Raw genomic sequence first — 112,672 nt, 5'->3', positions numbered from 1 at the left:
GAGAAACTCCGGACTCAGCGGGTATGTCGGGGAACAGCAGTTCGTCAGCTATGTAGCCACCTTCAGCACGTGTGGCCCGAGAGACTTCGTGTTCCACTGTAGTTGACAAATGTCATGGCAGATGAAGGGTACGATGACGGCTTGCACAGAACTCTGTTGGCGTGAACTGGCTCGCAACCGGTGACCGGACTTCCACTACATTACATCGCTGTCGTTGTGGAGTAGAGGTTGTACTGCCAAAAGTGTTAAAGGAGTACAGAGGGCCATCCCAAAAATTTTCAGATTAAGACGTCTGATGAAAGTGTGTGTGTCATTTTACCGAGTAGCGCGAAAGGTTTTCATGTGTGCAATTTGTTTTCCAGAAAGAAACTCACATAAACATGACTCCGCGCGTTCACCCTTAATTCGCCACTCCGGGTATAACGGGGAGGAGAAAGTATGATGCCACGGCACCGATGACGTTACAGGGAGAAGTCGTTCTCGTTCGCCGGTCAGTGGGGGTCAGCGCCTTGTCCCTTTGCCGCCGTAAACCAATTTTGCCAGTTCTCCCGGAGAATTGGGGGTAGAAGGAACGGCCGAATCATGACCGAGCCATGAGCAATGCTTTTTCAGAACCCCGAACAACCGAGTAGCAGACGACAGCGGAGTAGCAGACAACATTTCTCTGGACCAGTCAGCGAGCGTGATCCCTGTAGCGTCAACGCGAGGTTCCAGGCAGATCACAGGCTGGTACTGCTCTCTACCGCCGTTGCGCACGGTCGCTTTTTGCGTCGTACTTTAAATTCAATTTCTGCGATAATTATGACTCTGTGGTGTGAATTACTTCGCATGGTGCGTCCTACTGGTCTACTTAACAGTTTTATAGGAAGAAAACAGGGTGTTAAAAATAACTTCTGTGCTACCTTAAGGCTCACCGTGATGTTGCCCAGCACATTGAGGCGAAGTTTGTCGGCCACATCTTTTCGGATAAAGGCTTGCTGACTGCCTCCATCAATTACGCCCCGGATGTACGTGCACTTCTGGTGGCCCATGACCCAGGTGCGGAAAGTTTGCAGCACCACGGTGTTACTCTCCGCAGGGGCGCCTTCGGCTGCCAGCATAGTAGTTGTCGCACCGTCGGCGCTGTTCTTAGGGGGCGTCCAGGATGGGTCGCACATCGCCAAGGCGTGCCTCCCACCACATTTCGTACAAAGCATTTTTCCTCGGCACTCTTTGGCAGTGTGACTTCGTTTAGTACACCGGAAGCAGCGTCGATCATCAGCCAACCTCTTCTTCCGCTGATCCAAGGGAAGTGGCCCAGTACAGTCGTCGACAGCTGTGTGCGCGGTATCCGAACAAAAGAGGCAGCCGAACTTAGGAACTGAAGCACTGTGGAGTACCGCGGCCGACGGTGTACCGCGGTGGTTGAAGGCCTGCCGTTTCATAGGCGCCACGGGAGGTTTCTTTCTATCTTGTGGAAGTCCGCTGCGTTCTCGACATTCTACCTCGATCTGAAGGAATCGAACTATATGGCTTAGTTCTCTCGTTGCATCGGATGTGGTGTTCGTCGATGTGCCCGAAGCACCGTGCGTTGAGGTCGATTCTGAGCTGTTCTGGTCCTGCTGTAGCTTACGATTTGCAGAGCGATGGTATTCCGCTACAATGTCTGTAGGAAGTGACGACAAAAGGATTCCAGACAGCATAGCAGAATAGTTTGCACTGGAAACTCCCAGGAACCGGAGACCACGGATGTTCATGTGTACGTTGTCGTATAGTTTACGAAGCCCATATACAGGGTGTCCCAGCTAAATGCGAGCATATTTTTAAAAAATATATATATCACGTTTTCCAAGATGAAATCAATTGCAATATAGCATATGCTGAAGGGCACTCCTTAGGAGGTCATTAGCAAACTCCTAAGGCAATGTCTTAATTAACTTTCAATAATGAACTTCTTATTTATAAAAGCTACGAAGTTGTCCCAATGAGAACGTCTGGTCCCTTCGGTCATCTGATACCGGAGCCGTTCTCAGAACAAAAATCCGTTCGATAGATCGTCTGCAAAAAATGCGCGAAGGAACACCATTTTTTTTCTTTATTTTGTTCATTGCGCATCTTCGGAGACGCGTCTTTCCTTCACCCCCAATGTGAGAGGGTGAAGGAGCACAGTGCCGCCTCATGCGTCGAAGATGAGCTTTAACTTGCGGGGGGGGGGGGGAATGTATCGGGTGTCTGTCGGAACTGCCCTTATCTTGGGTCGCATTTTCTATTTTCTTTTAATCTTTTTGCAGGACGCAAGAGGCGACAGTGTGCTCTTTCACTCCCTCATATTGGAGGTGGAAGAAGGACGCGTCTATAGAGATGCGCAATGAACAAAAGAAAGAAAAAATTGTGTTCCTTCACGTATTTTTTGCGGACGATCTGTCGAACGGATTTTTGTTCTGAAAACGGCTCCGGTATCCGGTGACCGAAGAGATCAGATGCACTCGTTGGAACAACTTCGTAGCTTTTATAAATAAACAGTTAATTATTGAAAGTTAATTAAGACATTGCCTTAGGAGTTTGCTAATGCCCTCCTAAGGAGTGCCCTTCAGCATATGCTATATTGCAATTGATTTCATCTCGGAAAAAGTTATATATATATATTTTAAAAATATGTTCTCATTTAGCTGGGACACCCTGTATATCATCCGATGATGTAACGACCGGTAGGTTGTGGACTTTAGCGAGGTATTGTTTTTCTATTTGCCAGCGGTCACCAAAACGCTGCGGAAGGATTTCCACAGCGTCGTCGTAAGATGCCTCCGACGTCTGCAAGCCGGCGATGGATCCAGCGGCTGTACCATGGAGTAGCGAACGGAGATGATGAAAGTTTTCGATCTCGCTTAGCCCATCGTTGTCGCGAATCGTTGTTCTGAACTGTTCCCGGGAACCTTGCCAATCAGAGAGGTCTCCACGACTTTGCTGTAGGCTAAGCTTAGGAAGTTTCACTCCAGGACGCGGGGCATGCGGCGGTCTTCATACGTCTGTCTGCACGTTCGAAAGTTGCGGTGGAGACGGCGACGTCTGCGATTGCGACGGTTTCCAACGCAGTTTGGCAATAGTTTCGTCGCCCTGTCTTCATAGTCCATCATGGGTAGCGTGGTCGTTGTCGAGTTCCTCCTCTCGCACATGCGGTTCTCTCTTTTTGTTGAGAGTAGTCAAGTCACTGTGATTTACCGTGAGTCGTTCCAGTGGACCGTTGATCGCATCCAATCTGGTAGATCCATCGTTCAGCGCAGCCGTCGTTTCGTTGATGAGCTTCGTTGTTTGTGTACGACGGCTGGCATGTTTCACTTTCAGACGATCCATGTTCGATGCATTCACGTAGGACTGTCGACGCAGTTCACAGTTAGAGTTCCAGCTTCCCGGGTTTCGGCACCAAAATGAAGTAGAGATTAGGAGAAAGTAGCACAAATTGAAGATCTCCCTCTCTACAGTTAAAACGTTCATTTGGTTCGGCTGAAAACTCGAAGAAAGAAAGCGACGAGGCAGTCAGTTCGAGAAGAAAAATGCAATTAACTTTACTTACAGAGAAACCGGGAAAAAGCGGGAAAGCGTGAGAGGAGAAGCGACATTGCTCTGGGACGAGACATTGCCGAGGACGAGCGTCGCCGTAGCTCACAGTGGGGTTCCTTGAAAGGGAGCGTCCACTCAACGTGCATAATTTTTTGGCCATTTGCACTTGGTATTCTCAACACAGGCAGACTCGTTTTTCGTATACATTCAAACATTTTGTAAGAGAAGCCGTCGTGTGGCTTGAAGAATTGAAGCAAGGGGTAGGCAACAACAGTAACTTCTAATTCCTGTGAGACCCAAGCTTTAGCGCAGGATGCTAACAGCACGGCGTTGGCCATAGAGCGAGCGAACATTATGCATATTCGCTTGAGTTTCTTTACCACCTTTTAGCCACTATTGATGACTCGACGAGTGGTCGCTTATGATGGCAGTTGCGCGATTTGATGACAGGAAAGACTGATCAATCCGTCGACAGGACGGAAAAGACTGAGGTTGGGATCCGCGGATATCGCGGACAAAATAATGGCATTGCAGAAAAATCGTTTTGTCTTTGAAATATTCTGTCCGGAAAATTATGAAATGCACATATGCGTCATGTGCACTAAATTATCTCTTAAATGTGCATCATCACAAGGTTAAGATCAATAGGAAGCAATACATATGGGTTGTAAGTAGTGGTATATACCTTATGCTGCATGTCGGCTATGTGAGGGAACTTAAATATTGCACCGTCTTTAGACATATTTTGCATAAACAGTTTGCCGAAATGCGGCAAAGTGTTGCATAGAGAAGGATACGGTAGTGGATATGTAGCGGCATAGTATTTCCGTTATCTTTATTTGGTAGCGGTACCGGTACCGCGTTACTTTTTCAAATTTGTAGCGACGCAAGTATTGCGCTACTTTTCTGTAGAGTAGCGGGTAGCATTATTTCGTTACTTAGTTTTGGTAGCGGGTACAACACTGCTTTCAACTTCTGGTACCGCATCTTTTTGGCTCGCACCTAACTTGTGGCATCAAGGGCCGTTCCCTCTTTACTAACATCCATATAGCCCGGACCGTGGTAGTCTGTTGTCGCCTCTTCGAACTCTGTGCTGCGCTTCTCCACTTAGGCATCGAAAATGCTTTCGATAAAGTGAGACATGTTTTTCTTTTCCTGCTGTTGCGGTAGGTGAACGTAAAGTGTACTCCTCAAGTGGGACCCACTTGAAGAGTAAAACAGTTGTTTGCAAAGGTTGCACCTCAACAACAATCCCAGACATATCCGCGGATCCCAACCTCAGTCTTTTCCGTCCTGTCGACGGATTGATCAGCCTTTCCTGTCATCATTGCAGGTTCGTGGAGCATGTGCTATCATCGGGTAACTACCAGCTTCCAAGTCAATGGCATCCTCTCGCGACCAATGCCTGTCAGGTCTTCTGTGGGGCAAGGGTGCCCACGCTCGCCTTTGCTCTTTGCACTTCATACTGAACCTCTCTGTCGTGCAGCCATCGGTGATCCGTATGAACGTGGCTTCCGCAGACATGCGTTTGAAACAAAAGTCCTCGCGTACGCCGACGACATAACGCTCTTCTGCTGAACAGTGAGCAGCGTTCACCATGCTGTGGGGCACGTCCGAAGATTTTGTGAGGAAAGTGGCGCCCGCATCAGCTGGTCTAAGAGCAGCGGATCTTGGCTTGGCATATGGAACTCGGCACCCCGCCTTCTTGCAAACCTGGAGTGGTCCACGGGTACTCCCAAGTATCTGGGGATAGAATTAAGCTGTGCGCGCGTCTCTGCTCCTTTTTGTGTGTCCTTTCTGGGTCACCTACGCCAGCTTGTGTATGCTTGAAAGCCGCTGAACTTAACCACCTTTAGGAGAGCACATGTCGCGAACACTTTCCTCGCGTCTCGCGTAAGCTACTACCTGCAAGCTCTGCCGTGTGGTCGAATTCATATCAACCGTATCCATAGGATCATGTGCACCTTCATCGGGGGCTCTCAGTACGAGCCAATGCGACGTGGCATCCTTTTTCGTCCGACAAAACTAGGTGGCCTGGGACTGTCCTGTCTATTTGTTCGTCAACTCGTTTGGAGGGTCTCTGTCGTGAGAGAGCAGTTGCATCCCTTTCTGCAGCACTGCGCATCTGCCATCCTCCGGGACGAGGTACGAGAGATTTTTGTGTCCTCAGTGTACGACACGCCATGGTCTGTCTGGGGATTTTACAATGAGGTCGCGGCGTTTCTGATATTCATGTTAAACCACTTTTCCAGGGAGTTTATATTCGACACCCCGCGGAAACAGCTGTACAACGCCGTTGTAGACTCACTCTTCCTTCCTCGAATGTATCGCATGATGTTTGCACCTCAACTTGGAGGCGATGCTCTGTTGTGTGTTCGTCGTATGCTCGTTAATGCCAAGGTCAAGACGTTCTTCTACCGGCTGGCATACCGGAACTTTGCCCCTGCGTGCCTGGCTTCGCAACAGAGGGTTCTGGGTGCCATGGGACAATTACAACTGTCGCCTCTGTCCAGAAGAAGAAACAATTGAACATGCCTTTCTGAACTGTCGAGATGCTATCTTCTTCTGGTGCGTCTTCCAGCGTACTTTCAAGGAGACTATCTGCCTCGATCTTCGCTCCATACGCTTCCTCCCTGTCCGGTCAGACAGTTCCTTGCCATGGGATGTGCTAATCCTGCTGGGGCTGTATACACTGTGGGTAGCCCGACGGATTTATGACGCCAATGATCCGCCGGTGGGATCCTGGCCGATATTCCGCAGAATGGTCTTCTCCCTTGCGGAGTACCTCATCATCGCATCATGTGAACAGTTGGCACAGAAGTGGCTCGCCGTGCTGGATCTTTTGCTAGCAGGTCCCGTCGATTATTCACCCTTATTCGTCGTATCTGCAGTGTATGTCTGTGTGTGTATTCTGTGTCTCTCTGCCGCTCTCCCATGTTGTCGCTGCGCACTTCGTGACGCTATGTGATGTGACAAGCTGTAAATATTGTATATTTTTGGCATCACTCTTGTGTATATCATCATTGCATTAAAGTTTGTTTAGAAAAAAGAAAAAGTGGCTTCCATTCTAGTGGTTGGTGGACCCGTAGACATGTGGTGTGTGGTTTGATTCGCGCCGCTGCCTGTTTTCTTGTGTGTGTTTGTTTCAAAGACTGCCATATTTTAATATTGTTCGCCGTTGGACTTACGTTTCAGCAATGGTTTCAAGTGGAGACAACTGGGGAAGGTACAACCAAGATTAGTGACTGTGCTTTATTTATGTTGCGTTGATTCGATGTATATACAGTGCACAAGCAAAAACGAATACAAGCCTCTGCGGATGTGATTTTGGAGATGACGAAGGCGGCCAGAAATAATCTGAAAAAAAAAGAGAAAAAGAAAGAAAGTGAATGAGCACATGAAATTCAGTAAAGACGCCGATAGTGATACAGTGGCTGCAAGTATGTTCGTTTTTGGTCTATCCTGAAACCGTACAATACTAATCTACGTGGTAGGAAATATCGTAAGTGTCAAAGCGTTACTTAGCGACATTGGATTTAGCACATCGCAACGAAATGGTATGGGAGCAGCCTGCGCGTTGAGTACCATTGCAGAGCGCAAGACGAACGCATATGTAATGAATACCGACGCTACCGCGAGGGCTGTGCGTTCTGCTTTCTATTCTGCTAGATGTTGAAGATCCAATTACTGCTTGTCTGAATTCTTCATTCAAAGGTACAGCAGCCTGTATAAGGTTTATTCAAATGCCGTCATCCGCAGGATTAACTGTACATTTGATGTTTCAGAGTTGAACTGTGTGACTGTGTACTGTACTGTGTACTGTGTGAATATTATTTCTACCACAATCCAAATAAGTATGCTTTCAACATTAATAGCCCTCTAAAAAGCACATGGCAGTGAACGAAAGCCAGAACCAAACTTCGAGGGACCTACATGATGGCGCCGATTTCGCCTTTTCGAAGCTAGCGCCCTCTGGCCCGAAGGAGCTGTACCATTATTGTATTTGAGGGTGGGAAGTATGCCGTATATGAGTTTATTAGTCGGAAGAGACAACCTTGTAACACCTGGAGATCTCAGACAAGATAAACAGCGAGTTGTCGAATCCAGACAAGTACGTCGCAAGCAGTACAATAAAGTGACGCGAATAAATATACTACATCCTACCTTCAATTGCTCTGTCCCAGACTTTGGACGGATGCTCAGGATCGTAGCATGGCGCCACTCGAAGCATGTCAAATGGCCGGCTGTGCTTGAACGGTGACCTTTTGCGAGTGGGACATTCAGGAATTAAGTTGATAAGGCGCAATTATAGGCTGGTCATATAACAATCTGGTTGAACTAAGTATAAGGAGGGTCAGCGTTGAAACTATAGTTTCTAAAGTTAACCTGAAAACACAGTGGTTATGTAAAAATATATATGTCTATTTCCTTATCCTTATCCAGCAACAGACGGCACAGCGACTGAGCTATGGACGTCAGGCAAACGTATGTCGCATCAACTAGAGTCATATTAGGGAATGCCTCCTTTATGTCTCTAGAGGTTCAAGAGCAACCAAGACAGTCCTGATCATCGTATCCTTTGTCGGACTCACGCAAGATCAGTCAACATGATGTCCAGTCTGGTTACACGTAGGCAGACTTGTACGTATTTGGAGTATTGTATTTAAAATACTGTATTTTAAATACAATTTGCGGTATTCTGGTACTTTACCCAATACTTTTTGTTCTGTGTATTTGTACTCTATTTAAAATACATTTTATGGTATTTTCTTCTCAATACTCTAAATTACATATTTTGGATGTCCCTCTCAAACTTTCTGTGTCTCGTCTTTCCATTATCTTGCTTGTTGAGTGGAAATTTCCTGAGTCCCTCGAACTTGACCCGGACATTGGCCCTTCTTTGAAGTCCCTATTTAGGGATCTTGCCCCGTGTGTACTAATCCTTGGCCAGTGAGGGTTCTATTATGTGTGCCCTGACGCGGTGACACCGAATTGTGACCTCGCCGAGCAGGGACTTGCTAGAAGTTTGCTTTGTTCTGGGACACATATACTTAGTGAAATTATGTGGTATCTCTTTGTCATCTTTTTGGGACTTGTGTTTAGATTACTCCTATCACACAGCGGCGGCTAGCGTATATAGTGCGCGGGGTTTAGGTGATTCATGTCGCATAGCGGCGACTTGCCGCATTGACCAGGGACCTGTGACTTTTTGCGTTCAAGGATAAATAGTATCTTAATTGTATTTGAAATGCTTTTCGAAGTATTTTGTACTCTATCTTAATTACTTTAATTTTCATGTATTTATACTCTATCTTAATTACATTCTAACGTTAGTATTTATTATCTTATCCTAAATGCATTTTTGAGTATCTTGTACATGTCTGCACGTAGGTAGGTATTCCAGTCTGGTTATCTCCTTCTTGGCCTTCGTGGTGGCAGTTTTCTCCAGACGTTCCTGTATACCGCCGACAAACGTCAAATATGCTGCTCCAAATCCCATCCAGAGGCAGTGATATCGTCGAGCTACGACCTGATACCTTCTCTAACTGCCATCAGCGTGTCTATGAACCTTTGAAAAGCCACAGGCGACACAGAAACACCTAGGGGAGGATCTAGGAGGGGGTCTGGATGTCCTGACTCCCTCTCAATTGCTGTCGTTACATACAGTTTCAAGAGACCTTGGTAGTGTAACAGCATGCTGTCCAACGCCGGACCCCTCCCCCACCCCCTAAGAAAAATCCTGGATTCGACTTTGGAAATACCGGCAAACAAACGCTTGACTTTGTATTCTCCTTTGATAGTGGTAACTACTCGTATGAGTAGTTCCGCCGTTTCGTGGTCTATCCTAAGCTATTGGTACACTTAATTGTTCGTACACACGTACACGTATTTGATCGTACGTAGCTAGACGTTTCGGCGGAGTAGGAAGACGGGATTGGATTAATGCAATATTAACTACATACGTTTGTAATCTTCGACCAAACGAACAACGGTCAAAGGTGTTGCCAAGGCAGATGATTGCACGGGTTACATAACGCCTTTGAGTTTGCAAATTGTCCAGCTCTGCCTGCACTTTGTTTCGAAATGCAAAGAGATTTCACACTTTAGCAGTTCATGAACTTTGGTTCGGGTTTCGGTTGAAGGTTCATGTGAACCTCTCCAACGCGACTGAAAAATCTGAACTGTATCGATCGACTCTGAACATTCTGCAGCGCCGTTGGCTGCACAAAGTTGATACATTGAGACGCTGACAAGACCCAAAGCGATTTCGTCCAAAAAGGCAACATTCCTTGCAGCCTTCCTCTTGAGGCGCACGCTCACTTGAATAGTACAGTGGATATTGGGTAGAGAAGGAGACCGAACTGGACCAGAAACATTGCCTCTAACGATGAAAGGTGAAAGTCACTGAAAAGGTTAGCGAGCTGTAGGACTCGAACCCACATCTTCTGGATTGCCAGTCCAGGGCTCTACCAATTGAGCTAAGCTAACACGCCTCCTCAGCGACTTCCAGGGTGCGTCATCTAAAGGGACAAACCAGCCACTCTCTCTCATTCATCCTCCTTTCACTCTTACATTTTTGCTACTCACACACACATTCATACGACGGGATCGACGTAGGCGGCAACTGATGAACATGAAAGAACTGATGTTCTGCGGCTGGAACAACATAGAGGGGACAAATACTGGGACTGTTGAGGCTTTGTATGTATTTGTCCCCTCTATGTTGTTCCAGCCTCAGAACATCAGTTCTTTCATGTTCTTTCATATTGCCTCTACTTCGCCCCAACATTTCCGACCGCGTCGCGGCGCACGGGTACTGGAATTCACCTGGAATTCTGGAAGACGGGAATTGGAAACCAGCAGCCTTGGCAGTGTAATATTAACAACCTCATAGTTCTTTATTGTCCCATACAAAAAATTTCAAAGTGCAAGCTAAACAGTACTTGAGCGAACAAGAAAAAACACACAACTTTTTTATTTCTTTTTCATCGCTACTATCAACGCTTTTTAGCTTCGAGCTCACGGATAGTTTCGCAGTATTGCACAATGTTTTCACGACCTGAAAATAAATTGGCACGGTTTGGCAGAACGGTGAGGAAATAGGCGAGTTGGTTATTTTTATTTTACAGCGATAGCTGTAAAGTGGAGGTATAACGGGGGGGAGGGTGATTCTGGAGTCGGCGGAAGAGTGTCTGAAGCATCCCTTAAAGCGCACAGACGGCGCCTTAGGCTCAGGTGGGGATAAGCCTGCGCCCCATAGAGCGCGCCACTGTCTCACGAAGTAAGGCCGCGTACCCACATGCTGTAGAGATGTGCGCAATCGCCTGCTGCAAGCGGGCGCATGCCGCCCCAGCTATACTGCCTCCGCCCGCGACTCTCCACAGCGAAAGCTTGACAAGATGGCGAACGACAGCGAAGTCGAGCTACTAACTGTAGTGAACATTTCCTTTCTTACATCTGAGCTTTTGCGAAATCAACATCGCAGACGCAAGAAACGCAGGCTTTGGGTTCACTCGCTATGTCGATAGCGCATTCTTTTCTTGTGAACAATGTTTAGCTTTCAACTTTCTGACACTATGACAGTCAATAGCTTACACTTTACTTACCTGCACTCGCAAATTTTATTCCAGTGTCCACCCAAAAGGTCATTTTAACGCAACGCTCTATGTAGGTAGCAAGGACATTTTATTTCCTTCATAAATTCGCCGGCTGAAAAACGTGAGCATCACTGCGACATACCTTCCAGTCAACGACGCCGTCAATGCTCTCATTGCGGGAGGCCGGAAGAAAACAAGAAGGCGCGCAACTTCCGTTTACTTCCTGATTGGCCGAGCATGTGCGGATGCCGCTAAAAATCGTTCATTGCGCGATCGCCAAAAAGCGTTAAGCTAAGGTGGCCTTTCCCGCACAGCGGTAAGAGTTTACCGCGCCGCGTTCGCGTTTCCGCGCAGATTCTCCGCATGTGGGTACGCGGCCTAACATCGGTTGCGCCTGCGGAGAGGAAAGCATCGGTCGATCTGCGCATGCGCCCTGGCTACCGTCTCGCCTTGGCTAGAAAACAAAATAGACAAGTCACGTTGTTCTCCGAGTTGTGCGGTGGCTGTGCGTTGTGCGATGAGTTGTCTGGTTGAGCGTTGAGCCGTCTTTTCGTGTGTTTCCTCATCCGCGTGTGTGTCTTTTCTGTTCTCCTCATACTCAAGGAATATGATTCTTACAAATCGACCCTTTCATGCATCTTTTTGTATAGTTCAGAGACTGCTGCATGGGCGCGAAATCTACGAAGCCATGTACTACATACCTCCTGAAATCCTCCTTCCCCATGTAATGTTCCCATAGAACCCGTCCCGAAATATTTTTCTGGTCACGCTACTGGCACACAATATGATTCTTAATCACCTGCGATACGACTGGCTTACGATACCTAATTGATCTTGCAGAACTCACACTTCGTCGTCTCTGTGGTCATCAGCCGGATAAAGCACAAGTTCCTTCCGTCGAAAAGGAGGTCCATGCTTGGCGTAAGCGTTCATGGCTGCCACTCCAGGTGGGAAGTAAGAGACAGGAATCCGAAACCGTGACAGCCAGCGCTGGTTGTATAGATCCACAGTCGTGCGATACTGCAGAGTCAGGTCACTCTGCGTATACATACATGTGAGTGTCATGTCACGTTAGATTAAACATATCGTACAGCTTGGGACAAAAGTTTTTACGAAACACCGGGGTAACCCATTCCTCCAGTGGACCGACACCCTAGCAACAAGCAGGAGTGGACACACATATTGGTAGAATATAGGATATTCGTTGTATACAGGGCGTTTCACCTAAAGTGATAAAAAATTCTAACTGGCGAAGTACTCGCCGGAGGATTGTTGGACTTTCGGCAATTACCTTCTGGAAACTTTTGCCGCCATGTAGGAAGGCTTTGGACATTTTTTAATTCAGGGAAATTTATTTCGTTCAATTGAACTTTGAAAATTGCTAAGCGAACCTCACTATTTTACAGAAATATGGAGCCCTCCACGGACAACCACTGCCCCAACAAAAACTATTGCCACGAATCATCTTCGAGAAACTTCCAGGGCAGGCACGAAACGGTACATCTCATCCCGGCGCATGCTGAAGAAGAAGAAAGAAGCTTCCAGACACATCGCCTGCTCTCTGGCAAACGCACGTGCTGTTTCTGGACTTTTCGGCGCGACGCTTAAATGCTTGTGCGCTCCAGGCTGGAGCATTCATTCTTTGGACTCAGTTGCGTTCAGAGAGCTATCACTCTTGTGCTTTTGCTACCAAGTAGTTTAATAAACCGTTTGCTGTTTATTCGACGACTCGCCGGCCCATTTCGCTTCGTGACACTATGCACAGTATTACAACAGAAATAGTAAAAAGAATTAGTAAAAATTCCACTTTAGCCCCACTTGCTTCATTGTTGCAAAGAAAAGCGCAAGGAAAGTGCGTGGAGGTTCGTGATGCAGGTTCGTGCGCATGATACAGGTTTGTGAAAGGAGCCACTGACCGACGACCGTGAACGAACGAGAACGATTGATTCCCTCAATGGTCCTCTAAAAGTGCTGCTGGCAGCTTCGATCGTTCTCAGTGAATATAATTTCTTTTAAAGGCCCACGTTAGCGCTGCGAAGCAACTGAGCGGCGTACAGATGTGAACAGATGGAGAGAGGACAACAGGAAGGAGTGGGTGACAGAGGGGTTAGCATGCGTCCTGAGGCGACTTCAAGGGGAACTGTGCCGGCATTCGTCTGGAAAGTCTTTGGAAAGCCCAGGGAAAACCTGAGACAGCACAGCCGGTGGTAGGATTCGAACCCACCACCCCCCAGTCTCCAGCACGACCTTGGCTGCCACCAACGAGCGGGACGCCTTAACCTGTTGGTCCATGCCGCTGGTCTCTCAGAGAATAGCTAAACGCTGAAAAAAAGCCATAAGAAAACTGCAATAAACTTTATAAAAAAATCATGAAATCTCAGTATAACACTTATTACATATGGCTATTATTCGCAAATGTATGTACTTTTCTCTATTGTCGACATCACGGACCGGCACGGCGTCGACACCACGGTCGTACAAAGACTCGTATTAAATTAGGACTCCAAGTCTTCGGAGTCTACGTTTGGGATACTCTGAGATCCCGGAGTTCATTATTTTCCGCGCGACTACCGTCCACTTAATGCGGTGTAATGTAAAGGACTCTTATCCCTTTGCGTCGATCAAGTCAATCATTTATTCCCTGGGCAATGCTACTGTGTCAAAGCCTTGCAGCGCTTTTTAGGTGTGATTGGTTTTTATAGACAATTCATTCCTAACTGCGCCGAGTTATCGCAGTCGTTTCACCGGTTCTTGGACAACGACACACGCTGGCATTGCGGTGAAGAGCAGGAATGATCCACTAGCGATGTCACAGCGGCACTGTCCACCCTCCGGCGACTCCCGTCGGATCTGGTGCAGGAGCAAGGAGCAGCAGCGGAAGCGGAACTCGGGAACACAATGAAGTTCCCATGGACGACAATTCGCCAGGGCCTTTGCTCTGAACAGGATGTAAGTGCGCAGGGGGCAACCAACCACGAGGTTTTGTTCTCTGGTATATTGGACAAGTACGAACACATTTTATTACGTCTTGCCCCATCCGCGAGGGGTTCAGCCCTGCGGTAGAGTTCCTGGTTTGCACGGATGTACTCCAGAATGCCCTCCTCACTATATGCTGCGTGCAGGCTCTTCACGCTTACGCATACGCACGGCGTAGTCCGGGGGTAAGCATTCTTCCCGGAACTGCTGCTGAAAACCTGCAATTGACAGGAATGGAGGCTGCGACCTCCGCTATAATGCAGCAGAGCTTACCAAGGCTGCGACGTCTTTGCCTATGACGCGCACCAGAATGTACGCTCCGATGTGACGAATGTCACCCTGTCATCGATAAGCAAGCGAGACGGAAGCCACCGCATTATCAGGCGTCCCGGGTTTCCCTGTGGGGGTTGCTTGGAGCAGTGTTGCGGATTTGAATCCACGGATTTGATTTAAATCCACCGGAGGGCTGGAGGATTTGATTTGCGATTTGATTTGCGCGAAAAAATATGGGCAGGATTTGGATTTGGATTGAATCGCATTTTCCACTAATGATTTGGAATTGGATTCAATCGCATATTCCAGTTATGATTTGGATTTGGATTCAATCGCATTTTCCACTAATGATTTGGATTTGGATTGAATCGCCCCCTTTGCAGCGGATTTGCGCGTGGATTTCGCCAAGCTCCCTCACAAGATGCATGGATTTGAAATTGAGCAAAGCGCCGTTTCGCATTCTACGCGAATTGATGTGACCTTGTCTAAAATCTGCACACGCTCTAGCGGCGTCCTCTCTCCAGAGCGACAGGAGTAACCGTTTTGTTCCAATCACTTCCCCTCACCGCACCGAGGGAACATCGGATGCGCAGTTCTTCGAACGTAGTTAGCGTTATTCTGTCGATTGGACGGCACCTTTCCCGTGGACCTCTAGCTGAGTCTTCAAGCACGAGCCGTTTCAAGCTTGCCGTGAAATTATTGGTCTTCCCAATCATATTGAACGCATATAGGTACACGCATTCATGTCAAAACAAAGTAAAAGCGAACAATAAATATATCAAATCTATCATTTCGTGATTTCGGTAAGGCAAGCCTTCCCTACTCCCACGGACAATCATGGCAAGATGTGCCATTCTTCCTCCCATACCCCTTTTTTTCCCTTGATTACAACAGTCTGTACTGCGCGAGGAAAATTTTTACAAAGCACCGAAACGTCACCATTAAAACAGACCCATAGGCTACATGTTTAGTAACAGAATTCGTAACATTTCCCACGATTTATTAACGATCAATTTAATTGTGACCCCCGGGGTATAGTAACCAGCGACCCGTGGTCTTTTGAGTACTGATCGACGCAGGCGTGTGTGTCTGGGCGTAGCTGAGCCTAGGCCCGCGATAGGAATTCCTTCACGCACGCGTGCTCGGCCGGTGCTAAATGACGAGGAGGTCCCTGACCCAAAATCCGCTTTTGGGAAGGTGTACCATACCTACCAACTGTTTATGCCCCGTGAAGCCCGAGTCAACACTAACACGATACGTGATGATGGAGATGGGGGTTGTGCACCGCCCCTACCAGAGCGAGCCGGTCACTGACGATTCAACGCACTTTTATCAGTATCATTTTTTCTATTTTGGTGTAACACAAAAATTTAAGGGCTCTTAACGAATTACGTGTAGGCAATGCAACAGCAAGTGCGGCTGATTTTCGATAAAGTTTTACTATTTTCTTTCTGGATACCTTCAACTCAACTCCCATCATTCATTCATTACATGTATTTTCGTTGTTCTTCCCTTTGCGCCCCTCTTCCACTGGCATTGCGCAATTCCGCGCGGCGGAGTGGCCAGCTGTCGGCTACGCACCGGCGAGGAGAGCCGTCTGAGCCAACGGGGAATTAAATGACGGAGGATGAGTTTTTTTCGTGAGGAGAAGTATAATGCTATCACACTGCAGGCCGACGCAGCTCTGGGCTCGGGCAATGCTCGGGACTGCCTAGCTCTGGGGGAAGTACTCATGCCCTCCAAAATGCGGCCTGTGTTAGCTTCCAGCTAATCGTACGCGGCTGGTCGCGCATGAAATACAACATCCACGAGTGAACGCTAGAGGTGACACAGTGAGGTCGCCTCCTGTCCACGCTTGTCATATCATCGACGTACGTGACTAAGCATTTCACCTCCTGTAGCGTCCTGCAGTAGCGTGTGCGTTCGAATTATGCGTAAGCTCCGTGCTCAAGTGGACTGCGCAGCGTGCCAGTATGAAGCCATGGAACTGGAGAATCCATTACACAAACATAGAAAGCTCCGCAAGGACTTTTCACGGGACATGTAAGCATTGCCAGAAGAAGGGGTCGTCGAAGCTGCATGTTTACATGTTACATCCAATTTCATACGGCATTTGAGAAGGCGTCATTCTCAAGAGTTGAAAGACCAAAGCGTAGTGTCGTCAAGTCCGTTTGAAGCTGCCTCCTCATCAGCTTCAAGGAAGAAGGATTGATATGTTGGCTCTTTATATCCTCGTCAATCAGACGAAATTTATTGTTCTTTGTGCCACGTCACGCTGTTATTTAAGCGTTGTTTAGTGAATACATGCAGTATTAGTAATTTGTAGACACGGTTATACGTCTAGTGATGCTACTGCACGAATTTTGGCCCCCGGATTTGTCAAAAGATTTGATAAATCCGGATTTAAAAGCGGATTTGATTTAGGTCCGGAAAAACAAATCCGGATTTAAAAGGATTTGATTTAACGTGTCAAAATTAAATCCGGACTTGATTTGGATTTGATTTACTACCTTCAGAAAAAATGCGGATTTGATTTAAATCCGATTTGGGCGGCAAAATCCGCAACACTGGGAGGGACCGCGGTTCAGGCAGTCTCTGCGTAGATGTCCCCGTCCTCCGCAACCGAAACAACGAGGGAGACTTCTGACGTTGTTGTCATCGGCCCCCACGTTGGTCGCCAATTCGTGGAATTTTCCACCGAATCCCACTGAGATTGACGCTCTATTTGTCGCAATCCCAGCAACAGCCCAGGGAACACGAGCGCACAAAGTGCAAGCGAATTCTTCTATGTTGTCGCCGTCGTTCGTCGTCCTCGCTCGCAACACAACCGACCTTCGTTGGGACGCCCATCATTGGTGCCGTCACGGGGGTGGGGGTGGGGGGGCAAGTGGGGCCGTTGCCCCCTGGCTCTAGCAAGTAAACATTGCCGCTGCAACACAATCACAAATTATGATTCCTTTTTTCTCTCTACGTTCCAGAAAGTTCCAGAAAGTTCCTTCTACGTAGGGAGCGCAAAAGGACGCTATTTCACTCCCTTATCCACCAATGAATTACGTCCTTTTGCGCTTCGCCGCGACCAGCCGCGACAAAAATACGTAGACCGACACCAATTAATTACTGCAACAAATGACTGAATTTTTCTCTAAAAGTTGTCCACTGAAGCTCCCAAAAGGGGTAGTACGCATTTTAATGTCGACGGTGCCCTGCTTTAGAAGTTACGTTTTTTCACGAAACTCATTTGAATTTTTATATAAATAATGAGCGCCTCTCACTCATTCACACAGTGCGCAGCTTGTAGGTTGTGTCGGGCAGATACTTGTAAAAAATAAACTTCTTCGATTGGCGCACCCCGTTCGCGAATTATTCAGCCAGGGGATTTAACTGAACCACCCTGTATATAGCGTTATGGCAGTGACTAATGTTTTCCCATTTCTTCTTTTTTCGTGTTCATGTCCTTCGCAGGTCCACCATTCGATACACACGATATACTGGTGCTTTTGTAGATGATATCGCGTCATGTTCCCTACACTTTCGCTTATTTTCGGAGAGTGCGGATGCTTCCCTCACTATACATTACCTGAACGTTATGAACCCGTATGAACGGGTTCGAACGGGTTCGAACCGTTATTCTTTGCGCTCCGGAGCTGAACCGGAACGGAACCGAAACTTCTGAACCTGAGCCCGAACCGAAGCCGTATTTTTTTAGGTTCGACACCCTGAAACGGATATCACTGGTAACAGACCAAAACGACGGATTTTGCGCCCACTTTTATCAACGTCATCTGCATGCCGAGTGGCATGTTGGGAAGACTCAGAATTGCAGAAATGGTTGTTGGCAGAAGAGATTGGCCAGGAAAGCGGCAGAACCGCTTCTTCATAGCAGACGTCTGAACTTCTAAATCATGTAACGTAAGTAGACTGAATAAAAAATACACAAAGATGTATGTATAAATAAAATTCAATGATATAATGCAGAAAGTATCTAACAACAACATCACTAATTACCTAAAATTCATTATTTAACTCTTTAATTTGGGAATTTCGCGTAAAGCGATGTCGCAGAACGGGAGATATTCCTCGTTGAAAGCCATTCCGCTGTTAAAGAACCCCTTAGACGCGCACGTGTGTTGAAATAACCATCGCGGAATTTCGCTATGCAAATGAGCCGAAACGAGAACTACACACTTCTCGAGCGCTAGACTCCCACCCCCTCTCTCTGGAAATACACTATCGTATATCCAATTCTACAAACCGGCTACTTGGACTCACGTAAAATTTCAGTTCTGCCGGCTCATTAATTGGATATCGGTTAGAAACCACGCACCTGCCTGGGGTACATGACACGCATCAGGAATGCTCATGATTTGTTCTGGGTCTGTATTTGTGGCAGAGCAATCGTAGTGTTTGACAGCGTAGTGACCTAATACATCAGCTCCTCAATTGACATTTATTTCAAAATTTGTTACATTGGTTCAGCACGACTTCTGCTAAGATACCTCAAGTTCCTGCCTCTCGCACGTTCAGCGGCATCAGCGGCGCACGTTTTACAGCGGCATCTGACACGCGACTTTCCGTTAGTCGCGAAGCCAACACAAGCTCACTTATAACGTTGTAATTCTTCAACTGCCATCATTCAACTAGCTCACTTTTGTCCTATAAAGCCGTCGCCGTCCCTGGCGCTAGCAGCTGTATTGTTCGCAAATTCCCTGGATAGTCCTGTGCTCTTTCGAAGGCGCATTTTCCATCACCGCAATGCAATGACCTATCCTATAGTGTTCATGCTAGGCTTAAAGCACCGCACGGGCTGGGGCTCGAACGCTCCAGCCCCGCCTGGCCCGTGTGCCGAGGCTTGCAAAGCCTTCTTTTTGCGGGCTTGAGCCGGGCTCGGCTTTGACATTATGGGTCCGAGCCCGTACATTGCCGGTTCTAGATCGGGCTCGGACCTGTGTTAACCCCTGCTAGTCACGGTCAACTTTTACATCCCGCTACAGTGGGCCAGAACGGACTGGGTAGCCCAGAAATTTCTCGGACTTGGGCCTAAGAACGCAGCACGTGCAGTGCTCTAGCTACGCTACTTAAAGCAGCATGGAAATGATCGGAATAAAATATGACGGGAGAAGTAGAAATTACGATTCTGAGCCCTGTGATACATATTCGCACAAAAAGTTCGAGCGTAGCACGCAATCCTGGAGAGCGAGGGAGCTTTGAGTCTCGCGGCAGAAATGCCCCCTCACTCGGCTGCCAGCCGCTGACGTCATATGGCCGCGCCGTCTTTTTCTTTCTTTTTTGCGATTTCTCCGTCGCGGCGACGGCAAGCCGACCGAGCAGGAAGCGTTGTTGTTCATCGGGCGTCGTGGAAAGGACAGGTGATGAACTGAACACTCTTTAGGCGACACGTCTGCTCTTCTTGACGAAACGTTTTATGGAGTTGGAGCCTAAGCTCCGCCAGCTTCGATTTAGCCACACGAATGTACCGGAGGCTGGTAAGTGATGCTGCTAAATGTGAACGAACATTCGGATTGAAATATAGTGCTTCTTCTTGGCTACAAATGCATACTCATGCAGACGCGGCGCAGTGACCAGTGTTTTCATTTGAAGAGGTCGTCGGCCATCATGACTTCTCCGTGTTGTGGTCAACACTATGGGCTCTGAGCCGCATGGACACTGGCATCTCCGAGGCAAAAGAGCGGACCGATGAATGCATAGCTGTGCAACATTGCTCTTACCATATCTTACTGATACCAGGAGCGCAACGTCTCCACAAGCACAACAACATGGATACCAAAATAAAGTCAGTAGAGTTCATCTGCTAGAGATCTGTGGCAAAGCCCCAAAACACATGGCCAAGCGTTTTCTTTTTTGAATGGTCATACGCAGCATACAACAATGGCACATGGAATAAATCTCCAACTGACAAGAATGTATTTAGTCGTATCATATATATATATTCTGCACACACAGGCACAATACTGTTCAGTAATTAACGACACCTCAGCACAATCCGAACAGAAACCACAACCGCGTACGATCTACCTCAACCCGGACCGTCACGGCAACACAGAGGCCTAGCCACACCTTTTACACTGCCCGCAGTATTGTTTTATGCAAAACGTACGAGACAAATCATGTAAGAACGCAAGTGAATGTCAAACGCAAATAAATAGCAACAGCGTCTCAGTCGGTACGTCGCCACGATCCCTGAGCTAGCAGACGATTCTGGCCAGACGATCCCCAGCCCCGTAGATCAACGACGTCCAGAACAGCGGCATGGCAAGGCGAGCGTGGCAAGGTATAGCAAGCGGACCGGAGGCACCGGCCTACTACTGCGGGCAGCACAGCGTCACTTCATCTTTCGCTCACTTGACCATCATTGACCATCGTGCCTATTGACCATTGTTGACCATCGACCAACATTGACCATCGTGCCCGAGAGGTCACGACTTCGGGGGGGGGGGGGGGGGGGCATTGTCACGACGACAATGTGACTCATCCCACGCGACTCATGTCACGCGCATTATCATTCTGTCCATTAAATCATTGCCATCGCCACGCTGTGCTGCCCGTATCAATATCAAGCGGTGAAAAATATATGTTCCAAATGATTCCATGCTCCTTTAAGACGGCGCGCGCTATAGGCGTTGTCCATTTACCCAAAGCGCATGTTTTCGACAAGCAGTCTCAGGACTTGCCTCGAGTGTCGGAGCGCGGATGCCCATCCCATGCGTCCAATTCCTGTGCCTTGAGTACAGTTTCGCAATGATCACATTGGCCTAAAGCGTACTCTCCCATAGCGCCCGGGCTGCAGGCGGCTCACTAACGTCGATTGGTTTACTACGTCGGTTCGAGTCTGCATTCATCGCAGGCTCGATTGTTGTTAATGGCGCTGCCGCATTTGTTTTGGGCTGAGTACTTTGCTTTGGTAGTCGGTCGGACTGTGCTCTGATCCACGTCCGTACCTTTTCACTCTGTCAACCGTACCGTACCGTAGCTGCTATACGGCATACATCGTTCCTATTCTTCTGGTAATTACCCGTAATTTCACGAATATTAGCCGCGGCTTATGCGCGATTTTTCTCTCTCGCGGGTGCTCTGCGGCTTATCCACCGGTGCGACTTATCTGATGACTATTTTTTCCTGGTAGTCTTCCCATACGCCTGTTTTAACGAAAGGGCCGACAGTGTCTCTGGAACAGCACTGCCCTGCTGCTGCACGAACAATGCGTAACAGGGACGGGTCTACATTCGAGTAAATTGATCTTCCTGGTGCACTCCCCCAAGCAGTTTTAACGAAAGTGCTGACAGTGATTCACGTCTTCTGGAAGACCACTGACCCACCAATCGATGAAAAACGCAAAACAAGCACAGTCCGATCTTGGTAGAACTCTATAGACCTGACCTCCTTTGTTGCGCACTATGCTGACCCCGGAGTATGGACCACAGGGTTTATGGCCTTTGTCGCACAAATCAATCGTCTCGCCCGCGGCTTATCTGCGAGCTTAGCGGCTCGACTGCCCGCGGCTTATCTGCGAGTGAGGCTTATCTGCCAGAACATTTTCAAACCGTTCCCAAAAACGCGTCCTGCGGCTTATCTGCGGTGCGGCTTATATGCGTGAAATTATGTTACATCGGCGAATTCCCGTACGAATAGCTGAAATTCGGTTTATAACCGTCGTCTCATAGACTCATACTCTCTACACAGGCACGTCTTGTTCGTTGTCCAATGTCGTGTACTACTTCCATGCTGTATCATCGTGATACGCAAATTATTACGCGCGTGTCTGTTTGTACATGCGTTATATTTGCGACCAGATTAAAACGCGTGCAGTTCTTCCACTGGCGGTACGACTGCGTCAAGGACAGCTAAGCAGATCGTGCGTGAATACGTGTAGCGGGGGCTATGATTATAAACTGCTAGTTACGTATTATGCGTATATTAGTTGTTCCGTGTGAATACAAGATTGTTAATTAGAAATACCAGACTGTCTGGCACGTCGTACTGATGTGACGAGGCTACTCTATACCGTATGAGTGAATGCGGTATACCTACTTTTATGACACGCCCGTATCCGATTCCAAGGATCACAGCATAATGACCGTACCTTAAAGTAGGAAATGAATACATAAGTGAGGTATTTAATAACTGTTTAATAATAATAACTATTAATTATCTATATCTGTATCTAATTAACTATTAATAATAACTATTTAATAATTCGTTACATCTGCACAACGCATAAGTGATAACAACAACAACTTTATTGTGAGATGATGTCAAATGAGTAATAAGCGATAAGTTGAAATGTCTGCACTGTAAACATGCACCAGAACAGTATTCGAAATATATTCATTTGCGGTCATTGGGTTATAGGAAGCGCTCAAGTTCCTGGATGAAAGTATATAGGCAGGACACTAAGGAGATGACCCCTAGCGCTTTCCTCAGTGGGATCGCAGCGTGCTTCTAGACCCAGCGGCGCAGTGCATTCTGGTATGTACTTGCCTGCATACGTGAACACTGAAACATAGCGGTCTCTAAGGTAGACTGCAGTGGCGCGTGCTGTTTTATTGGGTCTTATCGGAGCTTGTCGTTGCCCACAGAACATACTCAATGATAAAACTCGCGAAGTAGAAGCGCGTTTCGTAATTTTGCATGCTCTCACGAGAGAACACATAATCGTATCGGGAAGTTGCAACAATGGCGTAGCTGTACATAGTGGAACTAGGTACAGCTTGGGACAAAAGTTTACGGAACACAGCACCTGCGTATTTTTTCATCGGAGCGGCCCACTCCTAGCTATGAGGAAGAGATCGAATAAGAAACGGGTGGCCGGTAATTCCATCCATTTCTCAGTATGTGTGTTGACTTCGGTTTGCTGCTAGGTAGCCGCCCCATTGGAGAAATGCGACACCCCGGTGTTCCGTAAACTTTGGTCCCAAGCTGTACGTGATATACTTGTGTACAACATTTGACGTTTGATGAATAAGTTTAATAAAAGCTTCCTCGTGTTTCATGCTCGGTTTTTCTTTTACGATACATACTACGCAACCTCAATATGCCATATGATCCACATTTCCAACTAGATAAATTAACACACGAACAACAGCAGGAGCAGAAACGAAAGTAGGCCATCGTAAGAGAGAGAGAGAGAAAGGGAAGGTGAACGCACTGTACTTCAGCAGCGGATGAAACCAACTGATCCCGAGGCACCCCTTTAGGTTTACAGGGATGTCAAATATAGCGCCACGAGGTACCCGCAAAGAGGCAAAAAACACCACAGTCGGCATTACCCAAATTTTCCCGCCGCAACACTCGGGAAGCAGCAAAGTAGCATAATCTGGCCGCCCCGTTGGCTTCAAAGGTTCCATAACGTTCGTAGCAGAAACTCACTAGTATGCACGCTCCTCGAAAACATTGTTTCCAGAAAAGAAGAAAAAAAAAGAAGATTTCAAAGTCAATTGGTGCACGTTAATTCAAAGTCACACCTTGCGTCTCCTAATCAAATGCTATATAACAAAGTTGGCAACCAGTTGGCGCGCTTAACGTCATTATATTTGTTAGAGACCCCTATGAATTGTACGAATACATTACAGAGGCCAGAGGCACCTATGAATACATACAGACCATAAATATTACAAATCCTGCCGCGCGAGGCGCCGTTAATAAACCGAGGGAGTTCGTAAATCGAATATTCATAACTCCAGGGTTTGCTGTGTCCTAGGAAAAGTGCACGATAACTTACGGTCCTATGTCGACTTGAACGTAGTACTCGTGGGCTCCAAGAAAGACTATCTGAAACGCTAAAGATACATGTTCCGCTAAGTAAAGTAGTAGTTAAGGTAAGTGAGGTGGTGTATAGCTGCAAGCAACATATTGCTCGAGTCTGAACAGAACAACACGAGAATAATGTCTTCAACTGGTGATTCAACTCTTCTAATTCGAGCACAAGCAATATGTTATTTGCAGATGTTTCGTTAGCTCAGTGAACAAGTGCAGCTGTGCGTATGACCCTACCTTCATAATTGCTGACGTTCGGAACGCCGCCACCGGGTACTTGAGCAGGCGTGTCTGTGTCGCAGAAGAAGGGAGCTCTGACGTCCACAGGAACTTCGTTGTGCTCGACAAACATAACGGTGAAATTGTAGGCAGGCGGAGGTTCGGGAACACCATTCTTATTTAAGCACATCTTGTAGTTCATGCTGCAGTCATAAAGGTTCCAGCAGGAAACTGGGAAATACTCTAGTGGCTAGAAGGATGTACTCGTGAGTACGGTATCATTTCGTTAAGTTAGAAGATAAACGGGAGGGACTAGGGCAGAGCCAAGCGGACATTGCTCTGCTTACGGATTCTGCGTTCTGTCCTTCCGTCTCTCCCGTTTCCCTCGAAGTCAACGGTCTGTTACCATCTTGGCGTTTACACCCCGCTAGCTTCTTCCCTTTTCCAATATAATTAAGGTTGTACTCACTCTGGCATGTTGCCTAAGATTTGGGCATCCACGGAAAAAGCTAGAAAAAACACAAAGTTCCCCACAACTGGTTTGCGCAAGCTTCCACAAAACGACCTCATAATGGCAGTCACATCTCGCAGAAGCCGGGGTCCTTTTCTCATAAACATTGCCAACTCACACTGTGGTTCAGCATTGAAAACAAATGCACTGTGTCATGAGGGTACGTATGCAATGTTTCCTGACACATTCGACCTACTTACGCGCTATATCGTCACTGCGTTCCGCCGAGCATCACATGTACGGAAATACTGCGTTTCCGGGCCCGTGCATATGACCTGCCCTGTGCGCGTCGGTCTCCTGCAGCTGTCGCCGTTCCACAGGCATTATATTCTTCACGTTAAAACGCAATATTTTGCTCGAAAGATGTAGTCGGCAATCTCAACTCCCGCTTTTCGGTACATTGCTATAGGCATTTGATGTTATGCGAAAGGGGCGGACAAGAACCGAGATGCTCCCATAGGAACATGCTCCCATAGGCCAACACGCGACTAGAGGATGACGATGGCTATCTTCTGTAATTAAGAGCGCCGACATGTACGCGTGTAATGTATACTGTTGTGCTGTTTTCCTTGGCTTTGAAGGTAGTTTCCAGTGGACGTGTCTTGTTTGTGGCAAGGATGAGGCGGAGGGTTTATCAAGTGATGTTGAATCAGAGTGGCGTGGAACGTAGAGGTTGTTCTACTCTTGAACATTGTCGGAGTAAAAAGGCACGATTTTAATAATCGGGGGAGTCACGAGGAGAACGAGATGATGACGATGGTGATGGAGACGCTACACGCTCCCCTCTAAGAAGAGAACCTGGGTATGTGAAGGTAGTTTCCAGTGGACGTGTATAGGCAAGGACGAGGTGGCGGGTTTATCAAGTGATGTTGAATGAGAGCGGCGTGGAAGAGAGGTTGTTCTGCTCTTGAGTGGGGTCACGGATGGCACGTTTGAGGCGGTCTCGGGAGACTGTGTGGGACCGACCATGAATGTGAATCTCGAACTTTTTTTTTCGTCCTGCGGAGAATGGGGTAGGGCCATCGTAAGGACGCTGAAGAGCAGTACGAACGGAGTCACGGCGGAGAAACACATGAGTGGATGTTTCCAGCTCTTTTGGGTTGTATGAGCGGGGCTGCGGTTAAAGCTTGGGAGAGGTGTAGGTAATATTACACATCATGTTCTTGAGGCGGTGAAGAAGGTTAGTGGGATCATGAGGGATCGAGGAGCCGACTGATGACGAAGGGAGGAAATCTCCAGGCAGACTTAGAGGTATTCCGTATAGACTAGTTCAGCCGCCGTAGTGTAGTGATCCAGTTTCAGGGAACACCGTAGGTCCAGAAGTATAACTGGTAGAGCGTTATAGCAATTCGTCGGATTTGGGCCTGCCATGAGAGCGGTCTTGAGTGCCCCATGGAAGCGCTCGACAGAGCCATCTGACTGGGGTTGGCATGCCGTGGTGCGGCAACGTTTCGTGCCGATCTGTGTAAGAAGAGTGTTGAATGTGCCTGACTCTCGTCACGGAAACTGCAGTGATATCCGGCAGGAGGCCAGATTCAGGCCATCGTGTGTTGCGGTCAACACAGGTGAGGAGGTAGCGGTGGCCCCGCGGCTCAGGGAGGTGTCGACATGAGCGGACCTTGACCTTGGAGGACTTGCAAATGAGGCACACCGCCTCGTCTGGCCCAAGATGAACACTATGATCCGCACTTGGACTCAGCAGTGCCCCATTTGCCAGTCCTCCAAGGTCAACCGCCATACAGTTACCCCGCTAAAGCCTTTCCCTGGTACGGGACTGACGTTCGGATCACCAATTTAGCAAAACGCTAAAAGGAGAGATGCGACTCATGAACATGTGGGTTCGAGTCCGACAGCTGGCTAACCTTTTCAGTGACTTCCGTCTTTCATCATTAATTTCTTAGGCACTTGAGGCTTTGTATGTATATGTCCTTTCTGTGTGTTCCAGCCTCAGAACATCAATTCCTATCATGTTCACGAACATGCAACGCGTTACATCCGCAAAAGTGGGTATTATACTTTATCTGTACATACCTTTCCAGTGATCCTCTCACAGATTCCTTGGGAATTAATTGCGAACCACAACAGCAAATAGAAGAGGCCACGTTCGTGACAGAGATCCCGTCTTTACCACTTTTACCACGATTACCACTTTTGAAATCTAATACCTCAAGCGCACTGACGCAGGATCCACATCACGCACAATCGTGATTAGGCAGCGATCGTGATCGCTCTCAGGCAGGAATTTCCCTACACCCCTGCCCTGGTTTTTGCAACCCCCCCCCGAAATTTCTGAGCCCAATACACCTTGGCTACCAATACATACACCTATATAAACATGTACCCATAAACATAAACTTCCCCCCTTGGAAGATCGACTGGTGGGGGAAATTTCCCCCACCAGAGCTCTGTAAACGGTACTAATGGAACAAGCACAAGTAGTTGGCACATACTTAAAAATATTTTGCAGCAAAATATTTCGAAGTATGTATCAACAACGCCAGCTTGTTCCATTAGTACAGTTGTTGTCGTCGCCCGTTCTACTGCAAAATATTTCTAACTCTGTAAATGGCATTGGATTTCTGGGGATACTACTGCACTTATGTGCGGACAAAGCTAGTCTCGGCGACCGAGATCAGCAACGGGGACACTTGTCCCCCGTTCACGAACGGGATTACGCACTTTTAGAAGGATTGGCGCAGGCGCAGTGGCTCCCTTTCTCCCTCACCTACTCGCTGTGTCGGTTCCGGGATGGCGGCGATTGCTGCGATGGCAAGATTAGGTATCATGTTCTTTCAACGTAGAACTGTCGCATTTGGTTTAATGTGAGTCTCACTCAAGCACACATCCCGACGAAAATGTTTCCTTTTAATTTGAAACTTCAGTGGGCATTGTCCCAAGCTCTCACCATACGGCGTCAAATGAAATCCTGGATCCTGAACGTGAGGTGTGAACGGCGCAGGCGTATCCAGTGGGATTGCCGCGACCAGGATCGCGGGCCAATCCTGATTGTGTGCGACAATGCGACAGCAGACATTGTGATGGGATTGATTACTTCGCACAAACATGTTCATCTTTTCTTGTATTCCCAGCGAATGCGTTGGCGGAAAAATCACGATCTTGGTTCACCACGTATTCAGCACCTCCCGTCTGTCCTGTCTTGTGTTTTGACCGCCTGTTCGGGTACAGGGGTCGGATTCACAAACGCGATCGTAAGTTACGCTAATATGCGCTAAGACGTCGTAGCCTGCGACGCGCGTACGACTGCGTCGTAAGCGCGATTCACAAAGCTATCGTAGTGGAGAGGGTACCCCCTTTGACGAGGAAGAGGAAGTTGCTCGCTTCCTGTCACGTGTACCTCGGACAGAAACACTCAAAGGGTGTAAGACTATGTTTTCGCTATGGTAACGATGACAAAAATTTGTAATCGCACCTATAAGAGTCGTCCCATTAGAAGAAGACGAAGTTGTTGGTCCCCAAATGTTTTGTTACTGCACGTGCTCTCGGTCTTTCGGTAGCCATTATGGATGCCATGCAATCGCAGGCGAAACGCGTTCGATGACACAGCAAATATATTCCCAGTATGTTCGTCTCGGGGAGGGGGTGGGTCAGGGTGTTTTGTAAGCGGTGTGTGGCACTCAGTTTTGCTGCCTTTATGGCTTCTTTTGCCTTTCTTGCAGACAATTTGAAGGGGTGTTGGTGGTGTCTTAGCGGGCTGTAGGGGATGCTTGAAAAATCCCTGCGACCCGATTTTACGGAGCACAAAGTTGAAGCATTTGTTGAAGGTTGCCAAGCAAAAAAGTGCCTCAATGTCACAACGGGGATGGTCTCCAAGGTTCTGTGGCAAAGTGCAATGCGTTGGCGCGTATTACGGAGTCTTTGTTTGCCGTCTCCAAATCCACCGCTGCCAAATAACGCCGCCATATTTCTTTGAAAGACTGCTCGGGAGCTCTCGCAGGATTCCGCCGTAAGCTGCGAAGATTTTGCAACGCGCGCCCTTCGTGAATCTACACTTCCTCGTAACTTTCCCGTACGACGGAGTTACGACAGATTCCGTCGCACGAGATCTTTGTGAATCCGACCGCAGCTTCCGAAGACATCTAATTTGCATGTCCGTTAAGATGAGAGGTACCTGCCTCGTGTATGCTGAGTTCGCGACAAATTATGGGAAGCCACGGTCTGCATCCGTACGGCACATCTTCGAGCTTCTAGCGGTGGGAACATACTCGCACATCCATTGCCAAAATCTCAATCATGTGGAGAGCCATCCAAGTCCAGCCTTAAAAACTCGAAAATTGACTTCGTTTGTGTCATTAACAGATCATTTTATTATCTGGATCTCTTTTACAGTATCTTTCGCTCTCAAGCTTTGTCCCGTAAGCAATTAGTGATGGACGCATGACTCGCGGAGTTCCACCAAAACCTTTATTATTCCCCCGGCAGCGTTGTAATCACAGCGTATCTCGTAGAATCAGATTTACCGTAGTTACGCCGTTGCGTCCCCTTGCTGCCCCTGCTTGTACGCCTCTAAAGCCTTTTGCCAAACTTCTGTTACGTTTGAGACGTCCGTCTTGAATAATGGTTCCATCATCACGTGAGAGAAGTACTGTAGTCTGTGACTGAAAAGGGGGAATGTTTTTTTTTTAGATAAGATAAATTTAATTCATGAGAAGTTTTCTGTTTCACAGTTACATCGGGACTGAAAGGGCAAGCCCGCAACACAGTGAAAAAAAAAAAAACAAAACAAAAAAAAACATGTACACAATAAATCACTGAAAATTGTAATTTGTCCTGTTTGGCAACACCAACTACATAGCCTATGACCATTGCACATCAATATAAACAAAGGTACTTCAGCCTTATAAAGAACACCAAAAGAAAAGAAAACAGGGCAGGCACACACAAAAGACAATAAGTAAGAATCAGAACTCGCTTGGATGACCTCTTGATGTATTAGTGCCTCTACTCGTTGAAAATTTATTGTTTTGCTCTTAGTTTAAATGAGCGACAGCAGGTAATAGTTCTAACATCGAGCGGCAATGTATTCCTAATATTTGAACCAAAGTAAATAAGAGAGTGGAGACCAGGGCGGATTAAGGGGGGGGGAGTCCGGATGTCCTGACCCCCCCTCAATTCCATACTTGAATATAGGCTTCAATGGACCAAACCCAGCATGCACCTGGCACTTGTCCATAGCGGACCCCCCCCCCCCCCCTTCGGAAAAATCGTAGATCCGCCCCTGGTGGAGACCATAGTTTGTTCTTCGTGTTGGAGCAGCGATTGCAGGCACGCTCCTGAGGGAGTAGTTTGTGCTGTGTTGGCGAAGTGAAAGTGTATCGGTGGGATTGTGATGAAGCAAGTGCAGGAAAAGACAATCTTGTAATTAATGAGGGTATAGATATCTTGGATGCTTAACAGGCGAAATGCATAAGTGATGGAGTCTTGAGGACCATGCGACAGTATTATTCGAAGCGCCCGTTTTTGCGCTATTAGCAGTGGATTAATGATGGTACGGTATGTCAGACAATAAATCTCAATAGCGTATGAGATGTGAGGATGTACTAGAGCGTAATATACTGCAATGAGGATGTTAATAGGAACTAAGTTCCGAAGACGCGCCAAGACGTACAGACCGGAAGAAATTTTCCCACGAATAAACTGAACGTGTTACGTGTCAGCTGTGCATGCGACAACTTAGATCTACGAACATGATCAACCTTGGGGGAAAAACTGCGTCCACAATAAATAATATATCGCAGGAACGGACACATATGCCGATCACACGGAATTGGCGTACTACTGCGACAGCGCGGACACGAACGAGAACCATTACGCGCTCATTATTTCATTCCACGCATCACTACCAGCAATGGGGTAGAGTATCGCCCCTGGCGATGAAACTCTCCATTCATCATCTCACAATAAAGTTGTTGTTGTTCCTTATGATTATGATGCGCTGCGAAGTACTTGGTAAAGCTGAAAGCTGAAAGCTCTTCTGACATTTCTGGACACCATCGGACTTCGATCGTTATTGTGAAGGGGCTCGTTACTTTATTCCCCCCATTCCATCCAGCAATGGGGTAGAGTATCGCCTGTGGCGATGAAACTCCCCACTCTCCAAGGTCGAAAATAAAGTTGTTGTTGTTTGGTAAAGCTGAATAGTGTTCTATCAGTGGAAGTGGGGCTGTTTGTTTGTTAGATTTCGTTGGGTGCACGATATGTTGATGAAGTAAGCAGTGCTTAATTTTGCAGTTATGGGTATTTGAGCAAAAACGCTTGTACCTGAGCACGGATTAGAAATTCCTATATTTCTCTGCTCCCTAAGAAAATTTGTGCGTTGTTTTCCAAGCAGACCGCGTTTAGTTTACTCGAAACAGAAAAATGAACTTGTGTATGCTCTATGATTTACTGCCGCAGGTTTAGGCCTTTTCCCCGATGACCAGTGTTTCGCATTCGATGTCGCATGTCTAGACTTGTTCAGTAGTGTCTTTCTTGCTGCAGTTTCTACCCTTCGCTAATATCGTGTTGTTGCATAATGTAAAAACTCCGAGACATTAATCATCATCTTCACCAGCTCGCTTGCTTCCTAGCCATTTTTTCATTATCTTGTTGTTGTCGTCTAGTGTTAGCCGTTGAGCTTCGTAGCGATGTGCGGTAACGCTGCGATTATTCCTGAGCGCTCCGTGTTAAGCCTTTTCCCCGTCATGTGCTCTATGCGCTGTCCTATGTGTGTGTGTGTAATTCCTCAGCAATGCCTTGCAATTTTCACCCGTAAAAACTCACCGTATATCGCATTATGCTGCCCCAGTAGAAGCGATTTTCCCTCTTCGTTTTGTGTATACCTTTGTCCTGTGCTTTCTTTACGCAGGGACAACGCAGCTTTGTGTATCGCATTATGCAATAATTTTCTGATATAGCAGAAGTGAGAGCCTTTTTCTCAGTTTATTAGCGTGCGCTACGGTTTTTTGCAGTTACAGCTATTAGACACATACACAAATGCGTGTAATTTTTTGCGGCTCTTTTCTTCGTTCACTGCGTTTACTCAGAATGTAGATGAGGGGAAACAGTCAGCATCCAGGTAGAGCAGAAGAAAGCCGCTTGGCAAAAGAGAGTTCATGAGAATTGAATTTGTTCGTTTTTTGTTTGTTGTTGAGTGTCAGTATTCACTTTGCTCGGTATGTTGATGGAGTAAGCTGTTTGCATTTAGAGGTATTTATGCAGAAATGCTGGTATCAGAGTGTGGAGTAGAAATTCCTATAACGCACGTCTCCTTGTGCATTCCTGAGCTGCTGTCTGTGTGTGTGCTTTTTTTCTTGATTTGTGACGTCATCATGGCATGTCTGAACTTGTTTAGCAGTGTTGCAATTTTACCCGCCGCTAGTATCTTATTGTTGTCGTCTTGTGTTAGCCGTTGAGTTTCGTAGCGATGTACGGTGAGGTCTTAAGCCTTTTCCCTGCCCACTTAAGGAAATTTGTACACCCTTGTCCTGTGCTTTCTTTACGAAGGGACAATGCGGCTGTGTATGTAGCATTATGCAAGAATTATCTGATACCAGAAATGGGTGTCTTTTTCTTAGTTTATTAGCGTATGCTTCGGTTTTTGAAGCCATAGCAACTCCAGCACAAGTGCGCGCAATTTTTCGCTGCTCTTTCCTCATTTCACTGCTTTTATGCAGAAGAAAGCCACTTTGTAAAGATGAATTCATCAGAAGTGGGTTTGATAGATGTCATTAGGAGCTCGGTATGTTGAATAAGTAAGCTGTTTGCATGCAGAAATGCTTGCATCTGAGTGCAGGACAGCAATTCCTAGCACACCACCCTCAGTGTAAATTAAAGGGGCAATGAACAGGTATACAAGGTGCACTTTTTTTTTCATGTGTTGTGATACGCTGCTGACGGTGAACGTTTTCCAAAAATTGTTGTTGCAAAAAAACTAAATAATGGCTCCAAACCGACTGAATATTCACTTCACTCTTTCGCACCCATGCCCCGCCTTGCGATGCCCAGGCGACAATAACCACACGTCATTTTGACGTCGCGTACCATCAACCATTAAGAATGCCGGACGCTTATACATTGATTTTGTTGTAATATCGGGAAGTTAGGTGAATTCTAAACGTCTTGCCACTTGTCAATCCCAAGGTAGCCAGATCAAACGGTACCAAAAGCCCACAATGCTGCATTTCATGTGCGCACTATGTTTTCAGTGTTGTATTGCTCCGCGAGGTCACCGAGATGCTCCCGCTACCGGTTCCTTCGCGAGCTGCCGCTTGTCTCAGTGGGGCCTGTCATTGGCTGGGAGTGCTGGGAGTCTCCGTTCCAAGGATGAAGGAGAGGCTCACAGGGATTATGCTCTTTGAATGGCATTGTTTCGTGGTAAAGACGCTCGCTAGAAGTAAATGAATTTCATATTTTGATGTCGTGAGCCACGTTTTCTCATAGAGCATAATAACTGGAGAATGTTCGTCGAGCTGTTTAGTGCCCCTTTAATTATTTTGGATAAGAGTCTGCTTCACTGCATAACAGGATCGGGTAGGCTAAAATTGGGAGAGAGAAAAACTTGGAGCGCTTGATTGATAGTGATCCAAGTAATAGGGCGATTCTAGTTTCCATAGAAAGTAGAATTTTAAGACTCCTAAAATTATAGTTTTGTAATAGTTTTTCTAAACTAGCAAGAATGAAAATAATTAATATAGTAGGAATGCAATCATATCATATATCTGTTCCCGTAAAGGCGTTCTGTCTTGTGCTCTGTCGTGCGCGAATGGAACTTTGCCCCCAGGCTTTCGCCTTGTTGCTCGCAGGTGTAGCCTCAGATAACGAGTATATGAGCGTAGAAAAGGTTGTGCGTCATGTATTACATAAGCCTGGTGATGATGTTGTGTGTTCCAGGGTCACAATTATTATTTTAAAGAGCAGTGGTAGTTTACTGTATTGTGAATCTAATGACTGAAAGTACCATGATAAGCCTTTGAGTGAAAATCGCGAAGATCAAGATTCATGCACGGTGCTTTTTTGTTGTTGTTGAATTTTAATGAAAGACTGAATATCATTAAGAGTCGGAGAAATAATCTTGCGATTCAATAAATAATAGGAAGGTTTGTCTTTGCCACTGCCTTCTTCAGACACGATGTGATGACGTCACGCAGTGTTTCAGGTATCTGTAGCAATGCATTGACCGTTAGTGGAGAAAAAGTGTAGCAATAGAAAAATGGGAAGATGGTCGATGGAGTGCTTTATCTTGGACGGATTTATGATGAGCATTGTTTTTGAACAAGAGGAGTGTGTGTCTGTGATTAAAAATAGTTTGATGCTGGTTTTCTGCTGTGCTCAAGTGTTTCTCTGCGCTTTTTCCCCCTTGTTGTCTGACAAACATGCGATTTTTCCTGGTATGACAGTGCTTGTTGAGCAATGCCCCAACATGCAAGGACCTGTTCTGTCATGCTTTCCTTCTACATGTAGTTCTGTATATTTTTTCTTTTTGACGAGGAACATTCTTGTCTTGACGATGTCGATAGTGCTGCCCTGAATGGGAGTAGAGCTAGAACGATTCTGAATCATTTTGCGATTCAATTAGTTCAAAGAGTAACCGCAAGGGGGACAGGTGTGTGGCCTTATTCGGGAGGAACAGAGCATCATTATTCAGTTATCTGCCTGGCTCTCCGATGAGACGGAGGTGTCTCGTTGAGCTCGTCGTCGTATTTAGCCATTGATGGTGTTAGGATATTTTGTTCTTTCCTGTATTCGTAAGTCTCATTTAGTAAGACTTTGGGATTGAAATGCTTAATTCCTACGATCACCTTTCATGTGTGGTGCTTTTCTGAGACAGTTTTTCTGTTTCCTATGCAATCATTACAGTAGAATAAAGGAAATAATCTTGGGATAGTGATTCAATAAATAACAGGTCCCCTGTCTACAGCGTACGCGTCCTTGAAGCGTACAGCTGCATGCCTGGGTGATGACGTCTTGAAGCGGCTCTCTTGTTTCAGGTGGACCTTGTCCAGGGCAGTTGGGTTGGGCATTAATGGAAAAAAATAGACAATAGGATGACGTCACGACCAATGAGCAAGGCCTGCAGAGGGCGCAGGGATTCACTTCTCTCTTGGACACTGGCGGGTGTGGACGCGTGAATTCTGTTCCTAACAATTGTGTTGGCCGTTAGTGGAAAAGCATAGCTTCGGTGGGATTCAGTTTGCCTCTGACGCGTCCTTGAACCATCCAGCTGCATGCCTGGGTGATGACGTCATGCCGCGGCTCTATTGTTTCAGGTGGACCTTGTCCAGAGTAGTTGGGTGGGCATTAGCGGAAAAAACAGACAATAGGATGACGTCACGACCACTGAGCAAGGCCTGCAGAGGGCGCAGGGATTCACTTCTCTCTTGGACACTGGCGAGTGTGGACGCGTGAATTCTGTTCCTAACAATTGTGTTGGCCGTTAGTGGAAAAGCATAGCTTCGGCGGGATTCAGTTTGCCTCTGACGCGTCCTTGAACCATCCAGCTGCATGCCTGGGTGATGACGTCATGCCGCGGCTCTATTGTTTCTGGTGGACCTTGTTCAGGGTAGTTGGGTGGGCATTAGCGAAAAAAAAACAGGCAATAGGATGACGTCACGACCAATGAGCAAGGCCTGCAGAGGCCGCAGGGATTCACTTCTCTCTTGGACACTGGCGAGTGTGGACGCGTGAATTCTGTTCCTAACAATTGTGTTGGCCGTTAGTGGAAAAGCATAGCTTCGGTGGGATTCAGTTTGCCTCTGACGCGTCCTTGAACCATCCAGCTGCATGCCTGGGTGATGACGTCATGCCGCGGCTCTATTGTTTCTGGTGGACCTTGTTCAGGGTAGTTGGGTGGGCATTAGCGGAAAAAAAACAGACAATAGGATGACGTCACGACCAATGAGCAAGGCCTGCAGAGGGCGCAGGGATTCACTTCTCTCTTGGACACTGGCGGGTGTGGACGCGTGAATTCTGTTCCCAGCAATTGGGTTGGCCGTTAGTGGAAAAGCATAGCTTCGGTGGGATTCAGTTTGCCTCTGACGCGTCCTTGAACCATCCAGCTGCATGCCTCGGTGATGACGTCATGCCGCGGCTCTATTGTTTCTGGTGGACCTTGTTCAGGGTAGTTGGGTGGGCATTAGCGAAAAAAAAAACAGGCAATAGGATGACGTCACGACCAATGAGCAAGGCCTGCAGAGGGCGCAAGGATTCACTTCTCTCTTGGACACTGGCGGGTGTGGACGCGTGAATTCTGTTCCCAACAATTGGGTTGGCCGTTAGTGGAGAAGCGTAGCTTCGGTGGGATTCCGTTCGCCTCTGACGGGGTACGGATGTGTGGTTCGTCACTGGTGAATGGTCTTCGACAGTTCAGGTGGATTTTGTGCCGAGCGGATTTACAGTGAGGGAATGCAGTGTACGTGAAAATACTCCGAGTATGGTGAGTGTCTTTTTCACTCTGTCCAAGTGTTTTTCTGTGTTTGCTTTCCTCTGTTGCCAGGCAGTCGTGCAATCTTTCCTTGTGTTACAACGCTCGTTGACCAATGTTCTGACATGCCGCGACCTGCATGCTTTCCTCTGTTGATGCATCTAGCTTTGTATTTTTTTCTTTTTTGGATGAGAAAGATTCATGTTGATCGTTCTTGTCTTGATGATGACGCTAGTGCCGCACCCTTAATTTGAATAGGAATAGTGCTAGAAGAATTCTTAATTATTTTGCGATTAAATTAGTTTAGAAAGTAACCGCAAGAGGGACAGATGCGTGACTTTATAAAAAAGAGAAAAAAGCATTACGATTCAGTTCTGTGCCAGGCTCTCGGATGGAATGGACGTATCGTTCTGCGCTGCTGAGACTGCCTTTGTGGTGGGCTGATTTGTAGTGTAACTAATTCTTTCGCACGTGGTAACTTTGTCCCCGCTTTGTTTGCGGCTTACATGCCCGTGCATGTCGGGCGCTGGTTGCTGTTGTCCGGGCATCCCCGCCATTTTCTATCTTCCGTAAAAGCTGCCTTGGGAACAAGAGTAGCACTGGCGTGATTCTTAATAATTTTGTCATGAAGTTAGTTGAGAAAGTAACCACTAGGGGGTGCAGATACGTGACTTTATAGAGGAGAAAAAAGCATTACGATTCAGTTCTGTGCCTGGCTGTCAGATGGAGCAGTCGCATACTTCTGCGCTTCCCGTGACTGCTGTTGTGGTGGGCTCATTTGTTGTGTAACTAATTCTTTTTGTTGTTAGCTATTGATGGTTAGAATATTTACTCTTGCTTTCACAGCCTCTGTATTATGAATGTTTTTCTCCTTGCATGTCCAGAGATGTCCTAACCAGACATGCCATGATGACATCACAGCTGACGTCACAGTATGTCCAGAACAGGTGGTCACAGCTGTGATGCTTTACAACCTGCCTCTGTGATCCGTCGCCCAGCGATGATCAGCGGCCGTTCCGGACCGCTTTCTTCAACATGGCACCGTTGATCTTCAACTAATCTGCTTCTCTGCACTCTATTTCTATCAATTTAGTTTCTACTATTTACTTTCTACCTATTTTTATTTTTTATGGAGTCTCATTGCCCACAACTGGCCTGAACACGAGTTAGATGCTCCCCAATTAGTGTGATGACTCACTTGATGATCCTAATTACTGTGGGGGGTCCCAAATTGCTCTAATTGCTAATAAAATCATGTTTAAGGCCAGTTGTGGGCTGTGAGAGTCCATCACTTACTACTATCGTCAAGGTTTAATCAGAACGACCAAGACGTTTTCGATGAATTTGTCCAAACCTGCCGTAATGGCAGACGACGAAACCTGCGCTTCACTCTCATGCAACATCACGCATGACGTCGCCTGCGGGTACGTCGCCGTTGTCACGGCAATTGTAACCTGCAGAAGGACCTTTTGTTGAGTCATCCCATTTGCTCTTGAAATGGGGACACTCAGACATGTATCTCCGCGAGCGGAGAATGTAGCCTGTGCATTGACTGTGGGGTCTCCGATAATGTGGCGCATAATCGGATACGTGGAAGCTAAGTCACGTGTTTTCTTTCCGCGAGTATTTAATGCGATTTTTAAATAAACACGCACTCCTTCTCCATGCACGTCGTCAGCGACACTTCATTTCGAAGCATGATCAGTGAGCAACGGGGAGTGTAATGGAAGCGCGCGTAATATATTTTTGGTTGGAGCAGTAATGCGACCGCGCGCCGATGGCCGGCGACTTCAGATTTGTGAGTCTGGGTGGGGTCGTCCTGCTACTTTTAACTTGTCTTTGAGGATTAACATAGTTGTTCTAAACCACCATGTGGGTCACTTCTTAGAACGTGCGTTTTTCGCCGGAGAACTGAAAGAAAATGTACGAGAGTTGCCGCGGTCCCCGAGTCACTTCTGAAAGTCGTCTGCTCACGCCGGTACACTGGCGCGCGCAAAAGCAGACGATTTCTGTACCCTATCATGGACTTTCCCGCAGGGCGACGTAGCTGTTCTTATTGTTGACAACACAGATCGCGGCATGCCCTGCAATGTTTACCAATTTAATTCGGTTATTTAATAACCGTGACGTGCTTTGTCGGGTAAATTTGCGGTAGTCCATTTTCAACAAAAGGCATCGAATGGCACACTTCATGAGAGGGGCGGGGGGTACGAGACCGTCCTTTAAGTTGAACATATTCTAGTTAGGTACATACTCTCTTGCACGCAATGTCTGCCTCACGCACCCATAACCCACCTGGAAGAACTATATCTGTGCTGCTCCCTTAGTTATAGTTAATAAAAAAAAATCTGCACCCGTTAAAAGGAGCGCCTGCTTATTGTTCAACAACAACTTTATTGTAAGATGATGGGTGGGAAGTTTCCTCACCAGGGGCGATACACTACCCTATTGCTGGTGGTGATGTGGGGAAGCAATGGGGTAGAGTTGTCGACTGACAACCCCGAAATTTTCGCAAAAATCGCAGTCTTACCGCGTTGCACGGGAGAATGAAAAACTACTGAAGCAGTAGTTTTCCTTGTGTCACAGGAACTATACCCTCAGGTCACGCATTAAAATAGTTTTGAGATGTTTCATAGTTTGTAGTCCTTGTCTTTCGGCAAAACCATAAAAATCTACGCCATGTTTGACGGTGCAAAGCAGAGCCGTAGCGACGGGGGGGGGGGGGGGGGCGGAGAGGGGCAGCCGCCCCGGGCGCCCTCGCGAGAGAGGGCGCCAAACGGCAGGCCCTGGCAGTTTGGTTGGACAGGATAAAGCGGGAACGAAGAAAATTTGAATTTACGATCTTGGCAGGGCAAATAAGCGTTTTCATTTCTTTGTTTACAGGGCTTCTGACGGCAGTGGGTGAGGGGTGGGGGCGCCTCACATTTACTCTGCCCTGGGCGCAGACTTGCCTCGCTACGACTCTGGCGCAAAGCATCGCGAAGATTTCTAAAGTTTTTCACTAACTCTGAAAACATACGTACAAGTCAGGTTTCACGTAGGCACGATGAGGCACTGGAAATAAAGCTTCATAGGTCCGTGCTTCGCCCGAGCCGTGTATAGCATATGCATTCATACGGCTCGGGACCGGTGGTAAGTACGAGACGGGAACGAGGGCCTCTCCGTGCCAGGTATCCCCGTCGATGATGGCCCGGTATTTCAGAGGCAAGGAGTGCTGCGTGTGAAACAATATTTTAAGTCCAGGGTGGCTAGCCTAAGTTTTTTCTTCATTTTTTGTCTGTGGTCGCCGAGGTGGTTAAGCAAATATACTTGTTCTTAGATATACTTATACACAGGTGTTCGATATGAACGTGACTGAACGTACTTTACCTTCACAGTTTGCGACATGAGTCGTAAGCATTGATAACTAATACCCCTGACACACGGGTTAGCTAGAACTCCTTTGAAGTGGGAGTCCTTTACCGCTTTGAAGGACACCTTGCTAAAAGGAGTTCGCGCCGGCGCCACACGACAGCGTCTCTCTTCCTTTTGCTCAGTAGCGCCATCTGAAATGTAGCCCGAGAGTACGGCACTCACAAGCCTTCGCGAGGTGTTTATAAGCTGCAATTATTAAATTATCTGCAAAATGGCTCGCTAACTTCATACGCAAAATCCTCAAGTCACATATTCTTAATTTCAATTGTCATGGTCTCAGGGCCCGTACCCACATGCGGGACACATGTGTGGAAACCGCCTGCGGGCTGCCGCTGGGCCTAAGCAATCTCCTCTTCCGCAAAGGCCCGCTAGCGAAAGGGAGTATCTCCTTTGTCGTCTGGAAAGCAAACGCCGTTCGAAAAGTGTCTACTGTCGAAAGGCGTTTAGGTTTCTCGTGTGTCACGGGTATAATTCGTGGCTTAACGTCGTGAGATAACCGTGATCATGAGCGACGCCACAGTGGTCGATCTGCGGATTGATATTGTCTACCTGATAATTCTTTAAAGAGCTGCGTAAGCTCAGCACATCGCACACCGTATTTAGCGTCCCACGCGGAAGCGCGTCACGCGTGTCTAAGCAACTTGTACCCTGCAACCAAATTGCTGGCGTCCTCGGCTGGGTTTGAACAGATACCTTGGGATCTGTAGGCGGACACGCTGCCAACTGATCCACCTAGACCAATCCTAAACATTCAAATCTAATGAAGTCCAACAAAACGTTTCACCGTTGTTGCTATTACAATCGGGAAATGGGACTTCCCTGTCTCAGTGGAGGCGTGTACAGGGAAGTGAGTACGATTATGTTGTGCACAGTCCGGTCAGTGCAGGCCTATCGCTCCCATGAAGGTAAGCGAACCCCTTATAGTTTATTTCCTCCATGACGGCATTAACCCATCTCCAGAACGAGACGTAATAGGAGCAAGAGCTTCGCTTTATCAGACGACCTCTTCTGGCGAACGCGAGTAAATGATGACGCCTAGGCGATCTAACAGCCTTCTCTTGGCTTTCTCTGAAAGCACCCTTCAACAGGTGCTACGCACCCTCCTGGCCTAACCATACGAATGATAAATGCTTAGGCTTCTTCAGATCATGCACCTTGCATGCACCTTACCCTGTGCTGTAGTGCGCCCGGTTATGCCAATGAATGTGTCTTATTAGTCAGCAACGATTACACCCTCTTGACCCCCCTCCCTCCTCATCTATTTGAAATGATCGGCATTCGTCACTTCGGACTTTTCCACATATAACTGCTCCTGGTAGTCGATTGGTTATCACGGTTCTAGATCAGAGGAGTCGGTGCGTCGAGTTCGCAGCACTGTCATCTGGCTCATCGGAAGAAATGGCTCAGCTCTTTACAAGCAGCCTCCACGCGCGTCTTCCTCATGATGCGCCCCAGGTGACTGATAGCGATCGCGGACGTTCCTCGTTGGGAACGTTACTGCAACATGCATTTGGTACCTTCTCGGTGGTCCACAAAACGATATCTGCATATAACGTACAAACGAGTGAGCTTACGAGCGGCATAACCATACCCTCGCCGACATGCTCACTTACTACACACCTCCTCAGTCATGGGCATTGGGGTTCTCCCTTACATCACCTTTGCTACCGCTCTGCGAACAAGCCGGCTGTGAAACGCCGTGCAACCCTGACACCTTGTTCCTGTACATGCATGACACAGACCACAACACTATTTTGTTCGGCGTTACATCTTGCACCGAGGAGGGCCGACAAAAGGCCGTTGAGTGTTTTGGCCGACTCGTTTTAGCACCTTTGGCCGACTCGTTTTAGCACCTTCGACCCACAAGCCAAAGCTAAACCTCGTTTTCTGCCACACCTAACACATTCAGTCTTGAACCTCGCCCGTGCCAGAAGCTACGCCGTTATGCTATGAAGCTAGGAAGCTACGACCGCTACATATAAGGCCCTACCATGTCGTACGTTGGATTTAAAGTGTTAACTATGTACTAGAACTCGTTGACCAGTCGCCGAAGAGGCATCGGACCACGTCAGTGGGTCATCTCTTCTTAGGAGAAAATGCGTATTCCCTCGCTCGTCACCCCTTCAGCCCGGGGAAGCCGTGACATCGACACGAAACTCATAGCCATCGTCAGCTTCGGTGTCTCGTTCTCGCGCCATACTCGTTCGTTTATTCCGCGAATAGACCGGGATGCCTAGCAGCTCCAGACGCCATACAATTACGTTCAGGATCAAAGAAAAAGCGCTTCTGAATGAGTGTTCACGAGCAACTTTATGTGTCTGTTGCACCAGCTTCTTCACGAGACATACATTATAGCTGAAAATCGAGAGCCGACCGCAGTTGTTGTTCGTAGAAAATAGGGTAGCGTTTTGGCAGGTAACTTTGTGGCGACATGAACTATCGCTGATATACTTTAGTTTGGGTGACACCCCGTCTCAAGAGGGCTACCGTCAAATTGTAGACGATAGCTACACGCGCACATGAAAAAGCAATGTTATCGCATCGCAGTTCGACTTGCTGTATCCATATTAAGTGTCACTACGTACTTTGATTGCTTTATTTTCACCATCGAGCAGCAAAACCAAATGTTGGCCATACCTGCAAAATGTATGTCAAAGCAACATTAACACGTAGATTCAAAAATCAAGTACAATTATTTTTCTAAACCAAACGAATGCAACTTACGGGGAGAGCTCAATCTCCAGATAGCGATCATTGTTGCCAAGAAGGAACAGCTCCACAACTATGGAAGTGCATGAAAGAAAATGTTTGGATGGTGTACGGCTCATTGGGTATAATTGTACTGACAATTTGCACACCTGAAGTCGGGTCAATATTTAACACTGGCACCGTAACACACGTAACACAGCGCGTCAGGTGCCACAAAACCCGGTGGCGTTAAAGCGCTACAGTTAACGTACACAACTATGAAATACATGGACAAACTTCAACGTGACTTCCCATTCCGTGTATTCCCGGTCCGTTTTTTTTCCTTGGTATTTTTGACAGTGACAGCTGCATCAGGGAGGTTTTGTGGCGTTATCTGTGATTATGGCGAGTGCAGCAGAGACGAAATAACGTCACCGCGCCATGACGTCACACCATGACATGGTACAGTGGACGACACCAATGATATCGCACACACATGACATCACAACACCTGCAAAACACACACGCACACACACACACACACACACACACACACACTGGCCGGCACGGTATTCATTCGTAGCGCAGAGAGAGGGAAATAAAGCGTGGGCGGTGCGCATGTGGCCATTGTCGTGCCAGACTCTTTACAATGGTGCGGCTAACAAAGTGCGCACGTCATCTGAACAGCGAGAGTGGAAGCCGCAACGCAGTATCCTAATATACTGATAGAACGAGTCGCGGCTTTCTCTCTTCCCAACTTGCAGCATGGCCATTGAACGCCTTCTGGCATATATAGCGCTCGCCTCGAGATCGAACAGCGTCGCCACCATGCGGCTGCTCTGTGAACTACCTTTAGTGGGGATGCGCGGCTTGAGCCGGTGCTTTCGCTGTGGTCATCGTGCTCGAAAACGTGCTTGAAAGGCTCAATTTCTGAACATTTGCGCTTTTCAAATCGCTTCAAAATGAGTGAAAATGACTTTGTGGAAAACTTTTTTGAACTTTTCTAGTTCTTTGCACCAGCGTGCTTAGCAGGGAAGAAAACTACAGAACGTGCATATGTTCCAGTATGCGGATTCCACTCGGCCTTTGCTATATTATATTTGTCACTGCGGTTCTGTGTGTCACATAAAATGTACTAAGAGCTAAGGTCAATGTTGTAACAGTTTTTTTTATTATAAGTATAAAACTATGTCACAGTTATTTATAGAATGGTTTCTGTGCTAGCTGTTCTTAGTTACTTCACAATGCTCAGTTAGGATATTCTGCACGCGCTAGACACAAGTTGTATAGAATGTATTAATATATGAAATATATGAATGCATGAATATATATATTTATGACACGGGTGTTTTCAAATGTGTGAATATCAAGCTTTCATCTCATTTCATCTAACCGTATGACAGACTAGACTTTTATATTTCACATACGTAATCATTGGAACGCACGCATTCAAGGTAAAATACTATCACCACCCCTGAACGTAATATGTAAAACAGGCGTGTTTTTTGGGGTACGAAGCACGTGTGCAACAGCGTGTTTAAGAATATACACCTGCCGCTGGAACCAAAAACTTAGTTTATATGTAGATGGGTAGAAAAAAATTTAGTTTATATGTAGTTATTACATGACCGGTAGCACCCCAAAGTCAAGTCTACAACAAAGGTGTGGTCATCTCGTAACATATTTTAGCACCATTTAGTGAATGCCCGCCCAGGAGACGAATCAAACCTCGAACCTCTCCTGTACTCCCTCGACGCAAAATTGCAAAAATTGTAGCGAGGAGCTTCAATGCTTACTGGGCTATTCTGCCCTTATGTTACATTCTTGCACATTTGTACATTTAGATTCATTGTTATTGTTGATGAGTACATTGTACATTTAGATCAGTGGAGACAGGAATTTTGAGTGAGTCTTTTTTTTTAATCCTTGTTGTCTCAACGTAAGATAAAAAGGTACAGGGAAAGACAGCAATACACAAGCAACGAATAAATATTCGAGCGAGAGCAGCAAAAGACTAAAACAAAATCACGCTTGGAACAAAGGAGGCAGTGTTTCCCTTAAAAAGCACACAGGATATTTTCTTTTCACAACTTCGCGACTTCAGCGTTTCGCAGTGCAGCAATATTTGTCAACCTTCACACCTTATCAGCGTTCTAAGTATCGCATTTCAACACATCCGCAATATGTGAGGCACTGACAGCAGCATTTCATCCAGAAACACTGCGATATCTGCGTAGAAAAGCCAGAGCCCGCTGCGTCCGATCATGCCGTATCCTCACTAGGCCATCCGTCGCAGCGCCACCTACAGTTCGATCTCGAGGCGAATAGCGCTGACGATGACGGAGCAAACGCAAACTCGCAAAGCTAAGAGGGTCATTCCATGAATTTTTATAACAAAATCGACGAGGGTCGAGCGTCACCTCTGGGACGTTTGGCATCAATGACCCAAGAAGTGCGCGAGGAACGCGACGCAGCAGACTCAGAGTGTCGAAGAGAAAATTTTATCAGTCCGGTAAAGGTTCGGGTTCAGAGATAAAGGTTCGATTCCGATTCAGCTCCGGGACGACAAATGTATTGATTCAAATATAGGTTCGTGAGCAGACGTACCGATTCAATACCGGTTCCTTGTGTGAAATTATGCGAGATGAAACTTTAGGCACAATCTAAATCTCTTCTGGCTCAGCAACGTGGACTTTTAGTAGACCGTGACACATTCAAGATAACGGTTGCCAAAACGAGGAGTTTCAATATATCGTTTTCACTAAAGTGGTTCGCGAACCAGAGAATTCCTTGAGACAACTGATGTTCTGAGGCTGGAACAACACAGAAAGGACAACAAACAACAACAAATAAGTTAATGATAATGAATGGGGAAATTCGCCACGTAAGGTGCGGCCCACTACCCCAAGGCATAATGGAGCAGGATGTGATGTGTCCTGATGATGAGGTGATGAACGATGCTAAATAGGGATAGTCAGTGGAGTCAGTAAGACATCAGAACGGTAGGCAAAACCACAGCACACAAAAACACACACACAGCACACAGGTACGCAGGCAGATCAGAGAGGAGACCAGTGTGCCGGAGAAAAATCTTGAAATACTCAAGAACTTGCCGATGGTCAGTCTGGTTAGACCAAGGGCCGAGAATGGTTGCCAATGAGAATGCTGCGGCCGTGATCGACTGCAGGCGACACTGTAGAGCAGCTCTTTGGGAGGTGTATAGATGCCAGTCGAGGAGCACATGCTTGGTATCCGCCAAAACAGCACAGCGAGAGCAGAGCATCGAGTCAGAGCGGCCGATCAGATGCTTGAAATGGGGGGTGAATGCAACCCCAAGACGAAGCCTGTGTATCAGCGACGCAAAATGGCGAGGCACACGAGAAGGCATGGTGAAGCCAAAGTCAGGGTCCACTTCACGCATCAGAACTCTTGATGGCACGTCTCGAGACCATTGCGCATGTGCGAGAGGCCTCACCACAGGACAAATACATACAGAGAATACAGATAATTCCATTCTGAATCACTCCCTCTTCTCATTGTCTCTCCGCAGTGCCATTCGCGAACGGCTTGATCGAAAACGATTCTCTAAACCTAGCTAATGCTACTGCTTTCAACTGCATGACTGTATACGGAGCATCTCTCTCATTCATGGCACAGAACGGTTGAGCACATGACGTAATTTCCGCTCGCCATTTGCCGTGCTGTCGATCTCATGTTCGATCTCACGTGAGTATATGAGACGAGGACGGTCTCAAAATTATTTGTGCGATCGTCTCGTTCTCAAATCTGAGACTTTACCCAAAGAGACCGAACTCACCGTGAGTTCGTTCCTGTTTAATGTTCCTGTTCCTTTGTTTTATGCAAACTGCTCGTGGTATGAGTTGTCTGGTATGACTTGTCGTGGTATGAAATGGGGTAGAGCTAGAGCCAGGGAGTCTTCCATACTATTCTACTGGTGTGAAAGGGCTTAAAAATAGCAATACAGACGAAACATACGACCGAGGGCACTTGCAATGATGCTTTGACAGCGAACACGCAACCTATTTGTCTAACTACAATTTAAACACAACCGCTGTTTAACTGCGAAAGACGGCGTGCTCCAGCAGCTCGTATAGTGTCGTTGAATTGTTGGCCTCGGTCGCGTATCGAACCCGCGACCTTCGAAGGAGAAGGGCAGAACCAGAACGTATGAAGATTGTGAACGTAGAACGAGAGTCCAGTTTAGTTAATGAACAAATATTATGGGTGTTGTGACACATATCTGTGAAAACATTCATACGCGCTGGCTTTCCATAGCAATATTACTATTTTTTTAAATCGAACTAACTCGCCTATATCGTTTTAACCGGTAGCAGATGTCGTTGCAACATAACATAATAATAGCAATAATAAATAACTTGACAGTGCCAGTGAAGAATACATTACCTTCGTAATCCCACAGTCTAAAGAATGGCTGCCCAGCTGGCCCTGTAGGAACAGGACTGTCGTTGAAAAATGGAGCGTACACGTTCACTGGAATGCTGCCATTTTTTTCTTGATATATAACTAGACGCACTGGAGTGTGGTTCACGGGCAGGCTGTCCCATGTCGTCTGGATCTCAAAGCTTACACTGCAAAACACGAACGCAAAGAATGAATCCGAAAAGAACCATAGCTTTGGTACCAGACAACCCTCAGGTCACCAGAATACGGTGAAGACTAACTGGGCTACAAAAGTAATGCATAATAGGGAGCTCTGGTATAGTTTGGAAGTACACTACGAAAACTACACCAAAAAGCATCAAAAGATCAGCAATGTGATCTCAGCGAGAGTCACTAAATAAGCTTCGCTTCAGAGTATGGACACTGAGGTCCAAGGGAAAGCAGGAGCGCTATCTTGTTTCGGCTCCACATCGGTACAATCCCCAGTTGAGGATCAAAGACGGCTAGTGTAATGCTCCCTGTGGGATAGAGAAGCGTGTATGATTGTTGTGCGATAATCGATGTACTGTCCGCCAGAGCGTCCAGAAGATGTCAAGGTGAGCTCAAGGCTGTCAACTGCTTGTAAACGAAAGGAACACTTCACCCGCGCACGATAGATGGCGTCGTGCGCTAAAGTGCGCAGTGCGCGTGGGTAGCGTGGTGCGGAAACAAGATGGCGCATGCTCCCTCTTGGAACTCAGTGTCGATACTCTGAAGTGTAGCTTATTTAGTGACTCTAGGCTCAGGCACTTCAAAGGAATGAGGTGATTGTATTGCTATCATGTTTGTTTTCGGAATGCACATGGTGAACACCTTCTGATCTATAAAACTGCCTAATGTCTTCGATACTTCATATAAAGCTTGAACGAGACTACACTACTAACGATCTAGCCTTGCACACCTCGCATATTATTATGTATAAATGTACGTAAGTCCAAAGGGAATGCGTGAGCAGGGCCGGCGAGAGGGCGGGGCAGCCGGAGATGGCGCTCCGGGGCCCCAAGGCATGTGATAATCATATAAAGAAGAAATAATAATGTTAAAAACAGTTAGGAGCTACTAAGGCGTATTCGAACGAGAACTTTCGTGCAAGAGGATGCACTTCTTGAGGTTATACACAAACGATAATAAGAAATACTAAGGATAATAAAAAAGAAATAACAAGAAGAAATACTTGCACTGCATTATCGAGACGCCAGTAGGTAGCACGGTTATTACAGTGACAGACCAGTATCCAGACCCCCCAATTTTTGGGACACCCCCAATTTCTTTTTCTTTACGACATAGCTGTAATGACCCCGCCCCAATTTTTTTTGCTCCCCCCCCCCCCAAGTTTGCAATTTTGGATAAACTACTACCGGACATGACCCATTCCCAGGGCCCGTAATTTCTCTCGCCAGCCATTGAAATATGTCTTTTGCTTCGGTGGGCATGAGCTCATGCGTATGCCTACAAAACTGCTACTCCTCCGATTGAAACAATGTTGAAAATAATGGGTTCCTTTATACCTTCAGTGCTTCGGTGATACATGAAACACAAAGAAAGTTTAAATAAAACACAGTATTCGTGCGCTTTTGCTTCTCTAGATTGTTAAGCAGCATAGCAACGATGAGGCACTCGGATGAACGACGGAATTAGGAGTGCGTCTCATCCAAAGGAATTACGTCCGTCCCTTCGTAGTCGTCAAGTCGCTCCTCTTCCAAAGTCTGGACCACTTGGTCAGGTCAGGCGAGCAACAGAAGAAAGATGTTAATGTAGACGTGAAGGCCAAGATAAAGTTAATGGTGGCAGAGAATTTAGACGAACAGGAGCTAGATGAACATGGTATATGATGATGTTGATGGCTCATGCTCTGCTGCACTGGCGGGGTTCCTGATCGCGGACACCGTCCCAACCTGGCGCTCCCTCATAGACAGTGAAACTATGGGATCGTGTAACCTTCATTCATCGCCACTACATTTACTTATTGTTGTTGTCGGATGCATACTAGCTTTTTGTTCGTTTGGGCCCTATAAATGTAATCATATGCGATTGAGCTAGATGCTGGAAAACGGCAGCGCAAGAAAATATCGCAGCTCGAATTATCAGGAAAATTCCCGAGTGCGAATATTATCGTAATCTCGACTAATTCGTAAACCTGGAACCCTGCACTTCGTAAGTAAGTGTACTAGTATTCGAATAAGGTACGTAACATTTGCTTGATTTGAGGGAAGGTAAACGAACATGAAGGAAGACAAAACATGAAGTGCACAGGACATAGCTCATAACCAGCAATGAGGGATATATTTTGACTGGATCGTATGTACAAAAGTGTGAAAGTGAAAGGGACCCGTGGGTAAAAACTACTAAGCGGTTGGACTTCCCGCTTGGAAAGGCAGGCTGGGCGTAATGAGTCGCGCACAGTAAATTATTTTACATCTTTATTCGCTCAAAACAGGTGTATTCTTATAGAAACACCATTTTCTATACTGCAGACTGAAGCAAAGGGTGCAAGAAGAGCATTACTAAAGGTGTAATATCGACATACACCACATTTTATCCAATGTCGATCATTAAGTGTGTAAAGCGAGGTGTTGAAAGAGGTGTTTACGTCAATGCACTTTTTTTACACCCCATTTGAACTGGGAATATCGTGTTAAAAATGGTGTTTTAATTCGTGAATGAAAAATTATGCCGGGGGGGGGATATGTTTATTAAAGATAGAGAGAGGGGGAAAGGTCAGACAGGCCAAGGCCGACTTGCTATTCCCAACCCAAAAGAGAAAAAAAGAACAACAGAGAAAGAAAGAGAGGGTTCACAGCTCCGCTCAGCAAGTAATCACATTATAGAAGAAAACCTGAGTTTAAAACACAGTATTTGACAGCGAAGGATGTCGAATTTAGCTGGTATCTTTGTGTCGTTGGCAAGCGTACCTGTTAATTGCAAAAACGCATTCCCGTCACCGCTACAAACGTTTTCCGCCCCACTACACTTAACGAACGTGCCCCAAAAATTGTATTTCAGTATATAATCCATCCGGTACGCCAATATAGGCTACTTCGGTACTGACGCCGGTCCCACAGTGTTACCAAGCTAATGAGGCGTGCCTGTGACGCATTGAGCTCCGATTTAGGCTGTATACAATGGAACCACGGCTGGAAGTCTGCCGTGTTCAGGGTGATGCTTGCCATAGAAGCAAGAACGTCGAACTGTATGTCTCGGCTTGCTGCCGCGGGATCTTGTACTATGTTTGAGTGGGAGTATTTGCCAGAAAACAACTCCATCTTAAAAGATGTTTTCAAAAGAATACTCCCCTTTTAAGGGTGTTTTTGTTTTCAAACGCCCATAATAAGAGTGTCTTATGACGAATACACCTAATTAAAGGGTGTTTTAGAAAACATCCTTCATTCGGTTGTAAAGGCAACACCAAAAAGGTGTGCGCCATGGGACAAGCCATTTACACCAAAAAATGTTTGTAATGATGGAGCAACCCTATACCACTGTACACGAACCCTTCCGGACACTTCAGTACACGGGAAAGTACAGACATGGAGGCATTACTTTTTGATCCTCCCTCGTATTTTAAATGGTCACAGATACAGTACGAAGGGTTCAAGGTCTTTACAGACCACAATAGTTGCGATGTCTGACGAAATTGGCTCACAAGCACTCAATGATATGTTTCGCCAATCATTATCTTTAGGCCAAACCAGCCGTTGTCTGAACCACATGTGCGTTGACTGAAGGACGACGTTAACAACTAAAGAACTCAAACGAGACAAAACCACAAACTTTTTCTTGAAAACTTTCAGGCCTGGTGTAATACAGGACGGCCTATCGCTTAAGAGCTCAAGTAAGAGGTGTGTTCACACACACTCTAAGCTACAAACACATACAAGATGATTCATACCTTCACGTAGCTTCGCTATACACACTAGGCACTACAACAGGAAAATTCAAACTCCTGACTCCTCAGTGGATTGTCGCCTAACCTAAGGCTACGACCGACATCTATAAAGTAATATCGACTCAGAACCGAACAGTACCTCCAAATACACTCTAAAATCGGTACCTTATAACGTACTTTATAGAGTTCGGAATCCCGAGGCCTTTTCGCAATCCCGGGATTTCGGTATCTTGAAATCTAAATTCCGGGATCCCGGGACGGGATCGGGATTTTTGGCAAGGAAGTTTATAATGGTATGCCCCGTAGGGCTCGGCTTGGCTGACACCGTCTCACGTTGAAACATGGAAAATATATGAACCTTGCAGGGTTTTTATTGTAAAGAAAGCAATCGACAAACAAAGCTCTGAAAGTATTCACTAACTCTCACGCATGAGCACCTTCTGCCGAGTTCACGTACAAACACTACCTCGTTGCTGGAAGAACGATCTTAAGAAACACAGTGCATCCGGAGTATTATCATCGAGGCGAGATCGCACCTTCGTGCATAGGTTCCCTGCAGAGCTGAAAATTCTCTCTGATTCAACACTAGTTGGGACAATTGATCGCAGGTAGACCTGTGCTTCTTCAAGTAGGGATCCTCTTCCACCACCATGCCGAAATAGTCCGATTTCCTTTCGCAAGAGAGGAGGAGACTCTAGAAGGATTGGGAGGAATTCTACTGCGTTCTCTCGACGTTGAGGCCGTCATTATCGCGTCATTTAACCTCTTCTTGAGGTCATGAGTGTCTGGAACTGCCACAACGGGTGTCTTGGGAGAGTCGCCTGTCGCATGCTCGACAAGAGAGGCAGAGTGTAGTGGTGTACCTTCGTGATCGCTACATTCGTTGCGCTCTATCATCCTTGCAATGAATACGCGAAGGGCGTCGGACGAGACCGTCTTGAAAGAAGTGTTGAGGAGATACTCGACGTGGTAGTCGTAATTAGGGTCCTGCAATATCTGGAGAACCGTTGAGACCATCGTATGTCGTTGGCATAGGCGTTCCCGTATGTTACCATCAGTTGGTTCGCAAATGCTCCATCCTGATCGCTCAGACATTCCAAGACAAACTTTATTGTCGCGTCTGCGGATAAGAGGTTTGAGTCGCGATGACAAAGCGCCTCCACAGTCAACTGTACAGGCTTCAGGCACGCGACTACGTTGGCTATCGCTGCGACGTCTGAATCGGAAAGTTCACTTCCTGATCAATTAGTGCTTTCCTGATGCTGTCTCGTACCTTCAAGAAGCGTTCAAGCATCGCAACAAGGGAGTTCACCTTGTCTTGCAGTCCAGGAGCAACCCCTGTTCTTTGCCGTGATCGAAAATTACGTGAGCTTGTAAAATGTCGTTGTTCTTCGGGGACCTCTTGAAACGAAGGACCTCAGCACGGACCTTAGCAATTATGTCTCGGATGGAACCCTCTTTAAGGGTAAGTGGCTGATCATTAACTACGTCATCTGTGACAATCATCCCATCGCTCTCACTGTCACAGGGTTCAGAATCGGAACCGCCGACTTCGTCTTCTTCGTCTACAGAGAGGGACTTGTTCTTTGGCAATGCGTACAAGGTGTCCGTGACCGCTAAATGTAGTCCATGGGCCAGACATAGCTGATGCTGCAATGGCTGCAAAAGTTTTCCCACTGTAACCATTACGGATGCATGCTCCATCAGTCATAAGCCCGACGACATCGCTGTCAAGCTTTAAGCCGAAATCCAGCAGCCTATTACGGATAGCGTCCACGCACTGTTCTGCCGGCATAGCGCACTTAATCCTCACAAGTCCCAAATTCCAAGTGCTGACACCGCTCCTAAACTTCGCATCAGCAGTGTGAACATTGATGTTCAGGTACCTACGATTCCTGGTCGGCGTCCACTCGTCTAATGTTAGAGCAAGTTTCCGTCCTGCCGCAAGCTCCTTCTCCAGGTCCTGCTTGCACACTGCTTGTATTTGAGAGTGAAAGTTCATTGTGTACTGCCGCGCAGTCTTTTCGGTTCTAGGAAACTTAACCCCAGAGCGACCATTCCATCACGAATGTCCTCAGACGAAGCGATTACACGAAACGACATTGCACACATGGCGGCCATGCGTGCTACCCTGTGTTCAACCGTAGCCTTACCGCTCACGAGAAACGAGTCAAGTGTTTGTGGTGGCGACTGTTTGTGCAGTTTTGACAACGACAAAACGACTCCTCTAGCATCCTCTGTCGCAGATCTCACTCGAACGTTTATGTTATGCTGTAGCAAATGCGTGTGAAGACCTTTCGTTGAGGCGCCAAGAGTCGTTAGCACCTTTCCGCACCTCTTACATTTCGCCGACTGCCCGTCCGCTGCACGCAAGTAGTAGTACCACACACTGCTACCGTCACTGCATTTAGCAAGCACTTCGGAAAAGAGCACGGTGGACATTTTTACGAACCACCTAGGGCACGGACCGTCCTGGCACTGCGAGCACGGTGGAACGCCTGCCTTTCGCCCTTGAAACGATCGGACGCCACTTCGAGTGTTTCCGCCAGCTCAAGAAAGAGGGAACCCTACGTCAGACTCTAGCAACCCGCAGTAGACTAGCGCGAGCTCTCACGCCGCGCTGGTGCCTTTTCGTAGACGGAAGAGGGGGATGATTTATTTGCAAACAGAGGAAACCATACCATGGGCGGAAACCTCGATGGTGAAGGCGATTGACCCGTCTAATTGAATCTCTCTCGTTCGTGTCGTCTGCAATTTTAATATATTTTTGGCACCACGAATAATCCCGAAATCCCGGGATTTTTCGATGAAAATCCCGGGATTTCGGGACGGAAAAATTGTCCGGGATCCCGGGATCCGAACTCTAGTACCTTATATCGAGCTGTACCTGGTAAATATCAGGTACATCCGCGCTTTTTCGCAGTTGCTTTAAGAGGTACTGGGCTAGACAAAGGATCTCGCTTTGTATGTATGAGGTACAAGCATATTTATGGGGTACACCGTCAGTTTATGAGGTACCATGACTTGTACCGTATAAAGCAGTACCTCTTGCGCAAAATCCTATTGTGCTTTCCGCAGCACTTCTTGCGTTCAAGTAACGCCCCAAAGGGTTCGATGCAGTCAGATAATGCATGTACATCGCACGGACTCGGAGATAAAGATTAGCTGTTGATTTACAACTATGATTGTTTCATTCACGGCTGATGATAAAACGTTTCCTGTCTATGTCGTCAGCTAAAGAGCCTCAATCGTGGTACTTTTGTTTAAATTGTCTGCGTTTGTTTCAAGTATATTACGAACACAGGCTAGACAGTGAGCAAGGAAAATGCCGTTCTGTATATGTGATGTTTATTGGTTATTGGGTATTTACATTGATAAAATAGAAAGAGATTGAACTCTCTCCGTGTGTTCGTGAAGGAGGCAGGTTTTCTTTTGGCCCACATGGAAACTAAAAGAAAAAGAACATTCCGGGGGGGGGGGGGCAGATAAGCAGTCGAAGAACCAACAAGCCACACTTTCCAGTGGTCTCATGAGGTCAGGCGGGTCAGTTTCTTATTTTTGGTTTATCTCGCCTCATATCTAGTCAATCGAACCTTTGATCCTACGGAAGAAACATGTGATATAAGTGCAGCCGCCCAACCAGCACAATGTACTGAAAGTCGAGTGCAATAGGGGGTTGACGGGTAGGTCGAAGACCTTGAAAGACCCGTGAAACTAAAGAACATTGATAAGACACATACCGGCCACCCCCATTGCACTCGACTTTCAGTACATTGTGCTGCTTGGGCGCGTCCGCGTGTGAAGGTTATTTGTGATCAGGAAACCGACGTCTTCGCACGGTTAAGTTGACCGGTTAAAGGACATGGAAAGACCGGGAAGGTATACCTGCTCATGGTAAGTTGCTCTTTAACGTTGTTCGATTCCGCTACAACTACGTGCATGCCGTTTCCCAAAACGTGCATGTGTAGGATGAGCGTAGTAAACGGTAGCTTGCCAGAGTACGTATGCGATTGTATTGAGGGTTGTAACAACCTAGAAGCGTTCCACGTCAGTGTATTAGTTCAGGCTTGTCTCCCAAGCAGCACAATGCACTCAAAAGTCGAGTGCAATAGGTGGACGGTATGTGTCTTATCAGTGTTCCTTAGTTTCACGAATCTGTTCAGGGCCTTCCACCTACCTGTCCACCCCTATTGCACTCGACTTTCAGTATATTGTCCTGCTTGGACTAGTGCTGAAGGTTATCGTCCCAGTTGTAGCGCTGAAATATTTTTCAATGTAGCTACAGTGGCGGCGTACACTTGCCTTAACCAGCGGTAAAGTGTACTAGAATAGGGGTAGTGTGCTCAGTGAACGATGGCGCCTACGGGGAGCAGTGACGCCGCGGAGGTCGACAGCGTCTAGTTCGAAACTGCCCCACAGGGTGTCGCGCGCGTAGTGTTAACGGTAGAGTTTTCGTGAAGGCGCAATGGGATGAACGCGTGGATGTACCGGACGACGTCAACAACGTAGTGTGAAGTCTTCGTTAGGGCTGTTTTCATTCCGCGTTCCCTGGTGGGTCCGTCCAGTGTGTATTGCGATCGTGTTGAACCAACAAGATGCCGGGTCGGCAGAATCACTGCTACGCCCCTGGCTGCAGAACGGGGTATGTGCATAACAAGAACGGCCCGAAGGTAGCTCTTTTCAGTGTTCCAGAAGACGGCATATTGAGAGAGCAGTGGGAAAGGAACCTCCGCCAGTCGGACAAAAGACTCGACGACAGATGTGTTGTGTGTGAGAGGCACTTCGAACCGCATTTCGTGCTCCGGCACTAGGTCCACGTTGTATCCGCGGGAAACCTGCACTGGCGCCCAAAGCTATCCCAACGCCCTTGCCGGACCTGCCGGCCTACCTGTCGAAAAAAACGCCGCGTGCAAGAGCGCCGAGGAAGAGGAAGACACCTTGCGAGGTTGGAGCGCCACCGAAGAAGAAAGTGCGTGATGACACCCATGTGTCCGATGACAGTATTGTGTCTGCTGGAAACGAAACTAGCATCATCTCGGAACCAGCCGCAGAATCGGAGCTGCATCGCAACTGGAGACTGCATCTCGGCCACCCACATGCGCCACATATGATCAAGACTACAGTGGAAGCCTACAGATGCCATCAAAATTTTGGTCCAAGCACGTCTTTCCAGGCCAAGATAACTCAGTGTTTTACTGTACGTCAGTGCTGAGTTCACAAATGGAGGTCACGTCAGAGAAGGCTGTGATATTTGTTCATGGTGCTGGAGTTCTGTGCTGTAAAGTGTACGTGAGGGGCGTCTTGCTTGAAGAGAAGTCTGTATCCTCTCGGACAGAAGCAGAGAACATCATGGAGCAAGTCAACACCCTCCACCTCTGTTGCGGCGCTCTGCGGACTCAGGAATATGCTGAACAATATTTCACTGCGTCCCTGAAGAACAATGCTGTCACCCGCAATGGAGTCTATCACAGCAGCAATTGCGTCACAACACTGTCTACAACAGGTATGTGCATTTCTGCCTACCATACAGATGCTTTTGTTTATGAGTGCTTTCATTACCTGAGCCATTCTCAAAATTTTTTTGTTCGTTTCTCAGGTGGCTAATGCGTCTCCTGTAAATATTTTCGACGTACACTGCTCACACGACGAGCCAGGGCTGAACGAAAGGGCATCAAATCGACACGTTCAGTGGTGCAGAAATACAAGACTCCGACACAGAAGAACAGGCGTCTTACAACCAGTGATTTCCCAGGAAATTCACCACTGGGGGGGTGCCGAGCTTTCAAGGGGGGGGGGTCATGCTTGGTGAGGGTTCCACTTACGGATTTTTTTTTAGACACGAAAAGAATCGTGGCACAACGGTGACATATCTGCACAGCTTTCCCGGTTTATTTGTACATGTTATTACTTTAGAACACAGTACGTTAGAATAGAGAATCATTGTGAACGGCATTTCAACATTAAGATGCATAATCATACGACCGACAAAGATAAGAGACTACCATCTTGTCAACGAACACCTAGCAATCAACGGTGTTCGATTCCGCTACAACTACGTGCATGCCGTTTCCCAAAACGTGCATGTGTACGATGAGCGTAGTAAACGGTAGCTTGCCAGAGTACGTATGCGATTGTATTGAGGGTTGTAACAACCTAGAAGCGTACGACTGAACCCAGTTTCGTACCTCGCTTGGTTGAGTTGGGCGCAAATGGCTCTTGATGATCCACATTGAGTTTGCGTGCCCGCACGCATTTTGCTCGTACATACGCGCAATATATGCATTGCACAGTCACTTTCAAATGATTTTGGACAAATGCATGGTACGATCATCTGCATGACTGTGGTCCTAAGTTTGACAGCACAGTATGTAATTCGCTGCGCCGGACTCACTACCAGAACGTGTTGGTGGCCGAGCTGGGTGGGGTCACCTGAGAAATTTCAGGGGGGATGTTGCAAAAATGCAGGGAGGGTGTTCACCCCCCCTGAGGGGGGTGTAGGGAAATCCCTGCTTACTACACGCGTGAATCCTGTTCATGAAGATATGGCAAGGCTGCAGGAGTGCTCTGCTCGACAAAAGGAAGAAGCCGTGCAGGAAAAAATTGCAAGCTTACCAGCTCGACAACAAGAGGCTGTGAAGCAGTGCTTTCAGGCTGCAAAGGTGAAGCCAAATGGAAACCGTTACACCAAGAGGTGGGTACTGGAGTGCATTTTAATGAAAATGAAAAGTCCACAGTTGTATGAGCACATCCGGAAGAACAAGATCCTCTGCTTACCAAGCAAATCTACTCTGAAGCGTTGTCTACCCTCATATCGTTCGTCATTTGGATTCAATATGAAAGTGCTGCACCCACGGAAGTTGAAGACAGCTGAAATAGATTCATATAAAAGACATGGTGGACTGCTCATCGACGAACTTAAGCTTTCAGAGCACTTGTAGACCTTGGGTCATTTACTGCCCCTGAACACCGCCGCATTCCGTCAGTTCATGGAATGATCCTATTTGTGCCGTTTGTGGGCAGTTGGAGTCAAATACTTTGCTCTTTTGCTACAAGTGGAAACATGAATGATGAGACCCTTGCAGAAGTGATCACTGAAGCCGCTACCCTAGCTGAAAATAGCGGACTTTTTGTTGATTTTGTGACCTGCGATGGAGCAAGTTGGAATCGAAAGATGTGGAAACTAATGGGAGTACAGGGAAGTGCATCCCTCATCAAGTGCAATGTGCAGCATTCTGTTGACCCGTCTCGTAGCCTGTTCTTTCTATCAGACTTTCCTCATCTCATAAAGTGTCTCCGGAACTGCCTACTCAAGACCGGATTCAACACACCAGATGGTCATGTAAGTCCTGTCTTACCAATAGGTTCACATCTGCACGAAAGGAGGAGCAGAGGTAGGTGGATTGTGCTATGTTACAAAATACAATATCCACTCTACAGGTTGCTATCACACATTACAAGGAAGCTTTCAAGATCGACTCTTGCAATGTGACTCTTAAGGCTATGCCTGGTATTACAAGCAGCCATTTGCAGCCCAATAATTTTGAGAAAATGAGGGTCAGCTATGCTTTCCAGCTGTTCGGTCCAAAAGTTCTCCAGGCACTCAACCTCTACAAGCCAGGACTATAGATGACATGGGGAAGCATTCTGGGAACGCACGTCTTTTTCAAGTAAGACTTAAATCCTAAAGAGAAGGTCTCTCATACGGATTGCGTGGTTTTCACCTTTCTAGCTGTGATGTCCTATTCACCCGTTTTTATTTTTCATCTTTCAGGAGAATTCAAGAGCTCATCGCAGCTATGACATCACGATTTCCGAAGGACGCTCTCAAGCCCAACTCGCCAAAGCACAGAGTGCTTAAAGAATTCCTTGACTTTTTGAATGAGTGGGAAAATCACAGCCAGTGCACTGGAGGGTTCTTAAGTGACTCCACAGCAACTGGTCTTCGTGTTACGATTCTCATACTTTAGAGATGCTGACATACCTGACAGAAAAAGTTAAGTTTAAGTACCTAATGACCTCAAAGCTCAGCCAAGACCCCCTCGAAAACTTATTTGGAATCATAAGACAGTCCTCAGGAAGCAGTCACCATCCCACACCAACCCAGTTTCTGATACCTGTGAACTGCCCTTCTTTCTATGGGCTGGTTAAGTGCATCTCACAGAGAAACTGTGAGTCAAGCACACTTTCATCTCTGTCAGACATAGATGAGATGGATATGGGTAAACCGAGCTCGAAGATACTTCTGATGAAAGGCGGAAGCGATGGACTTGCAGAGCCTCCAGAAGAGCTGCGTGCTCCACATCATGACCACGACCAACACATCGTCAAGAGTGATCGTCGCCTCATATACTACATTGCTGGGTACGTCGCACGAAAGTGTGTCCTGAAGGCGAATTGTGAAGTTTGTACGTCTGCCCTCACAGTGCAGAACCCTGGTGACAGCCTTGAGCTGGCAAGATACACAAGGTACTGTGACAAAGGAGGCCTTCTGTACCCAACTTCTCAGCTCTATGACTTTGTGCACAGGCTTGAAGATCTCTTCACTGAGTGCTTTAGTTGCAACGAAATACATTCGGAAAGTGTTATTGACGTGCTGCAAGTAGTAAGGGCCAGATTACACAAGCATGTAGGGTGTCAGGACCATGCAGAGAGACTATCTGAAGACATAATCAGGTTTTATGTTGTTCTGAGGCTACATTTCTTTGTGAAAGGTGTGAAATCTGTCAAGTTGAGCAAACGAGAGCGGGCAAAGCACTTGAAACTAAGTCGTATGTGAAGTTCAATAAAAGATTCAGTACGTTGCTGCTAGGTGTGAGCATCTGTTTTGCACAGTGCACTATTTCGCAGGGACATCATTGCATGTGATATATGTAAACTAGGATGACGCGCATGGCACTTGTGCCGCCCACTCAGACAAAATCTTGGATACGCGCCTCTGCGGGGATTCACGATGTTTCCGAGATGTGGCAGACAAAAGGCCAATGCTCCCCAGGTCAATTAAACTATGAATTGAACAACAATGGAGGGAGGGATCACAGCCCCTGGATACGCTCGTGATCATGCTCGCGAATACTAGCTGTATGTTGCGAGCGGAACCCACACTCGCTGCTCCGATATTCTTTCCATTCACTGTAGAATTTTCGTTGGTGCATAGTGGTGCAGTAGAAGTAATTATAGAGACCAAACTCAACAAAACGGTCCATTGAACTGCATAATGCCGTTCCGCAAAAATATTTATACTTTGTTTTGACAGAACGGGCAGCACACAGCGGCGGCTCCGTTTCCCGTGAATGCGTACGCAGCGCCACTAGCTGTCCTCCTCTCCACGCGACATGAGCAGCTTCAGGAGCCGGCGCCTGTGAGCACACTACCCCTATATTCTAGTACACTTTACCAGCGGAGCGCGTGTCATCGGGCGCTGATAGACAGCTGGAAACGAGATTGGGCTGATTTACTATCCCGTTGAAGGGGAGGGTGCCCTTGTGCAATTTCTCGCCTCGACGGACCTCTGTGACACATTGTGACGCTTTTTGTTTTTTGTTCATTGAGATTTCGCACGTGGACTGCAAAGTTTGTGCAAAGTTTTGTGGTGATGTTTTCATACATTCCGTTTCAAAGTGTATAGATATGTGTAGCTTCCCTTTCTTTTCTGAATAACGCGCCTTGGAGTAGCCAGTCCCGAGTGGCTCGAGACTAACATCTCTATTTTTTTTCTTTTACAAATCAATCAGGGTCGGTACGCACAACGGAGTTGTCGAAACGCGAACTCATCCGCTGTGCGTACCGACCCTACCTTCAGGGGATAGTGGATCGTCCCAACCTTGCTTCCAGCTGCCTATCAGCGCCCAATGACATGCGCTCCGCTGGTTAAGACAAGTCTGCGCGCCACTGTACCTCCTGTCAGTCAATTAACGAACACTACTACCCCAAGGCATGGCTACCTCCAATGGATTCTTTCGAATCTAGCTCTCCGGGTAGGGAATAAAATTATAATTCTATACTGGAGCGAAATCTGATCGCCTTGATACATTACTTTGCTGGAAAGTCAGGTACCAAGAGTAGCCAGTCGGCAAAACCCCATGGGTCAGAATGATGCCTTCACTTAACGGCGTAGCGGTGTAGTTTGTCATGTTAGTCGTGTAGTCGCGTAGCGGTGTAGTTTATCATGTAGTTCGTCAACACTAATTATTCATACGATCGAAATAAATCAAGCGAAGTGAAAGGCTTTGCTGTGCTGTTACTGCTCAAACCGACAGTACGTGTAGTTTTATCTCTAATATCTACACTTCATTTGTTTCTCAGCTGATACTAGAATTCGACGTCAGATTCCGCAAAAGCTTTGATCAAGCAATGGCGGAGATAACCAACATCCTGGCGGCTTTTTCAGCCATGAAGGAAAAAGAATCGCGGACGTTCGTCGATGTGGACGTCTTACGTCCAAAAAATTCGAAGTATGATCTGATATCAACGGTATGTGGACTGCTTCCTCTGTTTGAGACGATCCTTCGGGAAGGCACAAATACGAACTAATTGAGGCGTTCCTCTCCAGATCGTCCCCGAAAAGGTAGTCTCTCCCGGACCGAAACTCTTATTCGGGCAGGAGAGCCTTGTTTGGTGTAGTGACGGAGAGGCTGTGCAGCTGGAACCGTCGGGCATGCTTGAGTTTGCGTTGCTCTGCTGCTTGACAGTTTACTATGTAAAAAACGTGACATACCCTGCTGCTTTTGGCCAGTTGTTAGGCCTGCTGCAAATATATGTTGTGGACTGTATACTTCTTGGACAACTGTACCCTTTAGACGGGCGTACCTCTTAGACGGATGTACCTCTTAGACGGTTGTACCCTTTAGACGACGGTACCTCTAAAATGGCTGTACCTGTTAGACGGCAGTACCTCTTGGACGGACGTACCTGTTAGACGGCACTACCTCTTATACGGGTGTACCTGCTAGACGGCTGTACCCTTTATACGGGGGTACCTGTTGTTATACGGCAGTACCTTGTAAGTGCTGTACCTTTTAGGCGCTTTCGTACCGCGTAAAATAAAGGGTACATTTTTGCAAAAATGTACCTTATAAAAGGGGGTTTTAAGAGGTACAGATTTTAGAGTGTAGAATGGCGAATTGAAGGTCAGGCGACTCGTTTTCTCATCCAATCCTGTCCAAAAACGCAAGAAAGCGCTTCTACAGCAATTACAGCCAAAAGTACTTCTTGGAACACACTGCAGATTTCCGAACTACAAAACCTACCGAACAGCGTAAACAGTCCCATCAAGTAACGCCGATATTGCCGATATTTTATACCTGAAGTAAGCCCTAATTTGTTTAGCAAGAATAATTGTGGTGAATAAAAATTACTGTATCAATGCGGGTGGACCCAGATGCTCCTGTATTTTATTATTATTATCTAACGGGCGTATGCCACTAACTCGTTTGCTTTCGCTAATAGGCACTCTAGCGTGTACTATTTCTACCCAGGGGCCCTATTCCGAGCTACCGATTGCGCGCGACCGACACTGTCGGTAGGCGAGGATCGCTCGCTCTCGATCGACCTTGTGGGAACGACCCATGCAACTTTTGATATTCCGACGGCGCGTCTAACGATAGCGTGCTTGAATCGCGAGGTGCACCGCACGAGCAATCGAGCTGTTTGCAACCGATGGCACGTGATGCGTGATGTCACGTATCGACGGCACCGAGCATTTGGTATTTCCTTGCCTTCTAAACGTGTCGCTTGTGAACGATGCTATCGGCTGAGTGTCGGTGCACGAGCGATTTCTCGGACCCAGTCGTTTGGCCTGTCGAGTAGCCAGAGCATTCAACGGAGATGGCTGCAAGTTACTTCGCGTGGCTGCTATCGAGGCCAACGCGGTCGGAACCTATGTGCACGTCGACCTGCCTTCATCGCTCTGTGAGGCAGAAGCTGCCTCGTGCGATGCCATACAAATGATCGTTGATGCGGACTCCGAGGCCGGCAGTGCCCGTATCCCGAGTCTCCTGCATCCCGGTCGTCGCCACTTGCCTAATCACAGAGGCGAGCCGCTCCTCCAGCTCAGAGAGCGATTCTTTTGGTGGGGGACCTGTTCCCGTCTCCCGCGTGTGATGTGAGATGCGAGCTGCCTTGGCTTTGGTGGCGCTTTTCCTGTTGGTCCACGTCTAAAAGTTCCCATTGAACACAACTTCAATCAAGTAGTGGGATATTGCAACAAAGACAACACATATATTCTGATGATGCAGGGGGGCGGTTTTCCACTCTATGAGTGGAAAGCTACCCCATAGCTAGGGGTTCTAATGTGAGTGGTGACAATGATGAGTGATGACAATGTGAGATGACGGGAATGATCGGAGCGGCGATGGCGATGATGAACGTGATCGTGATGGTGGAAATGTCCGAGAGCGCTGGTGGGGTCATAATGAGTTCCATAGGCCTGTCGCCTCAAAAGATCCAACTACATGACGTAAGGTCGCCCTCGAGTGGGCCGTGGTGTCCCAAGGGCCGATGACGGGGATATTGCAGTCGTTACTGCTGCCGCGAATTTTGAGATTTTTGTTGGTGTTTCGTATCTGATACTAATTTACGCACCTCTCTCAACGGGTTTCACTGCACCAGCGCTGGCGTTCAAACGTGTAGCCAGCTCGCACCACTCCCTATTTCTGTCTTGCGATGTGTAGCCAGCGGACAGCCCACCCGTAAAGGGATTACGGTGCTCCCCCACATAGTCGAGCACAATGTGAAACTGCTCCGAGGTGGGACGTGAGCGCGTACCGGTGAATCCATCGCAGGTAGAGGAAATTATACGAAAAAAAGAAAAACAAGCACAGCTTGTTTCTTTTTTTTTTTTTTTTTGCGTCGTCTTTTATTGCCTATGTTTGCTTTTATCTCAAATGCACAAAGTTATATTTGCGAACCCGCTCGTGCAATCGCTTTGTCGTCGTCATGTGGGATGCGCGTGACAGTGACTTTGAACACGTCGACGGGCTAAACGATAGTAAATAACCCAAGCGCGCGATCGTTAGACGTAACCCGAAATACCAAAAGTGGCAGGTATCGTTCCCGCCGGCTCGATCGCTTCGCCTACCGACACCATCGGTGGTCCGGAACTACATGTGGTAGCTGCTCAACTTATTGGGAAGTTGTCAGTGGTTCCTTTGCCTTTGCCTTTCGCACCTCCGACTGCTTTTCACTGCATGTATTCACTGTCAGCCGTGGAAAAATTTGCTAGAGCGGGAAGCCGCTATAGAATGTAGCAAAAAAAATAAAAAATCATTACACACGTCGCTAGCTTCTGAGGGTCAGAACCAGGCTGCAGTCGTCTTCTGGTGGTGAAAAAATTCGAACCCGAGAAATTCACCATGACCCTCCCCCCCCCCCCCCAATTCACCAAAAACAAATTTACCAGAAAGAATTTCACCATGTACCAGCTGGCCTGCACCCTTGCCCTTTTGCCATGTCTTCTGGTGGTTCGTGTTGAAAGTTGCTCTTCTTCACGTTGCCTTCTGCTGAGCTCTCCCCGCTGAACAAGCGTGCGCATCGGTCAAACGACAGGATCGTTCACGCGCGGCTCGTCTGGAAGCACTGGAATACCAAATTCTCGACGCTGTCGTTCGATGACATCACACACCACGTGCCGTCGCTTGCAAACGACTCGATTGCGCGAGCGAGGCACCTCGGAATAGGGCCCCAGGAACGAAACTGAAACCAGCAACACGGCGAGGCATACAGGTATTATAATAGAAAAAAGTCTAGGGATGTCGCGAACCGTTTTCGAACCGCGAAGTTCGGTTTCGAACCTGGGGGTTCGAATGGTTCGACGAACCTTCGAACTTTTCAACAGGTTCGCGGAAGTTCGCAAAGTTCGACTTATTTTTTATGTTCTTTTTAAAAGCAAATCATTGGCTTTTTTTTTTCTTGTTTCCTTTGACCTCCTGATGTCGTTGACAAGTCGAAATACATGTAAGACTTCAGAAGTATAGTTCGATCACGGCTAACCGGGATCACCATTCTATAGCAGTTTGCCCAAACTCTGAGGAGGGTATAAGAAAATGACACTACACAAAACGGAATAAAAAGTATCCTATATGTGAGCAATTGGGGCGAAATACAGAGACTGACATGACACATGCCACTGAAGAAACACAAACGGCAAGGTGCAAGCAGTCACGCTATAAGCTATACGCAAAAGATGGTGCCACAACCTCAACGATGGAATAGAATCATTTCAGTTACGTTTTCGTACATATAAATTGTACACTACAATGCATATAGGTACAGAACGAGTTACGCTTCACAACGCTTGACGCTGATGTCAACTGCAATATTCTTGCAATTGTTGCGTATGTTTTATGTCATGCTATGTGTGCAGTATACGGTTCCTGAGCCCAGCAGAAACGTTTTCGTCGTATCCCTAAAGTGATAATAATTTAAATAACAATTATTTGCCAAGAGATTTCTTCAGTCATCGAAAATTCTTTGGGAGTCGCGCATGCGCAGACCTGTCGAACTTTATTTGAACTGTTCGACGAACTTTTCAAAAAAGTTGTTTTTCTTCGAACCTGTGCGAACTCGAACCGCGGCCGGTTCGCGACATCCCTCGAAAAAAACATTCGAAAAGCGCGGCTGTGCTGGGTACGCCACCCGCTACAACGCACGCAGGGCGCTGCACGAACTTTGTGGTGTGCTGCCACATCGCGGTATTAGAAGTAATTAAGAGCGAAACGCAGTGCTACGATCGCAGCCTTTGTCAGTACACTTGCACATCGCGAAAGACACGACAAAAGTCTTACAAAACGTTCTCACAAACGACCATTTTCAAAATGCCATTCAGGGCCACTCCCGTCTACTCCGAAAGCAGTACATATTGGCATTAATTCGACAGAACAGGAAGAAAAGAACATCATGCAGAACATACCTGCCGCTTGCCATTCGTGATGCTCAATACTAGTACCCTCGATGTTTCACAGATGGCAGAGTGGCAGCGCGGACGGACCATTGTATAGCAAGCACTTACCGATAGGAACGGCTGGATCCTCCCATTGATTGGGAAATGTGACGTCGTCATATGTCCCACGTGACGACATACGTCGTTTGTTGGAAATGCCAAGGGCAGAAACTCGCGAGTTCCTTTGCGGGATGAAGTGAGGCGCTTCGTGCGTTTCTCGTCATCAGACGTCAGAAAACGTCATAAATTGAAAGTCATGGAGACATCCGGTGGCTAGTGATTGCTGATTGGGAACCAATCAGCAATCACTAGCCACCGGATGAGGGCGAATCATGAGGACGAATTCGTTTTCTGAGCGATGATTGGCCGTTTTTAAATTTGTTCGCGAGCGCTCAAACAGGCGACAGCTGTGCCGGTTGGAACTGGAGTCCACGGATCGCCGGCGTCCGTTTGGAAGGCTGGTGTTGTATAGCGGTTGTGTTAGAGTGTGAGTTCTGATTTTTCGTGTTTAAAAATGCAAGCTGTATCATGTGAGTGTCCTCGAACAGTCACAGCTGCCAGGGAAGATGCCTGCGCAACATTTCTGTTCTGCTTCTTGGTGTAGAAACGATTCGAGAGTCCGAACGTCTCGTACCCGATACCCAGTCAACGACTGGCGACAGGTAATTCATTTGTCAGTGCTTGTTGCCTTACAACACCGCATTCACTTCGGGTATTGTGAATAAGTTGCTTAACATTTACCGTATTGCAGATATGATGGTATGATGCATCATTGCAGATATGATGGTAGACTATATTTCAGTTCGTGAAACAATAGCATCTAAATGTTATGATTAAACACCCGCTCACGTCGTACTGTATAAAAGTATGACGCTACTGTAAGTCTGATTCTCGGTGATTTCGCTCGACAAGTTTCGTCCGACGTTGACCTAGTAACTGTTCTGTAGGTAGCGCCAGAGCCAAGTTTGTCAGGCTATCCGGCCTGAATATATCATTGTGAAGTAGCGCAATAAAAGGTAGATTTTTACTAAGGTCGCTCATCATACCCCATGGCTGCGAGCTTCTCACAACCCTACCACCGTTCTTATTTTTAGCGTTCATAGCACATATTCTTTCTATTGACATTGCAACTTTCACATGCATAGCTGTATATCTGATACTAATTTTCATCTTGCAGCCACTGAGCTCCAGGCCCCAGTAGCAGTCCTTGCCAGATGCAGTCCGACATTATCAGGCTTTTTCAAGCAAATTCCGGAGCAATATTAATGTCATGTTGTTTTCGTTACCGCAGTCATGCTGTGTACGTCTTGCTTGCAAAACCGTATGTCGCACAATAGAGTACTTCATGTGACAAAACCAACCAAGGCTCCGTCGTATTCCTGTAACTCCCACTGCATTCCGACAAACGCGAACAAAAAAAAAAACAGTGAATGGAAAAAAAAAAAGGAACAACAAGAGAGGACGGGAAGCAGAGTAGAGAGGAGGAAAGTAGTGAGAGAGAAGCGGATGACACGTCATTTACGTCATTCCCAACATAATAAAAAAAAAGTAGGGTGGCTAGTCCTCAGTCATTGGTCCAGCTCCGGAGGTCACGTGAGTTTTCAGCTACAATAGATTTCTACTACAGCTTCGCGCCCCTGGAAATGCTGTAGAAAGCTCACTAAGGGCGCGTTCCATTTACAGAGCTGGGTCAAAGTTTTGCCCCAGAAAGGGGGCAAAAACTGTTCCATTGGCAGAGTGGGGCATGCGTTGAATGTTCCACTGGTGGAGCAGGGGCAAAAAAATTTGCTCTAGGGAGCAATAGTTTTTGACCCAGCGATTACCTCAGCGGAACCCGGCAGAGAAGAGGTGGCGTGCACGCGATAAGTGAGGCAGTGATGTTCGAGCTTCTTCTTCTTCTTTTTTTTTTTTCATTTTCGTTTTACTCGTGTGTCGCGCAGGTTGCCGTGCGTCTCTTGCACAGTGCGCGTCCCGCTGTGTGCAATCGGCCATTTGAGAAAAGATTGGCGCCGCCGTAACGAACACCCGCGAAACGAAGTGGTACGCGAACATAGCGCATGAGCATGTTCTTTTTGTATCCACGATGGACATGGATGGCTATATTGGTTTTAATATCAAGACCGTGGAGCCCCAGGAAGCAACATCGTCCACTTAGGACACTCATTCTTTCATCACAAGCTCGAGGAAGATCGTAAGCAGTTTTCTGTGCCCCAGCTGCGAGTAAATATAGGACTCCTTGCATGATCCGAACCTGCCACTTTCACGGCAAGCGAAGAAGCGATTTTCACTTACGACGGAGGAATACAGTTGCTACCTCTTGAACATTTATTGCAACATTCATGTCAACGAGCTGCCAGATAACAGTAATGTGCGACTTTCTGAAGCACTTGCCGCTTTTTATGCATGCCACCGATAAGGAACAGCATAAACCGTATGTTGCCATTCAGACGTGAAAGAAGTGACGTAGACAGTGCACGGCGATTTTTACGGCGCTGCTAGGATATACAATCCACTATTGGTTTACCAACGTTGGGGGACAAGAAAGGTTGTTCGACCTTCTGCAGTTTTGCAGTTGTGTCCGGCAGTTTTCAGTCCCAGGAAAAAATGGACGGGGCAGCTGGTAAACAGAAGTGCATGTGTTCCGTGTTAGTATACGAGAAAAGGCCATTTGCCATTTGTTGTTGTTCCGTCTCAGGTATCATAATGTGCGTGTATCGTCAGGAAATCAAAGTGAAAAAGCCTATATTGTCTTTGTGTTGTTCACAACACAAAATTGTTCAATTAATGCCCCACCACCACCCAGGTGAGTAACGTATCACAGACGTTGAATTGAATCTGTTGAAAAAGCTGTTTCACGTGTAACGCTTGTGTTCTAGATTGCGGATCAACAATGTGCAACAAAGAGCTGAGGCCAAAGTTGAGGACCAGTGTCGTGCGTCTAACCGGAGCCCGGTTCGCGCCCAGAGGCAAAAGAACTGTGGGATCAAAATCCCGACTGCAGGCTCCGGTTTTCTGGTGTGGGGCCCGTTCCCAGACAAGAAAAAAAAATCGGTTCCTCACACGGCGACCACCCAGCTCATTCCAAGACAGCTCATACCTGGACAACTCATACCAGACAACACACACCACACTCAACTCATACCAAGATAACTCATACCTGGACAACTCATACCATCACTCAACTCATACCAAGACAACTCATACCTGGACAACTCATACCAGACAACACATACCACAGTCAACACATACCACGCCCAACTCATACGAAGACGACTCATACCAGACAACACATACGACACTCAACTCATACCAAGACGACTCATACCTGGACAACTCATACCAGACAACACATACCAGGACAACTCATACTGGGACAACTCGTACCAAGGCAAACCATACCAGGACAACTCATACCAAGCCAACTCACACCAAGCGAAGTCACACCCCACACTCAACTTTTTATTTTTATTGCGGGAAGGGGGGTTGCTTTTGGGAGTATCTTTTCAAACTCAAGTCACGCCGGGAAAGGCTGTATCAGGAAAAAATGTCAGAATTTCACTTATACTGAAGGAAATTTAAGAATAGCACAAATGACATATACCCAAGCGCACTGAAGGATAGTTGAACAGCACTACAACGCTTATTGGAAATAGGGAATTTTGAAAAGAAATGAATTCGAAATTGTCCCACATTTTCGTCGTCGTGTGGAATGCTAAAACTGCTCCTGAGTTTTTCAGAGTGCGCCCGGGTGCTTACAAGAATAGGATCATTATGCCTCGATGACATTAAAGGGGCACTAAAATTCAAAGTTCACTTCAAATTGTGTTACACGCTATGTAAATTTCGCACTTGTTGTCATAATTCAAGACTTTGATTCCGTTACGAAGCTACAATCAGAATTATACCGGGCTCTTTCTTGCTTCGACACTAAGCAGTGAACGTCGCTTCAGCCAGCGCCGCCTATACAGAGGGCCTGCTCATTGCCTCCTCTCCCTCCTTCGCTATGTGGACATTAAGAGTAAGAATTCGTCTGCTACTGCGATTCGCCGTTCTGCGAATTCAAGAACTCGCAAATGACTGCAGCTCACCTGGAACCTCCAGACGTACATATTTAGACAAAAAGTGCAAGACGCTTTCCAGGAAACCAGTTTTGAGAAAGATTGAGACCTTTTTGCGCTTTATTTCCCAGTTTTCCCATTTAGTACGCGGGGACGTTGAATCACAACTCGCAGACGACGGTGGTTCGTCTTCACGGCCACGACTGCTCAAAAGGACGTTCGTGATTGGCTGCCGCCGTTGAAAACACGGTCCTGATTTGCTGACTCTTAATTGTTACGTCACGTCGACGAGTAAGCAGGCTTTCTCTATCTAGGTGGTGTCGCTTCAGCTCTTGCATCGGGCACACATTGGGTGCTTTCAGTCCATGCTGCGCGTGCATGCGCGTGCCACGCCATGGAGCAGTTCCGGCGAAAAACATATGGCGAATTCGGGTGGTCATTTCGGAGCAACTTTTTTTGCCAGATCTCGAGCAGTCATGTTCGCTTGGTCAAAATGAAGCAAATCTCGCATGTTCGCGTGGCGCCTTCTGAGCGCTCGGAATTTGCTAGCTAGCACTTTTTTTGCCCGGTCTCAAAACGGTCGTGCAGCAGATTGCTCAACTGTATCGGGTGTCGTCACATCCGCACTGCAACAGTGGCGAGTGCCCTCATTGGCCCGCATGTTGAAATCACTTGGTTTAGCAGACGACAAAACTCGAAGACGGGCGACCTCGACGCCCCTAGCGTGATCCAAGTGCCTAAAACCGCTAGATTCCTAGCAATCATGTTCGGGTGGCAATGGTCACGTGATCCAGCTCGGTCGCCGACATAGCAATTTCCGAGCGCTAGGCCGTGTTGCAACGAAATGACCACCCGAATTCGCTAATAGTGCGAGTTACGAAGCGAACTGGTGTCGCTGTCCGAAGGACGTGAAGATAATTGTTGTCAGTGGAACATTTTGTGATAACTGTTGTGGGGTACAATTCAGTAAATCGGTATTGAAAAAATGCGCATGTACGGAATACTACGACCGGCCCCGTTTCAAATCTACACGCACACGATAGGCATGTGCGCGCTTCTCTGCTGTCTTATTGGATGCCGCCAATCTTTGCTTCCTGAGGGTTCCTTTGGTTGCCGCCAAAGACGGCTTTGTTTTCATTGCGTTTTTCTTCTAATCGATAGCGCTGTGTGAACTAATTTGGTTGCACTACACTAATTGAAACACAGATTTTCATTTGAGAACAAGTTGTTCTTGCATTTTAGTGCCCCTTTAATTGTGGCTAATCGAGGTGGTTGAGAAGCCGTTCTGGAGATTCGGACCAGTTCACTCGACGTGGAGGCCGTTGTTTAGTTCTTCCTACCATTCTACTAATGTTCTACAAGTCTGTCTGGCCACCATGAAGAATGGGTTGCTAGCCCCTGGCTGGCGCCTGTCGTGCCAGGGCATCTCGAAAACAACAACTGGAGAAGCGTGCCAATGGACACTTTGCGAATAGTATTGTAATGGGCTGGAATATGAATTGAGCCCATTGGTCACCTATTCAAAGAATTAGTGTTCTTTGCAACGAACGATTTGGATTCTTTAAAAAACATTCCCCATTTCCCATTACAATTGCACTGCGCTCTAACCATCCTTCAGTGTGCATCGGCAAATGTCATCTGTGGATTTCCTTGAATATTCTGACATTCTGCCAGTTTTTCCTGATATGGCCTTATCAGGCCTTATCCTGATATGGCCTTATCGCCTTATCTTTCCCGGCTTGACTGGAATTTGAATGGTACAAAAAAGAAACAAGAAAAAGCTACTCCCATCAACACCCCCTCCCAGAAAAAAAGAAAAACAAAACGAAGAAGAAGAAAGAGTGAATGGTGGTATTAGTTCGATGGGTATGAGTTGTCTGGTATGAGCTGGGGTGGAGCTGGGGTAGAGCCTCCTGACACTGACCGGGTCGGGCTCAGGTTTTCGGGCCAGTGTTGTCCGTTGCAGCGCCCTACTGGCCCTTATACTTCGAATGCTAGCTTCTGCTTCACGTGCCTACCATGCCTACTACTTTGCTTCGGCAAATTCCCGCTAAGACCGTCTCGCGCATTCGTTGTCATCTTTTCACAAATGGCACATTACATTGTGCGATCCGAAGCGGCTTGCTGAACCACACGTGGCCAACGCAAACCCGAGAAAGCACGCGGGTCACGCGCTATGCACAGAGCGCGCATCGTACCAACGCCACCTAGATACAAAAGGCCTGCTTATTGCCTCCTCTCCCTCCTTCGCTACGTGGACATATGCATACGCTACGGCGGCTGCCAACTAGAAGCTTTTTCTTCAATCTGCAAATACCGGATTGGTGGATGTTCTACTTCTTGACCGTTCGCATTACGTCGTTTTCTATTTTTGCAACAGCTATATATGATGGTGGAGAGGTGTAGGGGTGGCTGTCAGGCGCGGATCTTAGAGGGGGTCCGGGTGTCCTGACCCCCTCCTCAGTTTCTTTCTTCGCACAATGTTCAATTGATCCTGTAGTGTATGTATAGCATGCTGTTCAAGGCTTGACCATACCATCCTCACAAAATTTCTTGGATCCGCCCCTGGTAGCATGGTAGCAAATGCTGCATTTTAACAATTGTCAACCACAGGGGTTACAATATAAATGTCATTTTTTAAGAAGCACCAACCTGTACCTATCTTTGATTCTCACTAAAGTCTTTGAACAATCCCTGGAGTTTGGGCATCTGCAGAACGCGTGGAAAATTGGCAAAGTCGTGCCAGTGTACAAGTCTGCGAGCAAGAATCTGGCTATCGACCCATATCTCTAACTAGCGTACCATCTAAAATTGTAGAGTATATTATCTATACTCACTTAATCACCCAACTTGAATCTAACTCATCTATCAGAAACCCGGAAATACTTGATGCAGCACAGGGAAATAAAATTGCTAGGGCATATAACATGTACCACATCGTCTCCTTGAACAGCCCTTCGTCCATTGCACCGGTGGTCGCTTCAAGCTTATCTTGTTCTTTCTAGTAAACTACACAAAGCTGTTCAGTAAAATGTTCAGCATTGCATCTAACGGAGCTGGGAAAGGCTATTGTCGCTATTGCTAAACCGCTGCTGTAGTCAAGGCAATGAAAAGGAATACCGTGCCAGGTACATCACATCACTGGTACTTTAAGTATAGTACAAAGTACCATGCTTGAAACGTACTTAAAGTGAAATAAAAAGTGTTCGTCATGTACATTGGCAATTCAGTTTGTATCGCTCTGCATTCACGGTGGTCTTGAGCAAGTTTTGAGCCGGTCTCCTTTGCAGGAGCCTTCTCCTTTCTCCTTTGCGAGAAGCCTGACTAGGGTGTAGCGCTAAGTCGTGGATGCAAACTGAAACAGATGGCATACTTTGCAATTACACATACACAAGCAATCCATCTGTGCTACTGTGCATTATTATGTTCCGGTCCATCCATCTAGCGTTTTGCACGGTGTTGCGCTACTCTGATATGCAAGTTTGAGCTTTTTGAGAAAAAGGATGCAGGAAGCAACAGCGACTTCCTTTCCGAGTACCCCAGGCTGCTTTTTGACCTACCACATGCTTTCTAAAACAAGATCAAATGTACAACAGGATAAATGAAGCACCATGTAAAGCGCGCTTTTTATATGTCTTTCCTACTCAGAATAGAGCTTTCCATTCTAGCACGTAAGCATAGTATAATGCAAAAAATGTGCCTTCCTGTCTGTTCCGTTTTACTTCAGCCAACAATTTCACGTTACAAAATGGAATGAAGCTCGCTTGTGAAACGAAACGGCAAACTACACCAGGTCCCTTTCTCAAACGTCACCTTCTCCAAGGGACACTCAAGAAGAATGATATACGCGGGAGTGAAGCGAGAAAACTTAAACGTACGCCTATACACGGCGAGAGCAGTTTTGAAAGTGGGCAGAGTGGCGACGGGTACAAACGGGAATGGGTTGTTTTGAGAAAAACCGGTAGGGGTTGTTTTGCTCCGGGCGCAAGGCGAGGGGAGTTTGGAGAATGGGTAGAAAGGCCACAGGTACAAACGCGAATAGGTAGTTTCGATATACACCCGTGTGCAGGGTTAACCAACCAGAGTATGCGGGTGTATATCGAAACTACCTATTCGCGTTTGTACCTGTCGCCTTTCTATCCATTCTCCAAACTCCCCTCGCCTTGCGCCCGGAGCAAAACAACCCCTACCGGTTTTTCTCAAAACAACCCATTCCCGTTTGTACCCGTCGCCACTCTGCCCACTTTCAAAACTGCTCTCGCCTTGCACTCGGCGCAAAACTACCCAAAACAACTCTTTTGCGAATCTTTTTCTAGTCCCACGGTTCCCTTGAAGAATATACAACGCTCAGTGACAGGACACATTGGTAGGGGGGGGGGGGGGGGGGAGTCCCGCGGAGAGAATGACATAGGCCTTTATTCTGCCAAAGATGCAGTTTCCTCTTCTTCTTTATTCTTTATTTCAGCAGTTCCCCATACATCAGAGTATTCCAGCCACCCCAAAATGTTGCTCTGGCCCGCATTGTCCGCCAATCCCGCCAGAGTACCTTATTTCACGTTTCCCCTCCTCCCCTCCCCCACAGGGAAACTAAAACTTTTCGCCTCTATACGCTTCGTGCAAAGCGTCCGCCGCGCCACGGAAAATCCTGGCGGCAGCCATAGGGACTTGTTGTGTGAGTCCGCTCCGTTTTCGAGGGCTATTCGTACACGTTCAATCGCCACCTTGCTTCGGTGACGCGGCGCCTGAATTGATAGCTGCTAAAGGTAATGCCGTACCGCACAAACTGTTGCGTCGTTGGGTGCACAAAAACGTATGATAAAGCGGGGTATGAAAAAAAAAAAAGGTCCCTGATTGTGTAGGCAGAAAAATGGTTCCCCAGGCTCCTGCGCGCCCAAAAATACAGGGGTGCGGATGGGGTAACTGACGAAACACATCACAGCCGACCGAGTGTTACCATTCGCTCTCCTCATTTGTTGAAATATGAGGCATAGACCTTTTTCATCTGTTAGTAGATAATAAAATATGCACGACATTCAATGAGTAACATAAAAGCGACATCATTCGCTGCACTAGATCGCTAGCGATATCGTTCGCTAGATGCTAGTATATTTCTACTGGTGGTCAGACACGCGTGCTTGAATGTAAAAAGAAAAAGGAGACACGAGCTTTACAGTTGTCCCCTGCATTTTTTCCGTGGTGATGTTTATGGACAATAAAAGCTGTTGCCTTCTCATTCGTTGTTTCATTGGCTTTACAACTCCACTTCTGCTAGAGATACGGTTCATCGACATAGAAAGGATGACAGAACAACTGTGAAACCTGTGTGACCAACAATAGGAAAACAAGAACATGACGAAAGATGAAAGCCACTGAAAAGGTTAGCCAGCATCCAGCACTAGCATCCAGGTTGAATTGGGAACTGCACCCAACGACCCCCCCCCCCCCCCCGTACAGAGAGTGTGAGGTCGGAGCCAGGCTAGTAGTGAGCTCACGGTGTAAAGCGTTTATGTGTGCTTTATTTTATTGGTACGAATACAGAAGGTAAAGTGCCTCTTTGCTTACTCCTCTGTAATCCGTCCTGTTATAAAAGAATGCGGGTACCATTTTCCTGACATATCTGCAAGACATTGCTTTGTCTGTACTGGACAAAAAAGAGAGAGAGGAACAGGAGGAACCGACGAATTGCGCTCAGTACAACCGGTGCAGCAAATGTAATCGCTTTTATGTTCCTCATTGAATGGCGTGCAGCTTTTATTGTTCATTAACATCAATGTTGATTTAAAAAAAAAACTATGTCTCCCAATTTTAACAAATCGGGAGACATACTACAGTTTCCACACTCCACACTCTAGAGTTTCCCGCCAAATCCACGCGAAGTATACATGAGGAGAAGATGATTGTCGGCCATCAACCGTTTGCGTCACAAAATAAGCTACTCCGTGGATTCTATCTGTCTTCGTTTATGCCAATGAGCCTAATTGGTTGCCAGAATCAGACCGTATATCGTTCGCGTTGTGTTGAGTGATGTTGTGATGTGTGTTCTCCATTCAGACAAGAACTTCCAACTAGCTTGGACCTTGTCGCTTTTTCCAACTCAGCTAATGAGAATTCTGCATCCGCTGTAGGTGCAACCTTTGCAAGGTTGCTGGAAAAAGTATAAAAGAAAACATAAGCAATTGCGGTGCTCACGAAGAAATGCTAAAAGAATTGTAAAAAGGCTCACATGCCTGCTTCTGCATATAGTCTTATGTCTTATAGTTTTATCACCGCTGAGGACCGAAAGTAGTCGTTCGGAGTTCAAAGCGATTGAAATCCACAAAGTTACACAACCGATTCACACAATTTCGATGTTCATGACGCCCGCCACATACACTTTTGACTGGTTTCGATATCGGACGACTCACACAAAAAGTTCGCTTTCCCACCACTACGTGGCCGCGCAAAGCGCCACCTTTAGTCTGTGCACGAGGCGTATCAAGGAATGTATAAGTCCAAGCAGCACAATAAAGGTTGTCCTGAGGCTCTACAGAAAGTGAGAGTGCGTAGGGGAGGACGGGTGCATCACGGTCGTCGTCTTCCTGCAATGTCAAGCACTGCAATTGGTAGGACACCCACCAGCCTCCCCCATGCACCTAAACTTTCCGTACATTGTGATGCTTGGGCGTTGCAAAATACCCTACTGGAAATAAATGTTATCCGACTGTAAACGCACAGTCGCGCGTAGGAAAATGCCAACTACGAACTTGGACAGACCTGGATGCCAAAATGTAAACATCGAGCTTGAACTAACCTAATAATAAACTAACCAACACGCTGTTCAGTCGTGTCCGCCCTGCTAAGCCTAACGACCACGAGGCTCTCGTTCAGTAACACGACTTGGACAGACATCGAAAACTCATGAATTTGAGTGGTTATCTTATGCGAAGCAATCAAACATTTTCATTGTTCCGAGACCGTAAAATCGGGAGATCCGGAATTTAAAGTCGCCGTGAGAACAAGAACTCGATCTGACGGGGGGCGAAAATGTTTAGTACGAACAAAAAGCACGCAAAGGGGAATAGTCAGCAGTTCGGAAAAAAGAAACAAATCTGTCCACTGAGACTGTTCTCCTGAAATAGGTCGATGGCTCTGTGCAGTGAGGTCATACGAGAAGGGCGTTTTGAAGGAGGTAGTTCCGATACGGGATAAAACCAGAAAGTCCTTTTGATCAAGGTCATTTGAAGAAGGACAATGTGAGAAGATAGAATAACCATCCGATGCGTGATGAACTTACCGTGTTGAGCACGTTGTGCTTGCCACTGCAAGCAGTGCACAGGCGATGAGGAACTGCATTAACTGCATCCTGAAATATTACACAAGCGAGTGAATATAGCCTGAATTATAAAAAAGAAAAGAGAGGGAGTGTAATACGTTATACTTATCAGCCAATAAGGTTGGCACTGCACTGATTGTAAATTACATTGCATTTGGACGTTACGGGTGTTTCACGAAGGTCCGCTGGCTGAATAATTCGTAAACAGTTGACGCTATCGAAAAGCTTTCTGTTGAGTGAGCATCCCTGAGACATCGACCAAGAACTGAGCAGTGCGCGGCTCTTTTGCATCTGCTCATTAATTAAATAAAACTGGTAATTTTTAAATTTTACTGTTTTACCCATCGGAACCTCCAGCGAAGAATTACAAAAGTTCCGAAACCCACATCGACACTTCGTGGTTATTAAAGGAATTAATTGGTTTCGGTTTGCATGTCTCTTGTGCGGAGCAGCGTACCAATGCGCTCTTTCGCTCAGCCATCCGGCTGCCAATTACGTGTTTACCCGCCTAGTTCACACACGGGGGTGACGGAAGATAAGGAACCGCCGCAGAGCTTGCCTTTATCGTGATGATGACGAATGCACCGAAGCGTCGCTTCTGTCTTTTCCTTATATTCCGTCACCCCCGTTTGTGAATATTATACTACTACTAATACTAATACTAACTAAGGCAGTCAGCGGCAGTCGTTGGACTGTTCCTAATCAACTGTCTACCTTTCCACAGACCGGTACCCTGACTATCTGTTTGCTGCTTACAAGATACTTCTGTCAAGCATCCCCCTGATGTAGGAAGCGCTCAGCACGTGCCCGTCAGTCATCCACAGGTCGCAGCGGCAGCACGGTCGCACCTACTTACGTCGGCACACCGGCCTACCTTCGCAGTCACCGGCAGTCGTTGGACTGTTCCTAATCAACTGTCTACCTTTCCACAGGTAGAATACTTGTGTATCCACTTTTGAGTAGAATTTTATGTCTGTCTGCTGCTGACTGCACAAGTATGGATTGTGTATTATGTTTGAAAGAACTTCCCTCTAATGGGCAGTATGCAAAATGTTCCACTTGTCTATCTTGTTATCATCTGGGACAATGCTCCGGCATAGCGGAGAAAACATACCGGTCAATGAGTAGCGCCAAAAAATCTGATTGGTGTTGTCGTGCCTGTCGTGCAGGAGAATCTGGCGCAAGCAGCAACCGTGCGCCTGACGTCAGTGATACAGAGAGTGTTGTGTTATCAAAGATCATGACAGAGTTGAGCAATATGAAAGACAGCATTAATTCCCTGCTTGTTCTACCAGCTAAAATGGATGAGCTAATGACCTTAAAGAATCACTGCAACCTGTGAAGGATGCCCTTGAAGAGATTAAGACCGCTGTTTCCTTTCTATCTGATAAATATGACACGTTGTTAGCGGACACATCTACAAATAGAGCATCTGTAATAAAGTTAGAGGATAGACTGTCGGAACTCGAGACTGCTTTTGCAGCGCAGACAAAGGAATTGATGGGGTTGCAGTTGGTAGAGAACGACAGTGAACAATACAGCAGACGCCTAAATCTTGACGTTCAGGGTATTCCTTTGGAAACTGATGAGGATCTGGCCTCTAAATTGGGCATTGAATTTGCCTTAACTGATGTGCAAGCGGTGCATCGCCTACCTAGCAAGCCCGACAAAACGCCTCCAGTTATTGTACGTTTCACATCATTCGCTACGAAAGACAAGTGGACAAAGGCTAGAAGCACCTTGCGTAGGATGAGCGGTCAGGGAAATGTACCGGCTGGTATCTTTTTTAATGATAATCTTGCGAGGTCTAACAAAGAGCTATTGTGGAAAACAAAGATGCGTGCTAAAGAGCGGGGTTTTCGTTTCGTCTGGGTAAAAAGTGGCAGAATATTTCTCCGAAAGTCTGAGGGTACTCCTGCTATGCGTGTCACCAATGTCGTTGAGCTTGATAAGATTACGTAGACATCATGTCAACAGGAACTTATCCAGATCTTGCATCTTTTCTGATTGAATTGAAGTCTCAACCAGACAGGCTTCCTGTACTAGGTGTCTATCATATCAACATTCGCAGTTTGCGTAAACACTGGGATGAGTTTAGATGCTGTTTAGGGGAAGCTATGTATAGGTTCGATGTCTTTGTATTAACAGAAATAAATATATCGCAAGAGGAAACTGGCTTATATAACCTTGACGCCTACCACGGCTATTTCTTTACGCGACCATACCACAGAGGCGGCTGAATTGCTGTATTTGTAGATAACAAGTGGCAGGTGCAATCTCAGACTTTATCGGTAACAGCAACGGAGGGACTCCTACTTAATGTTTTTAACGCGGATTATATACTCTCATTGCTTGCAGTGTATAGGCCTCCTAGTAATAGTGTTCCCCAGTTTGTCTCAGATTTAAAAGCTGTATGTCGTACTATTGCTGCGAATGACTTGTACATTGTGGGGGATGTGAACATTGATATTTTAAAGGTAGAATGGCCATGTAGTTTGTGACTACTTAAACGCACTCGCTGACGTCGGTTTGGAACCGCATATTGCTACCCCAACTCGGGAAGAGATTGTTGGCGGCAGATTTGTTTCCTCTTGCATTGACCACATGAATGTCAGAGCTCGGGACCTGGAACCTCTCCCAAGAGTTATATTGCACAAGCTGGCTGATCATTATATTACAGCACTTGGGATGTTTAAGACGCGCACTGTAACCCTTCCCTCCCCCACGCCTTACATTGAGCTAATAGATGCGACTATTTTGGATCGTTATTTGAACCAATGTGACTGGTACAAGGTCACGGATTGTGATGACCATATTCAGGCATACGACATCTTTGCTGAATACTTCAACACTGGTTATAAGTTAGCTTGCAAGAAGATAAAGATGAAAAAGCGAAAGAATGAGGAATGGCTGAATAACGAAATCTTAAGTTTGATCAAGCAAAAGGAGATACTGTGGAGACGCTGCCGTCGTTACCCTTCTGATCCAGTTATAAGGGCGGAATTTAGGTCGTCTTGTAACAGGTTAAAGGTACTATAAAGCAGTCGAGGTGCAACCTCACGTTTTGTGTGCCCTGAATTGTGTACGTCCTCAGAAGTAAAATGCCGCAAAATTTTCTCACATAGACGTTATAGCTCCCGAAAAAATTCAAATTTAAATCTACTGGCAACACTGTGGCGAAGCAGACCGACGAAACACCAACTCCGCCAAGTACGGCGGCGAAAATGTCTCATGCGCACGACTCTGGGCCAAACAGAGTGACGTACGATTGCAGCGCCACGGTGCGGAAACAAGGCCCAGGTATAGACGTTTAGCTACTGAGTGCAAGATTCGACTTTTGTTTATTTTCTTTCACACAAATTACATTTTCTCAAAAGATAGTATTTGCAAATCCCAACAGGAAAGCATCTGTTTATCGGTCTCCTTGTTTACAGGGTTGCTTGACATATTGAGGACTTCTTCCCACCAGGCGTCGCACCAACATTCTTGACTGCGTTTGTATTTACCAATTAGAAATACTTAGGGTAAACTCCTACGCATATTACTTGTTGTGCTGAACGTTTGAGTCTAGCACTCTCACGTCATGCCGATTGTATAGGTTCGACCTCGACTGCTTTATAGTACCTTTAATTCGCATTGCTAAAGGGTCGTATTATACTTGCAAGTTTCAAGAAAACAAGAATAAAATGAAAACGACTTGGAATCTAATTAATGAACTGAAAGGACAATCTACAACTGGTCGGTTAGATGACACCATTCACCGTGATTTTGGGAAGCGACCTAACCTGGCTTCTGCCTTTTCGGACCATTTTTCATCTCTCTCGAGTCCTCACCTTGGTGCTGTTAATTACAAGGTGCCCTACTCAGTGAAGAACTCTTGTGCATTACCTGAGATGCTCGAGGAGGACTTGTGCTTCACGATTAGGAAGATGCGTAATACTGCTGCGGGCTTAGACAACATACGCATATGTGATATTAAGCGTAACTATAATCTTGTGTGAAGCCGTTCTGCATATTCTAAACTGTACTTTTGTAACTGGTATCATTCCCGTACCCTTAAAAAGGGCGATTATTCGGCCAGTTCATAAAGGGGGTAGAAAGGATGCCGTTGAAAGCTATAGGCCCATCTCGATTTTGCCTGCACTGGCGGTCATCATGGAGAAATACATTTACCCCGTAATGGTAAACTTCGTTGAAAAGAACAAAATTATTAATGAGTCCCAGTTTGGTTTCGTTGCCGGAAAGGGCACTCAGTGCCTTCTCGAGGACTTTACGCATGATATCTACCAAGCTTTTGACAAAAACTGTGTGGTGACTTGTTTGCTGCGCTAGACTTGTCCAGTGCTTTTGACACCGTATTCCATGAGATACTGCTTAAGTTATACTCTTATGGGTTTCGTGGCCCAGTGTATTCTTGGTTATATAATTTCTTAACTGAGCGATCGCAAGTGGTTAAGGTATGGGGACAGTTTAGTGATGTTGTCGGTCTCAAGATGGGTGTTCCCCAGGGCTCTGTATTGGGACCCTTACTGTTTAATCTTTACGTCAACGACCTTTTTAATGTGATTCGTTTTTGTCGGTTGTATCAATATGCAGATGACACTCACATATCAATCATTTGGAATCTGTAGCCTCGATTCAACAGGACGCATGTGCCGCTTACGATTGGTTCACTAATAATCGAATACGCCTCAATGCATCAAAAACTCAACTGATTATATTTCACAACCCGTTGCGGAGACTATTATCTTTCCCTGATGTTTACCATCATGCTTCCTCTTGTTTACGCTGTAAGTGTTCACCCTTATCCTATGCAGAAAATGTTAAGTACTTAGGAATTCATTTCAGTAGTGACATGACATGGAAAACGCAGATATCATCAGTATGTACTAGGTTAAGGAAGGTGTCTTGCTCTCTCTATCGCATCCGTGTTGTCACACCGCCCTGTATAATATTGATGATTATGCAAAGCCTGGGCTACGGTGTTTTGCGTTACGGAATAACCATATTTGTCCATTGTAGCGAAACGTGGAAGGACAAGATTAATAGGATTCTAAAAAGCTGTCTCCGAAGTGTTGTATATAGAAATCCGACATTTACTGCTGAAAGCGATATGTTTTCCTTTCTGGGACTACCGAATGTTCAAAATCTGTTTAGATACTCTGTTGTTTTAAAGCATTTTTGGTGTGACCGGTTTAAAACCCAATTAGTCCGAAGCAGAGTTCTTAGGCAAAATTCCCGCTTTTCTTTGCCACACACCTTCACGAGGTATGGTACCTACTGTCGTGCCTATTATGTGCCGAGCCTATTTAATGCAATTTCGTTTGATTACACTGAGGTCGAGTCTGTACGTAAATTAAAGTGTCTGTTGAAATTCCATTTCTTTAGGTAACAAATGTTAATTATCATGATTCTCTAGGCTCATTCCTAATATCTTGCATTGAACTGTTGTACCTTTGAGTTGTTTTCTATATGAGAATTAAGCAGCCATGACATTAATGGTACTCTCCAGCGATTTGTCGTTGACACCGGGCCCAGTGCAACAAGCCATGTGGTTTAGGCGGACCCGCCTAAAGATTGTTACTTGATGAAATAATAAATTATTATTATTATTATTATTATTAAAATAATAATAATAATAATAATTTTATTCACTTCATTCAGCGGATTACACTGTGAGGACTCGCCTAAGCCAACAACAGCTTGTGAGCACGTCCTGGCTGACAGTGGGAACCGCACTTAAAAACAGCACATAAAAACACAAAATAGAGCATCAACGAACAAGTTAACCAGAGATTTACAATAAAAAAGAACAAGCGAAGCGCATTCAACTACAGAATAAATAACGAAACAATGTTTTTAGGGATGCAATCGATGATAAATTCAGAGCTGGTGTAGAGTTAAAAACGGAGGGAACATAGTGAGCGCGTTGCCCTTTTCCATAGAAAGTGGAGATTCTAGGGACAATATACAGGGTGTTTCACCTAAGGTGATAAAAAATTATAACTGGCGACGTAGTCGCTGGAGGATTGTCGGACTTTCGGCATTTACCTTCTGGGAACTTTTGCCACCATTGAGGAAGGCTTTGGACAAGTTTTAATTGCGGGAAATTTATTTTTTCAATTGAACTTTGAAAATTGCCAAGCGAACCTCACTTTTTTTTTTACAGAAATATGATGTCCTCCACGGATAACCACAGACCCGACAAAAACCGTGCCTAGTATCGCAACAGAAGTAGTCGAAAAAAAAAGTAAGAAGTACGCTTTAGTCCCGCCTGCTTGATTTTTGCAGAGAAGCGCGAGCGAAATCTGCGTCTTGATGAGAAAAGGTGCGTTCCAAAACAAACCCTCGAGTGGAGTAGGCCACATGACCAAGTTGGACCATGTGACCACAGAGTACGCGCCCGGTCGGGTAGCTTTGGGAACGTATGGGGAACTCCGACCGAGTTAAGATTGGGGCCGGTGTCATCACCGCTCTCATCTCGCGCGCGTCAGATTTATTTTACAGGGACGACGATAACGACGACTGGGAATGTATTGTGAGCTGTTTACACGAGTCACCATGCCCCGTCGGACATAGTTGAACTCTGTCTTGTCGGCCCGGTGGGCATTTGGCTTTTTCAGCACTTTGTGTATTTAGTTACTTACTTGACAGTTACATTCAGAGATGGCTTGTCTGGTAGTATTTCTTCCAAGACACTGCAGAATTATTCCCCCTCTATTGGAGAATGAAATGGAAAAGAAGCTGACATTGTCGTCATTTATTTGTTAATTGTTTGTGGGATGGAAGACTTCACGTACCATTAGCTACCCCAAATGCATGAATTGGATACCAGGGATTTCCCCCCCCCCCCAGGGGGGAGGTGTACACCCCACTGCATTTTTTCAACCCCCCCCCCCCTGAAATTTCCAGGCGACCCCACCCAACTCGGCCACCAACACGTTCTGGTAGAGAGTCCGGCGCAGCGAATTACGTCCTGTACTGTCAAACTTGGGCTGTAGGACCACAGTCATGCAGATGATTGTACCATGCATTTGTCCAATCTGTGTGCTAGGTATTCATTTAGGTTCGTGAGACAAGGTGCTAGTCTTTTTTCTTTGTCGGTCGTGTGATTATGCATCTTAATGTGGAAATGCCGTTCAGAATGAATCTGTATTCTAATGTACTGTGTTCTAACGTAATAACATGTACAAATAAAATGGGAAAGCTGTGCAGAGGTGTCACCATTGTGCCACGATTCTTTCCGTGTCTAAGAAAAATTCCTTAAGTGGAACCTTCACCAAGCATACCCCCCCCCCCCCCCCCCAGCAGTGAATTTCTGGGAAAATCAAAATCACTAGTGGATACATCCCGTTGCATTTGGTAGTCAAAAGAAATAAAAGAGAAAGATGTTAACATCATGACGACAGAAGATGAAAAATCCAAAAGGTGGAAGCTGCTGGTTGAAATCCTGGAACTGAGGTAGTGGTGCGGGCGTGGTTAGGGTCACGGAAATGTCCGCGGCGTCGGAGTCGAATGTGAGCTGAACGGCTGAAACAAAACACGTAATCAGAGCGCGATGAAGCCGTTCTGATAGTACACGTATCACGAAGCGCGCAAAAGCCTCCTGTTTCATTCACCTTGAAAGAAGTCTGAGCTTGGGCGACAAGACGGGAAATTCGTGACAGAGTTCTGTCGTGTTGTCCCTTCCTTCTACAGGAGTGCTAGACTCGTCAAAGCAGAACTAAGTTCAAAAGATGACGTCGCGCGGGGAGGAGTTTTGAACTTCCCAAGTTCGGGAAAATGTTTCCCTTTCCCAGCAACTGAAGTTGGGTCTACGTAAGTGCCGATCAAAATCAGTGTGTGCCGACCCACCCACTGGCACGAGCGTGATAGAATGAAGAACGAGAAAGCGCATCGCTTCTGTCCGCTCCGGTGAAGAGTGAAATGTGGAGCAATACATCCTTGAAGGACTTAAGGTCAAACCGTACATTGTCAAATATTTGGGCTGCGCGAACATTAGAATATTTCAGATCTCGAGGCGCATAACTGTGTTCCGAATCGAATGCTGAACTATATGTTCAATTTTGAATCGAATAAATTTTTCTTCCAAACTGAATACATAGAGAAACAACATGACTCGAGGCCTGATCCCATGGCAACACAAAACACCCGCGCTACTCGGTAATGGTAAAAAGGAAACGGAAAACAGTTGTACGATTCACGGAAATTGCCGGCCGTGCAGTCCTCCATCAAGTTATGCAAACGCAAGAAAAGAAAAGAAAAGAAAAAGGCCGAAAAGACGAGGCCTCCCGGTGACACGGCTTTTCTTGTAACCTCCTCATAATTGCTTCAGATAGCTGCGTCGTTTTTAACCTTGCTGCCGCTATCAGCAGAAGCATGGAAGAGGGACTGAAGGGGAGACTCATCGTTTCTTTCCACAGTATTCTACATTACGTGACGGAGTAATTAACGCGGGCGAGATTTTGCGCAAAGAAAATTTTCCCCAGCTATTTTTATTGTAGTAGGGTAACGTGTTTTGTGTTGAAATTGGTTGAGAAAACGAAATGCCCTTTCTGTTTCGGCCAAGGAAAAACACAAAGAAAGACAACGAACAAACGAAATATAAAAAAAATCCCTGACTTGGCACATTTCAGAGATCTGTTCAGAATATTTCTCGCGACTGCAAATCGAACAAGTGCGCGCAAGTCACACCAAAAGTTTGTCGATGACAAGTGACACCCTAAAGTAGAATTTTAAGCCTCTGTTTTGTGCCACATTACATGACACACCCGCTGTATCGGCATGTGTGCTATACGTGTATTCGGGGTCAGTGAACACAACAACGCTTCGGTTGAAAACTATTTGTTTCCTATTTCCTTTTTCTATGTATCTGCTGGCTTCTCTTTCAAAATGACCCTGTGTAAATTTGAGCACATATAAACAGACTAGTGCCCGCACTGCGACGACACAACCACTTCATGGCAAAAGGGGCGGAAAAGTCGCATGTCGAAAAACCCTGGGTCCGTGCACTTGCAAGCGCTCATTTCGGGGTGCTGCTCCGCTGCATAGAAGAGCACCGACGCTTTCCAACGCCCTGCACATGCAGTGTTGATGTCTCTGTTGTGTGCATTTTATATTTAGGATGCATCTTTCAAACAGAATGAAAGCTGTTGTCTTCCTCCGCGTCTCAATGGAAAATCTCATTTTTGTACAGCAAGAAAACCACGTGAAAACAAGAGGACATCACGGAACCTGCTGCCATGTACAGTGTCATACTTGGAGAACAGAACAATCTTGTGCGCAATGATATCATGATCCGTGACGGGAAGTGCATCTTGCGTGAAACCTACAATCTCAGAACAGAACTTCATCGCAGAGCACTTAATCCGCAAACCATTGACACGAATGATAGGATTACCCCTTCTGATTCGAAGAGCGGGGGGGGGGGGGGGGGGCGTATAGCAATTTGGATATATGATATTTGCTATAAAGATGCCTCTGTCCCCCTCTGTCTTCAAATCGGAAGCGATAAGCATATCATTCGTGTCTGTAGTTGGCGCACAACATGCTATGCGGTGAAGTTCTGTTCTGAGAGTGGAGGTTCTGCGCAGAGGGTCACACAGCGAACGAACAGCGTTCTTCGACAGTCGGTAACACGGGCAAAAATCCTCGTTTGGCATTTCAAACGATACCATGATAAATGTGGAGTCAGAGGCGCAGTAGTAAAGGCACGGCAATAAAAGCGACCGCAACTCTTTCTAACAAACTCCGAAGTTCGCCACTATCTTTCCTTGAACTTTTCTCGGTGGAAAAAAATGTTGCGCAACGTCATTTTGACGTCACGGAACTTCTGCAAAAAGCTGCATTTTCTCTTTCCTTGAACTTTGGTTTGATTGACAACAGGGGCCGTCACGTGGGCCAGGGAAACTGTCCAACGGCTGTCGTTCCTCATATCTCCCGAATTGTTTGCATTGGTGAAATCAGCAAAGACACCATCCCAGAAGCACAGCAGTGCAATGTAATTTGAATCACTGTTTACCGTTTTGGTACCGATGGTACAACCACCCGCATGTTGCAGTTTAAAGGGATGGTGCACACGCTTTTACGAATTTTATTTAACGTCTACCTGAAGCACAGCAGAGCAGTGTACGTTGAATTACTGTTTATCGCTTTGGTGTCAATGGTACAACCACCGGCATATTGGTTTAAAAGGGCGCAGGCTTTCAGGAATTTTTAAGCGTCTACTTGAAGCACAGCAGAGCAATGTAATTTCAATTACTCTTTACCACTTGGGTGTCAATGGTACAACCACGGGCATAATGCACTTTAAAGGGGCGGGGCACATGGTTTTATGAATTTTGCTTAGTTTCTACCAGAAGCACAGTGGTGCAATTAAATTTTAATTACTGTTTTTAAAATTAGCACCAGTGGCTAATTTGAAGTTAGCGCCAGTTTGAAGGGGCGATGCACATAGTTTGTCATTTAACTTCTTTCAGAGGCACAGGTGAGCCACGTAATTTGTATTACTATTGGCGCTTACGGCCGGCAGCAGAGCCCGTTAAAACGGGTGCATGTTGCAAAAGTCATATTATGAACGACTTCTGCCATGCCATTCCACCGGGATTGTCACAGAGGCGACCACAAAATTTGAAAAAGCCTACAGCAGAGCCCTTTAAAACGGGCAAAATCCCTTTAATCATGTTGCCAAAGTCAACTTTTTTCAAATTCAACAAAGGACTTTTTGGCAGCGATCGTGCTGACACTGTAGCCCGGCGTACCCACGACACTGATCAAACAACTGTCGTTCCTCTTACGCTCTCTATGTGCCAGCTGAGAATCCGCCGCTTCATACCCAACTGCACGTAGCTCTTTCAGCAATAAGCTATCCGCACCTTCCGCAACCCGTACCTTCCTGCGATCCATTGACCCGCTAATGGTCCATGCTGTGCATAGCCGCATCCCGCGCAACAAGCAGAGGTTGCTCCATCGGCTGCGGCTGAATGTGGCACTAACTCCACTCCTGCTGGTTAAGATGAGCAAACTACCTTCTCCTCTTTGGCCCACGTGTCATATCGAGGCAGACGTGCAACACATCCTCCTCGCCTGCCAGCTGTACGAAGGGCACCGGTTCAATCTCCGGCGCCGTTTCGTTCATCTGGGCTACTGAGAGCTTACACTGCCAGCGATACTTTGCCCAACTGAGCACACTGGGGGCACGTCTGCGCTGCTACGATTCCTTCGGGAGCTGGACAAGGTCTTGGGCACCCTTTGATACCTCCCTGATGACTGCCTGCACAGCGACTAGAGAAGGAACTGTCTTTTTCTGTATTTCTCTATAGTTTTCTGTGTTTCTGTTTCTATACGGACGGTTCCTCTACTACTGGCGGCTCATCTGCGGCATTTGTAATTCCAGAGGAATCAATTTCACGTGGGTTCCGCCTATCGCACCGCACCTCGGCCACCTCTGCGGAGTTGTATGCCATCCTGTTATTCCTAAAGTCTATTTTGGATCACCACCCCCGCCTCTGGGTGGTTTGCACAGATTCGCGGGCAGCGCTGCAGTGCATAGACAACATGGGCATCCGTGGCTCCTTGGCTCCGGTGGTAGTGAACATCTTGAAGACGCTCAAGGTTTTAGAAGACAGGGGCCACCGGTTGACCCTCCAATGGGTCCCTAGCCACATTGGCATAAGAGGCAATGAAGTAGCGGATCGGGCAGCTGCTGCGGCTCACCATCGCTGCTCAGCAGTCCCCATCATACTTTCGAATGGGGATAGACGCTCCCTCTTGTCCGCATTGACTTCGCCTTGGGCCTATCAGGAATGGTGTCATGACATCACCCGGTGGTCGCTTCTGTATGCTGTTGACCCAACACTATTATTTGAAATGCCAGGCGGTTTCCCTCGCCTCTTTACCTCTCTCGTACGTCGTTTACGCCTCAGCGTCGCATTCACCCCTGCACTCCGGTATAGGCTGGGCCACAGCAACACGGCGCTGTGTACAACTTGTGGTGTCCCGGCAGCAATCCGACACATTTTAGAAGACTGCAGCCAGTACGTATGCGAGCGACGGGCCTTTAAATGTCAACTTGAAATGCTCGATCAGAGGCCATTCAACATCTGCAAAGTTCTCGGCCCATGGAGTAACCCTGGACATCAGTGCCGTGCACTTGGCGCTTTCCTTTCCTTTCTGAGGGCCACCGGCCTCATTCACGAACTGTAGGGGTTTCCTTCCCTCGTTATCCTCTCATATGAACCTTTTTGGAATGGGGTAGGGTCCTGCACTCAACGCAGGGAAACATCCCACATCATCATCATCCATTCATCTATGTTGTTGTTGTTGTTGTTGTTTTTTCTTCTTCTTGTATTTCGTTTGTTTTATTTTTGGGAATAGCAAACCTCTAGTATATCTAGTCCTTTCATTTGTTTTCCTTTTTTTTTTCTCTATGAGACATACCCCCCCCCCCCCCCCCCTCCCCCTGCCATTTCTTTCCGCTGCTGCACGGCTGTATGGGAGATGCGCCTCGTCAAGTCACCCACAGCGCCTTTTTGGGTTTTTGCTCACTTCCATTTCACGCTTTTGTGAATAAAGTAATATTAATAATATTGTTGTTGTTGTATTTGGGTTGTAGTGCTATTGTGTTATATTTTTATTATTAAATGAGCATTATTGCAGACAAAAAATAACGTGTAGATTCGCTGACGGTCGTAACCGCAGCTTAGGGGTGACCTTTTAGGGCTAAGATTTGATACACGATACCAGAAGAGACGTGCAGTATTTTGGGGTCCCGAAATATTACTGAGTTTTCGGGAACCGGTGAGCATGCCCGGTACAATCAGTTGGGAGAGACAGCAGCGACGCGCACGCGTTTGACCTCGCCGGGATTGTCCTTCCCGCGCGGCGATCCTCCTGAGAAGCAGACTTGTGCCCGTTACTCGAAAAAAGTAATTGATTACCGTTATCGTTACTTGTACGGAAAAAATGAATTTATTACCGTTACCAATTACTCGACTCCAAATGTAATTGAGTAATGAGTATAAAAGTAACGCGTTACTCCCGTCGTTGCTCTGTATTCACGCAAAGTGTACCCATCTTTGTGTGCCCCAGGAAAGGAAAGAAAATAGGGCCCAACAGCAGTACAGCTGAAATAACAAAAAAAGAAGAAAGAAAAAGAAAATAAAAAAAAACACCTAGGACAAGTAGATCTGTACGTCTACTGTATTCATCGCACGGGAAGACGTTGACCCGATTGTGGAAGAACGTTGCGTGGAACTTCCCCATGACTCACTAAACTTCCAAAGCTTCAGGTACCACTAGAGTCACTAAATAAGCTCATCTAGAGTCACTTATTTAGTGACTCTAGGTATCACCACACAGGTGTAGGAAGAGATTAGGGAGAGATACCCTGAAATTCCAGAACTTTATTACAATGACCTCCGCTTGCTATAGTACACCGGTCCAACAAAGGCTGGCTGACAGCACGAGGGGATTGACCTGGGGCAGAACGCCTGAAGGATAAGTTTATCTCTGCCGGAAAAGTAATCAATTACTGAGTAATCGATTACTCCGAAAAGTAATTGATTACTCGAAAAATTACTTTGACAGTAAAGTAACTGATTACTCAAAAAATTACTCAAAAATGTAATTGATTACAAATAATGCGTTACGCACAAGTCTGCTGAGAAGTGACGATCGGTTCGCATCCGATCGTTCTCCTTCGGGGTCTCCCTAGCGAAGCTGAAACGTGACCGACGCCGACGCTATGGAACCCATGCACTCAGCAGCACTCAAATATTCCGCGGATTGCGGAATGGTTCCTCACAAAGTTCCGTTATTCGGAAACTTCGCGGTATATTTTCTGGTTCGTCGTCATTCAGGATAAAGGTCATAAACTCGCCGTTGGGGAATACCGAAAAGAAAACTACTGGCTCAATTTCGAATGCTATTCCACGTGGAGATGCTGTGGTGATTTATAACTGTTCAAATGTTCCATTTCGTAGATTGTACAAATCCTTATCGGCCGGGTATGGGTGGATGATTATTATTGTTCCGTGAAAGAATATTTACAGTGCCTCCGAAAAATGGCTTTCTTTTATGTTTGACGAGGGATGGCGCCACATGTATCGTAGCGGTGTTCCACGCCAGTTCCGGAAAACTCTTTCTGACGAGGCTCGGATCGGTTCCATGCCGCCCGACCGTATGGACCCCGCCGGTTCCCGAAAACTCCCTTTTGTCTCTGCCGGAGTGCACTACAGTGGGAATGGTGGCTTTGAGGTTTTCTCACCTTTTTGCAAATATTTGTACGGAACAATAGAGTCGTATACAGTTGATGCACCCTTTAGCTAGTAGTTATTAGCTAGCGTGAATCTCGCGATGTTATTTGATGTACGATGAACCTGTGCGCCAGTGTTTCAATAGCGCACGGCATTCTCGATTAATGATCCTCCTCTTTGGTTCTGTAGGTAACCGATTGTACATTTTATGCCGTTCATCCGTACAGCGCCATTACATGAATCGAGAAATAGCGAGCGCGGCATAATACGAAAGCTTTTAAGCACTTTGAAGACAGCAAAATGGGATTTAAAAAGCGTTCAAGAACGAGACAGCGACAAAATTAAAGGCGTTCAGTTACACGTACTTTTGATAAAAGTCTAGAAGTAGAATAAATGTGATAATTATGAATGCACTACTAAATGTCACCGTGAGTACCATAAATTAGATATTTCATCCCAGCACTGTGCCAAAAGCACTATTTTTGAACGACATCGCACACGTACCGTTTTGCCTCCGGAACTGCCTGCATATTGCGATCTCACGGGCCAGCAAATAAATATCCCGGCAGGAATGTCAAACACGCATGTGGAGTGCGAGGACTCGATCCTAGTGACAAGACAAATGCGCCGTTCCAAAAGTGGCAAATAATCAGTGAGATGCTTCTGGAGGGCTGCAGATAAGAAGAACGGGTAGAGAAGGGGCGCACACGATCATGAAGTGCTTTTCGAAGCGGAGCAATTTTTAGCAACAAGCTGGGCTACGTATGCGTCTTGACCGCTCTGTTTCATGAGCACGCGGAGTCCTTCATAGTTTTACGTGTCATTCGCGGACAGGGTAAACTGATCGAAATACAGTCGTACCTCGTTAATATGAACCTCGTTAATATGGACAACTGGAATTATGGACGATTTTTGTGAGGACCAAACTTTTTTTTCAATGCATTTTCCTCTTGTTAAATGAAGACTTCAGAACGCTCCGAGAAAAAAATTGCTTCACATCGTTGTTGGTACATAACATCCACTGTATACCTCCCATCAACTTTGTTTCTTCCTCATATGACGAATTATGCCTCAATTAAGAAAACAATCAAACCGAAACAGGAACGTGGAGAGGTGTCGCAGAAATTTCTCCCTCCCAAGGCCACAGCGTTGACGTCACTCTGCATAGAGCGGACAAGTAGTATAACACTCCAGTCGCACCGCTGTGTTACATTCCCGAAACAAAACAATGAACGAAGATTCGGTATCACATTACTCAGACACTGATGGAAAGAAACAGCAGTCAGCTGCTTCCCTGAGTGTCAGGAAACAGCGCAGGAATCCGCCACTCACGAAAAAGACACGGCGCATGCGCACATCCCCCGCTCCCTCGTGCTTCCAGCCGGGTTTCGAACTGGCTGGAAAACAAACGCCATTTCGCCACTGCTGCAAGCTTTTACGGCTGTACGAATTATTATGTGGAGGGCAAGAAGTTGCGTTTTTTTAGGTTTCCGTGCGATATGTTATGTCCTCGAAAACCCGAATCGTGGGTTCAGGCTATGAAAAGACAGGAAGAATTGCGAGACATGACAGCATTTCCAGCCGTCCAGGAAACAAACGAATTTGCCCAAAGCTTTTCGCAAGCTTCCCAACACAAGATTAGTACTCGATGCGACTGAAGTCAGAATCCAGAGGCACAGAGACGAACTTTTTCGCGTTATCAACATTACAACACATATAAGTCAGTTGTTGACTGTGACCCAGAAGGTTACATCAGCCTTGTTTCCCGGCTTTGGGGTGGGTCCATATCTGATGTGGACATAATGCAGAGTAGAGGATTGTTAGGTCGCCTCGAAGCTGGTGATGCCATATTGGTAGATAAGAGCTTCAATGTTTCGTGTCTCCCCCAAGGAATTGAAGTGTACAGTCCACTATAAGTAGGGCGAGAGGAGAAGCCCAAATATCCAAGAGGAGTGTTCAAAGTACAAGAGAAATTGCTAGTGCAAGAGTGCATGTTGAACGCGTGATCCGACGTGTGAAAGAATTACAGATTCTTGATCGGGCCTTTCCCATCAGCATGGTGGACATTGCTGAGCAGATATTTTATGTATACTGTTGCCTTAGAAATTTCGAAATATTCTTAATAAATGCGGCCTAACACGACACAGGGAAGAAATTAAACAGACACAGCGTGTATGGGGCCGGTTCGTACATATCCTAGAGCAAGGCCTAGAAGAAGGAATTAAACAACTGTGCATGTATTATCTTATTATCATATGCGTATTATCATAATGTAACCTGTGAAGTTACCCTATGATGAACAAAGTAATGAGTCAGTCTTCATTGAGAACAGCATCCAGGAAAATGTTTGTAGCACTATATGCATTTACTACATTCATTATAAGCACTGACTATACACATTATATACATTCTGCACATACATTATATTCTCACACTATACATTACTACATATTAAGGCTATACGAATAAGACTAAGACATTAAGGCTATATGTATTATACTCATTCACTATATGCGCTACAAGTTACAATATATACATTAATTTCGCACTTCACGACTGGAACCTTCTTAGACGGAGCATCAACTCCCTGATACTGTCTACGGCACAGTACCCATTTATATACTTTTTGTGTGGGCCAAGGCTCCCAGGCGGCGAATGTGTTTGGTTAGAACTTGGATGAGAGCATGCTAAAAATACTGTCCACCCGAACTCCAAGAACGGAAACGGGATGCCGTCCTCCTCGATCATGTGCAGAAATTCTCACTGTCCTCGGTCAGAACGACAAACACCCAAAGAAACAGTCAACAAGACGGCAAGAAACAAACGGCGATATTTCAAGAACGTTCTAACCGAACACTCTCGGACGAAGGGAGCACTATAGTTCCTTCCGCGTCCAACATACGGCGCCAGTTTCTCCGCAAGTGGTGGATTGTATGACTAATGGACGGTGACGTTGGCCGACCAGAGAAAGAAACTATTTCCATCAACGCTTGGTGGGAGCCAAACTTTTTTAAATTTCAAAAGTTGTTTTTATGATATCCCATTCGTTTGCAAGTAATATATTTCACAACTGTGTTCTGTTCGTGTAAATTATTGTGGGAATACCATAAGCTTGAAATCAATTTGGGTGTGAAATGGAAACTCGCTTTTCGGACAAGAAGGGGTCCAGCAAAGTACATACAAGCCATATGTAGCCATGTAGTTTTGTCTCGTTATTATGTACGGTATCGCTATGGAGGGCAAACCTCTCCCCACATTCTACAGGATAACTTTTGAGAGTAGGACGTTCCGTTGCGTAGGGAGCTATGCCCTCTCCTTCGCAACCGTCCCCTGGAACTATAAGAGGAAATGGGGTTATTTGTGGACATGAAGAGTCTGGAAAATCCTGTATGACGTCATAACTGTTCCGAACACGTACGCGGGCGATGGACCATTGTGCAAGGAGTTACGCCTTTAGTTGAACATAGTACGGTCGCTCGGCAGCTTACGAGAACAGAAGCGATACAGCTGTCAAGGCAAGTTGTCAGGCTCTGGCGTTGACGACTTCAGCAACGCCGAGCCAACGGTTACGTTTGCTATGGCTCAAGCGGGGCTACAGACGGCTTTTCAGTTCTTTGAGGACAATGAGCAGCAGTCTCTACGTGTTGCCAACGTTTTTGCTAATTTGCAACGAAGTATGCCGTCAAGCAGGCACTAATTCGAATTTTTTTCAAAAAACCCTCAGCATTGCTTTTGCTATTTCCTCGGTTTCGATAATATGAACGATTCGCTTTATGGACGATTTTGGTCGGGGACGAAAGTGTCCATATTGTCGAGGCATGACTGTAATCTCAATCATTCATTTTATTCGCGAATTCATTGAACGAATTTCCCAATGGTTTAAGTCAGCATCCAAAAAGTAGTTGTATGATTCCAGGCGAATTATCCAATGGGTGCGCTCGACCCTCCACAATTTTGGTTCAAAAAATTACTACGCATTCCTTACGATACGAGAAGGCAGGTCTCGGAGAATTACTCGAAAATATTTGCCCGCTCAGAATTTACGCGGGGTCAAAGTTTGTAAGAATGACGTAAACCATATCGGGAAGTAAGTAGACTAGTGGGCAGAATATTGCTGCTGGACAGGTGTTTGTGGTGCAGAACGAGAGAGCAGGGTTCAAATAATGTGCCAAGGTTAAAATGTTCCCGCTTGTTCCACATTTGACCAGTCAAACGGACCCCATTCGCAGGGCTATTTCGTCCTACTTTGGGCCTCGCTCAGGACACTTTCTAGATGAGTGTGAAATCCAAGAAAAATTGAGCATATTAACCACTTCCAACACCATAAGTTAATTTATTTTGAAGATTCAACTCGCAGTAGTGTTCGCTACATTTAATCTCAAAGTGTGAACTTTGTTCAAAGTTCGGTGATTTCGATGCGAATTTTGAAAATGAAGCGGTCGACGGGCAACAGTAAAAAGGTATGCAGATGATAGCTCGAAATGCAAAGCAAAACATATAGAAAAAGTAAAAAATTACTTTTCTATAAGCGCGAGAAAATATTTTTTATGTCAGACATGGTACGTACGAACCGTGCGGGTATACTGACGGGCGGCTCTCGTGGCCGTTGAAAGACGCCTGTCGGCTGGGTGACAGCTGTACCGTAGTAGTTCTTGGACCTTCCTTTTTAAAAACCTAAATTGTCTCTGTTGATATCATCTGTAATTCCATCTTCGGCGTTCAGTCGTCGCAGTAAGAGAAACGCACAACGGTCCGTGAAGGGGTAATGGCGGTGGCGCTGCGCTCACAGACGGAATAGGCAGTTTTCGCCCGTTTCCACAGCATCAGCGGCAGGGGCAGACTGGCCATAGGACTCACCGCGAAATTTCCCGGTGGGCCGGCGGGGCTGGATACACATGGGCCCCTCAGAAGGCCGCTTAAGTGGGCCGCATAGTGCTAATTACAACCAGTGTCACGAGTAAATGCTTGCTTGTGCAGTACCACCTCGATGCGGTAATTGGTGCCGACGTTATCTGTGAATGCACGTTGATGCTGTGGAAGGGCGAAAACAGCCTATTGCCCCTCAGAGCGCAAAGCCGCAGTCATCACGACTTCACAGACCGACGTACCCCTGTTTTACTGCCACGATTGAACGCTGAAGAGGGAATTACAAGTGATATTGTAGAGGAGGTGGTATTCCTCTACATGAGTCCTGACCGGCGATGATGGAATGTCCCAGCGGGCAGGTGGACGTGGCCTCACGCTAGGACGGTGCCGGTAGAACTGGCTGGGCGCGTTAGGCAGGCTCCCGAGCGTCATATCCCGGGTTCTCAGGGGAACGTACCCTTTGTGTCTCCACTTAATGGTGTTTGTGAGGCTATCCGGAAGCCGAGCGCCAGAGTCGCTGAGCGCGCGCCACCTATCGAACTTTCTTCTGTCGTCTGCTTCTAAGTAAACACAGCAGTAGACCATAGCAGTAGACCATAACTATTTACCGCCGACATACAATGACTCCAGAAACACAAAGAGCATGGGCGGTTAGAACGTGTGGCAACGGTTGCGCCATTTCGAAAGGTAGTACACCGGAACATGCGTCACGCTTCGGAACTGGCCCCGCTCTTCTCCAGCGTTCCCCGGCTCCCCAGCACCGAAGGAGGGGTGCGCAGGGTGCACCCGGGAATGTGCACCAGGAGTGACTTTGGAGGTGTTAAGTGATCCCCTGAAAGAGGGAATGTTCCCGAAGCACGAACCTACGCGCCCGCTGCCAGGCGCAGCAGCGCGCAGCAGCAGAGGCGCGTCGTCGTCGTCTTCCACGGGCCGCACCATCATCAACACACATCATTTAGATTCTCAAAAAGAAAAGTTCAGAACTACTATGGTATAGCTGTCACCCTGCCGGCAGGCATCTCCTGCAAAGCACGGCCACGCGAGCCGCCCGTCAGGGATCCAGGACAATTGCTCACCGGACAGTTGCTCACCACAGAACCTCTGAAGCCGGACAATTGCTCACCGCATCTTTCACCGCACTTATATGTAATTTTATTACGCGTTTTTGTGTGATGTGATTTTATTTATCGTTTATGGTGGTCATATACTTGACTTTTTATTTGTTAGCTGAACTTGGGGGTACCTCGAAATAAAGTGATCGAAATCCCCATTTCAAAACAAACTACTGTAAATAAATGTTATTTGGCTATACAATGCACAGTCGCGCGCGGGAAACTGCCAACAGCGAACTTAGACTAACCTCGACATAGCGGTGCAAACACTGAACTTGGACCAACCTAATAATAAACTAACCACCGTGCTGTTCAGTCGTCTCCGCCCTACTAAGCCTAACGGGCGCTAAAATGTGGCTTTCGTTCGCTAAACCGACTTGGACAGATATAGAAAATTCGTGAATTTTAGTGGTTAAATAATGATGTGATTTTAAATCTTCCCCGTCTCGTGTCTTGGGAGATCCTGGTGACGCAGGCATGAGCGTACCGAGAGGGGGACAAGGTCAGTTTGTAAAATTGCGCACTCTTTATTCATAGGTCATGATTTTTTTCTCAGAGTCATCATAATATGAACCTGTGAACACCCGCACATTCCGCAGCGTCCGTCTCCAGGGAAGGAGGTGACGTGTTGCACGCTTGCCCCCCCTCCCCCTTGGGAAATAACCCTCTGGGAAAGCCCCATGGACGCAGGTCCTGACAAATACGCTTCAGGTGTGGACGACCTCTCGCCTTACCCTCTTCACTGGTAGATTCCTAGATCTATTTGAAGCTACTTACACAGCTAAAAAAGAAGTTCAGCTAATATAAAAAAGTCAAGCGCCATAAACGCGAAATAAAATCACAATATATGTGTGGTGAAAGAGGCGGTGAGCAACTGTCCGGTGAGCAATTGTCTGGTGGGCAATATTGTCCGCGCCCAGCCCGTCAGTATACCCGCACGGTCCGCACGTACCATGTCCGACATAAAAAATATTTTCTCGCGCTTATAGAAAAGTAATCTTTTAGTTTTTTATATGTTTTTCTTTGCATTTCGAGATATCATCTGCATACCGTTTTACTGTTGCCTGTCGACCACTTCATTTTCAAAATTCACATCGAAATCACCGAACTTTGAACAAAGGTCAAACTTTGGGATTAAACGTAGCAAACACTACTGCGAGTTGAATCTTCAAAATAAATTAACTTATTGTATTGGAAGTGGATAATATGTTCAATTTTTCTTGAATTTCTCACTCATCTGGAAAGTGCCCTTAGCGAGGCCCAAAGTAGGACGAAATAGCCCAACGAATGGGATCCGTTTGACTGGTCAAATGTGGAACAAGCGGGAATATTTTAACCTTGGCACATTATTTGAACCCTGCTCTCTCGTTCTGCACCACAAACACCTGTCCAGCTGGAATATTCTGCTCACTAGTCTACTGACTTCCCGGTATGGTTTACGTCATTGTTACAAACTTTGACCCCGCGTAAATCTTGAGCGGGCAAATATTTTCGAGTAAATCTCGGAGACGAGCCTTTCCCTGTCGTAAGGAATGTTTGGTAATGTTTTGAACCAAAACTGCGGGGGGTCGAGAAAACCCATTGGATCATTTCGCCTGGAATGACCCAGCTGGAATCCTTGAAAAACCAATCTGACATTCGGAAGGAATCTGCGAAATATGACACATGCTCACAAATATTTTATAAGCCGACATTATTTCGACAGCCGTGATTAGTTGAACAATCTATTGTGGGTATTTTATCTCACGGTAACAGCGTGATAGTGGGCTTGATAATGCAAGTGGTATTTGCCTCTCTTTTCGTGTGTGCTGCTAGTATGTTTAACTTAGTGACACTAACAGGCAAAAATGGGAGAAGTCTAGCACTCGCAAGTGGATAAAATAAGCATTTAAAGAGATTGAAACATTTACTTTACTGAAAAACAAGCTTTCGGACGGAGTCCGTCCTTCATCAGGTGCGATACATTGAACACTTGGTAGAGATACTTATACTAATGTACATCAGAGAAAGGGGACGACGAAGGTGGTGAGGAGGAAATACAAATTCTTATTAGAGATGGCTGAGGGCGCGAAAAAGAAAATACGAAAGAAAGCAATGTACAGTAGGAGCGTTACCGGAGACAAAAAAACCGTTGAGAGATCTCAGGTGAGCGAACGTCGTAAAGAAGACCGCTGGAAGAAATATTACCCCGTAAAAGTAGATAAATACCCGAGTAAATACCCGAGTAAATACCCCGACAGAGAACATTTATTTAGTTTTAGATAAGTGCATCAACCACATCCCTCCTCTTCTGCCATCATATGTTAAGGACAAAAAAGATTTTCTCGGCAAGATCGATTCACTCAACAATCTCCAGCTCAATCTTAGTAATGTCATTCAAGCGACCATGGATGTAGTATCCCTGTACACTAATATCCTTCATGATGAAGGACTTAAAAGTGTTGAAGCGTTTCTTTCTTTGCATCCTCCCAATATTCTCCACAGCACCGCTATAATTCCACTCTTAGAGTTGGTTCTGAAATACAACAACTTTACCTTTTCGGACACCCATTATATACAGATCCACGGAGCAGCGATGGGTTCGCGAGTCTCCCCAAATTATGCTAACCTTTTTATGGGCCAATTTGAACATAGAGCACTAGAATCATTTGATATACGTCCCCTAGCATACTATAGATACATCGATGACATATTCATCATCTGGCCTGATGATGAAACGTGTCTAAAACGATTTTTTGATCATTTTAACTCGCTGCATCATTCAATTAAATTTTCATGTCACCTCACACACCAATCTGTTAACTTCTTAGACGTAGCCGTCTCTTTTAGATCGGGCTCACTTGTTACAGAGCTTTTTAAAAAACCCACAGATCGACGCCAGTATCTCCATTTTGACAGTTACCGCCCCCAGAAACAGAAAAGTAACATACCTTATGGACAGTTTTTGCGCTTAAAACGTGTATGCTCAGACCAGGAAGATTTTTCTAAACCTGCACGTGACATGACTAAAGACTTCCTAAACCATGGTTATCCTTCCCCTCTAGTCAGTGATGCCCTCCACAAATCAAACTTACAGGAAAGAGATGTCCGACTAGCACCTAAAACTAGAATAGAAAGCCCAAACTTAGTTTTCACCACCCAGTTCTGTAAATCTCTCAATAACTGTAAAACAACCCTAACCGCCATTTAAATATCCTTCACGCTGACAGGAAATTGAAGGAAGGCAGGCACCCACGGTCGCTTTCAAGCGACAGACGAACTTGCGTAACCTACTAGTATCGTCAAAGATTCACCATCAACTCCCAAGTTTTGGTCCATGTGGCAAAACACCATGCCAGACCTGTAAATTTATTGTTTGTGTACACAGATTGATAGCTACAAAAACAACTTCACTTTTAAAATAAAACACTCTCTTAACTGTAATTCATATAATGTATGCTACATAATCTTCTGCACCAAACGTCACGTTCAGTATGTTGGAGAAACGTCTAATTCCATGCAGGAACGGTTTTACGGACACAAAGGAGACATTGTTGTAGTTGGAGTTGGACGGACTAAAAATAATACGGAGAGGAGACATTGTTTATTAGCGACCAACCCCTGTTTCCTTGCATTTTAACCTTTACTTTAACACTTTACTTTAAGCACGACTTTAACACACACTTAACAATATCCGTTGTCACGGTTTGCTGCACAGCTTTTCATAAGCATGGTGCTTGTGGTTCGGGAAAGAAATTCTTGGTCGAAAAATGATTCCACTCAAATAAATCCTATGTAATTAAAATTCATACTTTTTAGTTTTGCATAAAAATCACTTTTTTTAGACTTCTGTATGTGGACTTCATGCACCTTGTAAGTGCAAAAGGGAAATGGAGAAAAAGTACAGAGGCAACAGAACGACAAGATCTACGTACCTTGCTAAACTTGCGGCTGTGACAATATCCAAAGATAGTTGCGCCGTAGCTGTGGAGATCGAGCCGTTCCAGCCTGTCATCGAGTATTTGTAACTTTATGTCGGTCAGTTATGTAACCAATGAAAGTGAACCAGTAACGGGAGCACGCATGTGCGTAGTTACCAAATAGAGCATGAAACGCGTGCTAACGGGTTTGTCAGAGGCACATATGTTTGCATGGCGTGTTTTCCTACGAGAGGAAACGAACATGTTGCAAGCTGCTAGGCGTTCTATATGCAGGGTGCGTCACAAGAAGCGCGCAATAACTATCATCAATCCACGTTATACGTTTATTCTTCAAAAACTGGAATGCTCCCCTGGAATGACGAAGGAATGAACGAACCCATAAACGATACGTAGACGCACAGCTCCAGGCAAAGAGCCGACTTCCTATTCTAAAAATGTGTGGAAAGTACAATAGTATGCGCATACGTATTGAGGCAACGTGTTTTGCTATGTGCATGCGAATGTCAATATCTACAACAATACACGTAGTGTAATATGACTATATATAATATTATAAAGGAATGATGTTACGAACGTTAATGGAAGTTATGAAATATAATATATTCTTAGCCAGGCCTTTGCTGGCGTGTGTTCATGCTGGCGAATCCAATCAGTTTTACTCGTAACCGACCACAAGAAGCAGTGAGAGAGAGAGAGAGAGAGAGAGAACTTTATTTGTACAAATATGTGAAATACATACATTGGTTTGTGGGGAAAAAGCTGCTAGAAACAGCTTGACAAGCCCCACATACCAGCAGCATAAGCGGTAGAGAAAAGGAAACAAGGAAACACATACAAAACATTACAAGGATATATATTACTGAAAATAAGGTGGACGTCCCCACCAACCTAGGAATATGAACATACTGCTGACTACAATATATATAATATACAATATTTTACAATATTAGACAACAATATATAATAGCCGATAAAACAGTTTAATTTGGCATGATGTAGATGTCATTTCTTTTTAGGCTATGTATAAGTTCTTCAGTAAGACCATACCTGTTTAATGTACTCGGGAGTGAATACTCGAGTGACTGGAACCCATAATTTGTTCGTGGCCGCGGAACATACCAATACTCGGGATGCCGAGTGGCCCGGGTTATATTATTTCTCCTTAATCTAGCACAGCCAGTGAGGGTACTTGTTTTTTTACGCGACTGAGATCTTGCAGAGACTAAAATCAGATAGTCATAAAGCGACGGAAGAGTCGGAACCTCGAATTTGTGAAAGAGGTGAGAACAATGATCTGTATACTGGAGACCACCGACAGCGCGCAAGGCGTTTTTCTGTAGTGTAATTAGCTTCCGAGTGGTTGTCTTGCCGCCGTTTCCCCAAACTAAATAGCAATAGCGTAAATGTGAATCAAATAGTGCGTTGTACAACATAAGCTTTTGCTGCGTGGGGAAGAAGTTGCATTTTCTCAGTATCCCCAAGGCTCTACATAATTTGACACGTACGCTTTCACATTGATAGTTCCACAACATGTGCTCGTGGAAGAAGACACCCAGTGTTTTTACCACCGACGTTAATTTTATTTCTGTATTTCCTAAACACAACGGTAGCGGTGGATGGTGCATCGCATATTTAGGACGAAATAGGATGGCCTTAGTTTTAGAGCTGTTGATTTCCAGGCAGTTTGTAGACGACCAGTTATGGAGCTTGCTTAGGACACTGTTTCCTTGCGCTATTAGGGTATCAACGTTTGTTCCGGTCAAGAACAGGCTGGTGTCGTCCGCGTAGAGCACGTATTGTGTAGTATCGTCGATGTGAACTATGTCATTGATGAAAATGTTAAATAATAGTGGCCCCAAAATGCTACCCTGAGGCACACCCTGGAGAATATACTGGGGTGAAGCGAGTTCTTTGTCAATAGACACCTGCTGGGACCGGTCTGTCAGGTAGCTTTTTATCAGTTCCAGTGGAACACCCCTCACTCCACTATACGATAATTTTTGTATCAACGTTTCATGGTTAATTCTGTCGAATGCCTTGGAAAAGTCTACGAAAATGCCCAGCGTTAGTTTTTTTAACTCAAAGTTTTTTAATATAATTTCCTTCTGGTATAATAGGGCTGTCTCCGTGGATTGGCCCGACCTAAAACCAAACTGCAAGTCCGTAATAATAGAGTGCATACTAAAAAAACAAGAAAGCCTTTTAAAAATAATTTTTTCTATAGCTTTAGAAAATACTGGCAATATTGAAATGGGTCGGTAGTTATCATATCTATTTTTGTCACCGCCCTTATGCAGTACTGTAACTATCGCAGCCTTTAGCCGTCGTGGAAATATCCCCGTAGATATAACTAGATTATAGATATGTACGAGATACGGCGCGAGGAGATCAATGACATAAAGGACGGGATGCATCTTTAATCCGTCAATGTCTTCACTTTTACTTTTTTTCAGCCCTCCAAACGTTGCAAGTACTTCAATTTCGTCGGTGGGATTAAGGAATATAGAGGGACACAGTGAATGGGGTAGATAGTTTAGAGCCTCAGCGTTATTTGAACGTCGGTCGAGTGATACGAAATATTTGTTGAAATTTTCGGCCAATGATTTTCCTCTAAGTGTATGACCGTCAATACTCATCTCGATGGTCCTATTTGCCTGCCTTGAGGGAGACACGATTGAGTTTATTTTTTTCCAGATTTGCTTAGGATCTACAGTGTCACTGAAGATACGAGCATAGTAATCACGTTTGACATTCTTGACCGTTTTGTTCAGATTATTCCTACATTTCTTGAAGGTTTTAAGTGCACTTGGATCACGGGTCTTTAGAAATACATGATACAACTTATTTTTTTGTTTTATCATACCAAGTATTTCAGTGTTCATCCAGTCTTTGCGTGCCCGTTTTGGTTTTTTCACAGCCTTATATGGAAAATGTTTTTTGTATAAGAGGCAGAATTTTGAAATAAAGCGGTCGTACGCTTCATCAGGCAAACTTTCCGACAGTACCTCGCCCCAGTTCATCAAAAGAATCTCGTTGCGAAAGCATTGGAGGGTTCTTTGCGAGATATCTTGATACGTTATCATGGATGGGGCTGCCCTTACCCTAAGGTACCTATCGGCGACAAGAAACGTAGGTAGATGATCGCTGATTGCGGCATCGAGGGTGCCGGCGACTAGGCTGTCCTGTGAGAAGTTAGTTATGAATAGGTCGATGAGCGACGCGCTGGTATCGGTAACACGAGTTGGCGTGGATACAGCATTATAGACAAAGTGTGATTCAAGCATAGCTGATAGCTCAAGCTGCTGAGTCGTTCTTGATAGCATGTCTATATTTAGGTCGCCTCCGAGGACCAGAATATAATTGTATTCGTTTGTGAAACGGAGCAATGCATCTAAAAAATTAAAAAAAGTCGCCCAAGTTTCCACTTGGGGGCCTATAAATTACCGCAAACAAAATTCTTTCACACCTCAAGCAAACTGATTCGTAGTTATCTGAACATCGAGTGAAATCACTAATGACGTCGTATGCAATCCCTTCCTTCAGAAATAGGCAAACACCGCCACCTCGTTTTGATATTCGATTCAAGAAGATGGGGTTGTATTTATCAATATGCATGACGTCAACATCGCTACAGTACCAAGTCTCAGTCATCATAATCACAGTAAATTCGAAGTTAAAAGTATTAATAAAAGCACAGAACTCATCCTCCTTCGCTCGCGCTGACTGCATATTTAGGTGCAAGATAGAGATGGGAGACGAGAAATTCTCAACAACGTGAGAGGATAGTTCACTTGCATTCACATAGCCTAGTGTAGATTCCATTGATCCTATGCCTAAAGTGTACAAAGTAACACGTTCAACTCACATCAGCCTTGCAAGGTCTTCCGGCTTTGTGATCATGGTTACCGGTGCGCCATCCATCTTACGAATAAGAATTTTGCCATTTTTGTGCCAGACGTATTTGAAACAATTTTCTCTAGCCCATCTTTTGCTCAGGAACAGTAACTCTCGGTTTGACTGAGTTAAATTCGCTGTGATAAACAGGGGCGTATCATCTGTCTTCAATATCTTTCCTTTTACTAGCCAATGGTCACGAACAGACTGATGCAGGAAACGAATGATAATTCCCGGTTATTTGCCTTCTTTTGTGGGAAGCCTATGTAGAGCTCCAACACTGTCCTTTGTCAGTTCCGACACACCAATCTTCTTTGCGACTTCGTTTATTTTACTAAGAAGGTCTTCACTTTCAGTTCGAGGAATTCCGTGTATTTCCAGGTTCTGTCGTCTGCTCCGCCATTCAAGGTCGTTTACAGTTGCACGGAGCTTTGACACATCGCCGCTTTCTTGCTTTTTTTCAACAGCTTCAACCCTCTTTGTAAGCCTTTTGAGGTCTTCATCTTGTCTTTTCATACAGTTCAAAATTTCATCATACTTCGCCGACATAACGGTTATCGCTAATTCTATATCATCAACCTTCTTGGACAGTGGGGCCAAGGCATCTAACTTCAGGTTGATATTTGATAACGCTGAAAGCACCTCAGTGTCGGGGGCTGTTTGTCTGTTAACACTTCCCCTTAGTCTAGCACTCAAGCAAGTTGGACATTTCCACGATTCTCTCAATACGTCTTTCTTTGTTTTAAATGTGGTCGCAGGTACTCCGGAGCATTTCCCTAGATGATATGCATGTTCGCACTCTATACAACACACAAAGCCTGTTTCTGGCAATGGTTCATGACAAGTTAAGCAACAATTTCCACTTTCGAAAGGCATGTCTCTTCGTGTTTTCGTCAATACAGCACACGAGTAACACACTGGACAAAGACTACAACAAATGCGAAGCAAAACCGGCAGCAGCAAGCAGCAAAAATTATTTCGACACAGATAAGGAATAACGTGTTTGCAACCAACCTGCAAATAGTAGGAAAATTTCAGGATCAAGAAAACGTCCTTTTGCTGCCACAGCTGCTGCCAGAATGATCGAGTCTGCCCGTCCACCACCAGTCGAAACGAGAGTGCTGAAGAATCCCGATAAACCAGTATTCCGTCACCAATAATTGAGGCGTGCAATTTGGCGGTGAGATAGCGTACAGATGTTCCCGAAGGGTAGAGGCGTTACTTCCAGTTTCAAAGAATGTTGAAGTCGCTTAGCTTCGGCAATAAACTTGGCGGGTATTCTGCAAATAGTAGGAAAATTTCAGGATCAAGAAAACGTCCTTTTGCTGCCACAGCTGCTGCCAGAAGTGGTTTCCCTATCTCAAAGAAACGACTTCCATAATGAATGATACCTATTATCAGCTGCTTTCTTACTTTGTAGGTGTGTACATGCTTTTTTTAGAGGTACGGAACACGATGTTACAAATCGGCGACGGATATTTCAGTGCAGGGGCGTGGACAATCGCTCACCGGACAGTTGTTGTACGGAAGGAAGAAGGAGCTGGTGATGCCGGACATCCGTAATTAAAACCCGCAGACTGAGGGACACATAAACGACACGTCGTGTTGTAAACGTGTTGTTTATGTGTCCCTTGGGAAGCGTGTTGGCGGGAAGCGTTCAACCTTAGAAAGCTAAAAAAAGAAGTTCAGCTAATATAAAAAAATCAAGTATATGAGCGCCATAAACGAGAAATAAAATCACATCACATATAGACGCGATATAAAATCACAATTGACGTGTGGTGAATGAGACGGTGAGCAATTGTCCGGTGAGCAACTGTCCGCGCCCACCTAGCATTATTCTGTGACAAGTAACGAAATGCGCGTTTCTCCGTGCCCAAAATCAAAATCCGCATTATTCCGCTTTTGTACGTGGACACGGGATCATAGAATCCCTTCTGATGTGCATGTTTGCATATACATATGTGTACATTATATTCCGAACACGCACCAAAGATCAAGCAACGAAAAGAAGATAATTAGAGCTTCGGAAATGAAGCAACCGCCTCCACAGATACACGTAAATTTTGATACCCAGCAATTCAGGACAAAACCTAAAGCAGGCTTCACCTGATACTGCTCCCATAGAAGCCATGTATAAGGAATAGAAACGCGCGTGCAGCACGTTCTGTTTATAACGCGCTGGTTCAGGCCCCGATCAGGTGAGTTAACGGGAATGCACCATGCATTTTGCAAGAAACGCGTGAAGTTCACCGCTCTGTTCGGTTTCTCAAACACTGTGCAAAGAGACAAGTTCGCAGATGTGTAGCGCATGAAAAAAAAAATAATAATAACAAAAGCAAACAAATATCTTGTTGTCGCGAAACTCTTTCTTTGATGCACGCAATTTGTGAGCAAATTCGTCACTGGCGCGCAGGCAAGGGATATCGTGATAAACAAGAACAGAAGGCGATACTAGTTGATATCTTTCGCTTTCTAATAGGTTGGCACTAAATGTAAAGCACGTATCACCAACCTACCGCCGTGGGATGCGGGCATTGAAAATTGAAGAGCGCGTGTAGCACAGTTGGCTGACACTGCCCTTCATTGGAAAGCAGTGTGTTGTTTTTCTTATGGTGATGCATTTCAATGCAGATTTGTGGGTGACCTCTGTGAGGTTCCTTTGACGTTCCAAGCTTTTCTGCTCGAGTTATTGAGGAAGCTACACTTGGGTGCACGAATGTGGCGGTGCCTTTGCAGTTTGCACGCTTCCACATGAACTGCGCGTGCTCCAAATACCACTCGCGTGGATTCGAAATACGAAACAGATTCAGCTGCTCCTACAACGCCAAGTCCTGAATAATCTGTGAAAAGGACAAAGAAAATTATCTGGTTAGATGGAATGATGGCAATATCCCGAGGGTAATGGTAACGTCCAGCCACGAATGTTTGCTATGTGCCGAGCGCGCAGAACCGGCCTCGCCACCTTTAATGCTCTCCATCTCGTTCTTGAAACAACTGATTTATGCAGCCATATCGGTGTATGGATGACGTTTTGTTTGCGCTACTTCACTGCAGGTGTTTCTGATCGTTTTTCCCTCTGTTTCGATGGTAACGTGTATTGCTGCCTCTGCGGCGAAACATTCCACTACATCATCATTACTTATTTATTGTTGTGTATTGCTAAATATTTATTTATGTGTCATTTGTTATTCAGTTGTCATAATTCCGTCTTCTTTTGTACAAGTCTGACATTCTGCTACTGCGCGCAAAAGAAAAGATGGTAGGTGCGCAATTGATACGTCCAGCGGAAGACCAGACTGTCCAACAGCGCACCAGAACCTTTAAAAGTCGACTCCCTTTGTTGGGTATGACGGTCATCGTAGTCCAGCGCGCAGTTCCAGTAAAATTCGTTGAAACATCTCTCCGCATAAGGATGAAATCGATACGCTTTTACAGCTCATGAATGTGTGGAATCAAGAAGTTCCAGGAGCGTATATATAGAATGTGTTGCAATAGAACCACGTCATTTTTACGTCACCAGTAAGATATCAATGCTATCAATGAGAAAACATATACTCGTATGTAAGTACCGCGCGCTAACCGGTTGTGCCAATGAGAAAACATACAACGCTTTCGTCGCTTTATCAGCTCCTGTGGCATAGTGGTTAGGGTGGCCGCTTTCCACGCTGAGACTGGGAGGTGACACGGGTTCGAATCCTGTCGCTGTCTGAGGTTTTCCTGGGTTTTCCGAAGACTTTCCAGACGAATGTCGGCACCGCAGTTCCCCCTGAAGTCGGCCCAGGACGCATACTAACCCTTCTGTCCCCCACTCTTTCCTGCTGTCCTCTCTCCATCTGCCCACGTCTGTAGGCGCTCAAAGCCACAGTTGCTTCGCGGCGCTAACACGGAATTAAAAAAAAAAGTTATCGCTTATCAGTACTTGAGAGACATGTAAGAGGAAAGCAACGCTGCCTCAAACACGCCAAATCGCATACATTTTTTCTTTGTTTAATCTTCAGGTTGATTGAATCACAGTTAGCAGCACACGGGTCTCAAACAATGTAAGCTATGTGAGCACCTGCTGTACAGCGCCTGGGGTATGTGAATCAACATATCATAATCTTGAGTAAATGTTTATCTGAAGCTGTGTAGGAAGAGCGGCTAGAACTTCCAAGAAACATGTTAGTACATAGGAATGTAACGATCCCGAAAGCATTATATAAGCCAGTCGCACTGTTTCTTTCAAACGGGTTTCATCACGTTGCTAAGCATGGATTTGATAACTTCCTTTCTCGTAGCGTTTTCGTAGAATTCTTCCGATGTACTAAATTTCGGTAATAGCAAGTTAGCAAGTCATTCGCTCCAAAGAAATAGGATGAAATGCTTATCATGTTTTTGGAACTGTTATCGTCAAAACCATCCGATGTACTAAAAGCCACTATATTACCGCACACATGATATTTGCTACTCCGGTAAATAAGGTACGACATTGAACATTGAATGAATGAACTAAAGCCAGAAAAAGTAATGAAGGGCATAATTATTTTACTTCTTTATTTCTTCTTTTTTTGTATGCTGGCGTGTTGGCTGAGTCGATTACAAACAGGTGAAGTGTATGTCTTCGGCGAAACAACCTTACAATTACACCAACAGCTATCAACCTATAGAAGAGTAATGCACAATACAATTATGACATCCCCACTTTTTTCTTTATCACATCACCATCAATACGATTATGACTCTCCGTTTTTATTTCTATTTTACATGCGAGTGATCCTAACTATTGATGCCCCTCAATCTGTATTTTCCTCTCTTTCTGTTTCGCAGGAAAAAGAAAAGTTACTGTCTTATGGCTAGCGTTACAATGGGCACTCCTCTGCACTGTGTTGACCACGACCTGTGAGGCGGTACGTTCTTGGTTTGGAAAAGTGCTTCTTTTATGTTTATTCGAGAAAACAGCAGAATATTCTTCAGGTGGTACTTAACCAGGACATTGTTGCAAAGTCAATTCCAAGGCTGGAGAAGTTTTAGTTCAAACATTTCCTATCCGTTTTAGAAAAGAGAAGCAACGATGAACACTTCTTTTTTAATGGACACTAGCTTTCATGTAGCATTCATGTACATTTCTTCAGGCGAGAAGAAATGTAGTCTGCTACATGAAAGCTAGTGTCCATTAAAGAAGAAGTGTTCATTGTTGGTTCTCTGTATATTGCCTCTGCCTCGATATTGATTGGTTCCCCTCATCTACATTCTGCTATCCGCTTTAGCGAATACAGTACGCCAGTGATTGAATTACACGTCATGGAAGAAAATACACAAACATGGAACTAACCTGTACGAAACCAAGAATAAATAAAACATGTTTTCAGACCCAGAGACCATGATACCTAGTCGTTTTTATGTTAGGGCTGCAGCCTGGCTTTGATAATGGGGTTTTGCAAATTTACGAGAACCCTACACGTGTCAATTTTCTTGGCAACATCAGGGAGCAGATCTGCATGCAGTTTCTCTGAAAGTATCCTGTATAACTTCATGCGCTGAATACACCGCTCAACATGTATTCTGGCAGTCGCCACCTTGTACGTGAAAAAAGAAAAAGAAGAAGAAGAAGAAGAAAATTCTTGAGGTGAAGGGTTGATTTGGTTGTGCGAACGCTGGCATTTGGAACTTCACACCTTGGTCTATACCAGTGCACTTCTTATTTGGAGAACCCTTTGGCCACACCAAGGTCCCCCTCTGGCAACAGATGCAAAATACCTCAGTCAGTTGTAATGAGGGAATCTGTGGCGCGCGACGCGCTGAGAGCGTAGTTTCGAAAGCATATGAGTTAGCACTCGTTCCAAAACGCTACGACTGTTTGTCTCTGCGCAGGAGAGAGGCTAAAGTCTAGGAGGATCACGCGACGAAGTGTCTGTCCCCTCACAAGGCAGCAATAAGGGGGTATTCGTATTCCCCGAGGGATCTACGGAAGAAACCATATGCACCTCAACTTGAGTGACCCCCTCATTTGAGAGACCAATGATGTCGCTCCACTGGCAACAGGGGATGCGCTGATGTCTTACTCACTTGCGCATCGTATAGAAATCAATGGGAGAAATGAACGGCATCTTCCGATGTATTCACAAGCCCTCCTTTCTATTCATAACTGCAAAAATTTATCTTCCCGGTATGAAAAATCCTGTCACCATGACAGTAACGTGAAATGAACGATGTTCATGTGCGTGCAACACGACGCTGTATGACAAGGGAGTGTGCGATTCAAAGAAAACTTCTGCGAAATGCACAAATTCCCACAAAAAGGTTTAAAACGTGATTTGTATTTTGCGTCACTCGTCGTTCCATAATATCGTGTCGGTGTTACGCGTCGATAAATCGTACGTAAAAGTTGTCCCGTAGCGTTATGCGATATCATATACACATCACGCTTTTTCCCTGCAAACATAAAACGGTGACGGCATCTTGTTGCTGACACGGCTCTCACTCCATCCGTCAATTTCCTCCGATACTTGTCCCTATACGGCAACTGCTGTAAAGAGGCTAACGCAAACGCGAGTTGATACAAACTTATAGAGCTCACAAAACACAAACTTCGAATTGCAGTCACAACACACTGAGCTTGGTTAACCGATGAGTTCGCAGCAGCCGCACTGCTCACTCATTGCGGAACCCAGCTGTCCACCATCTTCAAGCAGAGCAGGGTGACGTGAAGCCACTGAAAGCCTTACCTGTAATCCACTGACAAGTACGAAGGCGCGTACACGTCACAGTGCCCGTTCGGGCACATCTACGTTATTAAACACGGGTGCGCCCATGTCTGTTTCAGAATGAATTATCCCCTCTTTTGTTCACGTGATGATGTACAGAACTGGGAGGATGAAGGTGTATTCTGGGGATCGTACGACGTGGGCTTTCAGAATATCGCAACCGTTTCAACTGTTTAGGATATCGACGTAGCTGACCAGGACACATTGCACAAAGGACACATTGCAACAAAAACGAAGCGAGGCAAGTAAATCATATCCTTGTAGTCTTATCATATTGGGGAGTGCCAGCGTCCCTCTGGTCAGGAGCACGGTGTAGTCAGGTCCAACGCAGGAAAGATGACCCTCTGGTTAGATCGTCTAGACGCGCATTTTTGTTTTAAATATCGGAGATGGCCGAACGCTCCAATTGGATCACTTGCCGTGGAATGGGACCGACCTGTCAGTCGTTATTTGAATTCGTCCCACGTCTGCGTGGAGTCCTCGCGATCTTCGAACCACATTCGTCCCGTACCAGACAACTACGCTCGTGAATCAAAATCCAGCGTCCCAACCATCGATCACACGTTGACATTCATGAATCCAAATTATACGGTCGTTGCTTTTTTACCGGAGAAGGCTCACGGTCGCGTGGCGCGTGATATCGAAATCCGCTCGCATTGAATACCTGATTGTTGAGGACAGGTCGATGACAGGTCATGCTCTCACAACCCCAGCAACCCCATTCTTTTATTAAAATGACTGTTCCCATACATACTACCCCTGTCATGTGTGTCGCGTCCGGTTTTGGTTTCCCTATATGGACTTCTACTTTTAAACGGCTT

The 112,672-nt window shown here is 46.1% G+C and overlaps 1 protein-coding gene across 1 annotated transcript; it reads right to left on the bottom strand.

Annotated features, from left to right (window-relative positions):
- Positions 1 to 29,292: 29,292 nt before the first annotated feature.
- LOC135394458 (UPF0462 protein C4orf33 homolog) lies at positions 29,293 to 91,949 on the bottom strand. The gene is made up of 7 exons (XM_064625195.1): positions 91,818 to 91,949; positions 77,020 to 77,088; positions 46,832 to 47,016; positions 42,443 to 42,500; positions 42,304 to 42,355; positions 39,328 to 39,518; positions 29,293 to 29,501 (listed from the first exon to the last, which is right to left on the bottom strand). Exons 1-7 carry the CDS (start codon positions 91,841 to 91,843, stop codon positions 29,369 to 29,371), a joined length of 714 nt encoding a protein of 237 aa, XP_064481265.1. The 5' UTR covers positions 91,844 to 91,949; the 3' UTR covers positions 29,293 to 29,368.
- Positions 91,950 to 112,672: the final 20,723 nt, after the last annotated feature.

The sequence above is a fragment of the Ornithodoros turicata genome, chromosome 5 (genome assembly GCF_037126465.1).
Source record: "Ornithodoros turicata isolate Travis chromosome 5, ASM3712646v1, whole genome shotgun sequence".
Lineage (NCBI taxonomy): Eukaryota > Metazoa > Arthropoda > Arachnida > Ixodida > Argasidae > Ornithodoros > Ornithodoros turicata.
The sequence above is the reverse complement of the archived record's forward strand: the minus strand, read 5'-3'. Positions and strand labels throughout refer to the sequence as shown.

Excerpts from the sequence above, each read along its gene's own strand:
- LOC135394458 (XM_064625195.1), bottom strand. The coding sequence starts at position 91,843 with ATGCAGGCAGTTCCGGAGGCAAAACG. Across the intron at positions 42,356-42,442 it reads CTGGAGATTGAGCTCTCCCC|GTATGGCCAACATTTGGTTT; the intron begins GTAAGTTGCATT and ends TACATTTTGCAG. Across the intron at positions 39,519-42,303 it reads GTGAAAATAAAGCAATCAAA|CACTCCTTGCCTCTGAAATA; the intron begins GTACGTAGTGAC and ends TTTCACACGCAG.